The sequence below is a fragment of the Eretmochelys imbricata genome, chromosome 3 (assembly GCF_965152235.1).
Source record: "Eretmochelys imbricata isolate rEreImb1 chromosome 3, rEreImb1.hap1, whole genome shotgun sequence".
NCBI classification, from domain to species: domain Eukaryota; kingdom Metazoa; phylum Chordata; order Testudines; family Cheloniidae; genus Eretmochelys; species Eretmochelys imbricata.
Genome location: NC_135574.1, coordinates 67,791,802 through 67,935,980, shown reverse-complemented (window position 1 = coordinate 67,935,980; position 144,179 = coordinate 67,791,802). Strand labels below are relative to the sequence as shown.

Sequence of the window (144,179 nt, the reverse complement as noted above, 5' to 3'; positions counted from 1 at the left end):
ACCCCAGAGCCTGCACCCCAGTTAGAACCCTCACCCGTTCCCGCACCCCAACCCCTTGCCCCAGCCCAGTGAAACTGAGTGAGGGTGGGGTTGAGGGAGCCACCGAGGAAGGGGGAATGTAATGAGCAGGGGGGTGGGGCCTCGGGGAAGGGGCAGGGCTAGGGTGTTCCGTTTTGTGTGATGAGAAAGTTGGCAACCCTAAACTGGCAGGAGAAAGGTATTGGGGCAAATGGGGTCCTGAACAAGGAGGCAAGCCTGCTGGTTCAAGTTCCACCCTAGATTCCCAACCCAGTCCACCTTCCTTTTCTATCAGAAACCCTCCCATCTCCTGCTGTCATGTCCCTATAGACCTAGTTGTTTTAATATATTTCCTTCTACAAACCCCTCTTCAAGAGTCACCCAGAACTCCATTGCCAATCTCCCCCCCACCACTCCTGATCTCCGGTCAAAATTTGTTCCTTTGTTATTTTAATATAAAACAAACATTCAAACGTTAATTATACATACTTCTAAAACTCCACAATGAACCAACAAGATGTACATAACAAAAGTCTATATTATCATAACCCTCATGCTTTCTAACATCCTCTACCCTCTGTCACACCTTACTAATTTCAGGCCAATTTCTATTATTTTTGGAAATCAGCAGCATTCCTTTTAATTGACACTGGTGTAAGTGAAGCAGAATTTAGCCCTTATCTTGCAAGGCCACAGGGGAGGAATCTGCCTTTTTTAACTATTTTGTCAGTAATGAGTCATGCGTCTAGTGCTATAGAAAAAATAAAATACAGTCATAAAGTAAATAATAGTTCCTCCCATGATTCTTTCAAGCCCCAACAATCTCCCCATTTTCCCTTCCAGTCCCCTCTTCACAGGAGTGTCAGAAGGCTATATCCCAGCTAAGATGGGAGGCCACAGGTCTCTCGGGAGCTCCTGGCCAGTTCTTTCTACATCATGCGGAGGGATCCCTGCAGGATGATACGAGATGCTTCTTCCTGGCCAGGTGCTAAGTGAGTCTCCCCTGGGCAGCCAATGAGTAGAGAGCAGAGCTGGTGCACCCTGGGGAGTGGAGAGTGGAATCTGGAGACTATAGGAACAGAAGAATACAGCGTGGATCAGGAAGGTATGTTGCACCTAAGAGCCAGAGGAACCTGTAGTTACCCAGGAGAGCTAGGGGAGGTTTTAGGAGACAGTTCCTTGCTTCTCTGTGTTATCTTTTCTGTTTGAAGATAATAAACACCCTCACTTTTATTGCTCCAGCTCTGATCTATTATTTTACCTCCCCATTTGCTGCAGGAAGCCAGGGATTAAGAGATAATACGGGCCCCAGCAGACACTCCCACTCCTGTTTCCAAATGAACTAACTGCATTCTTAGTTACTCTGTGTCAGGTGGAAACAGGTCCTCATGCAGGTGCTTGAGTGTGGAGAGTGCAAGAAACCTGCCCACAATTACAGCCCCTGTACCTCAGGAAGTAAAGGGAGTGCTCCTTCTGTTCCACCCTCCCCGCTCACTACGACACCGAGCAGGTGATATGACCTGGGAGGTGAGGGACAGGCTGTGCCTGGGTTAGCTCCCCCTAGTGCAAATCAGCTCTGCGCTGACCCAGATGCAGGGTTGTGCCTGAAAAGCACAATATAGCCCTTTATCTTTGCAAGCATTATGGCCTTCAGAATTTTGATCTCATCTTGGGGTTTTTTTCTGGTTCGCACACTTGGGCTGGGCATTTCCAAAAAGCCTACAAGAATAAGGCACCCAACTCCTATCAAAATTCAAAAGGAATTGGGTGCCTGCCTCCCTTTGGCTGCTTTGAAAGTCCCAGCCTTGAGGGTTTGCTTTTGGAGTGTTACAGGAACAATTAGCTTGCAAATCGTTTTGGGGTTTTTTGGCTGTTTGTAAGAGGGAAAGAAAGTAGATGGGTTTCTGCCACATAACCCATTTACTCGAACAATCAAACAGACAGGGCCAACCATGTGTTTTATTTAGCTTTTCTCATCCAAAAGCAGGTAACAATGCTACCTCACAAGAGTCGACCTCCTGTGACCTTGAGCAGATTAAACACAGCTTAGTGCCAGGTGGTCCCAAAAGAATCACAAAGTTTTCTCATTGTAGCTGGGTACTTATAGAATCCTCATTAACATAGGGTCTAAGCATCTCACAGTTATTAATGGATTTTATTCCCTGAAGACTGGAACATATTTCCCTATTTTACAGATGGGAAACTGAAGCACAAGGTAGAATAAGTGACTTGCCCCTGGTCACACAGGAAGTCTGTGGCGGAGCCAGAAACTGAACCCCAGTCCCATGAGTCTGAATCCAAGACAGTGTCCCGTCCACTAGACCATCCTTCCTTCCAAAACACTGTGCATTGCAATGACACTTTGCAAACATGCTGACATTAATCAAAGCTCCTTTCTAAACTCTATCCATCCCTGGCCATAATAAAGTATACTGAAAGACCAATCAGGGCACATTTAGGACTCTCCACCTGATCTTGGTGGAGGAACATTGGAGCTTAGGTCATGTACTCAGTCATTTCCTCACACCCTTTTAGACCTTGATTTGCCTCAGAGCTTTTTAACGAGCTAATAGTTAAAATAGCCCCCTATAATTATGCTCGAATAATGCTTGATTATTACAGCATAAATATAGAGGTATATCTTAACTATACATAATTTGCAGCTCTCCATTATGCTAATGCCCAGATGTCTGAAGAAATGACTTAGAAATACTAGCAAGTTATAAAATATCTCAACTGGTGCTCTTTACATCTCTGAGAAATGATGAGAGTGTCTATTTTTTCCTATCTCTGCCAGTCGTCCCCCATTGATTATTTTTTGACACCTAAGAGATAATATTCAAAACAATGGAAATAAAAATAGGTCATCTATCTTCTACCAGGCTCTGATTTTGTTGACTGTTTTGTTTTCAAATGTCCTTGATTCTCTCAGAGATCTTGGCAACAGCATACAGTTCATGTGTCCAAATCTCGATCAGGTATAAAACAAATAATAAATAAACCCAAGCGTTCTCAGGGGTGATTAAACATAAGGCCTTGTCTACATTTGAAAGTTGCAGGTTTTGTTTATGTATTACGTGATCCTGAGCAACTGCTGCCCAAGCAGGTGCATCCACACTGCATTGTTATCCTGAGTTGACCTACTACCCGTTGGACTCATTGCAGCCCCACAGCACAGCACTGTTTCAGAATATCCTGGGCAGACCTCTCATAGTGCACTGCTCTGCCGCTAGGCTCTGTGCATTCTGGGATTTTTCTGACTGCGCATTGCGGGGATACCTGCTATATACCTTGTTATGAACACCATTTTCAAAGCACTGTCAGGCAGCTTGGAGGAAATACTGCAGAGTGCTGAGATGCTAACGGTGATTAATGTAGACAGGCTGCTGCAAATATATCTCAAGTCATGCAATGACTTCTGAGGCAGGCAATTCAGGCACCTGAGGAGCAGGAGGAGTATTAACTCAAGCTGTCACTTCTGCATGAACTTTTCCTGGAGTGGCTTCACTCTATGAGCTATGTAGCTTCTGGATAAGGTAAATAGTGCTGACTGGTGGGACAGGGTAATGCTGCAGACCTTGTGTGACCAGCAGTGGTGGCCGAACTTCAGGATGTCAAAGGCCCCTTTCCTAGAAATTTGTGCCGGGCTCTCCTCGGAGTTGCAGTGCTGGAACACCTCCAAGAGAGCTCTCCTCAGCATGGAGAAGTGTGTGGTCATCACTATCTGGAAAGTCACCACCACCAGTTGCTATTGGTCAATAACTAACCAGTCTGGTGTTGGTAGATCAACTCTCAGGGGGCTGTCATGGCAGTGTGCATTGCTACCAAGAACGTGCTGTCCCCCCAGGACATAGGACTTGACAATGCACAGGAGGTTATTGATGGATTTGCATGGTTGGAATTCACAAATTGTATCGGGGTCATTGATGGGACCCTGATGTTCCTGTTCTTTGCCTCAGAGTTCATCAGCAGAAAGAGGTATTTCTCCATGGTGCTGCAAGGACCGGTTGATCCCCATGGCAGGTTCATCAGTATTAATGTGGGCTGAGCTGGAAGGGTCCATGACTTCAGGATCTTTAGACACTCGGGCCTGTTTCCTGCAATGAGAAATGGAATTTTTCTCCCAATTATTATGAGCATTAATGGTGTTATGATCACTCCTGGCATTCTGGGAGTGCCCAGCCACTCTGTTCTGGAGTTGTACCTAATTAATAAGATTAAGATTCTGTCATGGGTGTTTTTAGTAAAAGTCAGGGACAGATCGCAGGCAATGAACAAAAATTAATGGAAGTCCGTAGGCTGACCAGATAGCAAGTGTGAAAAATCGGGGGGAAAGGAGGGAGGATGGACTAATAAGAGCCCATATAAGAAAAAGCCCCAAATATCAGGACTGTCCCTATAAAATTGGGACATCTGGTCATCCTAGAAGCCCAGGCCTTTCCCCTGACTGTTACTAAAAATACCGCTGCTCCTGTAGCAGGGGCTAACTGCCGCTGCTTCAACCACAGAGGGACTTACCCAGCTCCAGCCACTGCTGCGAGAGCTGGCCACGGCAGCTGCTGCTCCAGGAGCCCCAGGGCTGGCACCAGCCAGCTATTCCAGGGACTGCAGCTCTAGGGCTGGCCGCTGCTCCAGTGGCCTGGGGCTGACCACTGGCCAGCAGTTCTAGCAGCCCCGGGGCTGATAGCTGCTCCAGCCCTGCTGCAGAAGAAGTCCTGGAGATCCCAGAAAGTCAAAGAATTGGTGACCTCCGTGACAGAACCATATCCTTACTAATTAACAACTGCATGTGCACCTATACAGGCTGCTGGTGTGAGGGGTGGGAGGAAGAAACAGGCCAACAGGGACAGGCCATTAGTTGCAGACATATCTCTGCAGGATGCCAGTAGGCTGGGGGTTGGTGGCAGGGGAAGGAGGGGGAATGGGGGGCAGCAGAGGCAGGCTAGTAATTACATGTGCACCTCTGTAAGCCATCCTAATGTTGGAGGATGTCACCTGAGGCGTGTCTCCGTAAAGCAGAGAAAGATCTTGCTCAAAAAGGCAGTGGGCAAACCAGGAAGATACCCCACACTGCTGTTTGCCAGGATGGTGCCTCAAGAGCTGGTGCAGGAGTGGAAGGGAACCACAAGTGCACGGGCAATGCCAAGACAGCCGTGTTGCCATCCCATCTGCGTGCCACACTAAAGGACTATCTTTGCCTTAAAGTTTCCTTTTTCACACCCAGGGATTGGCATAAACTGCAACAGAAAATAAACTTAGTTCCGCAGTAACCCAAAGCTGGTCTATGAATGTCTTAACATTTCTTTCCTTCTGGAAACGTCTGTGTAGTCTGAATGGGGCGAGTTACCTCAAAACAGCTCCAGTTTGCTCAAGCCGAGGGTATTAATAAAACTGAGTCCGAAAAACGTGTCTGGTGCTTTCCTTTCCTGTATCTGCCACTAAAAAAAAAACACTCCCGCCATTTGGGCCATCTCATTTCTCACCCACACTGCGCTGCCATCTAAAAGTGGGGGAAGGGGGCTTTGATCAGGAGGGAAGGAAGCAATAAGCACTGTGGTAAAGGGAGTGTGGGGTGCCAGCTGGTAAGCTTCCGCCGGGATTTGTGTGCTTGCAAATTTCGGAGAAATATATGGTAGGGAGTTTTTAAAGGCTCTGGCGCTGCCACCATTTTGAGCACCAGGTGTGGGGAAGGAGAGAGTTTCTTTTTCTAAACTCAGACTCTGTGCTTGCAAGGAGGGAAGTATAGCCTCTCGGGGGCACCCAGGGGTGGTGTGTAATTTTCCCAGGTTACTGGGTGGGGGCTCAAGCTGGTTCTGTGTTCTATTGTTGAAAAGGAACCCCTAGATATTGCACCCAGCCCTATTTGCTGCCGGCTCCACCTGGCAAAAGGGTTACATTTTAGTGACTGCTCTTCCGATGGGCCTGGACACTTTCCCCTCCCCAGAAAACAGTGAATCCAGGACCTCAGCACGGGGCCAGTCAGAAGCACAAAGAATGGCTGTTAAATGATAATTTTTACTTTGGGTGTGTTAATTTACCAGAAGCTGGAATCACAAAGGGGCACAGCAGGCTGCACACCTGCATTTAAAGATGTCCAGTCAAGATTACCCCAAATCAGTAGAAGGTACATGGGTAAACAGACAAGCTGACCCCGGTAGCTAGCAAAGCAGCATGGGATAGCAGTAGGAGGACTGCTGGGAGCAGAGCAGTTGTTTCAGAATGGGGATGCATCCACACCTACTTTGTTACAGGAAACCTCAGTAAACCCACTACCAAAACTGGACTCATGAAGCAAGTTAAAACGCCAGATGATTCACGGCAAAAACTTCTGTGGGTGGATGCAAGGCAGTTCATTGCAAAAATACTCGTGTTAACCTGCAGCAACTTTCAAGTGTAGACAAACCTTAAATCCCTCTGTGTAATGAGCCTCCTTTGGATTTAGGTAGGCCTACAATCTGCTAAAGAAATGGCCCGTGGCAAACTTCTGAGCTACCCATGCTTCTCTGTTGATGGTTGAAAAGCTTTTCTGTTGTAATAATGCCACATACACTGCCTCTGTTTTAGAAGGGAGAAGCAGTGCAGGGAACAGAGGTGTATGTTCATCATCCTCTGGTTAAAATAACGGGGTGGAGGATTCACTGACATCCCATGGACGTGAAGCATGTCAGTATGTTTCTGGTTCCCCCACAGCTGCAAGGGCTGTGTGCTTTCTGGATCTGTCCAGATAGAGTATCTCCACCAGTATTCCTCCCAAATTCAACTGAAGCCCTGTCTAGGGCTGTGAAATGACAGTAGCATGTAAGGTGGGCAAAGACGTAAGGACCAAAGCTTTTAAAATCTATGAAAGCTCTTCTCAATTACTGTACTGTACTCTTCTCAATTACTGCATAGTTCCACTTAAGTCAATTAAGCTGTGTCAATTTACACCATCTGAGAATCTGGCCCCAGCACTCTGTGAACCTTGTAACCCCACTTGCATGATAAATGGTGATGATCAGAATCTTAGGGAAAACATAAGCTTCTAAGTTCCAGACGGGGGCGCAAAGGCTTGTGTGTTGTGCTCCCTTATCTGTACATGGGCTATGTTCTTTTATAATATGAGGTGCTGCATTTACCTCCTTCATCTTGTGTACAAATCAAAAGTGTTTCTCATCTCACTTATTGCTGCAGAAAAGCTTTCCTCCGGGTGACCTGGAAATGTCGGTCTTGCACATTAAGAGCCTTCAGCTTAGGAAACCTTTCAAAAAAACGGTTATGTCATCATATCGAAACTATTAAATGCCTCCCACCTTCCCTGTGCTCAGCCATTCTCCTCAAAACTTCCTCCTAAGCCTCTTCTTACACCACTTCCCTACCGCATCTACAAACACAGATCGTCCTGTGCCATGTGAAACCTACACATCACGTTGCTTGTGTTTGCACTTGATGGATGCGATTTACATTTATACTAAGGTCCCTTTACACCACCCTGGCACTGTAAAGTTGCCTTGAAGAGGGCCTAAATGTAACAATAAAATAATAATTAATGCTCACTTTACAGCCCCATTAGACTGCTAGTTTGTCTGTTACATGGTGAAAAACGCTTGCCTATCTCATGATGGAGTTGGAAGGATTAACTAGTTACAAAGGTAGATGAATGCAGTCATAGGATTTTCATAGTCACTCATATTTTTAAAGGAATTTGCTTTGGCCCCCACACTCCTTCCAATGTTTGCTTTCTTGAATATGCACGTGACTGTGTTTTACCAACACAAGTATTTCTGGAAAGAAGATTTTGGCCTTACAATCGTGAGCATTCGTGGAAATCAAGTTTGAAATTTGCACCCGCAGGTGTTAACGCCAGAAGCCCCCGGGTACTCATCCACACAGCAAGCAGAAACAATGCCACATGATGGATTCACATCAGCACCAGCCAGTGCAGCTCAAATAGTGCACAGCAACAGCTTGGGATCTGCAATATAATTTGTGGAACAATGTTGGATAACCAAGACATTCAAGGAAATTGCAGTCTGCTTGTGAATATTGCACAGGCAGGAAAAGGCTAAATTCAGCTAAGTTGTTTGTTGTGAATTAATCTCTCAGCTCTAATTAGTTAGGGCCAGATCATTCCCCGAGATCTGCACACAGAGACCCTCCTGCTTCATCCCCCTCAACTTGAGATTCATGGTTGGGTATCTGAGTCATTTCTAGCAGATAGGCTAATAGTATTGAACAAAAGACTGTAACAGCTTAAAGTATGTAATACTCTAGGGGTCTGTCTGTGAGAATTACCAAGCAGTTAAGGTACTTGGCACAGAGTGATCAGTTTACTCCCTATCTGAAACACTGAACAAAGAGTAAGATTCACTGGTTAATTCTACCAAGGGTCCCTAATATATTTTCACTAGGTACAGTAAAAACACAATCATTTTCAGTCCAACTTTTTGGTCAGGATCCTCCTGTTCATTAAGACAGGTTTCAGAGTAACAGCCGTGTTAGTCTGTATTCGCAAAAAGAAAAGGAGTACTTGTGGCACCTTAGAGACTAACCAATTTATTTGAGCATGAGCTTTCGTGAGCTACAGCTCACTTCATCTGATGAAGTGAGCTGTAGCTCACGAAAGCTCATGCTCAAATAAATTGGTTAGTCTCTAAGGTGCCACAAGTACTCCTTTTCTGTTCATTAAGGCCACTTTAGTGCCATGAAACGGGTCCAAATAAAGATCTGACAAACCAAATTGTTTCGGCCAAAGTGACTTGCCCAGTTATCCATCATCATGTTAGTTAGATCTTTAATCACATTAATGCATTAAATAAATCAGATTTTAAGAAATCCATTGAACAAATAAAACAAAGAAGCATATTTTAAATAAGGCTAAGACTTCCAGTTTCTAACCAGTGGGCCTAATAAGTGCCAAAATCCATTACTGAGCTTATAATACAGGACATGTTCTTCAAAATAAGAAACCATCTGGGATCACCTTCTGTGACCTCCATAGCCAGGCTGGAATGCACAAGAAGTGCTACATGAAACGAGGCCATGGCAACTTCAAAATGGGAAGGAAGGATGGAACATTTGGTCTATTCATTTTCCCAGTCCAGCCAGAGAAGTGGAAAATATTCAGATTAAAAACTCATGCAAGACCAGATGCTCTTTAACTGGTCACACTTCAGCAAGTGCGTGCACATTAAAGTTTAAAAAATACATATATATCAAATGAGCTAGCATAACTGGAGCTCAGGAAATAGGTGCATTAAACAAATGCTGACAGGGCATGCATGAGCACACATGAGCCGTTGTGTCTACAGTACATAATTCCTACAGTCTCTATTTGCATTTGGAGAGAGATAAATGGTCAGATGCTGCAAATATAACGGCCCTTGAATCTAACTTATTTGGGACCTAATCCTGCATTTATTATTCAGGCAAATATCTCACTAAATATGCAAACTCATCAGCCAAATGCATGCCCATACCTGCATAGCCACACGATCTATTACAGCCCTGAGCCTACAACAGCGGCCACAGATGAGCGTGAGAGACAGGATACCATCCATTTCTTTGAAATGTGTGTTTTTGCTGAGTTCCTGATTGAGCCCTTTCTGTCTAGTATAGGGAAAAATGTTATCTCCCACCAGGCTGCTGAATCTAAAAGCACAGTGACATCGATGACATTCATGAGGGACATCTGAATTCTTCCCTCAAGCTGGCGCGCCTCGGCGCTGTCTTGAAAACGGGTAGAACGAACCACACTCAGGTTAGTAGCTGCTCTTTTAAATCCAGTAATCTAGCATTCATGCTGCAGCTGTCGGACAACAAAACTACAACAGATGTTACAGCAGGACTCCAAATCTGCTGGCCCAAAAAGGAATGTGATATCCTCACTGTTCAGTTCTCATTCTATCACTGTTCTGAAAAAGAAGTTAATGCCATCAGTTAGCTTCTTAGGAAGGGAAGCTAATGTGTTTCCGAGCAAGTCAGCAAGATATTCCATGCAGTCACATAATGGCAGACTTTACCTCATTCAGTAGAAAATCTGATAAGGTCGGAGGAGGTTATTAGACTCAAAAAACCAGAGATCACACATATATCATCATGCCCTCATTTTTTGACCATCAAAATGAAGACAGTATCTCCGTGGAGATGTAAAACAAATCCTTCAGCAAAGCTACCAAAAAGGCCACTTTAGTGGATTTTTTTTTCATATTGCTGTTTTCCTGCTTCACAGAACATAAGGGCATTAAAAATTAGTTTTGTGGTGTAATAAAGTGGATGCCTCAGAGGTTTTTGGAAGCAGAAGCACAGATTTTTTTATTTGCATGCAAAAATTCACGATGGAAATAAAAACATGAACACATGGTTTGATTGTTAAACCTTTGTGGGTTAGTATATTGCTGACTTATAACAGTGTAATCAACAAAATGAAACATTGTTTGAAACTAAACAAGAGGATGAACATTAACATATGATGCACATATTTTTAAAAATTCTCATGGAGTAGATATATGAAAATACAGTTATAGGTACCCAGCCCTGAGTGTTTTGGTCTTTTGTTCCTGATTTTCGAGGTCTATATTTTTTGAGTTAGGAGGAGTTAAAGAGTATAGTTTCATGACATTCGAGGTCATTTCTTGTTTTGTATACCCCAGTGATTCTGGTATATACTTACCCCAGATTTCCTTTGTTAGAGTTAAAAAAAACAGTTTTGTAAATTTCCCTCACTTTGTGTCTGGTGTTTATAACTAGATGGTGCAGCAATTTAAGAAGCAAGAGAAGCAGCATATTATCCTGACCATCCTCTAGCGGGCTCATGGCAACACCCTTAGCCTAAGAACTGATAGGGAAAAAACAGATTATTTGGTGACAATATAATTCACTTTTTATTTTCCCAAACACCAACTTCCTGTGTTGTGATCATTTTGTGGGTCTGCAGGAGGTGGCTATGACACAAGACACACTCTGTTTTTAATTAGCCAGAAAGACTCCAGCAAAGCTATTTTTTGAAAGGTTGCTTTCTCTGGCAACGTGGGTTGCTAAAGTATAAAGCATTAAATTGCTAGCTGACACTATGCAGTGTTTACTAAAGAAACTCCTGGAGAAAAACAATTCACTAAGCATTCTAAAGTGTGGATAGGAATCTCTTTGTAGTCTCATGTGGAGTTGAATAAAATACACACAATTAAGGTTTACAATTGTTACTAGGAGAGTAGTAAAAATGAACTGCAAATTAAAATATTGTTTATGCTGGGAGTTGGGTGAAACATTGTTGAAGCTGGTGGGTATAATAGGCAGCTTTCAATCAGGATAAATATAAGAAGTAATGAAGCTCGTTTATGGAACAAGATAGCTGAAACAATGGGAGCCACCACCCAAAAAGCACACAAGGTTCGTCAGAAGCAGAGCTACGTGAGAAATGGTGTTTCATGGGGGGATAAATGCACACACAGAGAGGTTGGTATTGTTTTGGTGGAACTGTGTGAGTGAGAGAGAGAGAGCGCAGTTGGAGCTTGAAATACCACAGAAGCAGACAGAGAAAGCAGCAGATAGCCAAGGACAGCCAGAGAAGCATTGTAGCATGACCCTGAAAGGTAGGAGAGAGAGCTTTTTGGGCAGAGTGCTGGCTGAAAGGGGCTTGGAACTGTGATCAAAGAAACTGCCTCCTGTTTTTTATTTCTACTCTGTTCAGTGAAACAGGATTTTGTACATTCTTTGTAAATAAACAGGATTGCTCCAAGGAAATCTGACTACATCATCAATTTCTCCTACTACAGGAAACAACCCACAAGACCTCAAATAGTGGCTCAGCACTCAGGTCAAAAGGAGTAACAATATTTTGTGCTTAACATCCCCCTTAAGCACACTAAAGGTTAGGGAAGAAGGGGTATTCAGCACAAAAATATGCTTTTACTAACCTTTCTAACTTTCTTTCTTCTGCCCGGGATTTATCAGCAGTAGGAAAGTGAGTGGTATTTTAAAATTCAGTAGCATCTTTTAGCTAACTTGTTTTAACCCACAACTAGCTAACATGATTTTAAAACCTACCTGCCTTTGTCTACACTAGTTAGTAAGTGGTGTTTTTAAAACAAACATGATCATTACATTTTTTTAAAGCACAGCATTCATTTTCCCAGTGTAGTCAAACCCTCCTGGTATTTCCCAGTTCACTGAAGATAATTCCATGCAATGTCACATCACAAGTGTCGTTGCAAGCCATGATGAGCTGTATGGTATTTGTGACATCAAAGAACTACACATGCTGGGATACCTTCATTGAACCACGAGGATTTCACTGGGGAAACCAAGAATTTGGTAAGGGGTTCTTAAAAGGTTTTCAGTTCTGAATCTCAGTCGGGGTAGATTGGCAAATGTTAACCAGGCCTCTCCAACCAAACATCACACACACATGTGAGCACACTGTAAATGAAGGGCTGGAGTGCCCCTGTTCCAACCCTTTGATTTACAGGAGAGGCAGCTGGGTATTCACATTACGCATGTGCATGGCCAGTCCTTTTTTGAATCCTGCTAAACTCTTGTTATCCAGGGGCACAATTGCTCCCACTAGCCTGTGCAGGCTCCGCATTGCCCCCTTCTTAGGGCAGGGCCTAATTAACATAATCTAGCCCTAAACTGGGAAGATCTGCAAACACCTGAGGGAAGAGAAATAATGCAAAGGACTCAAGACAGAAGAGAAACATGGGCAGAAAAAAAAAAAAAAATCACACAGTGATATTCAGCTTGAAGTAATACAATCATGCATAATAAAAAATATCCTGTGAGGAGGAGTAACTGGAGAAGTATAAGTGTTGCAAGAGACAAAGAGGTGATGATGGACAGGAGATACTAACTTGCAATGTGATTCGGTAGCAAAAACAACTAATGCGGTTTTGGGCTGCATATGTAGAGACAACTTATCAGGGACAGGAAATGGAAGGGATGGGGGCACAGAATTTACTAGATCCAGTCCTGCAAGCCCTCCCTACACAGAATACTACACAGTACTATAACGTGTTATAAATGACAAACAGATGGATGGTGTTGACAAAACCACACTTTATGATTTCTGGCCACTTACTTATCCAAAAAGATGTTGGTAAATTGTAAGGAATTCAGAGAAAAGCAACAAACGTGGTGAAGTGGAGGCATCGGGCCAGATCCTCACCTGCTACTTCATTGCTTCGGCAGAGCAATGACAATTTATACCAGCTATAGATGTCTTCCAAAGAAAAGTTAGTGAAGTTCAATAGGTCTAGCTTGACTAAGCAATGACTAAGGAGGTGACATAAAAATCTACAAGTATTTGAAAGGTGCCACTTATGAAGGAGACTATTTAGCATAATAAGAAGCAATATAACTAGCTGTAATTAGATTAAATTGAGAGCGAGATAAAGAATTTAGGCTGGATATCAAGAAAAGCTACCTGACAGTGAGGTCTGTTAGTCTGTGGAATAATTTTCCCAAGGGATGTGGTTGAAAACCCCGCCACTTCAGACATTTAAAACTAGACTAGAGATAAATGGACAATCCTGTAGAAGCAGAGGGCCTAGATGATCTAAAAGTTCTTTTACTTCTCTAAATCTGTGAGTAACATGAGTGATCCCCTTGCCATTTCTTTCTTCCTTTTTTTTTTTGGAAAGGCTCACACAAGTGCAGTATCTTCAAAGGAATTCCATCTGACAGTGCATAAGAAGTGATGTATTTTCTTTGATAGCTGCAAAGTACATTAATGATTCACTGAAAATATTTCAGAGCCCAGGTGAGCAGAATACTGAGAGAAGGGCCATCCTTAGAAGTATTTTAGAGAGACTGTCGACAAGATTCCATCCTACAGAACATGCTGGATTAGGAATTAGAACTTTAGGGCCTGATTTTCAACTGAGCCTCAACCAGGTGTCCACTTTTGAAGATACACATAAAAAACCGTGCCTGCATTATTGGACCACTAATATATCATGAGTGCAAATGTCAGTCGAGTTGTGTACAACTTATACACAGTAGATTGCAGAGCAGGTTTGTCTACCAAATATGGATCTGGCTACAGAGTTTCCTTCCCAGACAAATACACTGGAGACGTGTTCATTTGAAGATCCTTTAATATTTTGCCAGGTATGGCTGAGGTTAGCTTAAATATGATATGCTGCATACACTGTCACCTAGTGGCTGAACAGTATAATATAGTTTAACATTCCATTACATCTCCCCCTTTAAGTTCTACATTCCCATCATTCACAAAATTTATACTATCGTGCTGTCTTTCAAGTTCAGTACATATCTTGTCTATCAATCATCTCTGAATCATACTGGTTTACTAATTACATGAACCAAACTCATAACAATTTGGTCATCTGGCTGTCCATTAGTTGCAACGACTGGCTTTGGTCAGTTAGGAATCCTTGAGTCGTCCTCTTGTTCTGCATCTGCCATCTGTAGAGTTTGCTCTATTGACTGTTCTTTCTGAGGAACAAACTGTAGATGTTGGTGGGTTTTGTTGAACTCTCCATTGTCAGTCTTTATCACATATGATCTGGACATTGAATTCTTTTTCTTTACAACAGCTGGAGTTGTCCATCCTTTCTCTCTATACAGTTTAACACAAACAAACAGTCACAAGATTCTGGATGTGGCCGTTCTCTAACTGAATGATGTCTTTTATAGAAGTGTTCATATGCTCTTTTTGCTTTTGTATCTTATTTGGCTATCCTCTTCCTATCTGGCCGCTTTGAGACAGATTTTTTTTCCCCCAAAGCTGGAAAAGTAGTTCTGAGTTGTCTTCTCATTGACAGATGTGCTGGACTGTTTCCAGTAGCTGCTATTGGTGTTGATCTGTAACATAGAAGAGAAAGAAATGTATCTTTCTGCTATAGGATTTTCTTGGTTGTCTGAACAGCTCTCTCAGCCTCTCCATTTGCTTGAGGGTAATGTGGGCTGCTAATGATATTATCAAAATAATATTTTGCTCGGAATGACTTAAATTTTGCTGCAATTAATTTTGGTCAGTTGTCTGTCACTAGTTGTTCTGGAATACTGAAGTGAGCAAAATGCTCTTCAATTTCTCAATAACATTGCAACATGTTATGTCTTTCATGTACATTATTTCTATATACCTGGAAAAATAATCCACAATGCTCAGGTAATAATGCCCTCTGAAATTGCATAAATCTGCAGCTAATATCTTCCAAGTTTTGTCTGGTATTCTTTATGGTTCAGCATTGTCTCTTAGGTTATTTGTACTGGATCTCCTTTCAAAAGTCCGATATCAAGTTCTCCATCGAGTTCTTCCACCTTTCTCACTAGGCCCATCGTAGCTGCCATGCTGAGGCTGCAAAGGTTGTGGGTCTTTGTTCCTATTATCATATGCACTCTGAATGCAAAGCTTTTGTCTTTGTAAGTTGTTTCTGGCCCATGCAGGTCAGAATATCTCCAGGGCTAATCAAGGCTGTATCAGGTGATTTCATCTCTGGGAAAGGTTGAATGTGATTGTAAAACTATTCTGAGACGATGGTCACGTCTGCTCCTGAATTAATTTTAAAGCCAATAGCCTTTTCATGAATAATCATTTTCACTCTCCAGTCAGGCTCTGTGTCATCACCCACGGATAATGCCATGGGATCATCTGTAATTATAATTAATTCTTTCACTGCCTTTGTATGGCAAACAGCTCCAAAATGTCCATATTTTGTACATTTATTACATATTTCACCTTTAGCTGGACAAACAAGTCTTGAACTATGACATTTTCCACATCTTGTACATTAATTCCGAAAGTCTTTGTAGTTTGCCTGGAATTTCCTCCTAGCCTGAGGGATTTTATGGTGATGTTTCAGCACTCAAGATGCATAGGTTTAAGCTTCTAAGCTAGTTTGTTTTTCAGGTTTGTCAAGTTTGATTTGCTGTTTTACAAGTTCAGACTGTTTTGCTATTTGGATAGCTGTGTTTAGGGCTAAATCTGTCTTCAATTGTAGGTGCAGTAAAAGGTTCTTGTCTACAAGACCTATAATTAGCCTGTGTCTGATATTTTCATGTTTTGAATTCCCAAAATCACAAGTCTCTCACAATGCATGCAAAGCTCATAGACAAGATTCAACATTTTCTCTTGATTCCTAAATTTTCTGGTAAAAACATGCTCTTTCATAAACCACATTTCTCTGAGGTATAAAGTATGCCTCAAACATAGCCTTTCATTGTCATCTTGGGACTGTCTTCAGTAAAGCCAAAAGATTTAGAGATATGCTATGCCTGCTTCCCCATAGCATAAATTAAAGAGCATGCATGAATGTCTCCAGTTTCCTTGTGGAGTTTGTTTGCAATATGAAATCTTGTAAAATTTTGTTTTCAGTTTGTCCAGTCTGTATGTCTATCAAAACGGAAGTTCTCTGCAACACTGAAGAATCGTATGTTGATAGACCAATCCTGCAACCTTTGTTGCTGCTTCCTTCTGTTTCTGTTCTCCTCTGGCATTAGTTTACTTTTGACACCATGTCATGTACACCTTGTACACAGTAGGTTGCAAGTTAGGATCTTGTACCAGATATGGATTGGCTACAGAGCTTCCTTCCCAAAGAGGTACACCACGGATGTGTTTGCTATAAGATCCTTCAATATTCGAACAGGTTTGGCTGAGGTTATCTTAAAAACTACTCCACCGCACCATATAGTGGCAGAAAAGTTCACTACAATTTAGCATTCAATTCAAGCAGTTAGATACCTAATTTTCACTTGTGTGCTCAGATAGATGACTAATTGCTGAGTGCAAAACCTGTACACAAAAAGAGAGGCCATCAGCAGACTTCAGATGTTGAATACTTAAACACTGTTGCATATTTAACACTACACTTGTTGTTCCAATTGTATCGAAACAAGTATTGAATTTAACTGTCTGTCTAAAATAAACTCAATCCTGCTTCAACTGAAGTCAGTGAAAAAACTCCCACTGGCTTCAGTAGGAGTAGTAAGACAATCTTTAGATGTAAAGTCTTTGGAATAGATGCTATGTCTTCCCACATGTTTTGTAAACAGTAAGATTATAGTAAGCATATACTGAAGGAGGATGTGCAGTTGTTTAGTGCCTCCAGCAATGAGTTCTTACCATATGAGAAATGTGTAGAGGAGTAAAAGGTAGGAGCATGGTATTGGGTTCACATAGGGAAACTAAGTTTTCCCGGGTGTCCTCAGTACTCCAGCACCACCACTAGATATCACTGGGAGTTGGAAGGTTGTGTCCAATCCATCTCCCAGTGAAGCCAATGGTAGTCTTTCCATTGCCATCAATGGAAATTAGATCAGGCTCCTTGGTAGGATTCAGTAGATTTACTACCTCCTGGGCTCAGGTGACCCCTTCACTGAAACTTTGCATGATTTCGGCACTTCCTTTCAGATGTGCAGTGGTCTCTGGGGTGCATATGAAGGAAAAGCCCAGAAGGATACAAGATTTCAGTGGATTGGCCTGGATTCAGCAGCTAGGAGGAGACCAGAGTACTTTCAAAACTTGGGTTCAAAAAGAGAGCTCTGAGTATTTGTTATAATCTTCAGGACTACACACAACCTTGTCCCATCCTACCAATGTTCCAATCACGTCACGTTCTTAGCATGATTGCTACCATCAAAACTAATGCCAAAAATGCCTTTCAACTGTCGCTGAAAATAAAGGTCTTGTCCTCCACTGACTGCACCTTATTTAATCCTCTACACCTATGCCCAGTTGGTATAAAATGCTACCAGATCAGCAAAGCAGTGCTTTACGCAACCTTGGCATGGCTGTAAATGGCTACATGAGGCACAAGGCAATGAGGAATCAGGCCTTTTATTTTCATTTCTTACATTTCACAGTTGATTGATGGTGAGAGGAACTCTCTTTACCTTTTGAACTTCCAAACTGGTGAGCTGAGCAGAAATGTGCAGCTTGTCTTTCATTGGAAGAATGGAACTGGCTATTTTAAGCTACAGCTTACGAAGATGATTAACTGTCACATGCATTTAGCTTCATCAGGATAACAACTGACATGCCTGTCAGACAGTTGGTCTTACTGTTCAACCTTATGTGTACCAGGCTTAACCAGTGTGATTCAATCTCATACTTCACCTTCTCAAAGGAAAGCGGGAGCTGTGAGTCAGTAGGACACAGATCCAAGAGTCCTTGATGCAATATTGTCAATCTTATCAAGCAATGTTACAATGTTTAATAAATACAAACACAGAAGTGATTGTACCTTCCTGATTTGGCAAAGTTGTCTGAGTACTTAGAAGGGCAGTCCAGATCAGCTTCATTAACATGTTTCATTTCAGAAACTAATGATCCTCATCAGGGTATTGGAAATTCAATGGAGAACAGCAAAATGGAATGAGCTAATATATGATATAATAATAAGTGCCAAATTCTTTTTGTAGTGCCCAATTCTCCTGTTTCCTGACTGATGCAGCCACAAAGATGTCAGATAAAATAGGGAATAAAAATGCCAAGGAAATTTGGAACCTTAAAGCCTTTATTTACAGTGGTAAATAAATATTAATCCTTTGCCCTTATATGGGAGCCTTCCATCTGATGATCTCAAGGCACTTTACAAAACTGTGTAAGTATTATAATCCCCTTTTTACAAGCTAGTAGATAAGACTATTTAGAAGCACTGCATTCACAAATGAACGGTTCATGCCAGATGAAGCCCAGAGCAGGCAGCAACGGTCTTTTTGGAAGTCTCTGGGACAAACTCAGTGATGATGATGAAAGTGATGCTTTAAGTTACACATTAGGCCCAGTCCTCAGGACCAGTTTTCAGTTTGGTGTTCAGTGTCATTAAGGAAAAGGGCAGCAAACGTCCCTGAAAGACACCTCTATGCACCACCGATGCTCAGGCTACCAGGTGCCAGTCTGGGCCAGAGCAACCTCAGGGCTAATGAGCAGAGGTGGGACAGCAGCAGTTTGTGGGGATGGAGACAGCCAGGAACTGCTGGGATTGGGAGCAGTTCGGGGTGGCAAGTTTAGAGGGAGCTGGAGAACTGAGGAATCAGGGGATTCAGGGAGCCTGAGTATGGAATGGCAGTGGGAGCAGCAAAGGGCTGGGGGACTGGAGCATGGGGCTTTCAGGGGGGAAAAATGCGCAGTGATTGGTAAGGGGTTTGGGGACAGGAGCAGTAGAGAGGTGGGCAAGAACAGGAACGGGGGACAGAAGCATTGGACCTCTGGTGGGAGACCAGGGTCAGGGTCCCAGAGCAGTGGGAGATTGGGAGAGGGTTTTAGGGGCAGCAGCTGTAGGGGCCAGTTGGCAGCTCAGCTCTTTGGGAATGTGGGGGGCAACCTCACCAGGCTTCAAGTTGCTGCTCCCTTTTCACAGAGAGGAGCAGGCGTGCAGTGTGCACACACAGCATGGAGAAAAGCGGCCACTCTTCTCCCCTCACCACACAACATACGAATCCCAAGGCCTGTTCCCGTTCCCCTTGGCTGCCCCTTTCTTCTCCCAGCTGTGTGGAAGAGCCCGGCTGGTACGTGGGAGAGTGACGCACCGAAAGGGAATGTGTGAATGTGGTGCAAGATGTGCCGCGCTTGGCAGAGCTGCAGGAGGCACAGATGTTCTCATGATGACGCTCAAGAGTTTTATGTGAGCAAGGGAAGACTCACACGTAAATCACACCCCGCCCCATCATATGAGAACTAGGGGTCAATGGCATTGATGGCATAGAAATGTAGAGCACAACTGAGCAAGCTTTTCCTCATACAGCCTGTAGTCAGTCTGTGGAATTTATTGTTGCAGAAGGACACAGACTCAGAGAGTGTTGCTGGATCTTTGAAAGTGTTTGATAATTCTATTTCTAACTCAGAAACAGCTACATAGATTCTCACCTCACTTTACCCCAAAATCCACCTGTGGCCTGTGAACAAACAAGAGAAACCAGTTAGTATTTTTTTCCCTTTTTTGTAACGTTAGAAGCACCTGAAAATAGAGGCTTAGAAAGCAAACACTGTCAGCTAGCTATAATCTCACTGCCAGCTCCTGTGATAAAATAGCAGATAAAGATGAGGAAATTTGTCATCTAGTGTGGTTTTTATAGCCGCTCCTGCATTAGAGGGGTAAGACACTTAACAATCCAACAGCAATAGTGAGAGGCTCTCTCTGTGGAGGACTGAGGCAGGCAGAGCGTGCCTGGGGGACCATGAAAGCGGGACCTACTACAGCAGTAACTGCTACACCCTTCTAAAATAGTTTTTTCTGCAACGTACTTGGCAATACACAATACATGGAATGCCTGGACTTAAGGTTTTACCAATTGTCAAGGTTCCTTCCCCACTCTGAACTCTACGGTACAGATGTGGGGACCTGCATGAAAACCCCCCTAAGCTTATTTTTACCAGCTTAGGTTAAAACTTCCCAAAGGTACAAACTATTTACCTTTTGTCCCTGGACTTTATTGCTGCCACCACCAACCGTCTAACAAATATAACCGGGAAGGAGCCCGCTTCGAGACGTCTTTCCCCAAAAAATCCCCCCAAGCCCTACATCCCCTTTCCTGGGGAAGGCTTGATAAAAATCCTCACCAATTTGCATAGGTGAACACAGACCCGAACCCTTGGATCTTAAGAACAACGAAAAAGCAATCAGGTTCTTAAAAGAAGAATTTTAATTAAAGAAAAAATTAAAGAATCACCTCTGTAAAATCAGGACGGTAAATACCTTACAGGGTAATCAGACTCAAAACATAAAGAATCCCTCTAGGCTAAACCTTAAGTTACAAAAAGATACAAAAGCCAGAATATACATTCCATTCAGCACAACTTATTTTATCAGACATTTAAACAAAACAGAATCTAATGCATATCTAACTAGATTGCTTATTAACCCTTTACAGGAGTTCTGACCTGCATTCCTGCTCTGGTCCCAGCAAAGGAAACACACAGACAGAGAGAACCCTTTGTTTTTTCCCCCCCTCCAGCTTTGAAAGTATCTTGTCTCCTCATTGGTCATTTTGGTCAGGTGCCAGCGAGGTTATCTTTAGCTTCTTAACCCTTTACAGGTGAAAGGGTTTTTTCCTCTGGCCAGGAGGGATTTAAAGGTGGTTAGCCTTCCCTTTATATTTATGACACCAACACTAGCTCAGAATAACCTGCATAGCTCATTTTTTGCTTCAATACCCATGAAAAATGTAACCACCCCAAACCAATGCAAAAAACCCCCAAACAAACAAAAAAAACCTTTATGACATACCACTATGTATGATATAGGACCAGATTGTTAGCTGGCATAAATCAGTGTAGCTCTATTAACTAGGATTTGGCCCTCCACATACAGTTCAGTCAATATTTATTTAGCTATCTAAGGTATTATTATAAAAGTAATCATTACAGTTTTTCATAAGCTGGCAATGATGCTACAATTTCTGTAAGAGTTATGTTTATGAAAAGACCCTCTCAGAAAACAGCCAGGAGGAGAAAGACTGAGGAAAAATACTGATCAGATTAGTGGTAGCAGCTACATCCACTCCCAGTAAAGTCTGCAAACTGGATGTTCCATCTCAGACCTCATTTGTTCTATCAACACAACCTGCTATAAACTTGTTAATCTACAGTGACCAAAAAGTGAACGTAGTCCCTTTAAAACTTCAAGCTGCAAAACCCACAAGGGACTGAAAATGTAATTACCAAGGGGAGAAGTGAAATGTTTTTCTGAAAGCCAATTTCATTTATTTGTAGCACCTGTTCTCCTTGGAGATATATGCTCGGTACTGAAAATATATCAACACCGAACCAGGCAGGGGAGTGCTATGGACAAGCAAAGAGGTAGATGGGTTATAAATTAGCCAAATCATAACACAAATAGCAGCAAGATCTACTTAGAGCTCAATAAATGTTTTTCAAATGCCAGCAAAGTGCATGGCAGAAAGAAGGTTCTTACAGGCAACTTTTAAAGACAGATTATGCAGCAGAGATAGGATATTGGCGGTTTTGAAAATGACAGTTCTTCAAAGAAATAGCAGCATGACATTTTTTGAGATCCAAAAAGTAATTTTAAAAGGTTAAATTGAATTTCTTTTCATTAGACATTATACTAGGAGAAATCTGTACAAGGAAATCAGAGCAGTGGATGACTGACCTTTATTCTGATGAAAACTTTAAAAAAAAAAGTGAGAAGCCACCCTATTTATGGAAGTTAAATCAGCTGTTGAGACAGAATTACTTATACAGACAAAATGGTTTCTGACTGGTGGGAGCTTCCAAGGCTCAAATGCAGCAGAATACTTAAGCACATACCTAAATCCATCCCTGCTCAGCAAAATACTTGTTTAACTTTAAGCATATGCTTAAATCCCATACAATGAATGAAATTTAAGCTCATGTTGAAAGTGTTCTGCTGAACAGGGCAGGAATTTGCTTTTAAGGTTAGAGACATGGTTAAGTGATTTCCTGAAATACGATGAGAATGCACAAGAGATCACCTCTATCCATTTGGTATAAGAGAAATACGATTATTGCAATGACTTCGTTTCAAATAAAGTAATTCACCCCAACATTTTTCCCCCATAATGAACATGAAGGAAATGGAATTTAAAAGTTAGATAATCTTGGTATTTGTATTAATTTGTTAGTTTTTTTTAAAAAAAACAATTGGTAAATACACACACAGACCAAGGATACAACTGCTCAGCAAGCTTCGTTTTCTAGGATGAAAGGGTTTTGAATTTATACCAGGACAAAAGACATCTGAACCTGCCAAACTATGTTTTCCTTTGTACTTGTCTTAATCAACAGTGCTGCAGTGATAAAATTCCCTCCCCGTGCGAGACCTTCTGAGTCACATTTAAATGTGGAAGGAATTTTTTTCCTGAGAAGAAACAAAGGAGGCTCCTGAAAATGGACCGTTATAAGGGTTCAGTCTCCTAAACATATTAACACTAGCAAACATTTTACTGAGGGATTCTGAAGACATCACCATAACCATGAGTAAGAACAAAGCTCAAGTGCTTTGTGTGGAAACCTGAGCTCTGAGGACACCCTTAGCATGACATATACATTAGTCACATAATGCCTGATGCAGTGATTCTATTTCTGAAGTTTTGCATGAAATTTCATGGTTCTTTCAGGGGGAGCCTGGATTTTGGAAGGGCAGCACTGCCACGTATTCGCAGTCCCCACTGGAATGAGGAGACAAGGTGTTTGATGAGTCAAGTGAAGTCTGACTGACTTGCCAAACTTCAGGGACAGTCAATATGGAGAAATGTCTGATCTAGTACTTCGTGTTCAGCACTTAGGAAGTAGGGCTGTGGGGCCACCACTATTAGGAAACACAATCAGCAATTGGATTTTTCAATGGGATACTTTATATGGAGCTTTGGCATTGAATTGTCTGTTGCCTGGGGCACCTTCAGTGGCCTAGTTTAATAACAAAAATAAGTAGCCATGGAATCAGCAAGGCCCATCCCCATAGTAATATTCATTGACCCACGGTAATCAAATATGTTCTGTTCACTTGTCTGCTTTACACCAGTGCATCAGATTCTCAGCTGGTGTAAATTGGCATCGCTCTGTATTTTCTGTTTGCTTCTTTCTTTGAAGGTTTAGATGTACTTTATTTAGTATATGTGCCAGTGTGAAGAACTGATTTCAAATTATTCGGGAGACTTAGATGCCTAAAGCTAGGCATGAGGGCAGGCCCTAACATCTATTTTGTGGGGAGGGGCAAACCTGCCACTCTTGCCTGGCAGAATGATCAGGAAGGGATTGTTTCACCTTGAAGGAGAGCCTTGCGGAGAATTCTCCCAGATTCCAACAAGTTTTACCACAAGAGGTGATGATCCAGATACCTAAATACATGACCCAATTTTCAAATATTAAGGTTTCAACTTAACATTTTCTACACTTCAGTGCACAGATCAGAACACATTCTCCTCTGATCTTCTCTCAGAGATGATTACTCGGTCTTTTTACTGTGACCATAGTTTGCAGTGTATGTCCCCTGAACTCCTCCAAGCTTGAGAAATGGTCACTTGTTCGGCTGAAACGATCACTTGTTGCCTAAAATTAGGCACCAAAATTCATATTTAGGCACCTGAATAAATGGCTTGTTTTCCCTTGAGAAATGGCAGCATCTCAGTCCTTGCAAATATTTAACAACCCTGTCATCAAACAATCTGGAGATCTCCACAGCTATCAGAATTCCAGTCCTTCGGTTAATAGTTGATTGGTCTTCTCAGATGCTAGTGAAACAGAAATCTGTAGTCTGTATCCAAAGTGGTACACAGATTGGGATCAGCATATTAAATATCCATGTCCTGGCACTCAGTCTATAGGACACCGTCATCTCCCCGTAAGCCCAGCTAAGTCAGGCAAGAATTCACAAACCATCACTAAGTGTTGTCCCATTCTTTCTCTGTTCACTGACATAGAAATCCCAGTTTGCAGCAGCCAGCTGATAGCTAACGGTAAACGCCACAGGCACTGTAGCTTGGAGGGGTAACAAATGTTTCCCCTCGACCCTAACTCTCCCTCTACGTCCATAAAACACACCACTGTGGACCAACCATTATTCTAATGGAGAGCTTCCCTGTAAATAAAGCAAGAGTAGCACTGACTTGTATCCAAAGTGGCACTGGTATTGGGAACCAGCCTTCACAGCAGACACATCTCTTGGTCCTGCATCAATCAGCTGCTGAGTTCACAAGGCTGGCTTTAACTTCTGTATTTACTCCCCCTGCCCAACTCGACACCTGCTTTGCACTTTGTCTGGCTCAGTTCTCAGAGGATGACTAAAGTGTGACTTACCAGGTGCATTGCCAACCATGAAAACTTCCTAACCAGCCTCAGAAACAGCTATTGAGCATCTCTAGTATATGCCACACCCTATTCTGGATGTTTCTGGGTCCTTCCAGCCAAATTGCCCTGTCCTGCTTTCTGCAGGTGTGCAAAGACACAGAGTATCCAACTCAGCTCCATGTCTCCTCCCCACTGCTTCTCTTCCACTCCCCAGGAGAAACAAAGTCAAACACTCCAATTTAAAGTATGTGGGCTGCAGAAAATTTTGACAAAACATAAAATTTCTCATTGTAATTTATTTTTTTTCCACAGAAAACAACCCCATTTTCCAGCCACCAGTGATTTGCAAAAAGAAGGTAGATCTCATTTTGGTTGTGCATTTGCAATTGTCAATGAAAAGTTGGACACTCTGTTTCCAGTGGTTCCAAACTCTAAGGTGCTCAGTACCTTCAATTTCCACAGGGTTCAGTGGGAGTTGAGAGTACACCACACTGTACAGGTCTGGGGCAGGGGCAAAGATTTAGACAAATTAAAGAGCTGACTAAATTAAGCAAACCACAGGACTGGGGGGAATACATAAAAGTAGGAGGAACCTTAGCCATTCACTTTTGTGCTTCTAAGATAGGTTTGTATTAAGAAAGAAAGAAAATCTGCAAACATTTGATGTCAACATTCCATTTCAGGCAATTTCAAAGGCTCAGCAAATCCCTTCTGGGTTAGATAAAGCTGTAATGCAGAGACCATTATGAAGTTCTCTTAGGGGATTACGGAAAGTCACTCACAGGTTTCATACACAGGCTGGGATGCTAAACATAATATCCTATACCTTGCTAGTAACAGGCTTAATATTTCAAATAGCAATGATATTCCCTGGAGAAATAACATAAGTTTGTTTTCTTTTAGCTCTACATCTGGGAGAGCAAAGCATGCGCGAATTTTATTACCTTGCCAGTTTTCTCTCTCTTCTGGGAGCTATGGATTTTACCATGTAGACAGCTGTGTTCAACCTCAAAATTAGAAATCATTTTGGGGAAAAAAGGCATTTCAACCCAGTCCCTTCATTTCATTCAAAACTAGTAGACTCTAAAGATACAGACACAGTTTTAGAAGTAAATTGAAGACAAAATCTGACAATGTTTTTCAGACACGTAAAACAAAAATTACTGTCCTCTTAAATGTGTCTATTACTTCTGATAATCTGTCATATAACTTGCAAGGAAATTAAATACCAATGAACACTGAATTTAAATTAATTTTAAAAAAGAGTGCATACATAGAGCAAAGAGCGATATGATCTGGTGGTCTGAACACAAGTCTAGAAAACCTGGAATCTATTTTCTGTTCTGCCATTCAACTGGCTGTGTAGCCTTGGGGCCAAAGTTTTCAGACTTGGATGCCTAAACCTAGCAGGCCCTACCATCTATTCTGTGGGGAGGGGCAAACCTGCCATTCGCCTGACAGAATGGTCAGGAAGGGATCATTTCTCCTTGAAGGAGAGCCTTGCAGAGAAATCGTCTCTCAGATTCCAACAAGTTTTACCATAAGTGGTAATGATCCAGGCACCTAAATACATGACCCAATTTTCAGATCTTCCAAACACCAAACCTCCTAGAATTGTGGGTGCTCACAATCTCTTGGGGGATGGGAGTTCAGTTACTTATTCAGGTGCCTAAATATGAATTTTGGTACCTAACTTTAGGCAGCAAGGGTTTCTATGGCACCAATGGCAGTTAGGTGCTTAACTGCCATTGACTTTCAGTAGGAGTTGGAACTTAACTGTCATTTGTGCTTCTGAAAATCTCCCCCCAGGTATGACAATTTTGGCCCCGACTTCCAAGCCTGAGTTTCCGCATCTATAAAAGTAGAACAGTCATAAGCACAGGGATATTGTAAGGATTTATCAGTTAGTATTAGTAAAGGATTTTGTAGATTATACAGTGATGACCTCCATGGCTAATTTCACAGAGAATGAATAAGACAAATGTGGGGTCACTGTCTTGAGCATCCCAATATACAGTAGCCTCATAAACAGATTGATGAGTGCATGCATGAATCGGCATGTATTTCCTGTGTGCACAGACATACTGCTGTCGTCACTCAGCCCACTGTATGACTAGCACAGCCTTTAAAAAGAAACCACCTTTTTTCCACATGCACAAATATTGTATGTGCGTGCCTTACACATTAGGCATTGGCCAAATGGCTTGCCCACACAGTTCTGAAATGTACCCTTTTAAGTCTTTCGGTGCCAAGGAAAGGTTATTGACTAAATTGTACAACCCAGTCCATACCTATAAAAACCAGCAGCTGAGTGTAAGTGTCTATTTGAAGGAATACAGATGAATCAGTAATGATATTAGAGTGATTAGCCAACTGCCTTAATTGATATGTACAAAACCATATGTGCTTATAAGCTTACAAATGCTAACTCACACTTATCACCATCTGTCCAAAAAAGCCACAGTAAATTTCCTTTTCCTAAATGCAAGTTTGTCATTTTAAAAAGAGATCTGGAGGAAAGTATTGGTAAGCAGTGATGTACTGTATCCTTCATCAAAGACATATGGTTCTCTTGCAGAAGGAATTTGTTTCAGCAAAAGCAACTTTAAGGACAAATCATCGTCCAGTTCAATACAAACATGCTCAGAGAACTTGAAAAACTAATTCCAGAAAGCAAAATAAAACCACACTGATCACCATAGTATCGAGCACATTAAGTAACTTGACTATGCAACTATCATGTGTTTGTTTTGGTAGGTGTCATGAATATAAAGGAAAGGGTAACCACCTTTCTGTATACAGTGCTATAAAATCCCTCCTGGCCAGAGGCAAAACCCTTTCACCTGTAAAAGGTTAAGAAGCTAAGGTAACCTCGCTGGCACATGACCCAAAATGACCAATGAGGGGACAAGATACTTTCAAATCTGGGGGTGGGGGGAGGAGCAAAGGGTTCTGTCTGTCTGTGGGATGCTTTTGCTGGGAACAGATCAGGAATGCAGTCTTACAACTCCTGTAAAGTTAGTAAATAATCTAGCTAGAACATGCATTAGATTTTCTTTTGGTTAATGGCTGGTAAAATAAGCTGTGTCTTTTTGTAACTTAAGGTTTTGCCTAGAGGGATTCTCTGTGTTTTGAATCTGATTACCCTGTAAGGTATTTACCATCCTGATTTTACAGAGGTGATTCTTTTACCTTTTCTTTAATCAATATTCTTTTTAAGAACCTGATTGCTTTTTCATTGTTCTTAAGATCCAAGGGTTTGGGTCTGTGTTCACCTGTAAGGATTGGTGAGGATTCTTATCAAGCCTTCACCAGGAAAGGGGGTGTAGGGCTTCGGGGAAGACATCTCCAAGTGGGCTCTTTCCCTGTTCTTTGTTTAAAATGCTTGGTGGTGACAGCATATGGTCCAAGGCCAAGGCAAAGTTTGTACCTTAGGGAAGTTTTTAACCTAAACTGGTAAGAATAAGCTTAGGGGGGTTTTCATGCAGGTCCCCACATTTGTACCCTAGAGTTCAGAATGGGGAAGGAACCTTGACAGTAGAGTTGGTTGTTTTTTTTTTTTTAATATACATGTTGGTACGTGAAAGCAAGGTCAAAGAAACATGTCTTGCGCTTGGATTAGAAGGTGGCGAGGTTCTTGTGGCAAAAAGCAAACGAACAAGAAAGAGACCATTAACAACAGCTCCCTTTGTTCCCTTCTGTGACGTTCTCCTCTGATGTTATCTGGACTGGTGATCTGCTAGGTCACTCGATTCCTCAACTCTGGGAGCCAGCCTTACCCTGCTCTGCTGTGAGAACCCCCACTCCTGAGCTGTTCACGCACAGCCTCTAGCACGTAAGCTGCTCCTTGGATTGTGCAACTGAATGACACGAGCCAATATCTCCGGTCCCAGACACAACTCTAGGAACCTCTATCTTGCAGTATCCAGTTATGCTCACTGGACACTGCAAGCTTATATGAGTTCATCAATTTAACAAAGAAATTGATATGCACCAGGTTTGTTATCCCAAGGGGAGTCTCTGACACACTTTAAACCAAACGCACTGCTTCAGGTAGAACAAACAAATAAATTTATTAACTACAAAGATAGATTTTAAGTGATTATAAGTCAAAGCATAACAAGTCTGATTTGGTCAAATGAAATGAAAGCAAAACGCATTCTAAGCTGATCTTAACACTTTCAATGCCCTTTCAAACTTAGATGCTTCTCACCACAGGCTGGCTGGTTGCCATTCAGCCAGGCTCTTCCCTTTGATCAGTGCTTCAGTCGCTTAGTGTGGTGTCTGTAGATGTGGGTGGAAGAGAGAGGAAGAGCATGGCAAATGTCTCTCCTTTTTATTATGTTCTTCCTTCCCTCTTGGCTTTGGCCCCACCCCCCTCAGAGTCAGGTGAGCATTACCGCATCGCAGTCCCAAGCTGACTAAAGGAAGGGGGGTGACTCACTCCAGAGTCCAACAGATCCTTTGTTGTTGCCTAGGCCAGTGTCCTTGTTCCTGTGAGGCTGGGCTGGGCTTGTCCCATACATGCCCTGATGAGGTGTGAACTGCCCCTCTACTTCTGGAGAGTTTTTGCCTAGGCTTGCTTTAAGCCATGAGGACACATTTTCAGCCTCATAACTATATACATGAAATTACAACCTATAACATCACTATAACGTTTACTATAAAATTACCATTACAACAAAAACTGATGGTAACATTTTCAGAAGCACCAAATCACTTAGGAGCCTAACAAGGTTAACACTTAAAAGTTTTACTGACATAGCAATGTTGATTAGGGGAGTGATTTTGTGTGTCTGTGTGTTTGGCTTCTGTTGGTATAACTTATTTCACTCACAGAGCCAGTAGAAGCTATACTGGGAAAAGCACTTTTTTGCTGGTATAACTTATACCTACACTAGCAGGGTTTTGCCTGCATACCTATGCCAGCAAAGATTTTAAGTGCAAACAAGGCCCAAGTCCCATTTTCAAAAGTGGTGTTTGAATTTAGGAGCCTAAATCCCACTAACTTTGAAAGAGAGATATGCTCCTAAGTCACTTTTGAAAATGGCTTTAGGCATTTTTGAAATTTTTACCCTGTCGGTCTGCAAAGGGAGACTCATTGAGTTCCACTGTGCTGAAGTCTGGTACCTTTGACGTAGCGCTTCAGGAGACGGAAATTTAAAGTTGGAAAAATTGATAAGGATTCTCCAGACTCTTCCGACACACGGAGGACACCTTCATGAGGAGGAGAGACAGATGAATTATTTAACTTTCAAAAACATTGACAACATTGTCCATTAGCAGCACCATAAAGATTGTATCTGTTCTGCAAGAGGAAGCTGATAACTTGTTATAGTTTAACCGCAATAATTCCACTGGCATTGCATTGGGTCTGGATGACATGAAGACCTGATATAATAATAATGGCAGCCCATCATGTTCCTTCAGTGACTTAAAGACAGAGTATCTGATAGGTATCTGCTCTGATCATTTTAGACAATACCCATTTTCCACCAAAGAAAAGAGGGCGTGGGTATGTGGAAGCATATGAAAGAGACCGTTATTAGTCAGGCCCTAGCAGTTCTCAGATGACAGTGGATTCTAGGAGGCCTGGAACAAATGTCACTCATTGCCAACTTAACAAGTGTATACGGAATAACTCAATACTGAGAAACTGATAAAAATGGCAGGGATAGCAGCAAACCAGTAAGTATTCTGAGATTCAAGGAAAGACCCTACATGCCCAGCCCTGCCCTGCCCCACCCAACTCTCACAGAACTTTAGGAGCAACAGCTTCAACCAAGTAAGGCGCCATAGTGCTGAAAGCAGGTTTTAAACAAGTTTTACAAGGAAGCTGAGTAGGTCACACACACACCTTATTAGAAGCATGGGGCAGACAAGATGAAAATGTTTGGATTTAGCCATTTTGAGAGAAAAGAAGGCTGCAGGATACTGAAAATAAAGGGATTCTGAACCTATGCCCCACCAAAATAATATTTAAGATAGGCAATTCCTGAAAATGTATCTGAATAAAAATCAGGTCAAAAGGTAAAGACCCAGTTCAGCAAGATGCTTAAGCAAATGAGTAGACACACTGATTTCAGTGGAACCAAAGTTAGGCACATTCTTAAGCATCTTGCTGAAAAAGGGTCTAATGGTCTATCCCTGAGCAAGTACCTATTATAGATTAGTCTATATTGGAGGTACCTTGGTGGCACCCAGAGATAGCAGTTCTGATAAAATATTTTACTGTACATTCACTGTAAGCAGATATTCTGTTTAAAAAATTAGCACTATACAAACATCAGTGTAGTCCTTATGAGATGGACTAAATGCCTCTATGAAAATGGATAAACAATAGGAATTCTCAGTTTTACCCCCTGTGAAAGGAGGCTGATGTTAGTCTGGTGGGTCCTGCACTTTTCTTGGTGGGGAGCTAAGATGCCACCATTTGCCCCTGTTCTTGGGGCATCAGTGGCCCCGCTAGTGACCCAGGAAGGTGGTAAAGGAGGAAAGCAGGGGAGGGGTTTGGGTTTGCTCCTCACTCTGAGCCCAAGCCCCTCTCAACCCCTGCAGGTTCTTACCCTCTTCCCCCTTGGGTGGGGTACCTGCAGTCCTTAGGTGCTGGGGAAGGGAGTCTCCCTCCCCTACTGGGGCAGGGTCCCCCTTACTTCAGTTCTCTGATTTTCCAAGTCTCACAGCACACCTCCAAGCTCCAGTCCATCCATCTGTCCATCCTCTGCCTGCAGCGGGGTTTTATTAGGTTCCTAACAGGGCCTTAATTGACTGCAGGTGCTCCAATTAACCTACAGCCACCTTCCCTAGTCTACAGGGAACCATGCCTTAATTAGCCTTGACCTTATATATTTCCCCTCTAGCACTCTCCCTGGCCCTCCTGTATTACACCCCACATCGAAAATAGTGGTTTAGGAATATAGGAATTGTCAGACTGGATCAGACTTGAGGTGCCTCTAGTCCAGTGTCAGATCTGCGACAGTGGCCAGCATCATATACTTTAGGGAAAGGTGTAAGAACCCAGCAGTAAGTAGTTGTGTATGATTATGGCAGCATTTTGCATGAGTCAGATTTGTAAATACACTCCATGTCACATAATCATAATAGAGATGTCGGCTTAAAAATGTGAGGTGCCTGGGAAGTCCATTTTACTGGGACATCTTTGCAAATTTGCCCCAGATAATAGAGATGGCTGAGAGGAGATTTCCTTTTGCAATTTTATCTGACACTGAGATGGAATTAAAGAGCCATTGTCAGCAGAGCTGAGAATGATGAAGCTCTGAAATTATTCTTTACATTCAATTTCTTAAATGTCTAAGTGGATGAATTGGGCTCCTACAACACAGAGCAGCTTTAACTGTTTTCTAATATATTCAAATACAAATAATAAAAGTGCAGTTACAGCACAATCAAAGTGCCATTTCTGTTCATTTTAAATACCACTGTAATTAAAGTGCATAAACAGTAACATACATAAATCTATATGATTTCCTATGGATTTTTTTTCATGTTGTCCATTTAATATTTCTCAAGGCTTCCTTTTAGAAGAAAAACCTCAACTTCTGCTATCATTGATATCTCATTAATTGGGACACTCGTCTGTCATCACAACTGCTCCTCTGACCTAATTCTAGTGCACCATCGTTTTTCTAATATGAATATTCCGGAACTAAAAGCCAAGAGTTTTGGCAATAGGTCTTATATACCAACATTTCCATAGATCTAGTAACACAGACTAACCATTGTTATTCCAAGGTACCACACAATAAGACTATTTTAACAGGAGACGTCAAAGTACTTTACAATGATGGGTCAATATCATTATCCCTGTTGTACATTAGGAGGTGGGAGTGAGGGCAGGAAGAAAGGGACAGCCCTAACTCTGATTTTCCCTGTTTTTCTCAGTGAGAAAAGCACTAGCAAATACCCCCATGCAACCCTATTGATTTTACTGGGATTGCAAAGAACATAAGGGCTAGGCTACATTACAGCAGACATACTTACACCAACAGAGCCCCCTAGAGGAGATGCAGCTCATAGTGGCAAAAAGAGGTATTGTGACAGCATAGTTATACCACCTCCCCTAAAACATAAGTTATACTGGGAAAAGGACTCCTTTGCTCGTAATGCTGCATCTACAAAGTGGTTTTCGCCAGGAAAGCCATGTTAGTCAGGAATGTGTTATTTCCACACCCCTGACTGATATAATTATGCCAACAAAATTTTGTGGTGTAGCCCTGGGCTAAGTTGGCATAGAATTTACCTGTTTGAAGGCAGAATTTTCCCATTATGCTCTGCTAAAGTTGACAGGGTTTATATTAATTTAAGGTTATATTTGGTGATCAACTTCTCAGAACTTCATTTATAAGTTAACTTATGTATGTACAGTAGATTCACTTCGAGTAGCATTTCAACCCCCTTAACGAACCTTGTTTGCTGCATTACAAAGTTTTCACAGTTCATCTGCCTTATTGATCACCCACACGCACAAACAGAAGTAGCATCCAGTACAGCTCTCCTGTCTCAGTACAGCCTCCTGTCCCACTGGAGTTCCATAGGGTGGCTTGCCCAGGCCCTGTCTGAATACCACATGGCAGGGAGTTAACTCCCTGCTCAGACCTTGCACAAGTGTACAAAGCGGACTAACGAAGCAGGGCTGGGGACTGAAGGCTGGGAACCCTATAAAGGCAGCTAGCTGGTGGTCACAGAAGCCAAACTCCCTAACCAGTTGTTAAAGGGCTGGTGTGCAGCTTAAGCTGGGATTTTTGTGTTCAAGGAAGAACCTTTTGTTTCTTTAGTTATAAACTGAGCACCTTAAACCCAAGTATAAACATCTAAGCCGGGGAGAGAATGGGGGAGGCGACTTCCTGGACAAGAAACGGTCTTGCCGTTGCTGAACTCACTACACCAGTTTGCAGCACAATAGGTCCTGCCTGAAATCCTGGATGCGTGCACTGTGTGGTGTTCAAAGGGTTAGTGAACAAAAATAGCCATAACAACAAGTTCATAGACTTCAGCACTTGTTCTGCTGTAATCCCAAAATTTGGTAGGCAGGCCTTTGTGTAGGTTATTACTGTCTGAATGTTGTACTCTATAGCAGGACCAGACCTGGATCCTTTCTTGCATCAATGACTCGCTCAGCTTCCTAGCACCAGCAGAGTATCTCACTACATCAGGCTTCTTGTAGATTGATAAAGTTTTGATAGCAGCTCTCTATGCAGTGGTGCCTGGAAAACACAAAAGAAGGCATAAAACAAATTTATGAAGCTGGATTAGCACGCGCTGAAGGAAATGCCAGTTTTTATGGACTAAAGAGAAATACTTCAGGGAAACAATGCTTTGCGGTATAAATAATGAATACGCATCCTTCTATCACAGCAGCTACCTGTGGAATAGCTCTACCAACAACACTTTATAATATTAGGTTATTTTTTTATTATCTTGCTTCACTCTGTAGTAATGCCATCAGGGAAAAAAACATTTCGACAAACAAGTGACTAAAAACATTTTCTCTGAAGACCATGGGATACCAAGACATTTTTCAAATTTAATAAAGAAAGATTGAATTCACAGACTTCTCCAGCATTGAGATTTCTACATTTTGAACTTCCACTCAGCCTCAGTACCTTTGCCTCTGATCTTGGCATAAGATCATGGTTAATTCAGATGTGTCCAAAAAGAGAGAGCTCAGTAATTTCTTATGCAAAGAAAACGCTATCTGCTTCTGAGCATAAAGTCTATTGGAAAAGAAAACTTAAAATTACAGAGAAAAAATATATTTTGCCCTTCTTTGGACTCCTTTAAGCTGGTTATTCTTTTGCTTTGGGAATGTAGCTCTTAAAACTGTTAATCATCTCAGGAAGATTAAAGATGGAGCAAATAAAGAGGAAGTGAAAAGGTATTATTCATGCCCATGTTAACCAAAATGCTCTTTTTAGGGAGGGAAGGAGGGGGAAGTGCTGCTCTTTGACTTGAGAGCTTAACAAGCCCGAAAAAGCCATATGGCTCAAGAAGTGTTCATAGCAAATGTGTCCTTCATGGCTGGAGAAGTACAGTACATATACCCAGTTGGATAGTTTGCCCTTTTAATGTGTAAGTAATATGGAGAGATAAAACATCATTACAGTGACGAAACATCAAGCTTATTTCACCATGAATTGCGAGTGGTACATTCATGAGCTGATTCAAATTAAACTGCAAAATTGATATTGTAACGCAAATCCAGCAAAATAAGGATATTTGGATTTATGGCTCAACGTTGCTCAGTGATTTTAAAAGCAAAATCTCTATGGGCCAGACGGTGCACAGAGGACTGAAGGGTCAGACATAACCACAATCATAGGCATTGGGTATAGGAGGCCAAGGGAGGCTAAGCCTCCCCAAACAGCTGGCCCACTGCCTGCGGATCACACCACTGCCGAAAGGGTGCGCAGCCCAGCGTGGCCCCGCCCACACTCTGCCCTGAGGCCCCACTCCTGCTTGTTCTCTTCCCCCGTCCCTGCTCTGCCCACATGGGGGCCTCTTGGGAGTGGGTGAAGAGGCACACACGAGCAGTGAGCGGGCAGCCAGACCTCTGGCCCACAGTCAAGTGGGGGGACCAGAGGAGAGTGGGAAGAGGAGTGTGCACACAAGCAGTGAGCAGCTGGCAGGCAGGTGGGGGCAGCCTGGGGGGTGGGGAGTGAAGAGGTAGAAGTGACGGGCGAGGAGGGCCAGGGGAGGGGGCAAAGAGGTGTGCAAGCAGTGAGTGATCGGCTGGCCAGTAGGCGGAAAGGGGGGGCCTGGGAGAGGGGGCAAAGAGGGGCAAGTGGTGGCTGGAGGGGGTCTTGGGGAGGGGGCCGAGTGGGGCCAGGGTTGGAGTGTGGGCAGGGCTTTGGGGGAAGCTGCTGAGCAGGGGCAGGCCTCAGGGCGGGGGCACAATCCAGGTGCGCACAGCCTCCCCAGATGGAGGAGTCACGCGCTGTCCATGATCACTCTCTCTCCTAACATTTGCCGGGATACAAGTCAGCCCAAAGGGGCAAGGAGGGGTGGAGAGAAAATGAGACCATTGTGGGACCACCATCACACCAGCCAGGAAAAGCTAAGGGATTGGTCCAGCAGGCACAGTCCCTTTAAACACCTGGGAATTCTGTGCCTCAGGGCTGCATACTCCTTCCCAACCTCTTGGAACTCCACTGGGATCAAGCAGTTCTGCACCAATACAAGCTGATGCCTTCAAGAGAATCTGGCCTATGCTGTTCTGAGAGCCCTGTAGCAGTACCATATACCTGAAGAGATGCATGGGTGCATAATATGCATGTGAGTAGTGACAGCTCCAGATATTGTTTGCCTCCATGTTTTCTTTATCCTGACACAGGTCTACTGTCAACATGACATCACCTTTCCTATTAGCTCATTCAGCTGTGTAGTCTCACATGTGACAAAAAAGACAATGGGTGTGGTCATGTCTTCATGCTGCACAGCATTAGAAATATGAGGAAACTACATGGACACAGTTGGGTTCCAATAACTGAATTTACTTATTATATTCAAACTTGCAGACCTAGCTACCTGTATGTGGTGCTGCTCAGTAAGGATTCTGGTGGCAAGTGCAGTAAAAGACAGGGAGGCCCTCTACAGTGACACTGTACACTTCTTGTACACTGCAGGTGGGATTTACAAAAGCACTCAGCAGCAGCCTAACTTTGCTCCCACTGAAGCCAATAATAAAACTCTCATTGACCTCAATGGAAGCAGAGTTAGGCCCACACTGGGCACCACAGAAAGTCAAACATTTTGAATGTCTTTAAATGTCTTTAAATAAACATGTTAATTTTTAACTCAGATAATTAAGCAGCAGTACAGTATTGCAATAGCACCCACTGGCCTCAGTCAGGATCCGGGTCCCATTGGTGCCAGTGCTGTACAAACATGTATAAAACCAGTATGATCGAATGCCCCCCTGTATTCATACCCTACACACCACTGTAATAATCTTTGTACAAAATATGCCTTGTGAGGTATCATTTAAAAACTAATAACTCACTGTTGGTCAATAGTATCATGATAAAATGTGTGTAGCAGTATTATATGTAAAGTTATGGATTTCCCCTAAATGATGTTGGTGGCACATGTTCAAAGCCTCATAGCCCCGTTTAGGCAGGACTGATCAAGAAGGTCCTAAACAAAGAAATGTGTTTACTTCAGTTTACATATAAGTTGTAAACAGCGTTCTCAGATAGCAAGAGGGGGAAGACAGGGAAAAGCTGCTTGTCAGCAAACAGAGGTGAGAAGAAACAGCGTGCATCCTCTTTCACCACCAGACACCATGTTGCCTTCTCTACTGTTTGAATGAACTTTAACCTCAGGAAAATGCATTCCAAATGGGAACTGAACTATAAAAGCGAGGGGCAAAAACACCCCAAGTTATCTCTCCCTATCCATCTCTGTCCTTTTCACCTAAGAAGACAAAAGGAACAGTCGTTGGACTTTGGGAACAGATCCTGGCTTGATAATTTGGTCAGCAATGCTACTGGAAACACGTGGTAAGGGACTTCACCTTGACCCATGTCTAGTTTGTTAAGTTTAGTACAAGGAAGCATTTATCTTTATTTCTCTTGTAACCATTTCTGACTTTAATGCCTTATACTTAAAACCTCCTTGTAGTGAAATAAACTTGTTTTATTCTTTAATTACAACTAATCCAGTGTTGTGAATTGTTTGGGTAATTCCATTTATAGTAGCAGACTGCTGTATGTTGATCCTCTTAGAGAGGCAACAGACCTAATGTATCTGGATTGTCCAGAGAGGGCTTACTTTGGGTGGAGGGGAGAATGACTAAGTCAGGGAGTGCGGTTGGGGCTACCCTACAATTGGTAACCAAGGCTGCTGGAAGCCAGAGTATGACTGGTGTGTTGCTGACAGGCTGCTGGGGTCAGAGTTGATAAAGCAGGGCTGTGGCTCCACACAGACACTCAGGATGAGACCTGCATGCTGTTTGGCTGACTGTGAACGGCCCAGGTTGGGATCTTCACCCTAAGCATTGTGAGACACCTCAGGTTGCAAGGCAGGTGGTGATACAGTCCCTCACTGGTCTGGATTGCACCCTGGGGTGTCATAGGCAGTCCCTGCTCTGAGATTTTAGCATCAATTATGAGATATTGACAACCTATATGACACAGTGTAGGTACTGTTCATGCCTTACTTAGGGCTGCTTGATAGATCATCATCATAGGATGTTTTTCCTGCAAAGAAACCTGTTCCTCTTTTTCACATATTTTAACAGATAATTTTTCCATTCAACTTTGTCCTCTAGATATTTTTAGAACTTTAAGATTCTTACTTTGGAGGTAAAGAGAAAGTGCCTCCTTTTGAGAATAAGGTAAAGAGCTCAGCTATTGCTTGGTGCGTTTGAAGAGTTTTCATGCAAAGCAAGTGTTTGTCTTGTGTCAAGGTTTTTAAGAGATGGCAACTTGCCTCATCCGGGTTTGTTTGTTTTTTGCTTCCAGCAATCCTTTGGCAATGCCGTTCATGGTTTCAGATACAATACTACAAAAGTATCAAACATCCTATGAAAGGAACAGATCATGCTGGATAATACAATGCTGTTCATTTTTATATCATCGTTCTTCATGCAGAGAATTACAAAATGCATGAGAGACAGATAGGCAGAAGCAGCCAAATCCTGACGTCTTTACTCAGTCAAAACTCCCCTGGGGTCAGGCTTTCCTCTTTCTGAGAAGTTAAACCTCTTGTCCTAACCTGGTCTGCTGTGCCTTATGGGGAAGTCACCAGAGGTAGGAAAGGCAATGTTACTGACACCTGGCCTCCCTTTGGGTTTCTGCCAGGGAAGGGAAGCTTTAACAATTGCAGGGCTCCTTAGAAGCCTGCCAGTGAAGGTTGTTGAGGTGATGCACTGACAGTACGTCCTCAGCCTGCTCTAGAATAACTCACTCTGTGGTTAGATCCATGCAATTTTTGGGTGGCACTGGCTGCCTGCAGCCCCTGGTAGGAAAGATGTTGTGGCTCCACAACTTCCCCTTTTGGCACCTTTCTGTTACTCTGGACCCTCTGCCTGGAGTTATGCTGGAAGGAGCTGGTGTAACCCACAGCTGAATCTAGCCCATTGAACCCAATAGGAAAATCCAAACAAGTAAAGGCCAGGTAACACTGACTAAAAACTTCGAGATTTGATTCAAGCTGAAAGGAAAGGAAGGTTTTAGGGAGTGATTTACAGATCGTGAGTCAATGGTTTTGAAGGAGGGGGAAAGAGGTACAAACTCATGTGGTGGCACCAGTGAGAGAGCTCTGGAGAATCACACAGAGGAGAAAGAGGTGGTCAAGGCTGGAAAACAGGACTGAGCTGGCAGACGCATAGGTGGAGGGTTGAAGAATGGGAGTAAGTAGATGATCCCAGATTCAGGAAGCGTGTGGCTGGTTAGTTTTGCATGGAAAATAACTTATTGGACAATATATTAAATCTACAGCATATTCTGAGTTACTCCATCATCAGGTTGTGATCAAATGCAAAGTTTAAAAGAGAGAAGTTAGATTCATACCAGAAGACAAGAAAGTTTGAGACACCTGGTTCTCTCTCAAGCCCCTCAGATAGGCTAGTGTGATGAACATTATCTATGCAGTGGTGTTGTAGATGTGTCGGTCCCAGGATATTAGAAAGACAGGGTCAGTGAAGTAACATATCTTTTATTGGACCAATTTCTGTTGCTGAAAGAGACAAGCTTTTGAGCCTACACAGACCTGAAGAAGAGCTCTGTAAGCTCAAAAGCTTCTCTCTCTCACCAACAGAAGTTGGTCCAATAAGAGATATTACTTCACTCACCTTGACATTATCTAGAAACAATGAAATCAGATGGGATGAGAGAAGAGTACGGGATACAGGCTCAGAATCAAGCAGCAAATTATTAATATCTGAAGAAAGGGGTCTCTGTACCGTGAAAGAGCTCAAAGCTACTTGAAAGGTTACGTGCTGGAACTAGCGGTGCTCCCGCTCCCCCTGGTTTGAAGTGGTTTCCGTCGTATACAGGTTTTACAGTTTGGTTCAATGGCTCTCAGCACCCCCCACTATACAAATTGTTCCAGTATCCCTGCTCGAGAGCACAGATATATAAGATTTGCTATAAACCAGATCCAAAAACTGATGCAGTAATTCCATTGCCTGTCTCTGGTACTTGCCAACATTTGATGCTTCATAGAAAAGCAAATTTAAAAAATCCCCAAAAGCAATGTATTTGGCCAATTGTGCAATGATATTTCTGGAGGGAAAAATGCTTTTCTGATCCCTGTGGTAATGAATTTATAACATGAAGCATGAGCTTTGCCTGACCGCATTTTAGAGATCAGAGCGATAATGTTACCTCTAGCCTAGTAAAATCCAGTCTGATTTTTCATATGTCATCTCATGGTTTTATACCATCGTGTCACTCTGCTGACTTCAGTAGAGTTACTCCTGATTTATACTGATATAAATATCATAGCCCCCTGTATTTTATGGCTTAATATCAGTACTATGTGTGTCATTTTCACCATTTACCTAATATATGATGCAGCAGGCAAGCAGTTAAGAAACATATCATCTAGGGTCTAAATTACTTGAATTGCAAATGGTGTTTGTTATGTTATATCAAATAATCCTTTTGTGTGTGTGTGTGTGCACATGCTTATGTGTGCATCTATAAAAGATGGAAGAGACAATATCCTTTATCAGAGAGGCATGAATGAGGATTAATTTAAAAACATTAAACTTCAGATGGTTATCACAGAGTGGCTGATGTGTGACACAATCAGCTCTTTAATATTCCATTTTTTTAACCTTGCTTGACTCTGACTGGGTAAAGTCAGTCTGAAAGCGACAGCTACTTTATAGACATTATGACCCTGGGACTGGCTGTTTGCTAACACAATTTCCATTAAGTGGAGGCTATGTTGAATAAAAGGTTTTATTGAGAACAATATAGTCAAGGTTGGGCCTCATTAAACACATTTGTATTTATTGCCCCCTCAGTGTAGGAAACAAATAAAATTACCTCTCCTTTTCAGACGATTTAACTGACACAAAAGTCTGCTTTGATTTTTTTTAGAACAAAAGAACATAAGAATAACTATATTGGGTCAGACCAATGGTCCATCCAGCCCAGTATCCTGTCTTTCAACAGAGGCCAACGTCAGACGCTTCAGCGGGAATTAACAAAACAAGACAATTTCAAGCGATTCATCCTGTCGTCCAGTCCCAGCTTTTGGCAGTCGGCGGTTTAGGGACACCCAGTGCATGGGGTTGCAACCCCATGCACCCCTCACCACCTTGACGAACCTATCCTCCATGAACTTATTAATTCTTTTTTGAACCCAGTTGTCCTTCTGTTGTAGTTCCTTTTAGGAACCTTGGAGTACATTTTCAAAATGCTATATACTATTTACATGTGTGAAAACCAAGCATTGTGCCTGTGTTTCTGTGCACTGACTGCTGCAGGCAAAGTTAAATCCATGTAACGTGTAAGAGTGCACTGATTGCTGTACCCAACATTAGGCAATATCCACTGGGGAAGTATTAGAAGGAAAACAATGAGAAAGATGCAAACATGGTAGCATCTATGATGGGCAAAGCACTTTGTCCTTTCAGGAATGTCTGGAAAGGTGCTAACACTTTGTGGGTGCTGTCTCATTCACAAAAAGTAAAGCTAAATGCAGATTATGTTGAATCAATGGAACTTTATTAACCTCTGTATACAGCTCTGTTCACATGACTACGTCGCTTACTTCCTGCCTAATTCCTTGTATTCCCTGGTGTCCCATCAATAACAGTCCCTCCAGATAACATGGGCCTTCTGACTGCAGTTCCACTGATCCTGACACAGTTATTAGCAGAAACAAACTAACAATAGCAAAATTTGTTTTCCTTCTGATATTTCCTTTCTATTCCACTCTCAGTTACAGATGCAGGCATAAATATACTGACACATGAAGAGAAGGGAGTTACCTTACTAGTGGAAAACCAGTGTTGACAGACCCAATTCAATCAGGGTGGATGCGGTCCACTCCCAATAATTGATGACGAGATGTCAATACCAAGAGAGGGAAAATTGCTTTTGTAGTGAGCCAGCCACTCCCAGTCCCTATTCAAGCCCAAATTAATGGTGTTAAATTTGCAAATGAATTGTAGCTCTGCAGTTTCTCTTTGAAGTCTGTTTTAGAAGGTTTTTTGTTGAAGTATGGCTACTTTTAAATCTGTTATAGAATGTCCAGGGAGATTGAAGTGTTCTCCTACTGTCTTTTGTATCTTACCATTCCTGATGTCTGATTTGTGTCCATTTATTCTTTTACGTAGAGACTGTCTGGTTTGGCCAATGTACATGGCAGAGGGGCATTGCATATATCACATTAGTAGATGTGCAGGTGAATGAGCCTCTGATGGTGTCGCTAGAGTAGATATGGGGACAGAGTAGGCAACGGGGTTTGTTACAGTGATTGGCTCCTGGGTTAGTGTTTCTGTGGTGTGGTGTGTAGTTGCTGGTGAGTATTTGCTTCAGGTTGGGGGGCTGTCTGTAAGCAAGGACTGGCCTGTCTCCCAAGGTCTGTGAGAGTGACGGATCATTTTCCAGGATACGTTGTAGATCATTGATGATGTGATGGACAGGTTTTAGCTGGGGGCTGTACGTGATGCCCAGTGGTGTTCTGTTATTTTCTTTGTTGGGCCTGTCCTGTAGTAAGTGACTTCTGGGTACCCGCCTGGCTCTGTCAGTCTGTTTCCTCACTTCCCCAGGTGGGTATTGTAGTTTTAAGAATGCTTGATAAAGATCTTGTAGGTGTTTGTCTCTGTCTGAGGGATTGGAGCAAATGTGATTGTATCTTAGGGCTTGGCTGTAGACAATGGATCTTATGATGTGTCCTGGATAGAAGCTGGAGGCACGTAGGTAAGTATAGTGGTCAGTAGGTTTCCGGTATAGGGTGGTGTTTATGTGACCATCACTTCTTTGCACTGTAGTGTCCAGGAAGTGGATCTCTTGTGTGGACTGGTCCAGGCTGAGATTGATGGTGGGGTGGAAATAGTTGAAATCATGGTGGAATTCTTCAAGGGCCTCCTTCCCGTGGGTCCATATGATGAAGATGTCATCAATGTAGCGCAAGTAGAGGAGGAGCACTAGGGGACAAGAGCTGAGGAAGCATTGTTCTAAGTCAGCCATAAAAATGTTGGCATACAGTGGGGCCATGCGGGAACCCGTAGCGGTGCCGCTGACTTGAAGGTATAAATTGTCCCAAATCTCAAATGATTGTGGGTGAGGACAAAGTCACAAAGTTCAGCTGCCAGGTGTGCTGTGGCCTCATCAGGGATATTGTTCCTGACAGCTTGTAGTCCATCTTCGTGTGGAATGTTGGTAGAGAGAGCTTCTACATCCATGGTGGCCAGGATGGTGTTTTCAGGAAAATCACCAATGCATTGTAGGTTCCTCAGGAAGTCGGTGGTGTCTCGAAGATAGCTAGGAGTGCTGGTAATGTAGGGTCTGAGGAGAGAGTCCAAATAACCAGATAATCGTGCTGTAAGAGTGCCAATGCCTGAGATAATGGGGCGTCCAGGGTTTCCAGGTTTATGGATCTTGGGTAGCAAATAGAATACCCCTGGTCAGAGCTCTAGAGGTGTGTCTGTGTAGATTTGTTCCTATACTATAGCAGGGAGTTTCTTGAGCAGATGGTGTAGTTTCTTTTGGTACTCCTCAGTGGGACCAGAGGATAGTGGCCTGTAGAATGTGGTGTTGGAGAGTTGCCTGGAAACCTCCTGTTCATAATCCAACCTGTTCATTATGACTACAGCACCTCCTTTGTCAGCCCCTTTGATTATAATGTCAGAGTTGTTTCTGAGGCTGTGGATGGCGTTGCGTTCTGTACGGCTGAGATTATGGGGCAAGTGTTGCTGTTTGTTCACAATTTCAGCCTGTGCACGTCTCAGCATTTTCCTCCAGGCATTTGAAAACTGAGGTGAGGGCAGAGAAAGTTGAAGGGTGGGGAATTGTTGGAATAGGAGGGGCATTCAAGATTTTTAAATTGTCTAGCTCACTGGTGGTGGTTTATATTAAAATACAATACAAATAATAAATATAGTAATGCAGCAATACAGTTTAAGTTATGACAAGGGCACCTAGGATGTATGGACAGGGACCTTTTATGTACAGAAATGCTGTAGCAGTATTAAGGCCAGCAAACTCTCTTGGCCAGCCACAAGAGGGCAATATAAGCAAGCACACCCTTGAGCATCTCTGCCCTTCCACCCAGAATAGAGAAGTTGCAGAGTTCAATCCTGCAAGGTGCCGAGTGCTCTGGCCCTCATTCAGAAAAGCCGTTAGGCTCATGCATAACTTTAACCATGTGACCAGTCCCACTGAAGCCAATGAAACTGCTCATGTACTTAAAATTACACACATGCTTACTTGAACTTGCATCGCTGAATCAGGGCCATACATGTTAGTCTGAACGTTAAAACAACAAGACAAAGTGTGTATGTGTGATATGTTGGTGTAGCCGTGTTGGCCCCAGGATATTAGAGACAAGGCAGGTGAGATCATGTCTTTTATTGGACCAACTGCTGTTGGTGAGAAAGACAGGGACCTGAAAAAGAGCTATGTGTAAACTCAAAAGCTTGTCTCTCTCACCAATAGAAGTAGATCCGGTAAAAGATATTACCTCACTCACCTTGTCTCGCTAAAGCTGTGTATGGCGTTCACAGGACATTATCCTTCAATTCTATGAGCTATAGATTGAAACAATGTTGGTTCAAAATTACAAACCACAAAATAATAAATTATGTCCACATATTAAAATCACTTTAATCCAAAAAAATATAAAATGAAAAGATGAGGTTTTAAAATGTTTTTCAAAATCCTCCAGAATAAATTGTATTAAATAGGAACTATTTAATAATAAACCAAAACCATGGATTTTTAACATAATAAAAAAAAAAAAAAGGCCATGCTGTCTGAAATATCTAAACTGCTAACTTTATACACACAAGCCAATTGTAGCTTTATATTTAGAGCTATATACCTAGCTAACTAACTCAATATAATAAGCACACACTGTAAAGTGGTTTTCATAGAATCGTAGGACTGGAAGATACCTTGAGAGGTCATCTAGTCTAGACCCAGTATTTACTAGACCAGGCAGGATCAGATTAATCTTTTGTGGGCCTTCGTGGCTGGATCATAGCCACACCCCCCACTTCACCCTGAGGCCCTGCCCCGTGCTCTGCCCCAAGGCCCCACCCCTGCTTGACCTCTTCTCCCAAAGGCCCTGCCCACCACTCACATGGGGGCTGAGGGCAGAGAGGAGCGAGCAGCAAGTGAGGGGAAGGGATGGAGAGGAGTGAGCAGGGGGCACAGCCAGCAGGGGGCGGAGAGAAGTGAGCCGGGGGAAGAAGCCAAGCAGGGCCTTAGGGCAGAGCACAGGTGGAGCCAGGGGCATGGCCACAGTCTGGACACCAGCGCCCCTTCTGAGTGTGGGCCCGGTGCCACAGCACCACTGGCACCATTGTAAACCTGGTTCTGAGACCAGAGGTGGCCAAACTTACTGACCGTCTGAATACGATTTTTGCCAGGGTTTGCTGGCCCCACTCAGTCACATGGTGCTGCTGGGCCCCCTCCCAGCACATAGCTCTGTGGCCATGGGGAGAGGCAGGTGGGAGCTGCGGGGAGAGCTGCTGCTTTTGCTGCTGCCTATTCCCATGGAGCTAAAGCAGTGGCCCCTCCCTGTAGTTCCCAGCTGTTTGCCACTGCCTCTCCATGCGGAGCTAACACCTGGGAGCTGTAGGGAGGGGCCACTGAGAGTAAGAGTGAGGGTGTGCCTGGGAGGGCATGACTCAAGCTGCTTGGGGGTGGTGAACCTTTAAATTGTGCCACCTCACTCTCAGCAGGCACCTGTTGTCTCTGGCAGAAGTCCCTAGCCCCACCACAAGGCAGAAGCTCATAGCTCCTTACACCCCACACCCCGCAGTCTGGTACGTGGAGAATGGAGGGAACCTGGGGGGCTCTGCAAGCTGGACTTTAACTGTACAAAAGCTGCATGCAACTCACAAGCTGCAGTTTGGCCATCCCTGATCTAGACCATCCCTGACAGGTGTTCGTTTAACCTGCTCTTAAAAATCTCCAATGACAAGATTCCATAACCTCCCCAGGCAATTTATTCCAGGGCTTAACCACCCCGACAGTTAGGAAGTTTTTCCTAATGTCCAACCTAAACCTCCCTTGCTGCAATTTAAGCCCATTGCTTCTTGTCCTATCCTCATAGGTTAAAAAGAACAATTTTTCTTCCTCCTCCTTGTAACAACTTTTTATGTACTTGAAAATTGTTATATCATGTCCTCCCTCAGTCTTCTCTTCTCCAGACTAAGAAAACCCAATTTTTTCAATCTTCCCTCATAGGTCATGTTTGCTAAACTTTTATCCATTTTTGTTATTCTTCTCTGGACTTTCTCCAATTTGTCCTGAAATGTGGTGCCCAGAACTGGACACAATACTCCAGTTGAGGCCTAATCAGCACGGAGTAGAGCCGAAGAATTACTTATCGTGTCTTGCTTACAACGCTCCTGCTAACGCATCCCAGAACGATGTTTGCTTTTTTTGAAATCATTACACTGTTCACTTATATTTAGTTTGAGATCCACTATGGTCCCCAAATCCCTTTCCGCAGTACTCCTTCCTCGGCAGTCATTTCCCATTTTGTATGTGTGCAACTGATTGTTTTGAGTGCTTATCTATGCTAATGCCCTCTGTTTGAGGAGTGTCTAATCTAAGTGAGAGAATGTGCTACCAAGATAGCATGCCAATACCCTTTGAAAATCACAAGAAAAAGCATGTGCATGACAAAAGCTATGAATAATTGTAAGTATAACAACACATACAAATATGGGAAGGCCTAGGATAAAGGGGACTGGAATATGTATCAGCTTGGTAATGCAATAATGGTCCCTTCTGACCTTAATATCTATGAGGCTATGAGCCATTCACCTCTAGCCAGCTGGTTCAAATCTAAGGTTGGTCAATAGTAAATGAAAGTAGCTGCCATTTGGTGGCCTATACATAAGGAGTTGATGGCCTCAGTCAGGTATCTGTCCTCATCAATATTTGTACTAGTTGGTGTTTACAGCAGAGGCCAAGGGTTAAATGAGCATGGAACTACCCTCTCATCCTTAAAGTCAGTTCCCACCAGGACAGAATACCTTGAGAGTCAACTGGTGTTTAATTAACCATAGTACCAGCAACACACTACCAGTCTCACCAATTTTAAATTGAATGCCTAAAGGAAATACTTAACATATTAACATCAATTGAGGAGTAAAGGGCTTGTTTTCATTGCAAAGTTAACTCATGTTATAACTCGAGTGTTGCCCCTAACTCAAGTCCCATTCCCACCCACATACCCTTAAATCTAGTGTAGCTTTTAATTCAAGTTAGCTGGCCTGAGAGATGGGTAAGGACTAAAATTCAAGTGAGCACAATTCATCAGCTGCTAACACAACACAGATTAGCTCCACTTGCGTGCCGAGAGTCTTCCAATGCCTTTCTACCACTCCCCCGTGTGCCCAGAAATTGCAGACAAGTTCTCCCACAATTCACTGGGAAACAATTCATTACAGCTCAACTTACTGCAGCACAAAGAACCATGGGATCTGTCCCAGAAGTCCTAAAGCCTCACACTAGTGAATGCAGTGCCCGGGTGGACACAGTGGCTTTGAGTTTATTTTGCAGTGGTCACTCTCACTTGAGTTAGGCTAACTGCAGAGGAGTGACTTAAATTAACTTTGTCTACAGTGAAGTCACACCCAAAATTATACATGGCACCACTGGGGCCATGATTACTCCCACAATACAGTAAAGAGAGTTAAGGGGGGCTCCAATCCAATCAGCTGATTTCAGGGGGAGAGAGTCAATGTAGGTAGCGGGGAGACAGGGTGTATAAGCCACAAAGCATGAGTACCACACGGTGGTGCCCATTCAAACTGGCTCTGAAAGTTGCTTGAACACTCAGTTATTAGAGTGGCTTTGTGCTATGACGCTTTAGGACTATCATGTAGGCTCATGAGGAATGTGCCATGGCAGTTGGGGAGAGGATGTTAACATGCGCATATTTCTTTTACTTCACCACTGTCTGTAGAGAAGTGAAATTAGGAGGCACTGAATAGCTTCTTCCTTGTTTTTAGAATTCATATAGAGTGGTTTTAAATAATTAAATAAGCAGAAATAATTGTGCGTGCAAAGACTAAATTAAAATAATAAGAGAAAGTACATAAAGTTCTTCGTGGCAACCCTTGCCTGCAGCGACTCTGCAAGTTTCAGATAAACATAGCAGACACTGCAAGAATCGCTTAGAGGTTAATCAAAACCTCTAACACAACAATAAAATATTCTCACAGCTGGAGCTAGAGAACTGCATTAATATTTACTAACACAGATGCATATATTTACATGAAAGAAAGAAGAGAATTTTAAGAGGATTTTCCATAAGGCAATTAAGGCATAAACATGAGCTGGAAGGAAAATAAGATAAATCTTCCACATATTGATACCTCTGCTAATGTACTAGCCTTTATAAATGTACATTTGAGGCCCTCGCAATAAATGATGGCACACTGTGGTTTTTATCCTAGCTAAACTGACTCAAGTCAAATCTAGCATTAAAATATAGGACAGAATAATGGAGGACAACGCTTAAATGTGGGATTAACTTTTTTAACATGAATGTTTTCTGTAAACAAAGTTTCTTGATTAGGACTTGTGGTGTAACGCACAAACATTGGGACAGCAGTAGAACCCTGTGAGAACTGCTGGACGAAAAATTTGTTTGAAAATAACCAGGGAAAAATGTTGAGACAATGCCCCATAAATCTATTGTGGAACTCTCAGTGTTGGGGCTTCAATCTGGGATAAGATGTAATAGCAAATGGTGCTGGATTTCAACATGAGATCTTGTAGCGCTTGCAAACTATTAGAACAGTGGGGGCTGGTCAGAACGTGAATGGGAGACCTCCAAGGTAAGCCTCTGTGTTATAGGAAATGGTGTTGGTGAACGCTTCCCTTCTCTTCTTGTGGAGAGCTTGTCTCTACTAGTTTTTGCTCTTGTTTGGACAAGCAATTAGTGCAAGCTAATTAATTTAAATTAGAATTTGTCTATATACAAATGTTTTACCAGTTTACCTGAAGGTGTGATGTTGCACTAATTTAGTTAAACCCGTGCAACTCCACATATGGACACTCTTCCATGGGTGTAAACCTGGTTTACATTGATTTAGGCCTGGTCTAAACTAGGAAATTAGATTGGTATAACTATGTCATTTGGGGCTGTGAAAAATTCACACCCCGAGCGATTCAGTTAAAGCAACATAACCCATAGTGTAGACAGCATAGGTCGACAGGAGAATTCTGCCATTGACCTAACTGCTGCCCCTGAGGGACACGGATTACCTGTGATGATGGGAGAACTCCTGTCAGCATAGGTGGCATCTTCACTGAAACACTACAGTGCTACCACCAGTGCGGCCCTGCGTGCAGCTTCATTCCCCACCCCGGGACCCAGACAAGAAAAAGAACATTCTCTCTTATCTCCCCCCCAGTTTTTCATTCTTTTTTTCTTCATCCTCCTCCTATATTATAAGTAATAGGAAGTAAATGAAAATAAAGTGAGGTACTAACTTTAGTCTAACGTTTTTTTCACAGACCACTTGAAAATTGCTGAAGGTCTCGGTGGACAATTTAATGATCTTTCCAAATATTGTTTGTACCGTTAGCTAACTATTGTGAAGTGCTTTGGATAAGAGTGCATTATAAAAAAAAACTCAATAACCTTTCCTTTATCCACCTGAATGGAGTTCTCAGACCACCGTTTGAGAAAGCCTGGTCTAGATGAAAGCTTGTTTTTGCATTACGCTAGTGTGAAAAATGTGTAAAAATAAAAAGTATAGATGACACATGAATGGAAAAATAAAAGTTAACTTCCTTGGAAGAAACTTTTTCAATTTGGAAAAAAAAAATTTATTCAGATAGCTTTTTTCTAACTTTTTCTTTACAATATCATCACTTAAGTCATCGTAAGTAATATTTTGTAAAGAGGCACTTTCAATTGTCAACATTGCCAAACTTGTCAAATGTTCCTGACTCATCGTATTTCTCAAATAATTTTTAACTCATTTCAATACAGAAAAAGAACGTTCACCAGAAGCATTTGTGACAGGTATTGTTAAAAAAATTTCAGATGTAATGGTTTCTACATTTGGAAAGGCTGCCTGCAAACCATCACATACAAGTCTATACAAATCAACTGGTGATCTTGAAGCACAGACTTCATCATTTTCAATAAAATGAATTAAATGTTTCATTTCATCTTCAAAAAGATTTATGTCTATGTCCTCTTGGTAGAATTCACTTAATTTCTTACTGTAGTGGCTTTTAACATTTTCGTCAATACTTTTGTCAAAAAACATGCAACATAAATCAACAGTTTTCTTTAGAAATTCACCTCTACTCTGCAATTGCACTATTATTGTGTGACAGATAACACTGACAGTCTCAGTGATGATCTTCTCTTTCCCTTTTAAATTGATTTCATTGTCTCTAGTTTCATTGAAAAATAACTTCCTGCTTTTTTTACACTTCTCATCGGATATATCAGAGGAACTTATCTTTTCTGTTGATGTTAGTGCCTCTGCTTCCACCGAGCTATAGTCATTTTGAACTTCCATGACAAAACTTTTAACTGAGGCTAACAATTGTGCAGCATTCATTACATTTGTATCAACCTTTTGCAGGGATTTGCTGGCGGCATTAATTCTTTGAAGTAAATGATTCTACAAAAGAGTAAAAACAGCAACATTGTACTTTGCAAACTTTTCTGCTAATGATTTTGCTTCAGTTTTCGCAGAATTTGATGTGGCTATGTTTAAGAAGGTTTTCTTTATATCTTCATAGCTCATTTTCAAAGCCAAAACAGCATCTGCACGAGCAGACCACCTGGTGTCACAAATTGTTTTGACTTTCAAATGTTTTTCATTTGCCTGCTCCAAGCATGATTGTAGCACACTTCACCGATGTGTGGAAACCGAAAAAAAGGCATAGCTGTTTTGAACAAAGTCAAAAAAATCTGTAGCTCCTTCACAAGATTCAGCTGCAGCGTTGCAGATTAAATTTAAGGAATGGCTGGAACATGGTATGAATAAAGCAGAGGGGCTTGCATTGTTCAGTCTTGCCTGTAGACCTGAATATTTTCCTGCCATATTTGCGACGTTATCGGAGCTCTGCCCATTGCCATTTTTGAAGTCCAAACCTAAATTTGCAATGATTTCCGAAACAGTTGTCTCTAGAAATTCAGAAGTGTGGGATTTTAGCAGGACAAAACAAAGAAATCACTCTACAACTTCACCTTTGCCAGTCATGTATCTTAAAATTAATGTTAATTGGTCTACATGACTCACATCTGGTATTGAATTGACTATTATGGAATAGTACTTGGCATCCTTTACTTCATCAGTGAATTGGTTTCTGAGCCGCTCTGCCATTATAGTGATGAATTCATTGTAGGTTTGGTGCATTAAAAAGTTGGTCTTCCCTGAGTCACAATACTGATAATTTTTCAAATGGTCTTTGAGAAAATCATCAAATTCACTAAGATAGTCAAGGCAGGTTAAAAAATTTCCTTTTTGATTTGACAATGATGACTCATCATGCCCTCTTAGAGGTAGTCCCAAAGAAGACAGCAGTTTGACCATGGCAAAAACACATCTCAGCACTTTCCTCCAATCAGAATACTCCTTTTCAAGCTGAGCCGATAACACAGAATCAATTCTTCCAGATAATTTACATCTTTGAACAAACTTACACATAGCATTAATATGAGCTTTGGAAGTTTCATGATCAACAGTATGTCTTGCAACGTTTCTCCAATTACAGTGTCTGTCAATGAATGTTTGTTTTCCGTTACTATGGTCAGGGAATAATTTGCAAACATAACAGTAGACTGCCTTAATGTTTTCCCAAAAAATCAACCAAATTCTCATTTCTGTTGTCCCATTTTTCTTCATCCTCAGAAAATGGGATTCATGAAGACTTCTAAATTACTTTCATCCTTCAACCTCATATTCTTTTCTCAAATTTTCCATATTACCTACATTTTTTGGTTTATTTACTAAGAAATATTCTATCATATCCAATGAAACAGATTTTTGCCATAATGCAATGTCTTCAGGGTAGGTTTCTTCCCTTACTTCGACAAAATTACCAATATTTTGTAGTTCCATTGTCACTTCAGAGTCCACTTGTTCAACTTTTGCAGTCGTTGTGGTCTCCCCACAACTCGGCAAGTGATCAGATAATTCAGATGTTTCCTTGCCCATACTTTTTGATTAATGTCCATTATTCAATACGTCAAGTTTTTTAAAATAAGATGACAAACTGTCTTTTTGCTTAGCTTTGTCTTCTTGTCTTCATTTTTTTGCGTTTTTGACTGCCAGACTCATAGTGTCGCTTCATTATTGCTAAAAAACTGACCTTGATTTTAGGCAGATTAAAAATGTCTAAAAGAGCAGGGCGTAGCCATGGGTGGGCCTGGGTGGGCCGTGGCTAATTGGGTGGGCCGTGGACCACCCAATTAGGTTTAATATAGTTAATCCCATGTTTTTATCAGGTTCTGTAAAAACGGGATTTTGAACCATTCCATACTAGTGACAAATCATGGGCATTGTTGCAAAGTGAGGGGGAGGGTGCTTTTGTTCAACTGGATAATTGGTCAAGCAGATAGACTTTGATTGGCAAATGACAGTTTCGCATAGTTGCTGTTATGCTATTGCCGAGACAGCAAAAAAATGGCAAAGCAAAATTCTTTGCTAGACTACTTCAAAAAACCACATTTAGAACACAGTTCGCAGAATGCAGAAAGCCTGGACTGCTTCATGACTTGTAACACTAATTAAATTCAGTCATTTGTCCTGCATTTTGGGGGCCCCAGTCGTTGGGGGCCCCATGCCACCGCACAGTTTATTTCATGGTAAATCCACCACTGGGCACCATTGCAGTGTTTTAAGTGTAGACTAAGACTTTAGATTGCCCCTAAAAAAACGTAAGCCAGGTTTAAATCTATGTAGAGTGTCTACAAACAGAGTTGCACTGGTTTAACTAAATTAGTGCCACATCACACCTTCAGTCAAGTTAGTGCAACGTTGTGTCTAAGCCAGGTAATATATTTGTAAATACTAATCTAGATCCTCCACAGATGCTTGTTCCAGGACACACAGATTTGTTACTTACCTTGGGAATAGTCATATGCTCAAAGTTAAGCTTGTGCTTAAGTGCTTTGCTGGATCTTACTGTATATATGACCACAACGGTCTGCATTCTATTCTGGCACTGCAGATGTATTATTATTAATTATTATTAATATGTATTTGTGTTATAATAGCATCTACCAAAACAGACTAAGGGTAGGAGAAAGGAAGTATTATTATTCATTCTTTGAAAACTCACTAGTGTAGATTCTCTGTGTCTTGGCAAGTTTCCTCTATAAATAATAGAGATCACACCATAGTCAAACTATAGTACTGTGTCTATTGCTGCCAGATTACTTATTTGGTATTCATATTGCAGGCTTTGTTAGAGGGACACTGTCAACTTAAAAATAATATATTGTAAACAAACAAGTTAGCTTAGATATGTTACTAATAACATTGGTTATTAAAAAGGACATAATTTTTAAAAATTCAATTTATGTACGTGTGTGTATGTGCGTTTCTCTCATCTTGGATTAATGAAAATTCACCAAAGCCAGTTTCACTTTTATGGCATTAGTTTCACTTTCATGTTCTTGGTGCTCCAATGTTTGGGTTGCTATTGCCAGTGGTGCCGGAGGAGCTTTATTGCTTCAAGTATACTTGTTTCCACTGGATTTAGAGGAAAATAGCATGGAAATATTTCTATTGGGTGAAGGTTTCATAGAGGGTTATGGTTGTGTGTCTTGTTATTTTTTTTAAACAAAACCAAAGGTTGGGACTAGATTTGAGTTAACGGCCAGTATCTCTTCAATCTTCTTATTGAATGTGGAGCCTGCCAGGCCAATTTGCAGCAGTCTCATCAGTGAAGTATCCCTTCAATAACAAGTATTTTTTCTGCACTGGAAGAAAGAGATTACAGAACTATCAACTGCCTAACCAATCTATACCTAAAGCTGTCCCTGAGGTTAAAGGAAACCACTAATCAAGACTTCAGGTCATGTACAAGTATCACATCTCCTCTACCCCGTTAACAGCATCAGCCCTGATTAGAGTATATGGACACAAAAAGTTGCCTGATTCTGACCTGAGAGTGCAGTTTAAGGTTGTTTTTCTTATTTAAACCATTTTGTTATTCCAACCAAGGGTGCTAATTTTGTTTCAAATGCAAGAAACAAAATTAGCATCCTTGAAAGGCATTTAGCAGCTCTCTGTATAGGGAGGATACAGGCCAGAGGACAAATGATTGACCATACCTCTAAAGAGCTGATGGAAAAGGGCAGGTCTGGAACCATTTTTTATCTATGCTTTCCTATCTTCCTTTCTAGCACTGTATAAAGTACCCTATAAGTCACATTTTCCAGAAATAAGTCTGAGGAAAAAAGAGAAGAAAAGAAACAGAGAAGTATATCACTATGGAGCAGGACACAGATAAGGAAAATAAGCTGTCTAATTTCAAGATGAGACATAGAAAGAGGAATTAAGAAAACTGATGGATTTTATAGGCAGAAAGATGTTGGGGAAGGATAAGGAAAATAGAACTGTTTCTTTTGGGTGAAGATACACAAAGTCACACCCTGTTCCTAATGCACAGCCCAAGTAACCAAGTTCTGCACTCGGGATTTTCCATGAGGTTCAGAACTCTCCCCAAGCCACGGAAAAGAAGTAGGATCCCTCCCTTGTTGCTACTATAGCTTCGGGCCTAATGTAGACCCCAGTGTCCCTGCAACCCTTTCTGTGGAAAGACATGATTGGTGGATCCCCATCCTTGGTGATCCACCAGCCCTCATTCCACTCCCTAAGTCCGCCTGCCTATCAAAGCACAGGGAGCCCCTATGAAGCACAGAGGGTGCAGATCCCCTACGTGAGGTGCCAGGATGCCAGCCTGTCCATAGGTGCAGTTCTGCTGTAGTCAGGGCTTTCTACATCTGGAGGACAGTGAGTGGGAGCACGGTTTGCCTCAGAGAGAATAAAAGGCTCGCAAATACTCCGGAGCAAAGAGAATTCTGGAAATATGCAATCACAATTTTTGGAGAAGTCACATGGGCACAATTACTTTCTGTGAATGTTCATGGGATAAATTTCACAAGCACAAGTGTTTGCAGAAAGCAAATTCTTCACCCACTTTAAAATAAATCATTCAGGCTAAAAGTAGATGGAAAAGCGTAATGGGACAGATCCGTGGCCCTGTGAAGAAGCAGCACAAAGGCACCTCAAAACATTCTCTCAATAGGCAACTGAGGATTCCCCTGGCATGGAAAAGGGAATGCCAGTAAGAGTCTTCTCCTATGCAAGAGCATGTACGTGACAGCTACATTTGCTCTTTCCTGCGGTCAGCATTTATAGCAGAAAGGGAAAAGCAGTATCAGCCAAGCAGGTAAGCAGCCATTGCTGTTGATAAGACCTTGAAAGCTGGCAGTGCAGGCTAAAGTGGATGTGGATGTGTTTGGAACCTGCTCAACAGCTGCAGGGGCTGAATTTACACTGACACAGTTTGGACTGTGCAATCAATCACAGAACAAAGGCACTAGCTATGCAGCTGCTCTAGACACATTTTGCATTGTTTACTTTGCCCAGCGCCTAGTTTTATTTAGGCTCTGTCTGGGACTAAGAAGTTCTCAAGTGAAGTCAGTGAGTATGCCCAAACCCACACTTCAGATAGATTTTCCAGCTGTTCTCTATGTCAGGAAAGACATGTGACTAAAGCTCTGTTCACATGTCAAAACCTCTATTTGGGGATGGGGGAACATAGGAATTGTCATATCAGCTTTGACCAGTGCTTCAGCTAATCTGGTATCCTGCCTCTCATAATAGTCAATAAGAAGAAGATGTAAGAAACTCTAATTTATTATTATGGAATAATGTGCTCATTTTATGCCCTGAGTTGTAAGGGTTTATATTTCTTTTAAATGTTTAATTTTATATAACGTAACTGTGGACACTAAGCTCTTCATCTCAATGATATCTTGTAGCAACAAGGCCCATGGGTTAAATTTGCATCATGCTAAAGTATTTTCTTTCAGTGCATAATGTGTTTAAAACTACGAGAAGAATATTATGAGGGATTCTATCTCAAAGAGAACGTTCTTATGTATTCAACAGGCCCTGTATGTACTTTTAAAGGCATGGCTATTTAGGATCATATTTGTACCTGGGTTACATTCAGGGAAAAGAAGAGTATCCTATTTTCCCAACAGACTCATTTCCTTGATCCCATCCTGACACTGTCAGAATAACTGGTAGCTTCACACTCAGCTGCAGGGATTTTGCCAAATTATGATTACACCTGTTGCTTGAGTTTGGACAGGATTTCCCTAAGCTGTTGTGACCACTTCAGGGCTCTTGACAAATCACTGCATGGACTCTGGAAGCAGAAAGCCAACAGAGATTTACTGAAGGAATTCATCCCCTTTAGCATGGGCCATGGGTATAATAGGCCAAGGGAAACTCTGGCCCCACCCATACGCTGTCCTCTCCCCAAGCCAGTGGGACTAGGAGCATCAGCTCCACGGCCAGCTGGAAGCCAGAAGGCTGGAGCAGCCAGTTTCCCAGTGCTGGGGCCGGTGCTGAGGCCCGGCACAGTTCAGCCAGGGCTCCTCTGGCCGCGGGACGGAAGGGGGTGCTCAGGGCTCCAGTGGATGGGGTAGCAGCAGGGCCTTGGACAGAAGGGGCGGGGCTGCATGGCTAGCCTCCCAGAAGGGGGGGCTCATGTGCTGCTCATGCCTTCAGGGCTGTTGACAGCAGTAGTCCCATTCAGCAGGTCCTGGGTAGAACAAAATACTCCAGGTCAAACAGGGATCACAACAGTCCGATGCCAGACCTACCTTCCCTCAGGGAGGCTCTGGCATCTTGCAGTCCCTAGTTCAGTCCTGGACCCAGCCAGGCCTTCCTACAGGGATCTAGCACAAGAGATCTGCTCTCCCACAACTGAACTGACTCTCTCCTTTTAGCCACCCCCTCCAAGCCTCACAGTTCTTGCAGGTGAAGCAGGACAGGTTGACTGAGCCCACAGAAATTCACTAACCCTTCCCTAGCCAGTGTGGGGATTGTACAATCTCATCATAGTTTCATTTGGGCTCACAGCCAAGTTTTAAAGTGATGCCTAAACCAAGGTTGAACTTAATTGCAGCCACATGGGATTCTGAAGACATGGGTTGCCCACCTCCTGTGGATGGGTCCAAGCTGCGTTAGGTCCCTCTTATACTGACAAAACTACAATGTTCAGGTGCATGTGTTATAACAATGGTTCCTGGATCGTGTTATAACATGGTTTGTTCTTATCTGTGAAGACGGGGCTAAATAATTTCATAACCAATTTGAATCATGTTTCAGCCATGAGGGGGTGAAAAGAGAGTGAAGTGTTTATTCAGGAATAACTCCATATTTAGTCCCCATAATCTGTGACGGGCTGTAAAGTGAGCAAAACAATTAATCAAATCATGTTATAAGATGGTCAGAAACTATCAAGACATGTCATAACACCGTCACACAACATCATAGGTTTTGTAATCCACAATTGTTTTCCTTAAAGCCTCAGTTCCTGGCATCAAGTGGAGATGTGATGATTTCAGCCTTCATTCTTAAAGAAAAAGTAAGTTTCTAGCCCTCGTGGCTGTGGAGAAAGCTTCAAAATGTGACCCCAGTGCACCCTAAAGGCTCCAAAAGCAGAAGGCAAATAAAAAGAACACCCCATCTATTATTTTTACATAATCTCATGATTTTAAAGCCAGTTTTATGATTTTTAGTAAGCCTGACTCATGATTTTTGAACAATACTGAGGCCATGGCTACACTACCACTGTGGTCGGTATAACTTATGACACTCAGGGGGTTGAAAAAACTACCTAAATTACGACAGAAGTGCCAGTGTTGGAGGTGGCTACAGGAGCGATTTCACAGCAGTGCAGCTGCATCAGTACAGCTGTGCCGCTGTAAGCCTGCTCTCGCATCGACATGGCCTGAGGCTGCCTCCCCTACTCTTCTGCTTAAGCACTCACCCTTCTCTGGCTCTTTTCCCTCACAATACAAACATGCTTAAGTCTCTCCCATCTCAAAAAGGTTTCAGAGTAGAGGCCGTGTTAGTCTGTATTCGCAAAAAGAAAAGGAGGACTTGTGGCACCTTAGAGACTAACAAATTTATTTGAGCATGAGCTTTCGTGAGCTATAGCTCACGTCATCGGATGCATTCAGTGGAAAATGCAGTGGAAAATTCATTTCCACTGAATGCATCCGATGATGTGAGCTGTAGCTCACGAAAGCTTATGCTCAAATAAATTTGTTAGTCTCTAAGGTGCCACAAGTCCTCCTTTTCCATCTCAAAAACACACTCTTGACCCCCACTAACCTCTCTAACTATTGCCTCATCTCCTTTACAGCTCTTGACTTATTGAATGCAGTTTACAATCTCTGTCTGGAGTTCCTCTCCTCCAATTCCATCTTGGACCTTCTCCCTTCCAGCTTCTACTCCTTGCACTCCACTGGAACTGCTCTCACCAAAGTCTCTAATGAATGACGTCTTCTTAGCCAAAGCTCTAAACCAGTACTCCTGCCTCATCCTCCTGGACCTGTTAGCCACCTTCAACACTATCAACCATGCTTTCTTCTTGAAATCTTGGCCTCCCTTGGTATCCATGACTCTCCTGGTTCTCCTTCTACCATCTAATTGCTCCTTCAGAGTGTCCTTCAGTGGAGCCTCCTTATTCCCCATCCAACTTTCTGCGTGGGCTCCACAGGGCTCTGCCTTTGGTACCCCTTTTTTTCTCCCTATACCAGTGATCCCCAAAGTTTTTACCTCATGCCCCTCCTTACCCTTGTCCACACACACCACGGTGCTGGGGCCAGGAGCGGGGCTGCAACTCCGGGAGGGGGCAGGGGAACAAGGACATGGGTAAGGGAGCCAAGGCTGGGGCCATAGCTGCGGCAGGGGCAAGGCTGGGAGCAGAGAGTCGGCCAGGGGCCAGGCCCGCAGCTGGGACCCTGGGCACAGGGCCAGCAGCCAAGGCTGGGGCCAGGAGCGGAGCTGGATGCCCCCCATGGGGACAGGCTTGGTCCCCAACCACGGCCCCCTGAACATTCCTCCACAACCTCCTAGGGGGCATGCCCCACAGTTTGGGGACCTCTGCCCTACACACTTTATCTCTGGGTGATCTCATTTGTAAATACAAATTCAATTATTATCTCTATGCTGATGATCACAGATCTACCTCTCTGCACCTAGAGTGACCAGATGTCCTGATTTTATAGGGACTGTCCCGATATTTGGGGCTTTGTCTTATATAGGGGCCTATTACCCCCCACCTGGTCCCAATTTTTCACCCTTGCTGTCTGGTCACCCTATCTGCTCCAGACTGGTCTCCTTCTGTCCAAACTAAAATCTCAGCCTGTCTGACAGCTCTTTGTGGATGTCTAGCTATCAGCTCGAGCTCAACACGACTAAAAAAGAAGGTTTTATATCTTTTTCCCGCACCCTAGCAATCCTCCAATGTCTCCTTTCTTAATCACTGTGGCCAAACCATCCTGCCCATCACTCAGGCCCAAAACCTGGATGTTATTTTCATCTCACATCCAGGCTGTCAAACTCTTGCATATTCTTTCTGCATAACATCTCAGAGATACAGCTTTTCCAATCCATTCACATGGCTAAAACTCTCACACAGGCTCCAATAATCTTGTATCTTGATTACTGAAACATCCTCTTCTCTGGCCTTGACAAATTTTGCTCCACTCATATCCACTCAGAATGCTGTTGCAAACACCATTCTCCTATCCTAATGCTTTGCACACATCACCACTCTTTTTGCATCCCTTTACTAGCTCCCCCTTCTCTATTGCATCAAACTGAGCTACTTGTCTTCACTTTCAATGCTGTTCATGACCTACCCCCCCTTAGCTATTATCTTCCACTCATTTTCAAGATGTTGACTCCCACATTTGATCAGCCCATGATGCCAGCCTCCATCACCCACGTATTACATCTTCAAACAAGCACCTTTGTGCTTTCTTCCTTGTTGCCCCTCACGCTTGGGAGGAGCTCCCCACAAACATCCACAAAGCTACTTCATTATCCTCCTTCAGATCCCTCCTTAAAAAACTCTCCTTTGCCATGATGCCCACAAAAACCTGGACAGCAGTTAGACTGCTGGTGTGCTGAGTCCACTGCCTCTCATACTGACCAATATTGCCTTTTTTTTAACTGTTTCCCTGTTGGTCTGTCTATCTCCATCAATTGTCTTATACATAAAGTGTAAGTTCTCTGGCGCAGGAACTGAGTTATTTTGGCTGTGTAGTCCCATGACTAGGCCTCCTAGGTGCTACAGTAATACAAATAATTAATAAATAATAATTTAAGCCATGTTCAGGCCAGTGTAGACGGAGCCTTGAAGCATTGCTGTGGACACTGGTTGTCTACTTCAGAGCTATATTCTAATTAGCCTTTTGGGCCTTTCAGTGATTCCACAGCCAGGAACCATCTCCCAGCAATGCACCTAGTAGCCACTAAAGATTTATGTAAATTAACTTTGCCTAACTTTCAGCAAGAGGGGCCCCCCCATTGTGCCTCACAATCACCTTCATTAGGAAAAAGAAAAGGAGTACTTGTGGCACCTTAGAGACTAACCAATTTATTTGAGCATAATAAAAACTGTAGCTCACGAAGGCTCATGCTCAAATAAATTTGTTAGTCTCTAAGATGCCACAAGTACTCCTTTTCTTTTTGCGAATACAGACTAACAGGGCTGTTACTCTGAAACCTTCATTAGGGTCACTCTGCATCACAATGCAGAGCAGACAGACAACCCATTGCAACAATGCTTCACTTCCCTCAATGGTCTGATGCTCCCACTACACAGAAGTTACCCATCCTCTTAGAAGTGCTACGTATCTAGGAACTATGGTTTTCTAACACAAGCAGTCTAGACCAGTGCTTCTCAAGCTATCTGATGTGGGAGACCAGCATTTTTTTCCCCAATGTGCGCCCAGACCGGCAGCCGATGGCTCGCAGACCCGCATCGGTCCGCAGACCACCACTTTGAGTAGCACCGATGTAGAGGATTTCCAGAACCTTGCAGGAAGTAGATTTTTTTTTCCCCCTCACTTTTGCTATGGGTTAGACAACATGAGGGAGAATAGGGACCAGCTGCTGGTCTCCGCTGGGGACCCTTTCCTACTGCTGGTGGAGCTGCACCAATGGTGGGAAGTCTGAGGAATTTAAAGTGTAGGCTGGAGACAGCCAAAAGCTGAGACAGGGTGGGTGAGATAATTGAACCAACTTCTGTTGGTGAGAGAAACAAGCTTTTGAGCATACATAGAGCTCTTCTTTACACAGAGCTCATTCTGAAGAAGAGGTCTGTGACAGCTCAAAAGCTTGTCTCTCTCACCAACAGAAGTTGGTCCAATAAAAATATATGTTACCTCACCCACCTTGTCTCTGTAATATCCTGGAACTAACACTGCATACAGCCAAAAGCTTTTGATGTTTAAAAACTTTCCCAGCCATGAGTGTCACACCAGGATGTGCATTCCTAAGCTCGTTTCACTTCTAGGGTACTTGAACCTCTTGTCATGACTTATTGTTAGTAGAACACACTTAAAGAAAACCTTCCACCACCTAAGATAAGTAACATTAACCTCCTAATGTACACCCTGTTGTAGCTAAATGGTGTAATGATTCAAAGGACCTCTGGCATAGAGTCCCCATTGCCCTTAAGCACCCCTTACGGGCTATTTCGTGAGTCAATTAAGGCAGTTAAAGTTTTATTGCCTATTTTCATTGCTTTGAATTTATTTAAGATGTGCCCACACATTAAGCTAAGTGCATGTACACCATTTGTTTGCATCAATAGGACTAATTTCTCCAATTAAAACTCCTTCCAACACACCCAAATTAAGACTCTCCTCCCTCGTCCATTCCCACCCGCTCAACATCCCCACCCTGATTAGTTTTGCACTAGGACTGAATAGTGGCATATTTGAGCTGTGATGAGCCAAAGGGGAAAGAGAATTCCAGAGTCAAAGATTCTTCTCTGGAAAGGGCTGACCTCCCTCCTCTCTTCTTTAATCCCAGATAGCATTAACTCCAGTTACTGCTGATCCCTGCGTCTTAGTTATCTGTAATTATCTTCATATCTGTTATTTGTTATATATAATGCCATGGGTGTACATGGTCTATAATTATTCTGAGGCCTCCCCTTGAGAAACACCCAGCAAGGCTTGTCACACCTAACAATGGACAAACACATTTGATCACTTGTATGAAGGATAAGACTTCAGACACCCATTAGCAGAAGGCTTTGCTATAATTAAGCTTGGGAGAATTCAATTTTTATTTTTTTTCTAATTTCAAGGGATGATATTGATGTTTATTTTTAAACAGTTTTTATTTTCATCCATTTACATTTTCACAGTTGTGCAAAATTATGACAGTGAGATGCTGGGGGCTTGTCTACGCTTAAAACACTACAGCCGCAAAGCCAAAGCACCGCAGCTGCACCGCTGTCACACATCAGCGTAGACATTACCTACCGTGACAGGAGGGGTTCTCCTGTCAGTTTAGGCAATCCACCTCTCTGAGATGTGGTAGCTAAATCAGCAGAAGAATTCTTCCATCAGTCTAGCATTGTCTATTCCAGGGGTTAGGTCAGTTTAACTATATTGCTCAGGGGGTTGGATTTTTCACATCCCTGAGCAACATAGCTCAGTCAACGTAACTTTTTAGTTTAGACCAGGCCTCAGATTCAAAAAGTTAAAGCTTTATAACCATTGAATCCAAATTTGTCAACATCACTTGCCAAAATGTACATGTATCCTTAAATCACATGCTAATTATTCCTCAAGCAGCATTTTTCTTATTTTGCCTATCTGTACATTTGAATTATTATCAACGGAAATATTTTTCGTTGGTTTGAATGTGTACGGTGGAATCAACATTTACTGATAAAAAGCTAATCCTTCCAAGCCTAACTACAACAAACCACACTTGTCTACTTTTCTCTTTTTAAAAAACAACCCCTCAGTTCACGAAATTTAAAAAATAAAGCTTTTTCCAGGTCAACCAACAGCTCTGTTTTATTTTCTAGGATTTCTAGCCTGAAATATTGTACAATTGTGCTTTTTAAATATATATATAATGTACTGTTTGATAAACAGAAGAAGTTCGCTCTCTAGTGGCTGAATTTTTAAAATGGCTCTGGGAATAACATAACGCTGTTTGAGAGAGAAAAGGTTTTAGTCAAAATTATATTTCATTCCTTAGCCTTTGTGCATACAAACCCAAATATTTGCTCCTCGATGCTATTTTATCTCGAAGAACTGCCTGTGATCAGTATCAGTGCTGAGGACAGGCAAATTATGTGGTTTTAAAGATACAGCCTGATGGATTTTCTGTGTGGAAAGGGGGTCATTTTGGACTTCAAAAGGTTCATATTGAGAAGGGGATTAATTTGGATCTGGGGAGGTTCGTGATAGGGGAGGGGGATTAACTGGTGTTGGGAGAGATCACTGCATGAGCCAATTGACGGGTGCCAAGGGAGATCACAATGGCCTAGGCCCTCACTAGGGGATTCTTCTTGTTCTCATATAGCCTGAGAATATGTATAAGGCCAGGTTTGTATTAGAACATTGGAACTAGCTCCTGAAACAATTTTCACAATTTTAGGTCTTAATTTTTAAGGGTTTTCTTTAAAATATACATTTTTTCTTTGCTTCTTTTTTAGGTTCCAGGCACCAACTACCAGGTACCTCAGTGTGTACCAGCCTTTGCCACTAATAGCACTCAGGACATTTCACAGCTCTCTTGTCTGTTATTATGATTCATTATTTGTATTCCAATAGCGCGTAGCAGACCCAACAAGACAGACAAAGGCTTGGAGGGGAAATAGTTCCAGGGAGGTGGAGCGATTTGCCTCAGGTCTCACAGCAGGTCGGTGACAGAGCTGGAAACAAAGCCCAAGTCCCACATCCCTGCCCTATCTGGACGATGATGCCTCTCAAATCTAGTCAGTCAGTCACAAGGTCTGAGGGAGGTTTTTCTGTCAGCCAAATAACTGTTTGGGATTTGTACTGAAAGGGAGCGGGGCCTGATTCCTGTCTGCCCAGTGCAGTCATTTAACTTAAAGAAAGGGAGTGCAAGTGATTCTGAGCTGGCAGCGTGTTATGCTCACTTTGCCCAGGCATGTTCATCTACACAGGGTGTAAGGAATCAGACCAAGTGGAGTTACACTAGTGTGAGAGGAAAACCAGACACAGAGTTAAAAGGACAGCGAGAAGATCCAATATCCTCCCCTCTCCCCATGCCACCCAGCCACTAGGGCTCTCCCTTTTCTAATTAAAAAGAACACCACTAAATCCCCAGACTGCTATAGGCCCCTTCTATCAAGACTAACTGAGTTGTTAGGACCTGTTGTTTTCATGGGCAGCACCTCCACATTAAAAATGAGGTCAACTGCAGGCCAGACTTCTACCACCCCTGTTTTATTGCTTTTGGTTAGAGCATGTATTGTAAGTTGAGCTGAAAACAAAGCCATTAGTGTGACAGGGTTAGCCAAGGAGCAGAAAAGAACCAGACAGTTAGTATTAATAATTACTGAGAAAGAAAAAACAAACTCCCAAACAAGTCCAATGTCATGGGTTTTTCCCCCTTTTCAATTGTTTTTTTAATGGGAAAGCCTGCAAGTTATTCTTTATCAGCCAGCTGGAGAATGAAACAAGGTACCTGAGAGTCAACAAAATCTCCAAGGCTCACCCACTCCCAAGGTCTAGTCCCAAATATAATTGCCATTCAGCAACAAATTCCTTTATAATTAAACTGTTGTATTAGTTATGCACTTGTGCACCTTGTGCACTAAGATGAGGCAGAATGGCACTGATAGAGGGGTCCAGCCAGCACCCACTGATATCAATGAGTGCTTTGCCATTTATCTAAGACAGGCTAAGAATAGATCCAGAAGGGGCATTAAATAATAATCTTTGAGCCAAAATCTGCTCTCATGCTAATGTAAATCAGGAGTAACTCCGCTGAGACTCTTTTCCACGCCTCTCTTGCTCCCTTTGGAGTGCTGTGCACCCCAGAGAAGTAGTCACTTAAAATTTAGATAGGTCGGCTTAATTATGGCACACACTGAGCAACGTAGCTTGGTCTAATGCCCAGGGTAGACACAGCTAAGTCAATGGAAGAATACCCATAGTATCACGGGTGGCAGGTATTGTAGGCCAGGAGATGCTTAGTGCCCCCCCCAACCCAGGCCATGGCCCCACCCACGCTCCACCCCAAGGCCTTGCCTCCCTCCCACGCTCCCCTGAAGCCGGCAGGGACTCAACTCCAGACGGCAGCCTGAAGCAGCCCAGGGGTCGGGCTGGTGGCTAAAGGCTGGGGCAGCCAGGGGCAGCTCTAGACGGCCGGTGGCCCAGGGGTCGGGCCAGTACTCGGACCAGCTGGTGACCTGAGGGTCAGGCCAGCTCGGGGGTTTGTCCAGCTGGCGTGGCTGGGGCGCGATGATTGGCGGCTCAGGGCAGCTGGGGTAGTGGGGCCAGGGCTCCTCTGGCCGTGGGGAGTGGAAGGGGCTCAGCTCAATGTGGGGCTTTAGCCACAGGGGGCGCTCAGGGCTCCAGCGGGGGGGCTGGCCTTCCCGATGGGGGGGGGAGGTTCACCCACCGCCCATGTCTGTAGAGATAGTGCAGCCCCTGCGCTCCTGTCAGCATGGGAGCTGCAGTTCTGCTTTGTCCATACCTGGACTGCACAAGGTGAGGTTGGCTCATAATACCTTCATCCCACACACTGCACACCCACCCAGTGTCCGGATCCAGGCATCATCTCTGTGGGGTTCAGTGTAGGGTTACCATACGTCTGGGTTTTCCCAAACACTGCCTCTTTTTTGATCCTCTGCCCTCTCTCTGGGTGGATTTTTCAAATAACAGGAAATGTCGGGGATTTTTGTAGAGCAGACATTGCAGCTCAGAGCTCCAATTGGTCCCTCCCCTGCATGCGCATCTGATTTGTCCCTCACAGCTACCAGATCCCTCCCACCCAGGCCCCAGCTCCCAGCCCTAGGGAGTGGGAGCTACACAGGGGGGCACTGATTGACAGCGGTCGCTGCATCCTGGGTCTGTGCCAGCCGCCCTGCCACTGTGACAGGGAGCAACACTGCCCTCCCACCTCATGAGTGAGGCCCAAGGTACCCCTGCCCAGTACACATGCACATTCCTTCAGCATCCCCCAAATTCCCCTTCCAGCACCTCCCCAGGTACTCCCCATTACACACACACCCCTCCAACATTCCCCAACTGTACCCCCTCCAACACTCCCTCCCTCCCCCAGCAGTGTCCTCTTTTTGGGAACCTGAAACATGGTAACCCTAGTTCAGTGATCACTCAGTACTTATATTGCCTGCAAGAGCTCTGCTTTAGTCTGTGTCTGGTTCTACCTAGACCTGCATAACAAGACCTTCACAGCACCCTGCCCAGACTCTGTCTGGGAAGCTGAGTCCTTAATGGCACTATCACCAGTATCAAAATCTGGCTCTTAAAGATTAGTTCACTGACAGCAAAACCAAGCTCCTCAAAGGTATTTCAGCACCTAATTCCCAGTGATTTCAATGTAAGTTAAGCACCTAAATATTTTGGGGCATCTGGGCCCTAGTGTGTGTCATTATGAATTACCATAGCCTAGGTGCAGGCAACATTTCACCACTTCAGCACTCATCTTTACTGCTCTATTTCTAGCCAGCTGCCCAGTTCTCATGCTGCTCTGAATTGACACTTCCTGAGCAGTGGACCAAAGAGATCCTATATTTTGGCGTATTTTCACTATGATCTGCTTTTGCTGCAGTGTACTTATCATTGTTGCCAACTCTCACACTATCATAAGCCTCATGATTTTAGGTGGTTTTAGTTTCTCACAATCTCCTGACAGAGGGACTAAGTCCTGGGGGATGAGTGGGGGAGAGGGGGAGGTGAGAGGCAGAAGAGTGATAAGGAAAAAGGAGGAGAAGGAAAGAGTATCAGCTCCTCCCCGCCTGCGGCCAGGAGAGGGTACACGGGGTCTTCTTTGCACCCAGAGGAAACATCCAAATTTACGGTTGAATTTTCATCCTGAAACAAATCACACCCAAATTTGGGCAGATGAGGGGACCGTCCACAGCTCTAAAGTGAGACTGTACCATTATTAATTTTTGAGGATGTTGTCTAACTCATTTTTTTAAAAATGTACAGTTACTGGGAAATGAAGAAGCAGCTTTGGAAACTATTTCTGGGATGTTGTTTAATCAGCCTACTGGAGATGAGGAAGTGATGCAATTGCTGTCTGTGACTGTCTTTAGCACCCATTGTTGCCCATTACTGGCTAGTTCTAAGAAGAACGGCCTTAGCTCAGCCCCAGAAGAAGCCAGTAATTCTTTCTTCTGGCAGGAGGTGGGGATAATATTACTGATGATGGCGTCTGGAAAAGTGTCTCAGATCAAACAAACAAGAGGCATCACAGCACTGTAAACCTGAAAGTTCTCTTTCAGTGAGGGTATTTATTTCAAAAAGCCTCAAAAGAAAAGAAAATTTACCCTCGGTCTCACTGATTGTTTCAGACCCTCCTGAGAGGCACCCACCCCCAAATCATTATTTTTTAAAAAAAGATTACAAAGCAAGTTGATAAAAGAAGGAGTTTTACCTACCCACATTCCTCCCAAAAGACCATCAGCACATCCCAGAAACCTCAGATCTCTCTACATCTTGTGGAAGGGTTACTGTTTATATACTCCTGGATGTATGACTTTATATTTGCCTTATGTAAACATGTATTGTTTGCTTGCACTCAGTTTACCCAGGATCCAGGTCGAGTGGTCTCAGTGACCTGTCCTCTTCCTTATTTACCTCTCACCCAATCTTTGTAGCATTTGCAAACTTTATCAGTGATGGTTTTATGTTTTCTCCCACATCATAGATAAACATGTTAAATAGCGTAGGGCCAAGAATTGATCCCTTTGGGACCCCACTAGAAACACACTCGATCAATGATGATTCCCAATATACAAATTACATTTTGAGACCTATAATGTCTCAGCGACAGACTGGCTGGAACCACCAAGAGGCAGTCTGATCCCTCATCAGTGAGGAGAGAGGACAATTCTTGTCCTCATACAGATAGAACTTGGCCCTAAAGCCAGAGTTAGCAGCACGGAGCCCTTTATAAACTTGAGACCACTTCTCCGAGACTACTTTCTGTCTCTCTGTGACAGTCTCCCCTGTCCCACAAATGTTTTTGAAGGCAAACCTTGAACAGAGTAATGCAGTCTCAGGAGAGTTCCCCTCATAAGCCTCAAATGATCTGCTGATGAAACATGAAGCAACCAAGGTGATGAAATGTCTTTCATATATTTTTAATTTCTTAAGAAGGTTGGCAGACATAGTAAAAAGAATAGTGTGTGCATGCATGTGTGAGTGAATCGGAAGAAAAAGGAGGCAGAAGTGGAAAACGTCTAAGACCAAGCTCTGATGCCTGAAGTCCCTAAAATGTGCTGGAAAAATCCTCTCCTATTTCCTGTCCAGGACTTCTAAGCAAGTGAAAGAAATGCTGCCCAGGGACAATCCATCCAAGGTTTTACACACAAGAGGTAGTGAATGCTGAATGGGACACACTGGAAGTTTACAAGTGCATCATAACTAGATATATTCAATAAAAGCTGCTAATTTATCTCTGTTGGGTCTGAATTAACACATTAAAGGCTCCCAGTAATCTAAGAAACAACAGAGCCCAAGGAAAAAAAAGGTAGGGGCCAAATTTTTCTCTCACTCACACCATTGCTGTCAGTGGTGTACAGAGAATAGGATTTGGCCCTATTTACACAGGCATATTTCTTCAGAGGGTTTTATTTAAGTGAATTTTCATGTTTTATTGTGAATATTGCTTGTGGACTGACACCCTTATTCCCCCCAGATTTACAGCTGTAGCTTTCTATAGACTACTCCTCACGTAATTTTGCACCACTGCACATGCACAGAATTTATGTCCCCTGCAGATTTCTTTGCTTCCCCACAGAAAAATGACTTTCTGACGCGGATGCAAAAGAAAGCCACAAGAGCGATCATGCGACCCTCCCCAGCAATATGTTTCGGGTGCCCAGGGCAGCGGGCAGAGAGGTAAATCACTGTGGGGCAGGGGACGGGACTGAGGAAGATCTGGCTGGTAGCTTCTACGCTGCGCCAAGCTCAGCTGCTAGTCCCAGCTAGGCTAGGGAGGACGGACTTCCACTTCCCCTGTACAGTATCTGGGGGTGGGGCTGACTCTCCCCCAGCTGCAGGAAGCTCTGCAAACTCCCTCCACTCGCTTCCTGCACCCATCACTCCTGATCTCCCACCTCTGTGCAGCCAGTGGCTGGTGCTCCCCAATGCCATGCTGGAGCCTCCACATTTATTTGACATATAAAATTTGCAGAATTTTAAAATATTGTTCGCAAAATATTTATTTTTTGGAGCAGAATGCCCTCAGGAGTAATAGATTTAAGTCATCAGTTGATCAAGATGCATAAAAAAGCAGATTAAATATATTAAAAGTAAGATTACTGAACTTTTCCAGGTAATGCTGCATGTCATCAGATCATACTGAAGAGATGACCGGAGGTTTCAGATATATATGCCTGGTAGTAGCTAGTGGCTGAGTGCAGTGTGTAGGTGAAACTGCATTTGGTCTCCTTTTGCCCCATCTAACAGCCAAAGTGGATATTCAGAAGAATGCCTGACTTTATTACTGTGAATGACTAAACACCAATTTAAACATTGCCCTTGATGAAGATATTCTTTCTTACTGTAAGTGTTGCTAAGGAAACCGTCTTTCCGCCCATATGCTCTGCATACTTATCCCAATTTGTCTTTGTCTTCGAGTGCCTCTGGGAAATAATAAAGGGGGGAGATAGAAGGGTGGAACCTTCCAAAACATAATAAGCAACACTTTGGGATGGGTAATGGGATACAGAGCCTCTCAACTCTAGGTCATGGGTTAGGATTCAGCCCAAGTCAGTAGTGACTGAAAGATGCTCCCATTTGATGGGCATTCAGTGGTCTTTCGGTAGCACGTTTAGTGTTCTCTATCCAGTCCCCAGTGGACGTCACAGACACCATAGGCTCTGACTGGCATCCTGGTCAGCAGTCTCAGCAGAAAGGCCAAGGGCAAGTGGGCCTTGGAGACTCACCACTCTCACCCTTAGAGGTGGTTCTTCCACATCAAGGTTGAGACACATTTGCAGAGTGCTGCCTGGGCAGGTAAATAGAGGACTTCAGCCTCTTGTGACATCCACCCAGCACTTTGCACACACAAGAACTAAACTAACTTTCCCTCCTCCAATCAAACAGAACATATAATAGGAGTGATGAAATTGTCTGACGTAGGATGTTCAGTATTGGGCCCAGAATCTCAATTCCTCCAACTGAAATGGAATGGAATGACTATATCCCAAGAGAAAGTACGGAAGAATAAGGGGAAATACATTAGTGTGTGTAAGGCACTGAATATCTGAACCCAGCAGAGAGGCTAACAGAGGGAGTGTACCTGGGAGTTCGCCTGGGGTGAGCCCACTGAGGCTTATATCTTGCCGGCTTCTCTGAGTAGTTACTACAACTCCTGAGGAAGCTCGTAGAAGGAAGGTAATATGGATGGGGAGCATTCAGCTCTTGTGACCTGCACTGGATGTGCCATGTTTGTCTTTCTTCCACAGGACAGAAGTGACTTTGTCTGTACAAAGTGCAAGCTGATCTCCATATTGGAAGAGAAGGTTCAAGGTCTGAAGAAACAAGTATCGACCCTGCGTTGCATAAGAGAAACTGAAGATTTCCTGGACAGATGTCAGGATATGCTTCTACGGACACAACATTCTGAAGATTCAGAGCAGGCTACGCAGCGGAGACAGAAGGAAGGTGAAGAAATTTGGCAGCATGTGACCTCCAGAAGAAGAAAGGGGAACATCCATGTACCAGCAATGCAGATACAGGTAAGCAACCGTTTTCATGTTCTCTCCACAGGTACTAATGTGGAAAGTGGACTAGATGATACATCTGAGGGAAGGGAACAGAAGGAGACTCTGCCAATTTGAAGGCATGAGATGCACTGTCCTAGGGATGAGGGTGCCACGACCACCGCTCCCAAGAGAAGGAGGCAGGTGATGTGGTCGGGGACTCTCTCCTCAGGGGGACTGAGTCATCTATCTGCCCCGACTGCTGCTTGCCAGGAGCTAGGATTCACGATGTGATGGAGAGACTGCCAAGACTCATCAAGCCCTCGGATCACTACCCCTTCCTGCTTCTCCACATGGGCACCAATGATACTGCCAAGAATGACCTTGAGTGAATCACTGCAGACTATGTGGCTCTGGGAAGAAGGATAAAGGAGTTCGAGGCTCAAGTGGTGTTATCGTCCATCCTCCCCATGGAAGAAAAAGGCCTGGGTAGAGACTGTCGAATTGTGGAAGTCAATGAATGGCTATACAGGTGGTGTCGGAGAGAAGGCTTTGGATTCTTTGACCATGGGATGGTGTTCCAAGAAGGAGGAGTGCTAGGCAGAGACGGGCTCCACCTAACAAAGAGAGGGAAGAGCATCTTTGCAAGCAGGCTGGCTAACCTAGTGAGGAGGGCTTTAAACTAGGTTCACTGGGGGAAGGAGACCAAAGCCCTGAGGTAAGTGGGATACCGGAAGGAAACACAAGCAGGAGAGCGCGAGAGGGGAGGGCTCCTGCCTCATACTGAGAAAGAGGGATGATCAGCGAGTTTTCTCAAGTGCCTATACACAAATGCAAGAAGCCTGGGAAACAAGCAGGGAGAACTGGAAGTCCTGGCACAGTCAAGGAATTATGATGTGATTGGAATAACAGAGACTTGGTGGGATAACTCACATGACTGGAGTACTGTCATGGATGGATGTAAACTGTTCAGGAAGGACAGGCAGGGCAGAAAAGGTGGAGGAGTGGCATTGTATGTAAGAGAGCAGTATGACTGCTCAGAGCTCAAGTATGAAACTCCAGAAAAACCTGGGAGTCTCTAGATTAAGTTTAGAAGTGTGAGCAACAAGGGTGATGTCATGGTGGGAGTCTGCTATAGACCACTGGACCAGGAGGATGAGGTGGACGAGGATCTCTTCTGGCAACTCACAGAAGTTACTAGATCGCAGGTCCTGGTTCTCATGGGAGACTTCAATCCCCCTGACATCTGCTGGGAGAGCAATACAGCGGTGCACAGACAATCCAGGAAGTTTTTGGAAAGGGTAGGGGACAATTTCCTGGTGCAAGTGCTGGAGGAACCAACTAGGGGCAGAGCTCTTCTTGACCTGCTGCTCACAAACCGGAGAAGAATTAGTAGGGAAAGCAAAAGTGGATGGGAACCTGGGAGGCAGTGACCATGAGATGGTCGAGTTCAGGATCCTGACACAAGGAAGAAAGGAGAGCAGCAGAATATGGACCCTGGTCTTCAGAAAAGCAGACTTTGACTCCCTCAGGAAACTGATGGGCAGGATCCCCTGGGAGAATAACATGAGGGGGAAAGGAGTCCAGGAGAGCGGGCTGTATTTTAAAGAATCGTTATTGAGGTTACAGGGATAAACCATCCCGACATGTAGAAAGAATAGTAAATATAGCAGGTGACCAGCTTGGCTTAACAGTGAAATCCTTGCTGATCTTAAACACAAAAAAGAAGCTTACAAGAAATGGAAGATTGGACAAACGACCAGGGAAGAGTATAAAAATATTGCTCGGGCATGCAGGAGTGAAATCAGGAAGGCCAAATCACACCTGGAGTTGCAGCTAGCAAGAGACGTTAAGAGTAACAAGAAGGGTTTCTTCAGGTATGTTAGCAACAAAAAGAAAGTCAAGAAAAATGTGGGCCCCTTACTGAATGAGGGAGGCAACCTAGTGACTGAGGATGTGGAAAAAGCTAATGTACTCAATGCTTTTTTTGCCTCTGTCTTCACGAACAAGGTCAGCTTCCAGACTACTGCACTGGGCAGCACAGCACGGGGAGGAGGTGACCAGCCCTTTGTGGAGAAAGTAGTGGTTCGGAACTATTTAGAAAAGCTGGACGAGCACAAGTCCAAGGGGCTGGATGCGCTGCATCCAAGAGTGCTAAAGGAGTTGGCTGATTTGATTGCAGAGCCATTGGCCGTTATCTTTGAAAACTCATGGTGATCGAAGGAGGTCGCAGACAACTGGAAAAAGGCTAATGTAGTGCCCATCTTTAAAAAAGGAGGAGGATCCTGGGAACTACAGACCAGTCAGCCTTACCTCAGTCCCTGGAAAAATCATGGAGCAGATCCTCAAGGAATCAATTCTGAAGCACTTAGAGGAGAGGAAAGTGATCAGGAACAGTCAGCATGGATTCACCAAGGGCAAGTCATGCCTGACTAATCTAATTGCCTTCTATGACGAGATAACTGGCTCTGTGGATGAGGGGAAAGCAGTGGACGTGTTATTCCTTGACTTTAGCAAAGCTTTTGATACAGTCTCCCACAGTATTCTTGCCAGCAATTTAAAGAAGTATGGGCTGGATGAATGAACTATAAGGTGGATAGAAAGTTGGCTAGATTGTCGGGCTCAACGGGTAGTGATCAATGGCTCCTGGTCTAGTTGGCAGCCGGAATCAAGAGGAGTGCCCAAAGGGTTGGTCCTGGGGCCAGTTTTATTCAATATCTTCATTAATGATCTAGAGGATGGGCGTGGATTGCACCCTCACCAAGTTTGCAGATGACACTAAACTGGGAAGAGCGGTAGATACGCTGGAGGGTAGGGGTAGGATACAGAGGGACCTAGACAAATTAGAGGATTGGGCCAAAAGAAATCTGATGAGGTTCAGCAAGGACAAGTTTCCTGCACTTAGGACGGAAGAATCCCATGCTCCGCTACAGACTAGGGACCGAATGGCTCGGCAGCAGTTCTACAGAAAAGGACTTAGGGGTTACAGTGGACGAGATGCTAGATATGAATCAACAGTGTGCCCTTGTTGCCAAGAAGGCCAATGGCATTTTGGGATATACAAGTAGGGGCATTGCCAGCAGATCAAGGGACATGATCATTCCCCTCTATTCGACATTGGTGAGGCCTCATCTGGACTAGTACTGTGTCCAGTTTTGGGCCCCACACTACAAGAAGGATGTGGAAAAATTGGAAAGAGTCCAGCAGAGGGCAACAAAAATGATTAGGGGACTGGAACACATGACTTATGAGGAGAGGCTGTGGGAACTGGGATTGTTTAGTCTGTGGAAGAGAAGAATGAGGTGGGATTTAATAGCTGCTTTCAACTACCTGAAAGGGGGTTCCAAAGAGGATGGATCTAGGCTGTTCTCAGTGGCAGCAGATGACAGAACAAGGAGTAATGATCTCAAATTGCAGTGAGGGAGGTTTAGATTGGATATTAGGAAAAACTTTTTCACTAGGAGGGTGGTGAAGCACTGGAGTGCGTTACCTAGGGAGGTGGTGGAATTTGTTTCCTTTGAAATTTTTAAGGTCATGCTTGACAAAGCTCTGGCTAGGATGATTTAGTTGGGGATTGGTCCTGCTTTGAGCAGGGGGTTGGACTAGATGACCTCCTGAGGTCCCTTCCAACCCTCATATTCTATGATTGTATGGTTCGGATTGTGGGTATGATGGATTAGCTGTGTGGGTCCAGCTCCCTCACTCTCCTGGTTGAGTTGAATATAGGCGAGTGCTTAGGATGCTAGTTTGGAACTCAAGTTAGCTTGGCTCAATGTCCTGCTCTGTTATAGACTCTGTGACCTTGGGATAATAGTGTTTCCTTAGCGCACAGAAGATAATTCTGTTAAAGATTGAGAGGTGCTCAGATACCCTGGTAAGGGAGGGCCATATAACTACTTAAGATATATGCTGCCTTTTTTATTAAAATGCTGTAATTGTGGATAGTATTCTTCTGCCCATCTTCCCCTGCCCCACAAACAAACAAATATTAAATAATGATTCCATTCTTCTAATTGTGCTTCTCAGACGGTGGCTTTAGATGTTCACTACAGGTAGTGCGCCACCTACCCAAAAAGGACCTCCTAGGAATGGAATCACCCCTTCGAAGAACCCACCCACTGACAAAACAATTATCTGCAAAGTGCCCAGTTATCTCTCAGGAGGTGGAGGAGCCTGTGAAAGATAAAAATAAAATAAAGGAAAAGGAGGAGGGAATGGAGGTAGAGAGACACAGGAGAGGGAAATAGAAAGGGTGAAAGAAAGAAAAAATGAGAGAAGGGGCTGGTCTACACAAGGATATTCAGCCACTGGTGCAGCTACACTAATGGAGCTATATGCCAGTACTAACCTCCTAATGTAGACGTGTTGCACTGGTGTAACAGTGATTGATGCTGGAGAGCATCAGTGCAAGGCATGATTTCAAACCAGTTCAGCACTAGCGCTGGGCTTCTGCACTGATGCAGCTAGGAAAACTTTTCTTTTTGCGGATACAGACTAACACGGCTGCTACTCTGAAGCTACACTGATGTAAACATACTGGTGACTAAAACCCTAATGTAGACAAGGCCAAAGAATGTGAAGGGAGGAGAAGAAACAGAAAACCACACATGTTTTTCATATATATCTGTCTCCTTTTCCCCCACTTCATTAAACATTTATATTTCCCTATGTCAGGGTCATATTATAGTGGTGAAGCCCTCATCAAGAACTATATTGAAATATATTTAAACAATGTAGCTAAAAATATTTTTCAGTCTAGTACATGTTTTGGAGCTTGTAAGCCTGCTTGGCCTGTAAGCTTTTCAATTTAACAAGCTCCTGATACTGCAAACACTTAAGGTGAAATATTGGTCCCATTGAAGTTAAGGGCAGTTTTTTCACTGATTGCAGTGCAGCCAGGATTTCACTCTTTATGCTTACTGCCTGCATAGGTCCACCGATATCAGGGGGACTACTCATGTTGTAAGCACTACGTCTGGCAGCAAGTGTTTGCAGAATCAGAGCCTCAAACGGGAAATGATAAACCAGATGATGAAAAGCCAAGAGGAACTTGACACTTTAACAACCAAATAGAACTTTCTGTACTTTCCTCTTCTTTTCAAAAGACGCGTTCCCATGTTTTAACCAAATTCCCCGTAGGCCTGCACCAAGGTAATTCAAGTTATGTTTTTAAACACATTTAGTTAAAATAGTGCAAAATCCAGTGTAGCCGCTTTTATTTTGGTTCAAAAGTGCCTTATATTGATTTAGCTTAAATTGATTACCATCCAACTTAAACTAAATCAAAATAAATCACTCAAACTGATATGGGTGTCTATGAAGGGTCTCACACTAGTTTAACAAATCAGTTTTTAAACCCACCTAAATTAAACTGGTACACCTATATCATGTAGACAAGCCCTCAGTGACAACTGCTGGAGCAAAATTTGGCCTGCAGAATCCACTAGGGTTGATTCTGATCTTGACTGTATATATTTAGGAATTATTGGATTATTGTAAATACAGTGGAACTATCTTAGATATATAATATTTAACCATTACAAAGGTTAATGTTTTGCAATATTCAGAATAGAATCTGAAATTATTACACATTTTCCTGTCTCTTAAACCAGTACTCTCCCTGCAACTTTCACTTGTCCAGTCAATGAAAGGATGGGGTGTTAATATTGAAGAGAAGTGATTCTATTTTGTTAATTAAGAAAACAAAGTTCATGTGTGATGTTAAACGTCAGCTCTGGAACTTTGACTATTCGGTGGCATTTACTCTACTATTTAATGACAGGATAATTTTTGTAGCCCTTTTAAAATTATGAGTACATAGTCCCTAATGTTAAGCAAATTTCAACTTATAATTTGCTAATTCTGAATGTTTGAGCAGATGGATGTGAATTTCTCTTAGCTTATTAGGAGTTGAAGGTTGTCATACCGTGTGCCATTTAATTTCCCGTAAATTTCCAATACCATCTTGATTTGAACTATAACCTCTTGTATTTGACCTATAAGCTTGAACAGTCAGGTGTTAACATTACCTACTGAGTTCTGACAGTGTGCTTTAGGAGTTGACTAGTTAGACAATAAAGCATAGTGATAATCCACTCAGAGAGCAAGCTCCACCCACCTGAGATGCCAAAACAAGATGCCAAACAGTGGTTACCATGCTAAATTTCCATAGTGTAGGCAAAGACTATAGCCAGGCATTAACCAGGATCAGATGACATGTTAAACACAATCTTTGTCTAGTCAGAGTGATAAACATCATGTTAATTAAAACAGGTTAGTTAACACATGATGTAATTACCCAATGTAGAGAAGGCCTATGGATAGTTGCTTCAGGTGTTCCAGGCTGCAAATACAAACCACAGTTGTAAGACCCCCAAGGCTTTATCTAACACTGTAAAACCAATTGTGATGAGGGACCCAGCTATAACACATTTGTCTCCTGGCATAGCCGAAGCACCGTTTGGAAGTGAAGTGTAGATGGTACCAAATTATGTTTTAACAGTGTCCTTAAGACATGGACTGTGGAATGGTTAGGGGACGCAGCTAAAGTATGCTTCAGTCTCATCTACACTGCAAGACCAAACAGTGCTCTACACATGTTGGGAGCCAGCCATGTTTTAAGAGGGTTTCCTGGCATAGTTCTACTGCAGTGATTCTCAAACTTTTATACTGGTGACCACTTTCACATAGCAAGCCTCTGAGTGCAACCCCCCTTATAAATGAAAAACACTTTTTTATATATTTAACACCATTATAAATGCTGAATGCAAAGCGGGGTTTGAGGTGGAGGCTGACAGCTCATGACCCCCCATGTAATAACCTCACAACCCTCTGAGGGGTCCCAACCCTCTGAGAACCCCTGTTCTACTGGAAGTGCAGACAGATAGGGCACTGAAGTGGTACCTGTTGAGACTCCAGTGTTATGCTATAGGTCTGGCTGCACAGCACTCTTTAGCCAAGCACTATGTAGCAACAGTTGGTGGGAAAGAGAGTTTTACACCCATCATTCATTGTAAAGCAATTGTCACTGTTGCAGCAATTGGGAAACAAAAGGACAATGATTTAGCCAAAGCCTTAACTCCAGCTGAGTGTTTGTGCCTTCTATTTCTGTTGCCTGAAATTGTTTGCATTTAAATGGTCCCAATTAAGCTTTAAAGATAACACCTCGGTGAGAGGAATGAGGTGGGATGGGTAGTACTTTACAAAGGTTTAGGTCTTTGCTCAGCTGTTACCTGGTTGGAGACATTGTTCTGCATAGACAGATTAACAAGGTAACACTGTATCATTTTACATTGCATCTGTCATGAATGGGCTAGAAAATCTAACTAGTTTTTAAAATGGAAATTTAAATTCTATGGAAAGCAGCAAAAATCTCTGAGCAGCTATAAAATTCTGGGATCTGTGATTATTTTCAAGCATGCATTTCCATTTCATTTTCCAGTGATCATGACCTTTGCTTCTGGGTCATCTAGGAATTCCCTCCCCTGCTCCAGCAAATATATACCATAGAAAAAAGTAAGGGAGAAGGCTGATAATTCTAAGATCTTCATCAACAAAGGAAGGCTAGCCCAACAGCCACGTGCACAACACAAACGATACAGTCCAGAAGAATTCATATCAAAGACAGAACCAATCTAGTTGTTCACGCACATGCTAAAACCACTAGCCAAAGACCACCCTACTTGCTTAAATTTAAGCATGTACCTAAGTGCAGCATCAGGGCCCCAAACCTCAGAAGGTGTAACTTGACATAACTCCATTGACTTCAATGGACTCTTCCAGTTGATGCAGTATTGTTGTAGCTATGTTGGTCCCAGGATAATAGAGAGGTAATATCTTTATTGGACCAAATTCTGCTGGTGACAGGGACAAGCTTTCAAGCATACGCTGACCCCTCTTCTTCAGGTTTGGGAAATGTACTGAGAGTGTCACATAAGAACAGCCATACGGGGTCAGATCAATGGTCCATCTAGCCCAGTATCCTGTCTCTCAAAGTAATCAGTGCCAGGTGTTTAAGAGGGAATGAACAGACCAGGCAGTCACTGAGTGGACCCATCCCGTCATCTATTCCCAGCTTCTGGAAAACAGAGGCTAGGGACAAGCTAAATACAAGTAAGTAGTTAACACATATTTCAAGGGACCATTCTTTGTGAAGTGGCCTGTTAACCCCTCTCCAGTCATGGGGGGAGGAAGGAAAGCTGAGGGGTGTTTAGTGGGTTATAGATGCTTGTAATCAGCGCTGTCCTTACCGATATAAAAAGTACGCAGCTGCGTAGAGCACCAGGAAATTTGGGGCACAAAATTTCCTGGTGCCCTGCTCAGCTGCATGCTGCTCCAGCCCCTGCTCTGGCTCTTCCCCCACCCCACCCCACCCCTTCTCACTCCTGCTCCTCCCCTTCCCCAAAGCCCCCACCCTGCCCCTTCCAGCCCCTGCTCCGCCCCTTCACTGCCCCAGCCCCGCCTCTTCCTGCCCCTGCTCCACCCCCACTCCCCTGAGGAATGCTGGGGGGCGGTTCCCCCCTGACCCCAAGCCAGCACCCCCCACTGCAGAGGCCTGCCTCCCGCCCCCGCAGGGGGGCTACGTAGGGCCCCAGAATAGCTAGGGACGGCCCTGCTTGTAATCAACCATAAATCCAGTGTCTCTATTCAGTCCATGATTTTTAGGTTATGTCTACACTAGCACTTTTGTCTGCCGGTCAGAGTTGGCAGCAACAAGGGCCGGGTTCAGTATCTAGGGGATCCATTCCAATAACACAATGCAAAACCAGCTCGAGCCCCCACCCAGTGACCTGGGACAAATATATACCACCCCCGCTGGGCACCTCCAAGAGACAATACTTCCCCTCTCGCAAGCACAGAGTCTGAGTGTAGCAAAAGCCTTTTAATAACAGAGAGAAACAATGTGGCATTATGTTGGGGAAACACCACCAACAGAATTCATAGCACAACCCATGAGCAAAAACCCCACCGCAAGCAAATTGGGGCATGTCCTTTCCCTTTGGTTCTTGAGTCCAGCAACCCAAAATCACCCAAAGTCCCAAAAGTCCAACAACCCAAAAGTCTCTGTCCCTGGTCAGGGCAGCCCCAGAGTTCAAAAGTTTATCTGCAGAGTTTTACCTCCCAACCTGGGTGGAGATGGGGGAGGGGAGTTAAAGGGCACCTTTCATGGCCAAAGCTGATTGCCCACCTCTCCATAGGGCTCTGTCCACTCCACCAGCCATCCCACGAATTGCTCCACTCTGCCAGCCACCCCAACGAGCTGCTCCAGGCATCCGACAAACTGCTCTGCTCCACCAGCCACTCTGCTCTGCCAGCCGTCCAGCAAACTGCTCCACAATATATCTTCAGGCTCCCCCACTACTTAACACAACACTCAGTGATTTCAGCTCTTAGTAAGTTTAGCTCTTTTGTGATTTCAGCTTGTAGTAGGGGAGCCTCAGTACCGGCGCACCATTAGCCCAAAGTGAATTCAGCTCAGCAGCCTGTAACTAGACTCCTAATAGAATCAAAATTAGCTCTGATATTCCACAGTGGAGAGAGGAGGAAGTACAATTAGCATGTAAGGCCCTTACCAGCAGGCCCATACCACCAAGTATTAATACCTATCCCCAACCTCTCTCCATTCACTGGGTTTTGGAACCCATGACCCTTGCCAAGCGAGTGCTGCTTAGATGATGGTGAGTTCCTCCATCATAACAAAAGGCCAAGTACAGTTCCACTGTCCTTGATTCACATAATCAGGATAATAACAGTTTATTTCTGCCCCAATAACAGAGAAACTGGGGCTCGTACAGCAGCCAAAGTGACCATCTTCAGGCAGGGTGGGTGTGCCTATGCAAATGAGATCAGCCCCTGAAGTTCTTTTCCACAACCCACCATGACTCGCCACCAGATGTCAGGGTAGAGCTCATCCTGACTCTGCTTACATCAATAAAACTTTTGTTGGTTGGGGTTGTGAAAAGAAAACACCCCTGACCTACATAAGTTTAATCAAGAAGCATCGGTATGAACAGCACTGTGTCGGCATGATATGCTTTCCTGCTGACATAGCTACCACCACTCCTTGGGGTGGTTTAATTATGCCAACGGGAGAGCTCTCAGCATAGTGCGGCTACACAGGAGACCTTACAGCGGCACAGTTGCCCGGTTAGGGCTGCGCCACTGTAAGGTCTGTAGTGTAGACACATGGCCTTAGTGTCTAGCAAAGTTGTGGATTTAAGCCAGGGGTGGGCAAACTTTTTGGCCCGAGGGCCACATCTGGGTATGGAAATTGTATGGTGGGCCGTGAATGCTCACGAAATTGGGGGTTGGGGTAAGGGAGGGGGTGAGGGCTCCAACTGGGCTTGCGGGCTCTGGGGTGGGGCAAGAAATTAGGAGTTCAGGGTGCTGGAGGGGGCTCCAGGCCTGGGCAGGGGGTTGCAGTGCAGGTTGGGAGGGCTCCGGCTGGGGGTGCGGGCTCTGGAGTGGGGCTGGAGGTGAGGGGTTTGGGGTACAGGAGGGTGCTCTGGGCTGGGACTGAGGGATTCAGAGGGCAGGAGGGGGTCAGAGCTGGGGCAGGGGGTTGGGGTGCAAGAGGGGAGGGCTCCGGCTGGGGGTGCAGGCTCTGGAGTGGGGCTAGGGGTGCTCTGGGCTGGAACCAAGGGGTTTGGAGAGCAGGAGGGGGATCAGAACAAAAGTCACAGAAAGGCAAAGCATTTCCAAGAAGGGGCCCTAACTGCATGATTCACTCTTGACACAGCTATACTGTTGTTGCTCAAGTCAGTCCTTGTCATGCCAAAGCAGCCTGATAGTATCAGGAACTGCATACACATTTGTCAAACAGGATGACATCTAGAGATAGCATTGACCCCAAGGGGAAGGAATTTAAAAGAAAACAAATCACCATGGTTACAGTGTATGAGAAGTACAGCTCCGAAGTGTTCCTTAAGCACAGAAATTTGACTTTGGGGACCTTCATTAATATGGGCTACTTCTTCTGAAACAGAAATAATCTTGTTACAAACCTAGTGAAATTTGAAACAAAAATCTAACATCAGCTGAGTCCCAAGAAACAAGTACAGATGCTTTTTGAGTCAGAAAACTCTTCTTAATCTAACCATTCAGTTAATAATAATGCTTAGTGTTTCACAAGTTCCAAGTGTGATCAGAGCATTAATGGATAGATTCTGACTTGGGCTGTGTACCCAAATGGCGGGGGTGGGGTGGGGTGAGGTGGGGGGAGAGCTTTGCTCTTCCTTGCACCAACCCTTTGTGCGGACTAGCCAGCTGTGTGTGGGAGTAAGGGGTTTCTGCACATCCTTTACTGCCCCCTGAAGGCAGGAGGTTGGACTCTTGCATCTGCCACGTCTCACAATGCGCTAGCCAGCATAACTGTGTTAGTGTTGGGGGCAACATCATTTACTGTTGGCATAGTCCAGGAGCAAATTTCTTCTCGCCCCGTCTTGGAACAAGGGGAAAGAAAGCAGAGAATTGTTACTGCGCCTCCCAGAAGCACAAGATGTTGCTCTGGTGCACTATGCACATGCTTACGACACAGCCACTATCAGCCCGAAATATGAAATTACACAGGAACAAGAATGAATGAATGCAAGGTCAATATTATCCTGTCAATTTTACAGCTGGGGAAATGGAAGCACCTGGCAATCCAAGGGATCAGGGCAGTGCAGAAGTCCTTTCTTTTCTTTCTCGTGTATCCTGCACTGAGTACAGATCTGAAGGATTCAAGGATCTGGGTTGGGGTCGCTGACATATAGAGATGACTGAGTACAAAACAAAATTAGGGATCAATGGGTGCACCATAGTTCCAAAACTCTCCTGAGGAATGTGGTTAAGAAGACGTATATTTAATGTAGGGTTACCATATTTCAAGTTCCTAAATAGTGGTCACTGCGGAAAGAGTGGGAGCTGGAGGCGGGGTGTGTGGGGGGGTACAGTTTCTATGGCAATACCATACCATGCCACCCTTACTTCGTGCTGCCTTCAGAGCTGGGCGCTTGGCCAGCAGCCGCTGCTCTCCAGCCACCCAGCTTTAAAGGGGGCGCCGCCGCCAAGAGCAGCTCTGAAGTAAGGACGGCAAATCCACTAAACATGCACGTCGCTATTAGTGCACACTGGGAATTGCAATTCTACGAGAATCAATGTTGGAAAAAGGACAAGCAAGGAAAAATCACAGGCATTTGTTCCTATTTCAAAAATCCGCCCACACGGAGCTCCAAGGACCCCAAAAGAGGTTATGTCTGGGAAACCCCAGGCATATGGTAACCCGAGTTTAATGCCTTGATATCTCAGGGAAAAGCCATTAAAAGTAGATTTTCTCCTGAATTTTTCATTTGGTACACTTGCTGATGAAGGGCTTCTCTCCCAAGGTAGGATTTATAACTGGGGCAGGGACTGTCTTTTTGGTCTGTGTTAGTACAGCACCTAGCACACTGGGGGGCCTAGTCCATGACTGGGGCTCCAAGGTACTATGATAATATAAATAATTAGTAATAAAAATACTGTTTGTTCTATGTCACTATTCAGAGTTTTCTGTGGTGTATGCAACACCCAGAAGAGGGTAAAATTTGTATGAGGGGATTGCTTCCACAGGAAACTAGAAAGCTTAGTATAATCAGAGTGTGGTTAGCCAGTGAGAATTTGCTGTGGTGAAGTAACCTAGATAATATGATATTGTGCTAGGTAACTCTGGTGGGTGGAGGTTCCATGGAAACAGACAGAACTGGAAATCTCCATTTCTAGCTTGCTCATGTAGTTTCAATTAAACTCAGCTGAATTAGTCTTTTACTCTCCAAGTCTGTTCTAATTTTTCTACTTAGCTTATGGCCTTCTAAATACACTTACATCTAACACAATATTTCCTTCAAATTATATTGCTGTTGCACCCAAGAGTAATATGGCCTGTATACCGTGAGCAGTGATGAAGTTGTTATACAGTGAAAGTTATAACAATATCTTGTACTTCTATAATACCTTTTGTCTGATGGTGTCAAAGAACTTTACAGGTATGATTATAATGGCATTTGTGTGCCTAATAATTTGAGAAAGTTATAAATAAACTGGTGGGCATCTGTGGAAAATACACAGGTTGGTATAATTGTGATAGAGCTAGTGACAATTCCTGCCTTCTCTTAACCCCAACACTCATTCCCCCCCTTTCCTTCCTTCACTTCTCCTTCTGCTGCTACCCTATGAAAGACTCCTTGTTGAATGGTGCAATTGTGATGTTAGAATACAACAAAAGTATAGATACTTAACTTGACTCAAACCAAATGGCTAGACCACAGAATCATCCCCTCCAACCTACAGAATATCTTTTAGGAGTAAAGGTTCCAAGGGTCTTTTTACATAAAGGAATTTTACAAATCAAGCCTGTGTCTCTTGGTTTGTTGTGGGTTGTTTTAACCTCCTTGGTTTTTATCATAGAAATGTCAGGCATGTCAACTCTGGTCTTCCCTGATTTTTGTTGGAGGATCTCTGTGGGTGGATGGGGGGAATCTCAGGAGATGTATTTTGTGAACTCTCACACCTTAATTGAAGGGGGGGTCGAGGGGGCTGAACATTTAACCAAGATGTTTTTTCTCCAAAGTGTTATTTAGTCATTTAAGTTAAATACATGTTAACAAAAAACAGAATTTTAACAATCTGACCGAAATCCCATTTCCTCAGCTGTCTTGCTTGATTTTTCTGATATCACTAGTTCTCCAGTCATCGCAGAGTCTATCAGGACCTCAATTTCTAATGTAAAATACAAGCAGAAATTTAAAAAGCAAAACAAAAGCAAGACTTTTCATACCTGCATTTTAAAGAAGTCAAAAAATGAAAAAGCTCCCCCCATAACATTTTTCTTCTCTCTCCCCCTCCCAGCCATCCCCCATTTTCAGGTCACCTTTAAGACCAGTGAGCCAAAACTATAAATGGTCATGCAATACATGGTGGAACTGTATATATAGTATGACTAAGTCTAGAAAGCTCTTTGCGTAATTTACATGTAACCACTTGGTAACATAAACCATCTCATCATTTATTCCCCCAAACTTTTATACCAATATAGCACAGTTTCATTGTTTATTATACCATAATATTGCAACATCTTAGCAAACCCTAATGATATAAGGCAAGCCTCAAGAGAACTTGTCAGAACAATTTACAATTGGTAGGAAGTGCAAAGGGGCTAGATGGGAATTTAAATTTGCTGGAAATCTAGACAAAAATTGGAAGGAAAATTAAATTCCAAAAACCTTCCAGTCTATAGTAGCAACATAATGAATGCTCTTGATTTGTGTTTCTTGATAAAGAGGCAAAAATTCCATGATAAATTGATGTAGCTCCTGGGACAAATAGAATCAATAATGTAATAACGCTGAGTTAATTCCTAGATGACATTGATTGAGAATGACTGCATAGAATTTGAGGTCTCTTTCCACATGTAAGCAGATATTGGTAAATGCAAGACGGATTTCCAATTAAATGTTATTTCAATGCAGACTAAAACTAAATAATGTGTGATAAAGGGAGTATGTCAAGAGAAAAGTTATTTAAATGGAAGCCTGCTATGCATGTAGTCTATGATTCCTGAATAGGAGTGTTTGAAGAAGTTAATAATGTCCTCAGAAGGTTTGATCATCTATGATATATTTTCCAGAATTACTGGTGTACAGATATAATTATTGGGGATAGGCTTAATTTAAGACTTTAGTTTAAAACACCTGTAATCAGAGTAATGAATTAATACTCACAACCCTCCTCTTCTTTTACCCCACCCCCTCCAGTGAGATAGCTATATATTACTATTTTATCTTTTATAATGGGGAAACTGAGGCATGACTAGGCCTGATCCAGCTACCATTAAGTTGCATTTCTTCTAGTGACTGTAAAACTAGCACCTTTGTTCTCAATAGACTTGTTCCCCCTGTGAGTATTCGGCGTCATAGTGCTGCTTGTAGTGAGGGGGCATGGTCTCCCTCCCGGACGGACAGGAAGAGAACCACGACTGCCCCCTGGTGTGCAGAACCGGGACACCCCGCAGCAGCCCCGCCGGAAGCAGAGGGGTAGGACAGGCACTGGAAATATAAAAGACAGGCCCTCCAGCTCTGTGGAGGGAGAGCTGCCAGAGGAGCAGGCCATCTACCCTCTGCTGCTGGAGGCCAGACCCGACAGAGGTCTCTACAGTGCCAGAGACCCAGAGGGACTGCTGGAGGTGCCAGATGCCGGGGACCCCGAGGAGCTGTTGGGGCTGCCACTTGCTGTTTACCCCAGCAATGCAAACGACAACCCTGGGACCCAGATACCCCCTGACTGACAGTGTAGGAAGGAGTCCAGGGAAGCTGAATAGGGTTCGGCTGTGTTACTAACTGCAAGCCAGCCAGCGTGTTGTGGCCGGATTTCCCCGCTGACCCAGTGGCGGACCACTCCGCCACTGTTAGGGCCCTGGGCTGGGACGCGATGCAGTGGAGCGAGTGGGCCTGAGTCCCCCTGCCAGCCCACCCCTGGGGGTGGCAGCCTCCCCACCTTTTGGCCAGGAGGTCTGCATTACTCTGGCGCCCGCCCGAGCTAGGACACCAGATGGTTTTGCTGGCTCTCTTGCCAGAGAGCTAATCCCCCCTAGACTCCTGTATTGCTCTACCTGACTGCAGGCCAAAGCCATTACCTGATTGCTGCCCCGCCCTGACTGAGGGCCTTGGAGCCTATAGACTTACTGCTACCCTGCCTGACGGCGGGCCAGAAGCATTAACTGCGTGCTGCCCCGTTCTGGCTGCGGGCCGGGGATCATAGACCCAGCTGCTGCCTGGCCTGGACTGCAGGCTTGGGGCTATCAACTGTCAGCTAATTCCCCTCTGAACGTAGTCGCTGTAGGAGCATTGCAGCGAGAGGGCGTGGTCTCCCTCTCCGACGGACGGGGAGAGAACCACCACCACCTCACACCGCTCCGCTCTAGTTAAGGTTATGGGCTTGTCGACACTCACAGCACTGTAGTGGGGCAGCTGCACCAATGCAGCTCCAAGCATTGCTGTAGCACTTAGTGAAGACCCTGCCTGTGGCAACGGGAAAGTTTCTCCCGTCAGCGTAGGTATTCCACCTCCCCAACAGGCAGTAGCTATGTTGACAGGCGAAGCACTCCCTTTGACACAGCACTGCCTACACCAGGAGTTCAGTTGGTGTAACTGCATCGCTCAGGGGTGTCAAAAATCCAGAGCAATGTAGTTATATCGACATAAGTTCATCGTACTGTGGACCAGGGCTGAGCCTGCTTACATTTTGCTCAGCACAGCAGAACCAATACAGCTATATGAAGTGTTGTAGCAGTGTTAGTCGCAGAATATTAGAGAGACAAGGTGGATGAGGTAATAATACCTTTTATTGGACAAACTTCTGTGGGTGAGAGAGAGACCAGCTTTTAAGCTAGACCTGATCTCTCTCTCACCAACAGAAGCTGATCCAACAGAAGATATTACTTCACCCACTTTGTCTCTTCAGTACAGCTATGGGAGAGTGAGCTGGATTCTAGTTTGGGCACCATGAGTAGATTTACTAAGTTCTGATTGCAGGAACTTCTTATTGGTGATGTGCAAGCTAGAAAGTAGATCTGATCAAGTACTTTTTGACAAAACCATTTTTCACTGAAACCAAACTGTTCGTGGGAATATACCAAAGTTCAACTAAAGTTTCATCAGGTGCAGGATGAAATTTATGGTCTAAACCAGAGAGAGCAAGAGAGCTTACACCCCAGAACTGCCAATAGCCTCAGCCACTCACCTGTGACATAGGAGAGCTGGGTTCAAGTCCCTGCCCCAAATCAGGCAGAGCAGGGACATAAGCCCAGGCTCGCACATCTGCAGTAAATGCCCTAACCACCAGGCTATTGGCATTTCTGAGAAGTTGGCTTGCTACTCTCTCAAAGCTTTGAAAGGTCTCACTTTTCTTCCAGTATGGAACAGGAGAAATCTCATTGTTCACAGGATGGGAAAACTGTTTCCCATCCAACCTGGCTTTCGGACTCCAGGTTGGGTTCACAGAACTGAGAGTTAGAGAAAAGTACATCTTATTACTTGTAAACTGAGCAGATTTGATCATGAATCATTGAGAAACAACAGGTACGGAACCTCATGATGTCATTTATTGTATACAATCACTTTTAAGACTAGATTTACACTTTGAAGTCAATGGGAGTCTTTTCACGGACTTTAATGGGAGTTGCATCAAGATGAAGTGACTTGCCCAGAGTTATGCAGGAAGCCTGTGCAGATCCAGAAATACAACCAGATTTCATCATTCCTAGTCCCGTGCTTAAAACTCAAACCCATCTCTCCCCGCCTCCGGATGCAAGACAAACAGCAGCTGGATTCCTTCTGTGATGAAAAATTTAGACATATGCACACATATATTACAGCCCCACTTTCAAAGGAGATCCTCTCAGAGGCACAGCTCTTTCCCTGCACTGATCCAGGGGTGACATAGCTATTCATCACCCTAAGCACAGAACTTGTAGCAAAGCCACAGTCTATGTGCATTCACAGTAGATATGTGTCTGCACTGTATAAATCACTTTATTAACCAATAATAAATAATATACATTATCCATATATCTTTCAAATATACAGTTCAAGTCCTATATAAATGTACATATTTATTTGGGGTTTTTTACACACCAATCACTTGCTCTTGCTCCCGCTAAATTAAATGGACTTTTTTGTCATTGACTTCAGTGGGAATAGCACGGAGCCCTTTTTGCTCTGTAGTGTTCTGTGCCAGACATTCTCATAAGCAAACTAGGGAAATGTGGTCTAGAAAAAGTTACTCTAACGTAGGTGCACAATTTGTTGAACGAGGATTCTCAAAGAATAATTATCAAGGGTTTGCTGTCAAACAGGGAGGATGTATCTAGTCAGGTCCCACAGGTACTATTAAATATTTTCATTAATGACTAGGATAATGGAGTGGAGAGTATGCTTATAAAATCTGCAGATGACACCACGCTGGGAGGGGTTGCAAGCACTTTGGAGGACAGGATTAGAATTTGAAACAATCTTGACAAATTGGAGAATTGGTTTGAAATCAGCAGGATGAAATTCAATAGAGAGAAGTGCAAAGTACTTCACTTAGGAAGGAAAAAATCAAATGCACAACTACAAAATGGGGAATAACTGGCTAGATGGTAGTACTGCTGAAAAGGATCTGCGGGTTATTGTGGATCACAAATTGAATATGAATCTAAATGTGATGCAGTTGCAAATATGGTTAATATTCTGGGGTGTATTAACTGCAGTGCTGTATCCAAGACATGGGAGGTAACTGTCCTGCTCTACTCAGCACTGGTGAGGCTTCATCTGGAGTAATGCATCCAATTCTGAGCACCACACTTTAGGAAAGATGGAGATAGATTGGAGACAGTCCAAAGAAGAGCAAAAATAACAAGAACAAATGGATATAAACTGGCCATTGGGCAGTTTAGACTTGAAATTAGATGAAGGTTTCTAACCATCAGAGGAGTGAAGTTCTGGAACAGCCTTCCAAGGGAAGCAGTGGGGGCAAAAGACCTATCTGGCTTCAAGATTAAACTGGATAAGTTTATGGAGGAGATGGTATGATGGGATAATATGATTTTGGCAATTAATTGATCTTTAACTATTCATGGTAAATAGGCCCAATGGCCTGTGACGGGATGTTAGATAGGGTGGGATCTGAGTTACTACAGAGAATTCTTTCCTGGATATCTAGCTGGTGAATCTTGCCCACATGCCCAGGGTTCAGCTGGGGTTGAGAAGGAATTTTCCTCCAGGGCAGATTTTCCTCCATGGGGCACGGGTCACTTGCTGGAGGATTCTCTGCACCTTGAAGTCTTTAAACCATGATTTGAGGACTTCAATAGCTCGGACATAGGTGAGAGGTTTATTGCAGGAGTGGGTGGGTGAGATTCTATGGCCTGCATTGTGCAGGAGGTCAGACTAGATGATCATAATGGTCCCTTCTGACCTTAATATCTATGAATCTATGAATAATGATAAAAGGGTCAGAAAACCTGTCTTATGAAGAAAGGTTTAAAAAAATGGGTCTGTTTAGTCTTGACAGAAGAAGACTGAGGGGAGACCTGATAGCAGTCTTTAAATATGTTAAGGGCTGCTATAAAGAGAACAGTGATCAATTGTTTACCAGGTCCATTGAAGGTAAGACGAGAAGTAACTGGCTTAATCTGCTGCAAGGGAGATATAGGTTAGATATTAGGAAAATTTTTCTAACTATAAGGGTAGTTAAGCTCTGGAATAAGCTTCCAATGATGGGGATTCCACAGCCTCCCATGGAAGTTTTAAATAACAGGTTGGACAAACATCTGTCAGGGATGGTCTAGGTTTACTTGGTCCTGCCTCAGCCCTGGGGCCTGGACTTGATGACTTCTCCAGGTCCCTTCCAGCCCTACATTTCTATGATCTTGTTTTCTAATTGTAATGTCTGCTGTTTATGACTGTAAGAAGGGAAGGAAGCTGCTACTGCAGTAATATCATACAGGGATCAGGAGACCATCCATATTCCTGTGTATTATACAAAAGAACTAGGGGTTATTTGACCACAGTGTAATTCATTCAACTTCTCCAACAAAAGTAAAATATCAAATTCCCTTATTACAGTCAGCCACCCATAACAGCTATTTTCAGTCCAAATAGCTAACATGGATAGATAATCACAAATAGTTTAGGATTTGTAAGTAAAACAATTAAGGGTTAAAAGGACAACTTGGCATGGGCCTTTAGTGAACATAAATTGATCTGTTTATTGTTGTTCATTGGTTCAAATTCAATTCATAAGCTTATCTCCAAATTTCATTTTATATGGTACCATAAACAAACTCCCACTCAGCCTGATCAAAAGCTTTTCCGGCATTGAGAGACTAAGCAACAGTCCGTTCCCTTGTTCATTTAGCCAAGTTAATGTTCTTAATCAGAGTAAAAACATTAGAAGCCAAATGGTGGTTTTTAATAAAACTGGTTTGATCAGGCTCCAAGTTGGTGGCAGTAATTTAAGCAAAGAAACATTCTCCTAAAAAATGCAGGCAGACACTGCAAACTACAGGACTATGAGAAGGCCATGTGGTGCAGTGAGGGCTGCCCTTCCTACCATAGGAAAAGAGATTTACCATAGCCTTTCATTCTAATCCACCACAAACCCTGAACCCTCTCTGGTTCTATACTGCTGAAATCTCATTTGTCTCAGTTCCTTCCATTAGAAAATAATCAAGCCCCTAGGCTTTGCTAGAGATCAAAGTAATCATTGCTTCAATTGTCTCAGTTTAAAAATCTATCATTTCCTTTAACTTAATTGCTGCTGCTTATTCAGCCAAGGCAGTTTTATGGGAAAAGGAAAGTCCACAGCACTGAGAATACGGCCAAGAAGGCTTTTTTGAAGTTACTCAGAAAGCACAGCATCTGTCTTTCTAGGCATTTATATCACTCATGAGTCTCATCACTATAGCACTCAAGAGGAGGCAGGTACAATGTCTGCAGGTGCACTGCAGAGAGCATGCTCATGAATGACACTTCTAACACCTGCAGAACAGCTACAGCGTGTAGGCCCACAGCCACTAGCCAGGAAACAGTGGCCATACCCTCATGCCACCCAGACATATCCCCTTTCAACAATTCAGCACTGACAGAAGTGCTGGATAATTGTGATGCTAAGAAGCCAGCTCTTGCCAAGTCTGTAGGCATCAGCTGAGCACTGAAAAATTCATAGCTGGAAACCAGACCAGCTCACCTACCTGTTAATGTTGTTCAAGAGAGATATTAGACTTGTAAGGATGTGTTTAGACTCCATAAAAGGCGTGCAAATTGCTGCATGCATTAATCTTACTTGTAATGTTTGTGTTCCATGCTACAAGGTAAAATATAAGTTTGTTTTATAATTTTAAAAATGCCTGCTTTGAACTTGTGAACTCAGATGGGAAGAATGGCTCCCCCTGCCCATCCAGGAGAACTATCAAAATGAAGTGGGCCATTGTAGGACAAAAGCTTTGTTGATTGCGAAGGCCTCATCCCATTGGTTGGAGTGCTGGAAGAAGGAAATAAAGATAGTTGACATCAAGATTTTTCATCTCTTTGCTGTATGGACTCTTACAAGGGCTGGAGCTAAGAAACAAAAGCAGAGATCCCTCAGTTGACCTGGATTAAGCCCTGAGAAGACATAGAATGCTGACATTATTACTACTTCTCTGTCATCTTTTGGAATCATAGTCTGAACTCATTTGTGCATATATGTTGCCTGCTTTAACCTGTAAATAACTCTCATTTCTTTTTCCTAGTTAATAAATCCTTAGTTAGTTTACTATAGGACTGGCTACCAGGGTTGTCTTTGGTGTGAAAGACAAAGTACAAATTGATCTGGGGTAAGTGACTGGTCTCTTGGGACTGGAAGCAACCTGAATATTTTATGGTCTTTGGTGTAAGTGACCATTTATTACTAAGTCTAGCTTGCCTGGGTGGCAAGATAGACTGGAGAGCCTAAGGGACTGTCTGTGACCCCATGGTAAAAGTATTACAGTGATCCAGGAGTTCACATTTGTTACTGGGTTGGTGAAATCTAATTATAAAACATACAGCAAGTTTGGGGTGTCTGCCCTGCTTCTGAAAGTCTGCCCTGAGATTGGCACTCACAGTGGTGAACCACTCCAGACAGCGTGACAATAACTTCCTCCCTTGAGCTCTTGCAGTGCAAGCAACCAAATTATATCTGCTCCTTGCATGGAAGTGTTGGTGGGGAGGGGAAGGAGATCCCTTAATCCCCTCTCTCCTACCCCAGTCCACCCATGATAGAGCAGCCATAGTTTGGTTCAACATTTTAATACTTGGTTATTTTGGTTGAGGAGTCAATGGTCCTGTTTACAACAGAAAATCAATTGTACCAGAGTTCTTCTGGCAGTGCCGATGGTTCCTCACCATGTTTAAGCCATGACTCCAAATCATGTTAAAGCTCCCAACTCTTTAGCATGATTTGGGAATGCAGTTAAGAAGACACAGTTGAGTCTCATCTGAATTACAACATGGAATTATAAAAAGAAAAGGAGTACTTGTGGCACCTTAGAGACTAACCAATTTATTTGAGCATAAGCTTTTGTCAGCTACAGCTCACTTCATCGGAAGCTCACGAAAGCTTATGCTCAAATAAATTGGTTAGTCTCTAAGGTGCCACAAGTACTCCTTTTCTTTTTGCGAATACGGACTAACACGTCTGTTACTCTGAAACCCGTCAACATGGAATTATGTTTTAATAGTGCCTGGGGGCAGCTGTGCTGTAACCAGGTTTCCTGGTGGCCTTCCAACACAGATGATTTTGCATTATTGTCAGGATCTATGCTGGAAATTGTATTCTATCAGTTTGCTAGAATACTGGCTGCCAGAAACCATTTTACTATGAGAAGACTAGCTCAGCTCTGTGCGTCTATATAGCTGCAATAAAGAACAATCATCAAACAAAAAGCGCTGTCTGTTGAGCTTGGATTGAGAATCAGTAGGGAAAATGAGGCCAGTACTGAGATAAAATTACTTTTTTTATTAACTCTTGATTTATAAAACATTTAGGACCAGTTAACTTAATGTGAATTAAATTTAGATCCAGGTAATTAAACATCACTCTGTTCGTGAAAAATGAAGGTAAAAAGACAGTGGTGTTGTTTTAGTTTCACACGCTGGGGAAAATGAATGAAGATTAGGGCACTTTTGTATTCATGGCCTCCCCTCCTCTCTTAAAAATGCTGTACGCAGAAGTTGGAGATAAGGCCATTACTGTGGAGACTGCTTCAGCAAGCTGGTTCCCTGATTCCACATACACTCATATACCTGTGAGCAACAAACACAAAGACCAGTGGGCGAGGTAATGTCTTTTATTGGACCAACTTCTGTGGATGAGAGAGACACGCTTTTGAGCCACACACAGCTCTTCTTCAGACCAACACGGCTAAAAACACTGCAACTTGGGGAAACTTTCACACTTAGCAGAAAGACCCTTTTCTTCCACTGAAATAGTCTTTATTGGAAAATATTACCTGCCAACATCAGGTTTGCCAGACAGATCTCTGCTCCAAATAGGGTAAAAAGTCTGGCTCAACCTTTTTTTGAGAACCACTTGAGCAGGTCCCTGCATCTGTGCGGAGCCTTACTCATAGGGTTTGTGTGGGTGCAGGGATCTGCCCACATATGTTTGTCAGTCCGGGGTCTAATGAGGCCTTAATGTGACAAGTAGGGACATAATGTCCACTGGGAAGTTGGAACCATGAGGAAGGACACAGCTAACAGATTTATGCTTATATGGATACTCAGTTTAGGCCTACTTGTACCTTGGGGGTTCAAATGTGTGTGGATGGTTTTTTGTTTGTTTTAAGAACTTCAAGTAAAAGGCAGGAAGGGTATCTGATCCTTAACTGGTCCCTACTGGGTTGTTCTACTTTTCTGCCAATTCAGACAGAGAGCATAACTCAGGAACCCTTTTGCAGATTTCACTCTAAGGGAGGTCCTCACTCTGGACGCAGCCCCTCCCTGATCTATTACATGCACACAAGAGGAAAGGAGGGGACAGCAGACTGAAGTTTTTAGCTGCTCAGCACTTTTGAAAAATCAGTCTACTTACTTAGGTGCTTACAGATGGACTTAGGACCCTAACTTGCTTTAGGCACACATGTTTGAAAGTCTTGGCTGATTGTCTGAAAATGATCTGTGAGTAACTCATGTCTTCAGTAATCATACCTTCCTGAACATCAGTATTGCCCCAGTTTTCAGGGCCTGCCCTTGTGTCACTACCAGTTTTACAAAAAAAAAAAAAAGTGTTTTATCCTGGTTTTAGCAAACCTTGGCAGATAGGCTGCCTGATGGAACCTCAGCTGAGCTGGTAAATTGATGAGACCCAGACTGAAGACATGTGCCCTCAAAGATCTCACCCCATTGGGTCTGTCACTTGCTGACAATTTCTTCTCCCTCTAAACCTTCCCGTGAGATTCTGCTCTATATAACTCCTGAAGCCAGCCCTCCCCAACCCATACAATTAAATCCACAGGGAAACAATAGGAGACTGATTGGCTGAGGAAAGGGAAAAGAGGCACCATTTTCTCTCACTTTTCTCCGGACATCTCCCCGATGCCCATTAAAACCATCTCCTGTGTGTGCTCCAACCTTCGTCTTTTCCCACCCACTGCAACAAACGTCTCAATTCTTCACTTTGAAAATCTCATCACACTATCCATGCTACATATTGGTTAGACTGTAACCAATGCCACATCTGCCGATCCATTTTTGGACCTACACAGTAGGTTACGATCCAGGTCACTCGTTCAGCTTCCGTTAATCCCATTTGCCAACAAGCATGATTTCAGTGTTAGAGTTTGCGTGCAGTGGAATTCAAGGACCAACATTCACCAACTGTAAGGTTTGAGTCAGGAAATTTCTAATAGTACATTGTCCTTGTGCTGCTGAGCTGTCTCTCTCTGACAATTATGAACTAGGGACATAATGAATCCAATAAAAATGGATTCTTCAATAACATCAATCAGAAGCCTGGGTAGTAGGGACACATCACACAGTTGCCTGAAAATAATGTCTTATTTATTCCTATAGTCTATTGACATCTATTGTGATCTACCCTACTGTGTGTATGTGTAAAATATTGTTCACATGTGTTTTTTCTGTACAAGGCACCTGACTGCATGGCAGAAAATGTTGATGCAGGGCAGCTCTAAGATAACCATTGGGTGAGGCAGTACCCAATATGCGTCAACCTAAAATGGGATCCACAGAGGAATTGGTTGCTTAGAAATTATAGATATTGACTTGCTGTCATTCTTTGTCATTATATTTATTACCCTGTGTACTAGATTATTAAGGGCTTGGTCCTGCACAATCAAAAACATTAGAAGTCTGGCTATTGACTTCAGAAGGAACAGGAGTAGGGTCTCACTTCTTTTCCTATTTTTATTTTGCTCAATAAAGGGAATTAGGAGGCAAGAAGCTGAAATAGCAAATTATAAAACCCTCATGTTTCCAGGCTTAAGACAGCCACTAACAGATAGTGGAAATTTCTTTTAAGCCTATGAACTGTTTCATAGTTGTCCACCACAGTGCTTCTCACATTGTCCTCGGAAGCAGCAAGCATTGGCTCCTGTCTGAAACAGGACACTGCACTAGGTGGGTCTGGTCCAGCATGGCAATCCCCATGACCCTGTGTTCCGATAGATCTTTTATAGTGAGGACAAGCTATGTCAGATCTGTGCCCCTACAGTGAGATTGTTGTGGCCAGCAACCTTTCCCCATTAAAACTGCGCTGATATGACAGCAGCTGTGCAAGGAGGAGGCAGTTCAAGGACTGTCACAGGCCATTCAGGGCCATGATGCACCACATCAGAGTAAGTTGATACATTTTTCTCTTGGGATTTTATGTTATCTTTACATTGTGTCAATAATTTTAGCAGCTGTGAGGGCTTTTTTGTACCTAATTAACTTAGTTTTTTTCTTTCAATCAAGGAAACAGTGGAAAGACTGAGAGCAACAGCCTGAGGAATAGGAAGCGTTTTTAATTATAAATGTCTGTTTGTGTAAAACTTTGCTGCAAACCCTTTGTAATTGTAATGTAATTTTACACATGGAGTAGGGGCTACCCATATGCACAGAGTTACTCACACATGTAGCTGTTTGCAGGATCATGGTGAAGATTAGAATGGATGGTCAAGATTTTCACAAGAGTAACTTGGGGGCGTAACTTGATACAGCTTCAGATTTTCAGAAAGTACTCCCAAAATCAGACCGCTTTAAACTGTTTCATTTTTGGAACCCAAAATTGGAGCTCTGTGGGAAACAGTTTTCCATCCCAGAAAAATGTTCCCACTCTGCATCAGGACAAACCTGAGACCTTTCACGTTTTGACATAGGTTGACATCTCTGCTCTGCTGGATACAGTGCTGGGGAAGTGAACCTGGGTTTCCCTATAGCCTAGCTGAGCACCCTAACCACTGGACTCTTGGCTATTCTGGGCGGGACTCCCACATTTTGATCAGAAATTCCATTCTGGGCCTAAGAAACCTTTTTGACACATCAACATTTTCCAACAACAACAACAAAACTTTCATCAAAAAATTCCCAAGCAGCTGTACCCAAACATCACTAGGTGCTTTTGGAAACCCTGACACTATTTTCCTTGTTTTTTTAGGACCCAGTGTAAAGCAGCTGCAGGTTTATTCTTCCTTCATTAAATTGGTTTTTCTCAAATAGAACTATTTCATTCTAGTGCTGGGCAGAGACGGGCTCCACCTAATGAAGAGAAGGAAGAGCATCTTCGCAAGCAGGCTGGCTAACTTAGTGAGGACGGCTTTAAACTAGGTTCACCACGGGAAGGAGACCAAAGCCCTGAGGTAAGTGGGGAAGTGGGATACCAGGAGGAAGCACAAGCAGGAGCGTGCGAGAGGGGAAGGCTCCTGCCTCATACTGAGAAAGAGGGACGATCAGCGAGTTATCTCAAGTACCTATACACAAATGCAAGAAGCCTGGGAAACAGGCAGGGAGAACTGGAAGTCCTGGCACAGTCAAGGAATTATGATGTGATTGGAATAACAGAGACTTGGTGGGATAACTCACATGATTGGAGTACTGTCATGGATGGATATAAACTGTTCAGGAAGGACAGGCAGGGCAGAAAAGGTGGAGGAGTGGCATTGTATGTAAGAGAGCAGTATGACTGCTCAGAGCTCAAGTATGAAACTCCAGAAAAACCTGAGAGTCTCTGGATTAAGCTTAGAAGTGTGAGCAATAAGGGTGATGTCATGGTGGGAGTCTGCTATAGATCACCGGACCAGGGGGATGAGGTGGACGAGGCTTTCTTCCGGCAACTCACAAAAGTTACTAGATCGCAGGCCCTGGTTCTCATGGGAGACTTCAATCCCCCTGACATCTGCTGGGAGAGCAATACAGCGGTGCACAGACAATCGAGGAAGTTTTTGGAAAGGGTAGGGGACAATTTCCTGGTGCAAGTGCTGGAGGAACCAACTAGGGGCAGAGCTCTTCTTGACCTGCAGCTCACAAACCAGGAAGAATTAGTAGGGGAAGCAAAAGTGGATGGGAACCTGGGAGGCAGTGACCATGAGATGGTCGAGTTCATAAGGAAGAAAGGAGAGCAGCAGAATATGGACCCTGGACTTCAGAAAAGCAGACTTTGACTCCCTCAGGGAACTGATGGGCAGGATCCCCTGGGAGAATAACATGAGGGGGAAAGGAGTCCAGGAGAGCGGGCTGTATTTTAAAGAATCCTTATTGAGGTTACAGGGACAAACCATCCCGACGTGTAGAAAGAATAGTAAATATGGCAGGCGACCAGCTTGGCTTAACAGTGAAATCCTTGCTGATCTTAAACACAAAAAAGAAGCTTACAAGAAGTGGAAGTTTGGACAAATGACCAGGGAAGAGTATAAAAATATTGCTCGGGCATGCAGGAATGAAATTAGGAAGGCCAAATCACACCTGGAGTTGCAGCTAGCAAGAGATGTTAAGAGTAACAAGAAGGGTTTCTTCAGGTATGTTAGCAACAAAAAGAAAGTCAAGGAAAATGTGGCCCCCTTACTGAATGAGGGAGGCAACCTAGTGACAGAGGATGTGGAAAAAGCTAATGTACTCAGTAGTTTTTTTGCCTTTGTCTTCACGAACAAGGTCAGCTCCCAGACTACTGCACTGGGCAGCACAGCATGGGGAGGAAGTGACCAGCCCTCTGTAGAAAAAGAAGTGGTTTGGGACTATTTAGAAAAGCTGGATGACACAAGTCCATGGGGCCAGATGCGCTGCATCCGAGAGTGCTAAAGGAGATGGCGGATGTGATTGCAGAGCCATTGGCCATTATCTTTGAAAACTCATGGCGATCGGGGGAAGTCCCGGACGATTGGAAAAAGGCTAATGTAGTGCCCATCTTTAAAAAAGGGAAGGAGGATGATCCTGGGAACTACAGGCCAGTCAGCCTCACCTCAGTCCCTGGAAAAATCATGGAGCAGGTCCTCAAGGAATCAATTCTGAAGCACTTAGAGAAGAAGAAAGTGATCAGGAACAGTCAGCATGGATTCACCAAGGGCAAGTCATGCCTGACTAATCTAATTGCCTTCTATGATGAGATAACTGGCTCTGTGAATGAGGGGAAAGCAGTGGACGTGTTGTTCCTTGACTTTAGCAATGCTTTTGACATGGTCTCCCACAGTATTCTTGCCAGCAAGTGAAAGAAGTATGGGCTGGATGAATGGACTATAAGGTGGATAGAAAGTTGGCTAGATTGTCAGGCTCAACGGGTAGTGATCAATGGCTCCATGTCTAGTTGGCAGCTGGTATCAAGTGGAGTGCCCCAAGGGTCGGTCCTCGGGCCGGTTTTGTTCAATATCTTCATAAATGATCTGGAGGATGGTGTGGATTGCACCCTCAGCAAGTTTGCAGATGACACTAAACTGGGAGGAGAGGTAGATACACTGGAGGGTGGGGATAGGATACAGAGGGACCCAGACAAATTAGAGGATTGGGCCAAAAGAAATCTGATGAGGTTCAACAAGGACAAGTGCAGAGTCCTGCACTTAGGACGGAAGAATCCCGTGCACTGCTACAGACTAGGGACCGAATGGCTCGGCAGCAGTTCTGCAGAAAAGGACCTAGGGGTTACAGTGGATGAGAAGCTGGATATGAGTCAACAGTGTGCCCTTGTTGCCAAGAAGGCCAATGGCATTTTGGGCTGTATCAGTAGGGGCACTGCCAGTAGATCAAGGGATGTGATCATTCCCCTCTATTCGACATTGGTGACGCCTCATCTGGACTAGTACTGTGTCCAGTTTTGGGCCCCACACTACAAGAAGGATGTGGAAAAATTGGAAAACATCTAGCGGAAGGCAACAAAAATTATTAGGGGACTGGAACACATGACTTATGAGGAGAGGCTGAGGGAACTGGGATTGTTTAGTCTGCGGAAGAGAAGAATGAGCGGGGATTTGATAGCTGCTTTCAACCACCTGAAAGGGGGTTCCAAAGAGGATGGATCTAGACTGTTCTCAGTGGTAGCAGATGACAGAACAAGGAGTAATAGTCTCAAGTTGCAGTGGGGGAGGTTTAGGTTGGATGTTAGGAAAAACTTTTTCACTAGGAGGGTGGTGAAACACTGGAATGCATTACCGAGGGAGGTGATGGAATCTCCTTCCTTAGAAGTTTTTAAGGTCAGGCTTGACAAAGACCTGGCTAGGATAATTTAGTTGGGGATTGGTCCTGCTTTGAGCAGGGGGTTGGACTCGATGACCTCCTGAGGTTCCTTCCAACCCTGATATTCTATGATTCTATGATTCCAGGTCTGTGTTTTGAGGTGCTTATTGTCAATCCTCTCAGTGCTTTTATGTGAGTGGTGGGAGGGAGTATGAGGGAGGGCTTAGAGAGGCATGTTGGGTAGTAGAGGAAGAATGGAAGAGGAGCCTGGTTATCCACTACCATAATCATATACACTTAGATAAAGTAGATGTAAAATGCTGCCATCTCTGTAGGTGGAGAATTCTGATTTAGGAGCTAGTGAAAGAGGGGAAGCAGGCTGAGTAGCAAGAAGGAACAAAAAGAGGACCAAGCTGTATTTACATAGTTACGTGGCTGTTGCCATGTTAAATACTATTCAGACATTTTGCTGTTAGAGCTGTAGAAATATGAATCAGGCAAAACTGTCAGATGTGCACAGATTAGTTGCGCTGTGGGGAATTGTCACACCCCTTGCTAGGTAGTGGAGGAAGGAAAGCAAGATGGTGATGTTTCCCCTTCAAGGTAAGTCAATCTTGTGATGGTGGCAGGAGCACCCAAGAGTGGGGCAAAACAGGCAGTTTGCCCTGGGCCCCTCTTTGAGAGAGGCCCCAAACCAACTGGAGTTCCAAACTGGCATGCTGGGTCACAGCGTCACTCAGGTTTGGCCTAGCTGCCCCTCTGTCATGCTGTGGAGGAGGGTTGGGAAAGACTTGAATGCTGTGACCCTATGTACAAATCACAGTGCCCAGAGCGGGAAGTCAGGCCCAGCCTCGTGGGACAAACGCTACTGCTGTGGGATAGTGCAGTCCTGACTGCTCTTAACTGCCACCAGACGTCCCCTTGGTGGTAAATTTTCTGGGGAAGGACGTGGGGTGTGTGTGTGTCTGTTTTTGGTCCCCAAAAAATTCTGTATGGCTCTGAATGCAGGAGCACCCAAACTTTTCCCAACTGAAGGCTGCATTAGCAGCTTGCCAAAAGTGTAACTGCCATGAAATGGAGATTGTTACAGCAACCCACACCTTCAAAAAAGGGTTGTGGCCCACAGTGGCTTCATGCTATGGCATGCAATTGTCCATCCTTACCTTAACGGCCCTCTAGTTGATTTAGCAGCAAACATGTGTGACCTGCAATCTTCACAGGCCTTACCTATATACTATAGGTGGGACTAGTAGTGCTGCCTATTAAGGTTGCCTGACATGTCCCATTATAAGTCCTTGTTTTCAGTTGCTTACAACTTTACCAAACATTAACTATTTGAACTAAATGTTTCCATGTCACTAGTGAAGGAGTGGCCTTTGTGTCAGGGCTGTACCTTTTGCCATCCCAAATTTGGCCAGGTTATAAGACTTTGAAACATTGCAGTTGGCAAATGCTCAGTTGAGACATTCCATTTTAGTAGCTAGAAGTCCTGAAGATTCCATCTTCACTGAGCATGCTCAAATCTAGTCCCAGCACTGACCAGACTGTACACGCACCATCCTCACAGAGCAACTAAACATGGGACTGGGAACTGGAGGTGCGGAGGGCAGGCTGGAACTGGTTGGGCAAGGAGCCTGGAATTAGGAGCCAGGTGGGTAGAGTGGGACTGGGAACGAGTGAGGGAAACAGGATGGTCTAAGAGCCAACTGACTGTGGTAGGGATTGTGGGACCCTGAAATCAGACAAGGAACCGAAGAAAGAGAGCTAGACTGCAACTTGCTGGACAAGGAGACAGGGACTAGGAACCAATGGGGGGAAATGAGTGGGTGGGAAGAGATCTGACAAGGAACTAGGGTGTGAGGAGGGGTAGAACTGGGAGTAGCTGGGCAAGGATACTGGAACTGGGTGTGGGGAATGGGAGATTAGAACTCAGACAGTGAGCCCGGAGCAGGAGACTGGCTTTCTTTGTTTTTGCTCCACTTCTGATAGGAGTGCTGCTGAGTTTCCTAGCATCTGGGCCACCAAGACAGAAAGGATGGGGTTTACAGCACCACTGGAGGTTAGAAACATCTTGTTTTGGAATGAACATTCAGAAAACTGTATATGGACCCCACCGAATGAGACTAAATGTTTGAAACTCTGAGATGTCATTTTAATCATACTTCTATTCATGAACACACTTTAAACCTCTCAGAAGATTATAATAAGGGGTTGCTCATCATTTTCATAAGATGACAAAGTGTTCTCTCTCTCTCAACCCCTAACTGTGTACAAATTAGCAAGTTAAAACATGAAAATGTACACTGCATTCAGAACACTCCTCCACCCCCATGAAGTACCATTTGTACTCTTGATAAAAATGATGAACTGCTTCTAACAGCTGCGCTAAATACTTTAGCCTAACAAGGTAAACACTGAGGTCACATTATTTCAAGAGTCCTATCAGTTAAAACAAAGGTTCTCCAGCAAATTCCCAAACCTGCTAAAGTACCACAGCGCTCTACCCATACGATAGGGAGCTGAGGATCTTGTTGAATCATTATCATTGTACAATAATTTCAATCATTAACACACTGGCCCCAAAATGGCCTCTTCCTCCTCATTGAGGTCTTTGGTTTTCTGTCACCCTGACCCAGATGAAGAGAAAGGGTAGAAACACAAATGCTGAGAGCAGAAAGCAAAGGCTGATACAGACAGGATGAAACATTAATTCCTCAAAGTCTATATGGAGGCCATATTGTACAGCAAGAGAGCCGTCCCTTCAGCCTCCTCTGAAGCTGCAAAATCTCACCCCCAAAAAGCTATCCAGGGTGGTAAGCCGCTTCATCAACTCTGAGTGCCTACAACCTGCATCAGAAGTGAGCAGCAAGTGCTACAAAGAATTATCACCCTACTTCACGAAAAAAGATCACATACATTCAGAAAGCCTTCTCAAACAGCATGGATCCATTCTGCCTACATCCACCAGCCCACCTGCCTTCCTGGAGCTCAATACAAACAATCATCAAGAAGTTCTGGACACCCTAATGGATTTTCAACCCAAGATCTGTGAATCTGACCCAGGCCTTTCCTGACTTGGGAAAGACAGTCATGAACCACTGGTGCCACTCCTGACAAAAAGAGCCCGTGCATCCCTCAGAGGAGAAATCTTTCCTTTCTCCTTGAAACATGCAATATCACACCACTACCACCAATATGGCCCAGTGTTTGGATGAGATCAGCACATGGATGAACAGGTAGGTGATGCTAAACCTGAGCAAAACAGAAATGATCCTGGTGGGCAGAGGAAAGAATCTAGCAGAGTTTTCAGCCATTGCACAGTCTCCTTTGGTTGAAGGCACTCACCCACAATTGGTCAATTCAGTCTGAAGTTTAGGAGTACTGTTGGATTTGTCGCAGATGCTAAGCTTCCACATAGCAGCATCCACAAGCAATGCTTTCTACCATTTCCAGTTGTAGGATGCAGACCCAACCTCAGTTATTCATACCCTTGTCACCTCTTGGCTAGACTACAGGAATGTGGAATACCTGGGCATGAAGCCTTCTGCACTTAAGAAACTCCAACTAGTACAAAATACTGCAGCATGTCTCCTCAACAACACAGGCTACCACAAGTACATGAAACCTGTCCTCTGCTCTCCACACAGGTTTCTCATGCAGTATCAAATCTAGTTCAAGGTCTTGGTCCTATCTTCAAGGTGCTCCATCACCTGGGTCCAGGATACCTAAGAGCCCACCTAAAGCTCCAGGATGAAGACTGTGGTTGACAACTCTGCTTCCCTGGCAGAATGGAACTTTCAACAATAAGAGTAAAGCTTGTCTGTGCAAGAGAGAGAACTTTCTCAGGGATGAGCCCAGACAAACTCCCAAAGAAATTAAGGACCATTACAAACCTCACCACCTTCCATTCCAAGTGCAAGGGGCATTTATTTGACCTTGCCTTCACTAATACATACAGCAAGACTCTCCAGTGCCTGTGCATCTCCTCTTGGGGAGAAGGTGAGAGACCAAGTAGCATGTGACAGATGTTTAGTCACATTGCTTAATGCACTTCTAGAAGGCACAAAGGTATACAACAATGAGCACTGTAGGAGAACCTACGCAGAATAGTATATGTGAAATTCTCTGTGTTCATGGATTCTAGTCTCTCTGACTCTCTTGATTTCCCAGTGACATGGTAACAATTTGTGCACATTGTTCTAAAGTCAACTACATGGGTACTTTAGGTAGCTTTTCTCCCTTGTACAAACCAATGTCTTGTTCCTTTAAACCCCATTTAAACTTAGTTTGGTTCCTGTTTCTCTACATGGACAGGACATACACAGGGAAGTGAGAGTGACTATTTATGCTCAAATAAATTGGTTAGTCTCTAAGGTGCCACAAGTACTCCTTTTCTTTTAGTGATTATTTCTGTTTCACTTCACTGCTCTGTACAGCATGTCTGAAACTGTACAAGGGACACTGATATCTCCTAGTGACAGGGGTGAAAGTAGGCCGGTACAGCGTACCAGTAAGAAGTGGCCGCCGGTTGCAGCCCATAAACAACCGATGTTAAAGCGCTGGTGCTTTAACGTCGCTGCCCCTTTCCCCCCTCACCTCTGTCAGTAGCCCTGCTGGTAGAGACCCTACCAGGGCCACCAGTGGGGGTGAGGGCAGTAAAAGGGGCAACTGCTCCGGGGACTGGTGATTTAAAAGGGCCTGGGGCTCCTGGCCACTGCTGCTGCAGCAGAAGCTGCAGGCCCTTTTAAATCGCTGCTGGAGCCCCGGGTGGCGTGGGCCAGGCAGTGCGGATGGGCTGGCTGGGGGAGTCTGACCCCCAGCCCCGCCCCTTCCACCCAAGGCCCCGCTCCTCCTGGGGGCCCAGAGCCAGGCCCCCATACCGGTAAGTCTTCTGTGTTACTTTCACCCCTGCAGTGATTAGTGAACCTCTTTCCAGTTCAGAGCAAAAGGGATCCTCAAAAATGAAATTAACCCCTAAGTACAAAATTACACACACACAACAACACACTTGTCTACAATGGGAATCTGCTCTGATTTTAGCAATTTATGGCCAGCCACTGGTGTAGCATCACCAGTGCAGACCCCATCTGTAGAAAGGAAAGCCACAATTTCTATCAGTGGAGCTCACCTTGTAGGTTAAAATAAAAGGTAAAGCAAATAGTTTATTCATTTAACTGACTATGTTTAGTTGGCTCTTTTGCAGGGCCCTGCTTGTATTTGAGGATCCTTGCTCCTGAGGCTACCTCCAAGGCTTTCAGAGATGGTGATGGGGTTAGTGTTATGTAGTTGCTATAGGAATCCCAGGGTGCTGTTCCTTTTCTGGCTTTATTCACTGGGAAGTGAGAAACACTTGAATGAGTGCTTTCATCTAAGACCGCAACTAGATAACTCCAAGACATCTAGTGTGACTCTGCAATGGAAACAAATTGAGTTTGTACCTTTTTTTGCCCCCCCCCCCCCCTTTTTTTTATGATGTACATAGGCAACCTGAAAGGTTATTTTCCCCTTTTTTTAATAAAGGGAAGAGGGGAAAGGTGAAGGAGGGTGTTGGCTTGCATTTTAATTTAGAAATACAGATTATGTCTCTTCCTTGACATCTATGGAGAACTGATAGGATTATGATCTCTCTTGAGATTGAAAGCTCAGCTTTTGAGACAGGGAAGGACATGCAGTGAGACTGTTTATAACTTTTGGGGTTTTGTTTTGACCTATTTAATGCCAATGTCTAAAACATTTAGGAGAAAGGTGCACTTTGTTAAAAAATTGATAATCCAGCCCGTTCATTGGGGTTATGGGGTGAGAAAAGTCACATGTAATAGCTCCAGCAAGCCTTCCAGCAAAACTAGGGAAGATCAGACTGATATTCCTCAATTAAAAAACAAACATATCCTGCCACTAATCCCCTTCAAGACACTTCTTTATACATCATAAAGTAGTAAAAAGGGATACAACCCCTTTTTCCCCATTCTGCACATAACTTTTAAACGTTATTTATTTATTCTTTATTACCATAGCACTAGAAACCCGAGTCGTGGACCAGGACCCCATTGTGCTAGGCACTGTACAAACAGAGCAAAAAGACAATCTCTGCCCCAAAGAGTGTGCAATCTAAATATAAAAACTTGTCTCTCCTCTTCCTTTCTTTTCATCACATAATGTCTATAAGGACACGTGGTTTGGCAAGTGACAGGAAGAGGCCAGGTTATCATAATTATTTATGTATTTATATAGCTCCTAAGAGCATGCTAGGAATTGTTGAGTAGGGTGGGAAGGCCTCACAATGGACAAATTGTGCTGCCACTCCTTAAAAAAAAAAAAAAAAACTTAGAAAAGATAAAGGGCAGTCCAGTCTTTTGTGTATATCATGCAATCTAATATGAAATAAATATCAGACATTAGGCAACTGGCTTTCCACACCCTCTTCTACCTGAATGACATTCTTCCATGTCTCAAAAAAAGATTATGTATATAGAATAAATTATTTGCTACACCATCTCAGTCACTAGAGCTCACACATACTCAAAGGGGATAACTAGACTCCTCCAAAACATTTAGGCTCATTTAAAAAAGAATTCCAAAGATGATAACTCTGGTTTCCTTTACCAAAACTACTGGCAGTATGACAGAAATGTGATCTTATCCTTGAAGCAGGGTGTTGCTTAGGCTCTCAGCCAATGTAATTGGCCTAGTCATATCCTTCCTTACCAGGTTACCTCAGGGCAATTGACATGTTGGAAGCCTATAAACACTGATGAGTCAGTGCATGAAAACCAGAAATATTGTTCTGAGTCTGACATGCGCCTAACAGTCCCTCAGCCACAAATTAATTGTTGTTGGTTGGAGCAGCCCAACAGACACTAAACCTTTTCCTTCCCCCTCAGATTATCAAAACTGGAGAGGCTTCCAAAATGCAATTTGAAGGAATGGGGCATCTTTTCCTTCAAATAGGTTGCTAGGAGAAAATCGTCCAGGAACGATGTACAGGAAGCTGTTGGCCACCAGGGTAGGCTTTCATTTTTGGACTCCCAACAATCTCATTCCAGATTTCTTCAACGAGACAACTGCTCTGCTGCACTGTACATATGTCCCTTTGAAGGCATTGGCTCCCTCTGATTTTCCACAGATAAAGCTCTTGGACTGAGCTCTAAAGAAAGACAAATATGGAGGCAACTTTCTTTTCCCTGGCCACAAAACACAACCTCCTCTCTCACAACATATCAACCACTGGGCATTATTTAGAGATTATGGCCCTAGCATAAAGTGGTGCAACTTCCATTGGTATCAAGGTTTCATTAATTTACATCAGGGCTGAATCTGATTTTATAGTTCATGTGAGAAGTATTCCCCAGATCCACTCAGAATGCACATTTACCACCAAAAAATTAAAGCACCAAAAGATTGTCAGTCATTCATGAACAAACAAGAGCTTTGCTTTGCCACTTCCCTGAATAAACATCCTGGGTATTTATAAATTTCCTCCTGTCCCTACTCTCACCCCGCCCCTGCCATGTGCAGCATTAAAAGTTTACATAAAATCCCCCAGAAAGCTTTAAAAAAACATACTTCAGGTACATCCTCAGGAAGTCTGAGTCTTGATTCTGACACAAAAAAAGGCAGTCATTCAGTATACCTTCAGAGCAGACTATCATCATGCCATATTCAAAGAGATACCTTTTCTCCTTATGTTTTATGCCTCTCCAGTATCTAGAAGAAAGTTTCTTGCTTCAAAATCAAAATATAAATGCCAGCTACAAAGCAGCTAATGCTAAATCCACCCTCTTTCTGAATGTTTCCATTTTAATTTTTAAAACTATCTCCACACTTAATAGCTCTCTCATAAAGACTACAAAGCAGCATTAATCTGTTTGACAGCAAGATTTACATAAAGTCTTAAGCAGGGTAGATAAAAATCAATGACTTTTTAAAAAAAATTAAAAAATCAGATTTTTTTATTTAAATTGGATTTTTTTTTATAAAATCTTTTTATAAAATTTTTTTATAAAAATCTAAAGATAGGTTTAATTAAGATACATTATAGCTCAAAGATATCTCATCATGGAACAGGGATTATAAATTCTAATTCTATAGTATGAGACAATATATTCATGTAATGTTTAAGAAAAGTTTTGTAAATGAGTTCCAATAGTTCATGGATTAGGGACCCAATTTTATGGGATTCCAGGGGCTTCTGTATAGATTATTTAGGTTAATCTTTCTATCTACCCAATGGGACTTAGTGTTTAGTCTAGAAGATACCATCAGAGATACTTAGTTTTGCAGTTCTCAAACTGTGGATTTGTGTCTCCAGAGATTACATGCTTGTTAACAGCAAACATGTTTTTCAGTACATAAATAATATATAGAGGTGAGAAATAACAGACCTCAACCCTATTGTCCCTCTCCAAATTTGTGTACACAGAGTCAATCCCTTACCTTTCCCTAAAAGTGAAAAGTTTCAAAAAGTTCAACTAATAGAAGATTGTTGGGGGCAGAATAGATCTGGACAAGGAGAAGAAGTCTAGAGATAAATGTGAGAAGGGAGGGACTGGCAGTAGAAACAAAAGTGAAACTGTTTGAGCAGCATATTCCAGAAGTCTTGAGGTCTTTCTGAGTATAGCCTTCATTGATTTGAGATCTACCATACCATTCTCTCACTAGAAGAGAAAACCTATAATGGCAGCAGGCTCTAAAAGAGACCCCGTTTGGGAATATTTTAATGAAGTTCCTCTACCTATGGCTAAGACAGGCATGCATGCAAAATGCAAGCAGTGTAACAAAGAAACACAAGGCCTGGTTGCCTGAATGAAACATCATCATGAGAAGTGTTCCAACTCAGGAGGAAGCTGCACTGAAGATGATGAAAGGAACACGTCAGAATATGCAGGATCTTCAGGTTGGTAAACTTTTTTATTTCATACTTCTTTCTTAAGGACTGCCTGTCTTCCATCTGGACTATTCTTAAATTCTTGTGTTTGAGCAAAAAATACAGTTGTTACTCTATGGTACTATCATTTTAGATGCAGTTGTGATAAAAAATAAATAGCTTAAATAGGCAGATCTTCCTTTTACAATTTCACCTTTAAAGTAGTACTGAGTGTCAGTGAATTCAATGAGTAATACTAAATGAGCACTGTGGTAATAATAATTAAATAACTGCATTGACTTACTTTGTTTAGGAGAATCCATCCTCAACATACAGGATTCTGAAGACTATCCACCTTCAAGATCACCATCATTTTCTATAGTTTCAGAGTTATCTGCCAATGATAGCGTTTCAGTCACATCATGTATGTCACGTAGCCACAGTATATCACCTGCAGCAAAAAGAAAAAAACAGTCTCTGTCATCCAGAAACAACCATAGGTAAATTTGTGATAAGAACCAGCAGATTACAAAAAGAGGTAATTGATTAAAAAATTGCCCGGTTTGTTTATGAAACAAACTGTCCTTTCTGTATGATTGACAACCCACACTTCATTAACATGGTTCAGTCATTAAGACCAGGATACTGTCCACCCAACAGAGCTGATGTCGCGGGCAAATTGCTGGATAAAGTGTATGAAAGAAAAATTGAGCAGTGTGCAAAAGTCTAGAGGGTGAAATTGTTAACCTGAATCTTGATGGGTGGAGCAATGTCCACAATGACCCTGCTGTAGGTGCTTGTGTGACAACAGAAGAAGGGAATGTCTTCCTTACAGAAACAATTGATACATCAGGAAATGCACACACAGCAGAATACTTACAAATAGCAACAGTAAAAGGTATAACAAACTGCGGGGAAAAAATTCAAATGTCCAGTACACAGCTTGGTCACAGACAATGCTGCAAATGTATCCAAGATGAGAAGAAATTTAGAAGAGAGTGAAGAGAGTCCCAAGCTAATGACATACGGTTGCAGTGCTCATTTGACGTACCTCCTAGCCAAAGACTTCAGTGTTCCAGAAATAAACCCTAATGTTGTTGAAATTGCAAAATTCTTCCGTAACAACCACTTTGCAGCAGCTGCTCTGAAAAAAGTGGGAGGAACCAAGCTAACTCTCCCACAAGACGTGCGATGGAACTCAGCAGTGGACTGTTTTGAGCACTATATCAAGAACTGGCCTAATCTGATGACAATTGTGAACAAAATCGTGAAAAAAATAGATGGCATTGCAACAGCCAGGGTTCTCAACATTGGGCTTAAGAGACATGTTGAACACATGCTGAGTACTCTGAAGCCTATTTCTGTAGCCTTGAACAAAATGCAGGTAAATCGCTGTTTTATTGCTGACACTGTTGAAAATTGGAAGGAACTGAGTGAGATCTTAAAAAGAGAAATATGCAATGACAGAGTTAAATTACAAGCATTAAAAAAACGAATGGGATAAGCACTATCTCCAGCTCATTTTCTTGCAAATATTCTCAATACTTGGTACCAGGGTCAAACCTTAACTGCTGACAAAGAGGAGTTGGCTATGACATGGACATCCAGCAATCATCCCTCCATAATGCCAACTATAATAAACTTCAGAGCTAAGGGTGAACCATTCAAGAAATCTATGTTTGTTGATGATGTTTTAAAGAAAGTCACACCAGTGACCTGGTGGAAGTCACTTAAGCACTTGGATTCAGAGACTGTTGAAGTGATAATCTCACTTTTAACAGCAGTAGCTTCTTCTGCTGGTGTAGAAAGAAAATTTTCTTCCTTTGGACTAATTCATTCCAAATTGAGAAATTGTTTGGGACCTGAAAAAGCAGGAAAGCTTCTTTTTCTTTTCCAGATTAAGAACAAACAGGAAAATGAAGGTGAGGACGACTGAGTTAGCTGCAGAAGCCAATATTTTAAGTTTCTCATGTTGACCTGGCTGACATAGTCGATTTAATTTTTGTTTTGTTTTTTTAAAATTTCATTTAACTATTTTAGTTAAAAACAATTTTAACAAAAACAAACCTGATTTTAAAAAACTTGAATGTTTAACTGAATTCAAAAATTCATATGCTTATTTTGTTAAAATATTATATGTTTGCTGTTGAAGAAAAAAAATCCAGAATACATAACGTTGTTGTTTTAGTTATATAAAACAATTTAAATGTCTGGTGATGTTCTCCTCCTAATACAGCATGGCAAGAAAACCCTCCAAATATTAATGATTAACCTGTTCAATTGGAGATAGTTCACCGCCCAATGACTTCATAAATATCTGTTTATTTATCTTTGGTAAATGAAATAACCAGACAATCATTCATTTTCTGATATAGCTGTAAAACTAATCTGAAAAGTTTTCAAAATAAATCACTTAAAAAATATATTGAGTGTACCTTCTAAAACTGAAACCTACATCTATCTCTGAGTTGTGAAGAATATATATTAAGGTTATAACAACCAACAAGAATGCACTTTTATGTAGAAATCCATGATTAAATCAAGTCTTCCTGGCTAGTAATTTAAACCATGATTTGGTTTAAGTTTGATTTAAATTTGATTTAAATCAATCCACCCTGGTCTTAGGTAGCAACAAGTTCCCTTATAAGGCAGCCCTCACTATTCTGATATTTGCTCTTTCTCTTCAGAATATAATTTACTAATAGAGTTTTCGGTACTTTGTGCACATTTAATATCTACCCCAGATTTAACACATTTCTGCCATTCCAGCATCAGTATTCCACAATCAGACACTTTTGAATCAGCACAAACACCTCAAAGCTGACCTGCTTTTTTGCACTGGCATTTTGTGGTTAGATGTGTTATATATCTATATAACCTACCTGCATATTAAAACTTACATACAGCAGTTCATTCATATTTGCATATACATATATATAGACTATAATTATCTGTGATACTTCTGTATGTATACATATTGATTTTAAATAGCATTGATCATCCAAGTTTTATAGAACTGTACAGAAATAAATAAGTAAATACAAATTAACAACTCTGTGGCTTTTAGTATATAATATAGGTAGAGTCTGTAGATATGATAGAGCTGGGATAAAGAAAATTTGACTCAGATGCAAAGAAAGACTACAAAAAGGAAAAAAAAACTTTTCATAATAAAACATAGCTTCTGTGAATGGCAAGAGGGGTTCACTCATATTATATCCAGTTTCAAAGAATCATTTATACCACAAACAATCCAGTGCATATAAGAAGTCCCTTGTAGGAACTGATATTTCAGAGTATTGAGGAGGTACAGCATATCCAACAGCAATAAACCAAGAACGGTTACAATGCAGTCCAGAGAAATCTGCACTCCAGATCCACTGCAAGAAATCAAAAGCCTGGCAGCCCTGAGGATTCTATTTCTTTGATCCACAATGAAAAGGGATAATAATACTGTATGTACTCTACCCACCTCTAGTTTTCACTCTCTTCAAGGGAAGAAGTAATGCTGATTCTGGACTTTAAGCTAGACCCCCTGAGAATTTTGTTCTTATGTTCCAACATATCAGAGCTCTACTTTAAAAAAAGTTCTCAAGATTTTTCTGTCTCTTTATGTAATCTAATTCATTACAAAATTCACATATCTTTGGTGCTCATCCCCAAAGTATATTTAGCATTGTGGATGATCCCTCATTTCATAGCTGAATTTCAAAGGAGTCAGTTCTGACCTTAAACTCTTTTGTTTACTTTCAAAATCATTTTGAACAAGTTGTACTCCTCTGAATTTGCTTCAAGGACAGAATATTTCCTTGAGTCATTCTAATACTTATTGTGAAATGTCTCAAACTTAGGATCAAGTACAGAAATAAAATTCTATAGCCCATCTGTTCTCTTGTTAATAGCATCATTGCTGGTCATTCATTTCAGATAGCCACCTAAAATTACATGTTGAAGATAACAACACAGAAAATGATGCTGAATATTTGCTTATATTATCTTGCTTATGGACAAGAGAAGTTGTGATTGTATTTTACTTGGAAGTGACTTGTAAGGATCCAACTTTCAAGTAGCCCCACAGCTGAACACCAATATTTCTGTCACTCCTTTTGCAACCGGGTTGACTGCTGTAATGGATGCCATCCCTCAGCTGCTTTGGATCTACCTAGCAGAGGAAGTTGGTGTGCTTCCTCACATATTTAAGTCCTAAACCAGCAAAGCACTAAACCACACACTTAACTTATGGATGGAGAACGTGCTCCTGCTCCCCCTGAAGTTAATTGAAGTTCTGTCACTGACTTCAATAATCATAAAAGAAAACTTCTTTTCTGTTCTTTAAACAGCAATCAATACGTTTTATGTGGCTACTTACTTATTATAGCCATGCTTATAATTATCACAGCAATGCCCAGAGGTTCCAGTCAGGATTGGCTGGGGACTACTGAGTAAACTAGGCATTGTGCAAACACATAGGAAGGGATGGAATGCTGGAAGTCATATAATTCCATTTGAGAACATCTAAAGTCAGAAATAGCTAATCTCATTGTTTTGTAACTAGTGTGGGTGTATTATTATTATTTTCATTTTTATGACAAGAAAAAGAGTGATGGGAAAGGCACTCGACTTTATGGAAGAAGTACATTTCGTGGAAAGATCTAAAAGAGAAAAGGGTGGATTTGTTTTTACAAGATCAGGACAGTTGTTCCAGAAACAAGGCTCAGCATGAAAGAAATTACTAAGGCCTGGTCTAAACCCAAAACATAGGTCAACCTAGCTACATTACTACATTCGTATTCCTGAAACACATAGCTAAACTAGCCTATGCCCCAGTATAGACACTGCTAGATTGACAAAAGAATTATTTCATCACCCTAGCTACTGCCTCTTGAGGGTGAGGAGGGATTAACTGTAGCAATGGAAAAACCTGTTCTGTCCCTGTAGCAAGTATCTACACTATTGCACTACAGTGGCACAGCTGCACCACTATCGCCATCTTTCGTGTAGACATACCCTAAGATGAGAGGTAAGGAAAGGGAAGGCTTGGGTTGAACAACTTGTGTGGGAGCAAAGACAGAAAGGCAGTAACAAAGCTGTGCAGGGCCCTGAAAGTGAGGACAGAAGATTTTACCTGATGCAGAAGGCAATGGGTCCCAATGAAAGCATTCAAAAAGGAGAGTGACATGGTCTCAGTGGTGGCCAACAAAAACCATTTTAACAAATGAATGGTTGATGGACGAGGGCGGGGCAAAGTGAGAATCAGAAAAGAGAGGCGGGAAGAGATTTCATGCTTCACAGATATAGTGCTCTGAGATACCTGATACAAGGATCTATAGAAGCATAACATAGTAACTGAGGCAAGAGATGACCTACAGTTGGAGCAGAGCTTTGGTAGTAAGGATTGATAGGAACGGGCAGGTGTAAGATGTTATAAGGAAGAATTGACAGGTTTGGCACCATCTTATATATAGTGGGAGAAAAGGAGTCAAATGTGACACCACAGTTGTACAGCTTGGTGATGGGGAGAAGAAGCACAGAATTATCAATGGTAATAAAGAAGGGAGGAGAAAGGGATTTTTTCAGAGGAAAATTAGGATTTTCTTAAAAACAAAGACAGTAGGGCAAACTGAGTGTGAAATATGCTGTGTGGGATGTCAGAGGCACACATAGATGTGGGACTGAACAGGGAGGTAGATCAGAGATGGAGAGGTGGATTCAGGAGTCATTGACATAGAGATGGTAGTGGTGGCCATGAAACACATGATGTCCCCAGGGACAGACTGGGGGGTAGAGAGAGAAGAGGATCCTGAAACCAAAGCCCTCTGGGATACTAGAATAAAAACTAACAACACAGGAGAGGAGAACAGGAGGAAAAGCTGATGGGGCACATGGAAAGAGCAGTCTAAAAAACAAGAAAAGAACAAGGAGAATACAGAATCATGAAAGTCCACAGTTCTTACTTGCTCATTGTAGAGAAGGGCTAAGTTTTCAGCAAGTCTCTGTTGTGTTTACATGCAAAATGTGTCTATATAAACAGTAAATTTGCACACACAAATAAATATGCATTTCTCCCATTTGCACACACAAATAAATATGGGTTTTGTATGAGTAAACAAAATGTAGGCTGCCTGAAAGTTTGGATGTTTGAAGAAATGTTTGGTTACCAGCCAGTCATTGATTTAAATTGTGTTTATATTCTCGGAAGTGATAGTAAACCACACTGGAATTTCATGTTTGTCTCTTAATGTCTTGCTTGGCTAACAAATTATTTTTTCTAACTGCCAATATTGCAAACCCAGTCTAAGATCTGAGTATGAAAGTTATGTTTTCTCCTTTATGCATCATAGTTAACAGTTTGGTTGATGGCATGTGAGACACCACACCTTTCCTCAACTGTACTTTTCAGCTGTTACCATACCCTTTGTAGTTCTCTACTCTTTGATCTGCTCACATAGCTGAAATCCATGGTTTTCACAGCATCTGGGCACCTTACCCAGCTGCACAAGTCTGTTCAGGGACTTCAGTGAGACTACTTGTGTGCTTAAAATTAAGGATTTGATTAAGTGCTTTCCTGGATCAGGCCCTTGGCCTATAATTTTTCCACCAGTGTAGTTTAACTTTAGATGACTCTGTTCCACACTCTGATTATTAAGCAATGCTTTACTGTTCCCTTAGCTTATGGGAAATGGCATCTGCAAAAAGTGAACACGTACTCTTTTGGAAAGCTATGAACAAAAGGATTCATTCCCCTTTATGCTAATATGTAACATTTATTTAAGCTTCAAAGACCAACACTAATTTAAAGTTTAGTTTAGTGCAGTGTTTCTCAACTTTTTGAGGCCGGAGGCCCCTTACATGAAGAAAAAAAAATTCACAACCCCTCTTACATATTTACTCTTACTTTTGTAGTATCAATGATAACAAGGAAAAGCCTGTATAACTTATGTGTGCATGTTTTTCAAGAGATTGACAGAGAATACTTGACCCTGAAGGGTAAGGGCGTGCAAGGAATGAGTGAGTGAGATTTTCTTTGGTTTAGATCAGTGGTGGGCAACCTGCAGCCTGCGGCTGCACATGGACCATCAGGGTAATCCGCTGGCGGGCCATGATACAGTTTGTTTACATTGACCATCCACAGGCACGGCTGCCCACAACTCCCAGTGGCCGCGGTTCATTGTTCCCTGCCAATTCTTCAATTCTCCTGCCGTTCTCCAACTCTTCCCCTGTTTCAGTCTTAGTGTAGCCCCATCACAGGGGCCTACATGAGACGTAAAGAGAGCGAGGGGAGGATAGAAGGTAAAAAAAAAGAAAACTAGCAAGATATTGAGGTGGCAGAACAAGTGGGAGAAATAGGGTGAGGATAGAAAGAACAGGAGGACAGAGGAAAGATGATAATGTAAAGACTAATACTCAAGGAGCCTGAAAAAGAGGTTTGTCATAATTGTCCAAAAGTTATAAGCTAGAGCAACTATTCCACCACTTCCTCTAAAACCACAACAATGTCCAAAGCCCTGGGCTACATCTGGCCTTTAGCCCTTTTAATAGGTCTTACACTTGAAGTACAGAATTAATAAAAGCACAGCTATATGGCATCACTACTAAACAAATCATTTTTTCATCCCACCCTTCATGTTAATACAATTAGTGGATGCTACTTGTGTAAAATAAGATTATAAAATATAGATTTTAACAGGATCGTGTATAATTGATTACAGTACAATACATTTTGTTTTGACAATAAATATATATAAATATATAAAGAAAGAACAATAATACAACAAATAGATTGAAGCCCTGACTTTAAAGGTATTTTCAACTACAATTAAATTGGAAACATATGCCCTCTGACAACCCTCAACCACTGTCACTGTTACTGGACATTTTGCTGCCTTAGGGCTCGTCTGCAGGAAAAACTGCACTGGTTTAGTTTAAGGTGTAACTTTAAATTGCATGAAACTGGTGCAAAAAGTTGTGTGTATTTTGGTTTACATTAGGCTTATTTCAATTTAGTTTAACAGATTTAAGATAAACTGAAACCTGTGAAAATTTGTGTATAGACAAGGATAGCTCAGTGGTTTGAGCATTGGCCTGCTAAACCCAGGGTTGTGAGTTCAATCCTTGAGAGGGCCATTTAGGGATCAGGGCAAAAATCGGGGATTGGTCCTGCTTTGAGTGGGGGGTTGGACTAGATGACCTCCTGAGGTCCCTTCCAACCCTGATATTCTATGATTCTATGAATGCCCTAGTCAACTGCTTCTTGTAACTATGGTCCTGTCTCTCTGGGCAAAAAAGCTGTATTTTCAGTTATATATCAGTGTATGCGCAATGTGCCCAGCCATTTGATGGCATTGTCATCAGCCAGGTGGAGAGGCAGTAGTCTGTCACTGAAATAAGTCAGTGGACACTCGTCAAGGATATGTGATATAGTCTGAAGTTGACGGCTGCTGAATTGTGGGTCATTAGAAAAAACCCATTTAAAGCGACTGTCCACACAGCTGCCCTGTCCTGTTCAAAACTGGTTCAGAGATGGCCACACAAGTGTCTTGGTAGACAAAAATCTAGCAGACAGATGGTTGGGTCACAGATGAGAGAGTGATTAACGACTGTCATCCCTGACCACTCATTGCACCAAGCAGATTCCACAGTCATGTCCTGTGGTGGCATAAATGACCATAAAGGGTGTCTAGAAGACAGGCAAGCTGGATTTTCAGTTAAATTAGCTCAATTGAGTTAGTTTACCTTGACTGACTCGCCCCGTACCCCAACATTCAGGTAGACACAGCTCAAAGTATCTTATTGGACTAAACTGGACTAAATCATCAAAGGTATTTCGGCGCCCAGCTCTCTGATTTCAATGGGAGTTGGGCACCTACATACCTTTGAAGGTCTGGGCCATTGTGTCTATGTGGCTGTTACGATGGGAAGCCGGAGCAGAAGTACAGCTGAGTTAAGCTAGCTTGACTGAGCTAACTCAATTGGAAGAAAGCCCCTTTTTTGCTAAGATAGATAGGGCCTATATGATAGAACCAAATGTAAATTAAACTTAGAGGATATGGATTATGACAAAACTTGGTATAACTGATTATATATTGTGCCAGAATAACAAGTCTCTCAAAATGTAGATGAAGACAGAGTCAACTTTCTAGGTTCTGATAGGTCTTGAGCACTCTGCTAGGTGTAAAACATACGTTGAGAGATGGACAGGATTACCCTGATTCAAAGCCATCACTGTAAGAAAGCTTTGCTTTGGTCTTATTGGCTCATGGAATGTTTCATTTTACCGTTTAAGTCAGTTATGTGCCCATATGAACCCTTGTCTACATGAGGAAATTTATCAGCATTACTATACCAGCATAATTGCACCACAGTAGTTACACTTGTCTAAGTCCCACCATGGGCTTTTCCGGTTTAGCTTACTTTGCAAATAAAGCTGAACTGAAAAAAGGCCATGTGACGGGTTGGATCACAGAAACCCCTTTGGGACTGCCACCTGATGTGCTGAGACTACCTCTGAGCCTGTTTTCCCTGCCAGCTTGGGACTTCAGTGCCCTGCCTGATTTGAGCCAGACACTCTAGTCTGCTACAAACACAGACCCAAGACTGAACCACGTCCCCCAAAAGCAGCAGGCTTAACTGAAAACAGTTGAAGAAGTGCTCCTGTCTCCAGCACTCAGATACCCATCTTCCAATGGGGTCCAAACCCCAAATAAATCCGTTTTACTCTGTATAAAGCTTATACAGGGTAAACTCATACATTTTTCACCCTCTGTAACACTGATAGAGAGATATGCACAGCTGTTTGCCCCCCACCCCCAGGGATTTCTCATGACTGCAGCCCCCTTTGTTCTGATCTACCCCCTTATATATCTTTTGAAGAAGGCGGGAATCCTTTGTCCCTCTCTGGGTTCCCACCCCTCCTTTTAAATGGAAAAGCACCAGGTTAAAGTTGGATTCCAGTTCAGGTGACATGATCACATGTCACTGTAAGACTTCAGTACCCACTTGCCAGCACACAGGTATACAGGAAGACTTACAAGTAAACAGAGCCATCTACAGTCATTTGTCCTATTTAATGGGAACCATCAAGATTCCAAACCACCATTAATGGCTCACACTTTGCATAATTACAATAGGCCCTCAGAGTTATATTTCATGTTTCTAGTTTCAGATACAAGAGTGATACATTTATACAAATAGGATGACCCCACTCAGTAGATTATAAGCTTTGTAATGATACCTTACAAGAGACCTTTGGTAGGAAGCATATTCCAGTTACATTATATTCACACTCATTAGCATATTTTCATAAAATCATATAGAGTGCAATGTCACAGGCCAGTTATTCTGAATAACAGTGTCCTTCCGGGGAAGAATAATTGTAACAGTATAATCATATTGGTATAGTAATGATGGTATTTTTCCTCATGTAGACAAGCCCTTAGTCATGTAGGGCCTTGTTTTACATGTTGCCTTGGTTAAAGAAAGGCTTATCAGAATCCACTTTAATGAAATGTTTTGACTACTTCAAGTCTGTCCAAAAGAAAAGACAACAGTAAGAAGAACTAGTTTGCTACAGGAGTTAGTTACTTTTAGGTCTGTTCAAGTTAGGAAAACCCTTTTCCAGCTGCATCTGGTTATGAAAACCCTATTCTAGTTATTCCAGGCCTGACACGTGCTATTGTTAACAGGGAAAGCAAGTTATTTATTATTTATTCATATTACAGTAGTGCCCATAAGCCCAATCGGGATCAGCCTGATAGTGCTAGGAACTGTACAAACACGTTGTCATGAGGATAATTAAATGTATATTTAGACTGATATGACCCTCTTTTGGTTTAGTAGACATTACTTATACATTAATCTTGGCCTGTAAAACTGAGATTCATTTCCAGATGTTAGGTTTTATTCCAATGTATAGTCACATCCTTTAAAGAACTGTTTGTTTGATTTGTTAAAAATAAGACAAAACCCAAACCCAAGTAATTTATGAAAGGGACTATTTCCCTAATCTCTAAAAATGTTACTAATTTACCAAGAACATACCTTATCTTTATCTTTTGTTGCTACTAATAGTTAAATTGACTGTTATATTTTGCACAGTGGTAAATTGTAGTTTGATAGGTTTCAGAGTAGCAGCCGTGTTAGTCTGTATTCGCAAAAAGAAAAGGAGTACTAGTGGCACCTTAGAGACTAACCAATTTATTTGAGCATAAGCTTTCGTGAATGAACAGTAGCTCACAAAAGCTTATGCTCAAATAAATTTGTTATTCTCTAAGGTGCCACAAGTACTCCTTTTCTTTTTGTAGTTTGATGTTGCCCTATAGAAAACAGTTTTTTAAACCTATTCCCCTGCCCTCCATTTGCTTCCTTCTACAAGATAGCAGTTTAAGTAATTGTAAGAATAGCACTTTATCATGTTGAAGAAACAATTTTTCAACTAAGGTCTTTTCCAGTATGTTATTAGTTAGGATGTGTACCTGTGTTGTCATATTTTTTTCTATTCACACACTATTGTACTTGTTGGTACAATTCTGACACTAAAAGCTTTTGAGACCACAAATTTTACTTAAGAGCATTTGTGCAGTATATTTTACTTGTTGTAAAGTACCATGTACACCTGTGGTGTCATAAAGAAATAATAAGAGTTTGTGCAGCATCCCAGCAGGAGTGCACTTATGTATAAAATCACTATTATTGCTGAGAACAAGTAATGCTCCTTTCCTCAAACAGAATCTTAGATTGCCAGCCCCAACCATATTCAGAAGGCCTCTTCCCTTTTCATTTCTTATCTTCCTGATCTGCTTTGTGGTTCAGGAAATCTTGCCATATGAACTTCCCCCCCAAGAGTTAGGCCTATTTTCCTGGGTGCAACTGTGTTTTATATTTCGCTCAGCGCTAAAGCTCTTCTTCCCTGCCTAACTGTTATTTGCCTGCTTTCTGCACTAGAGACATATAAGGCTACCACTCTCAGTCACTTGTCCTTTAACCTACATCCCACACTGCAGCCTCTGTGGGATTTAAATTCTACCCCGGAAGTTAGGGCTCCGGCGCGCTGCATGGCGGGAAGTGTAGTTCATCCCCACTCCCTTTGAACGCCTTCGCATAGTGCCAGGGAAGACGGAAAAAAACCACAAGTCCCCTGAGCCTTTGCGGTGGCCACCGCCCCTGCTACGCAGGCGCAGTGAAGAGGGCTGGTTTTTGAATCAGCGGCGTTGTTATTGACGCCATATTGCTGGTGTGGGAGAGTCACAGAGGGAAGTGCCGCCGCTGCCGCTGCCATCGCTTTTCATCGGCGGCCCCTGACCGGCGAGCCGAGCCCAGCTCCGCACCTACCGTCCCAGCAACCGTCCCGGGAACGGCCGGGGGCGGAATTCGCGAGGGCGGGGCGGGCGGAGAGCGAATCCGTCGGCGAAGGCGCCGCCGGGGGGGCCGGAGCCGCTCCCTGGAGAGGGCGATAGGGAGGAGGCGGAGGCCCTGACGCAGCTCCCCCTCCCATCCACCCCAGACGGTGGGGAAGGCGCCTCTGGGCTGGGCCGGCTGCTGCCGTCTCCCCCCTCCCCTCGCACCGAGCCCCCTTAGCCCGCTCTCCCCGGGTCTCCGCAGCCCCCGGCCCGCTCCCCCCCGGCCATGGCTTGCGGCGCCACATTGAAAAGGACTCTGGATTTCGACCCTCTGCTGAGCCCGGCCTCCCCGAAGCGGAGGCGATGTGCGCCATTGTCAGCCCCGGCCTCCTCGGCCGCCGCCGCCTCCTCCTTCGCCGCCGCCTCGCCGCAGAAATACCTGCGCATGGAGCCCTCGCCCTTCGGGGAGGTGTCCTCCCGCCTCACCACAGGTGGGTGCCGGGGGCCCCGTGGTGGTGGTGGGGGGGGGCGTTTGGGTGGGGCAGGGAAGCGGGTCCTGACTGGGGGGGGGGGGGGGGGCGCTGTCGGCCCTCCTGGGGAGTGCGCAGGGCCGGGGGGGGGAGAGCCCGGCTCTGGGTAGGGGAGGAGGGCAGCGGGGTGGGTCTCGAGTCTCCTCCAGCCATTTTCTCTCGGGCTGCGGGAATGGCAGCGGCACAGGCGGGGAGATTCCGGCTCTGCCTGGCATCGCCACGGAGGCGACACAATAGAAATGGCCGTTGGCAGCGGAGGGGGAGGGCTGGGCCGATGCCGGCCGGGGGGTGGGGGAGGTGCGGGCTGAGGCGACAGGTCGGGGCCGGGCTGGCTGGGGGATGGGAAGAGACTCTTTCTAGCCAGGGGGCGCCGGGGTGGGGGCGGGTTTCTTTGCGCTGGGGCGGGCGTGGAGGGTTTCGTTGGGCGGCTGGGGAGCCGCAGGGGCGAGTCAAACTGCGGAAATCCTGGGGGCGGAGGGGGGTGAGCATGTACGTAGGGGCGTGGGGGCGGCGCGATCGCACCCGGGAAAGGTGCCTGGGCTCGAGGCCCCTCTCTCTGGTCCCCCGATCGATTTGTTGCAGCCATTAGCGCCGGGAGCGAGTGGTGGTGCCTCAGTGAGGCGGGCGGCGGCACCTCCTCTCCTGCTGTTCAGATATTGGAGGGGGAGGGGGTATGTCCTGTCATCAATCACCCACAAAACGCCACTTGGGTAGGGGCGAAAGCGAATACAACAAAGGGAAAATGCCTTTTCCAGTCGCCTAGTGTGTGGCACGGTCCGAAATGACCGTCTGTGGTGTCTTTAAAGTTTCATGGAAAAACCAGGTGATGAAAGCGATTGGCTTTAAATGCGTAAGTTGCCTTCGGGGCAAATAAAATGTAATTAGCGAGTCTCGCTCGTCACAGAGATGTTGGAGGAAAGAAACCCTTGCATGTTCTTCACAAGTAAGAGAAGATTCAACTGGTGGCCCTAAGACTTAGCTCTAGGCATGTTTGTGCAATTGTTTCAATTTTAAAAAACAACTTGATCAATTTCACAAACGAACCCAGGAGAAAATGAATTTTGGCTGAGTGTGCAGAGTCCTGGCTTCTGTGTCAGTGTAGCCTACAGCTTCCAGTAACGCACTTCACAACGTTTGTCATCCATGCATTCAGTCATGAGTTTTTTGTGGTGCTGCTGAGGTGTAAATCTCTCCTTTGTGTGCAGAAAAAGCCTTTCCTAAATTGTCACTAACTCAGGTCCTTTGTTAAATTTGTTACCCCTTTTGATAAGAATTGCTGGATTCTTATGTTTCCGGTGCTAAACTGTAGTTTTAAGTGTGTATTTTAAGTTCTTTGTTACTAGGACAGTTCTAATCTTACTGTAGCTTGCTTAACTCGATAGACAGCAGGCCCTGACTAAACACTTCTGGTTCTACAGGCTTTAGTCAAACACGAAAAAAGATCAAGTTTAAGGAATCATGATATAAGTATAAAATGGTAGTTTCTTAAATTTAGTGATGATGACTTAATATTTGATTTTTTTTGTAATAAAAATGTTTAAAGGGTTTTGAATGGATCACCAGGCAGCTTTGTAAAGGATAATACTGCAATAAGACATTTAAATGTCTGTACATATGTAATCTTTAAGAACAGGCTTAGTTTGCTTATCTTTTCAAAATATGGGTTACTGTTTAAATACTAAGATTTCAGTTAGATAATTTCTTAGGGAAATGGAAGGATCCATGCTATGAATAATTAATGTAAATGAGGTTTAAAAAAAAGCTGGTCAGGCCACTGCACTGTAATAGTAATACATCTTGCTCAAGGGAGGAGGAGTATTGATACAATTTCAAGGCATGGGCGGTAGTTAAAATCATTTCCTATCTTAATGCTAAATGGTCTTTCTAGGGCCTTGAGACTAAGATTTATTATTGGTTGATAATGTTGAGCATATATAGTTGGCCTGTCTGGGGTCCCTACCTAATTTTTCCTTTGAAAAAACTTAAATTCAAAGAATTTATAATGTCAAGAATATATATAATAATCCAGTAAATGTATCTTAAATGAACAAATTAAAGAAATTGTTCAGGTAGGAAAGATTATTATAATACACTAGTTATTGGAGGGAAAATGCCAAAATCTAAGTGATTCTGTACAGCTGATCCAGATTCAGCATCAGCTTTTATTTATGGGTCTTTGAATCCATACACCAGTTTTTAAACTTAATCTTCAAAATAAAATTTAAGAGACATTTGCTGTCAACAATTGTCAGTTTGGCAATGTCTCTAATCTCATCCAGCTGTCTGAATAGTAATGATAAAATGTTGAATAATAATTCAAGCATTAAAATTTCATCATAATTGATTTTTACTTTCCCAGCAGAAATAAGTATTATAGTAGTCTTTAAACTGTGTTTTCCACTATTAGGTTCTAAATTGTGATTTTTTTGATATGGTGTAGTTGGTTCTAATTATCGGAGTAATTATGGTGGCTTTGAATTATAATGTAATAAAAGATAAGGCACAAATCAATAAAAATGTTTGTGTTACTGAATGGTCTTGAACAACAACCTTGCTCAATTTAATTGGGAGTTATGCATGCTCACACATGGGTGTGCTCTGACATAAGATTGCTATAATAATGTTGTAATAATAGGAGCATTTGCTTTGCCATGTCTCTTTAGTGTTTACTGAGAATATTGAAGTTCCGCCTAATTTTATGCTTTTCACTAAACATAGTTATAAGTAACATTTCTAAGTGTATTATTATCCTGGTCTTGCTAATACATTATTTAAAAATGAGAGCCTTCCCTTTTAAAGGCGCCCTGTAAAGAGCCATAGTGCCTGTAGGTATATAGCAGAGAATATTTTTTAAAAAACATTTCAAATTTAACCCAAACTTTCACTACTCAATTAATTTTTGCACTTATGGACAGTGAAATATACTCACAATAGGTAGAGTTTAGTTAATTTCACTCACTGTTTCTCAAGTGCAATGCCCTAGTGTTTAGGTTTTCAATGCTTGCAGCCAGAATTTGTGTTAAATTTTGTTTAATGAACAGATTTCTAGTAATTTGAGACCTAAATTGTGTATGTAAAACAACGTGATGCTGCTGTTTAAATCAAGATGGTACTTCATACAACAAATACATTGTTCTTTCTTTGACCTGTCAGTCCTGGTGCTGTTTAACTCCAGTTTATGTCTGTGCACCTCAGTATTTCAACACTTGATTGCTCTTTTCAGAAACAAATGTGTTATCTGGAAACAAAATGCAACTTGAATGGCAATAGTGTCTGCAGGAACACACATTGTATGCTAGCCAGATGAGACACCAGCTGTCTTAAATTAAGTATAAAATGCTTATAGGCAAATAAATGATATGGCTATTTGGGAGAGGGATGACTTTAGGATGAAATTTATATCCAATAGGAATGTTTTAATATTTTGTGGTTATTTGGACAGCTGTTAAGTCGCTTTTAGTTTCTCAGTGGATTTGACAGCTGAATTGTGTTTTTGTGGTTTCTCATCTATGCCTCCTATAGATCTTGTATCTAGTACTGTTATGACTATTTTGAATCATTCTTCCATTCCATAGCATAAAGTGTTTTGCATCTGTAAGGAATTATCTATCTTAAACTTTTAAATCAGGGTTTACTTACATCCACTATTTGCAGTGTGCAGACAATGCTATTTACATACAACGAGCCTGGTAGGAAAAGAGTGGCACTATCTTAATGTTAGTAAGATCTCCCCCCTCCACCCCCCCCCCTTTTTTTTGAGTAGATTAGTCTTTGTACTCTTACTTGCCTGAAATTCCTTTTACGTATGTTCTAGCTAAGATTTGATTAGGTAAGAATATTTTGTGTGTATGTATATATAGAGGAGAGGGAGAGACAGACTGACTAGAAGGACAGAGCACTTTTTATTATAATTTATATTTATTTGAAGGGCTAGGATTAAACCAAAATCATCAGAGGTGCTCACTTTCTTGTATCTGGAGGATTTCCCCGTGCAACGTGGATTAGAATACATGCTTTATTATGGTACCTCAAAAACAGATTGGCGGGTGGGCATTTAACTACAATGTAGTGAGTGATTTCAGTTATTCTGAAAATAAAGCATAAATGGTAGTGTCTTGAGTGTCTCCTTTTTTTAATAGTGAGGCCCAGGTTTCTCAAAGAGGCAGCCAGTTGTGCCAGGGTTTTTTGGTGGTTTTGTGTTCTGGGCACATAGGGACTAGAATGAGTCCACCAAGTTCAAATTCATTTCTGGCCTTGGCATGACTTTAAGCTTAGGTGTCCTGTGATAACTTGCTGTACCTTAAAACTTTCCCCTGTGAAATCTTAAAGCTACTGTGATCTTTTTATCAAGCTGATAAATGTAGGTGGTGGAAGTGGTGGGAGGAATGATGTATTTTTCCTCATTAAGATGTCAAGACAGGTTTATCTTCAATTGCTTTTGCTGAGGAGAGGAACATATTCAGGGCAAAAATAGTAGTAATATTTTACTAATTGATAATTCCAGCATTGTGCTTATAATTAAAAGGCAGACTATGCTGTACTGGCTACAGGCTCTTCTGAAACTGAAGCTTTTAGGTTGATTGAAAGTGGGTCGGGTGGGAAACCGTCCAAAGAAATAAAAATACAGTGCAGATCTCGTCACTAGCTGTTTTAAATCTCCTTAACACCGATAGTAACTTCAGATGGCTTCTCTGCATCTCTGCTCCAGATTGCATATTGTACCTTTAAACAAACTCATATTTCAGGGGCATGCGTCCTTGAAAATGGCTTAGTCTCAAAGGTTAAATAGCAGCTAATACCTTACAAAATCATGAAAAACGTGTTTAGAATTAGCCTGAAAAATCTCTATTAAAAACACACGAACAAGATCTTTGAGTTCATCTACATTTGCAGTTTATTTTCCATCTGAAGTAATCATTCTCATGAGCATGTCCCTAGTAAGTAATTGATGTTACAAACCAAAGATTATAGGGGATGGATAGCTATTGGGAATACAAGGCCTTTCATTTCAGATGTCACTGGTTCAAATCCAGGCAGAGATTAGTAGTGAATGAAACTAATTAAACTAGTTCAACTTCCCAGATACCATCAGAAGTCTGCTTTTTCAGTGAGCACATATCCACATCACAAACCCAAAATCTCTAAGTTCACCTTTATTGCTATCCTTGGCATAGAGGCCACTAATTGAACAGGTGTAAAAAAATGGATCATCTTCTCTAACTCTAGTTCAGGATTGAGGCACATTGGTTGATGATTTTGAAGAATACTGTATAGCTTTTGACCATGCTGTGTACCTGTTCTCATCCTTCATGAGTACTAAATTATTCTAAAATGGGATTTAACCTTCTTCTCACCTTCCCTTTTAAAGATATTGAAAAAGTGGAAAACAAGCAAGGACAGATGAATTCTTAAGAGATGCAGACTTCTGTTTTCATGCAAATATCCCTAGTGACTGTGGGCAAATATGGTAAAGGAAAATTGGCTGTAAATAGTTTTTCCCTTGAGGTATCATTGAATATTTATTCATGAACAGAGGTTAGTTGAGGATTTTGCCATTCAATATGTTTTAATCTTTCACAGGAAATTTTTACATCTAATATCTAAACCCAATTATAGTCTTAAATTATGCAAGAAAAAGAAATTGCCATACTTAGAGAGAATAACTGTGTTGAATCTACCCTTGAGCTATCTTTCTCCTTTGACCTGTGAGTTACCGTCTCAGGAAACCTGCTCCTTCTGTCTGAAACCTAGCAGGCAGTGGCCAAGCACAAGTTTGAGAACCAAGACAAGTAAGTCTTGAAGGCCTTAAGAGGAGATATACCATGTTGTTACTAGCAGTAAACAGAATTTAAATAGAAAAATTATCTTGTGCACACACTCCTTCGCAGGACAGTTTGTCCTTGTATTATCATGGCAACATGCCAGGGTTTTCAAAATACCCCAGTATCATAGAACTTTTTTCCCTGAATTAAAATACACTGGCTGTATATGAACTTGTTAAATGTTTACCTCATCTTGAGAGGTGATTTTTGAGTCTTATTAGGTGTATAAAGTGATTAATAGGCTGATCTTCAAATGTGACCTAAATGTTGAATTTATCCTGCATTTTTAGCTTCCAGTTTGACAATAAATTTATGATGATTGTAGAAAAATACTGAAATGCCAGTTGTCTGGCATATTTCACATTGTCTGTTCTATTATTTTTTATTCCTTAAGTCCCTGACCCAGGGATCTGGCATTTTCTGAAATGTCACATTATTGCAAAACACACTAATGCTAACGTGAATGCCAGACGTGGAGCAGAACCTTCATTAATTTGTGGTCCTGGATAATTGGATCTCATGAGGGTGCCAGTTCTGCACCACTGGGTCTTTTGAGAGGTTCTGCTGGTGGTCCTGTAAATATGGGCACTGGCTGTGAATGTCAAAAACATGTTGATTATGGTGCCATCGATAAATATTACACAGCCCTTTAAGACAAATAATATTTTCAGTGTCAAAAACCAACAGATATTTTTCTGCCCCCAAACAAAAAAAGACATTGAAGTGACTGAGCATGACCAAAGCAAGAGAATGCTAAATGTCTGGATCTCTCTAAAATACATATCTTCATTAATTTTTTTTTCAAGATATCTTGGTTGGGTTGGCAGATTCTGGAGTGAGATCTGTTACTAAATGAAGAGCATTGGGGCCTCAATTGATATCCCGCTGCTCTCCCAAGGCATTTTCCTTGATGGTGAACTGGGGTAACAGCTCGTGGAAGTATACTTGGCTGGTGATCCCGGAATCAGAGGTGTGGTGGCACCAAATGAAAGGCGTATGAACAAGGTGGACAGGCCTTGGCTAGTGAAAAAGCTGTAAATAAGTGAGATCATAGTAACTAGGAATTAATGAACAGTACAAAAGTTTATTTAAAAAGGAGCTGATTCCTTTCTTACTCCTTTATGATCTATAGATATAGATAACATCATGGTAGGTTTCTGTTTGTCTCCTTCGTGAAAATCTCAGGTTTGGTTAGGTTCTGCATATGGTTGAGCATTTGACTGGTGCAAAAATGGTTGGTCAAATAATGTTAAAAATTGTCATATTTTAAAGCATTAATTTATTAGAACCATAACAAAAGAGTAAGATGTTATGATCTCCATTAGGCTTTTTCAACAGCAACTCATGTCATCTAGCATATTTTAAGATCTTTGAGACATTTAAGAGAAGGTGCCCATCAAATAAGACAAGGATTACCCAGTCATGGATGAAAGTGACTGCTCTACTACGTGGCACTGAAAAATGTCTGCTGATACTTCTATTTTTGAAAAATTTGACAGTGCTTTTCATTTTTGACATGTGATGAGAAAGTTGTCAATCTTCAACATGACCAATGAAAAATAGCATCATAGGGCAGCACATCCAGAAGGTGGTTTGGATACTCCTTATCAGCAAAGCCCCAGCAGCTTTCATATTTGTAAATCAAGAAGTTTTTAATTAGTTCACTTCAGGTTTCAGTTAGTTCACTTTTTCCCAACATGTAGCATTAGCATATAGTAAAGTGAGTGATCGAGGCATTTAAGTAGGCTTGCTAACAGATGGCACCATGATGCAATCAAAAAGGTAGGCCATCGGCTACATTAGAGTATTCTTGCTCAAATAATGGGTGGTCAGTTACATTATTTGACCAGCTTGCCAAGCCCTAGTTCTGAGGGATTCTTTGGTTTGGTTCTAAAGAAATTGGAAGGTGACATCACAAACTGAAACCTGAGCTTCAGGTTCCATTTCAGGGCTGGGAAAGCTGCCACTTCGATTTCAACCTACTGAATCACCATCCTATTTATTCTGCTAAAGTGTCCTTCAGCTCAACGACAGAAGCCAGGAACCAAGATTTCTGAGAGTGCTAATATAAAAAGCAGAAACCTGACAGTAACTCTAGACTTCATAATGGGAATAATGTTCCTTCCTTCCCAAATTTTTTTGCCTTATTTCTTAAAAGTGAAATGCAGTTGCAATTTTAAATAATTTCTAGATAATTATTGGCCAGGGTGGGGTGAGTGACTGACGAACTCTAAATTAAAAAAACAAACTTTTGACGATCCTTAATCATGCATTAAGGAAAGTATGAACTATCCAACAATTGTTTGGAAATGGTTATTCAATCTAGCACTCTATTAGCATGACGAGTCATATGGCAGCATTGGCAGAGCATGTAGAGATGACACTTAGAAGTACCTAGTTGATGCTTGCTTCAGTAATAGGAGGGTTATATGTAGCAAATGAACTTGTAACTTGGAGCATAAGGGACCAGAAGGCTGGCTAATAGCCTAGGTCAGGAAACATAGGGGATTGGGAGGGTGTAAAACATCGGTTAAGCTTTCCTTTTGTCTCTGGACCCACTCAACTTAATGGATGCTGTTTGTTTTCCTACTGATAAGCAGGAAGATGAAGACAGAAAGCTGACTATTTCTGTATTTAAACTAGGGGATGAGGGAAGCCCTACATTTTTTGTCTGAGTTTAAGTGCAGTAATTTTTTGTGTAAATGTAGACTTGTATGCTTTCTGTTGTTACTGTGTCCAGGAATTGTAAAGATGAATAACCTTCACTCCTCCTTAGAAGTGGTGGCTCTTTGATCTCCCTTTCTCTCTTCCCCCCCCCTTTCAGTCAGTTACACTGGCAGTAGCATTCCCCAAATCATCATTCATCCCAACCTGCAACCCGATTTCTAAAATTGATCGGGGCATGTAATGCAGAGGCTTAACTGTTGCTGCCGGTGACATGCTTTTTCTTTGGGTACAAAGATCCACATTTGTAATTATTTTAATGTTGCGACCTTCTATAAAGCAGTACATTCAAGTTTCACAAACGTTTTGAAGTAAATTTACTATCAGCACTTTTTCCAGATAATTGTGTAAACGAAAGGTTCTCAAACTGTGGTCTGCAGAGCACTCGATGGTCCGCAGAGCTGTGTGATCATATGACATTGCTTCTTCCAACTGCCAAATTGAATTGAAGGTAGCTAAAATACAAAATTACTTAATTTGACTTTTTTTGTGTGTGTGCAATTGCTGCACCTCCAGCCTCATCTTCACCACGAAAAAGGTCAAGTTTCATGACTTCAGTGTGACCATTTTTTCTAGTCTTAGTTGAGACAAAGTATATCTGGGTAGATTAAAGACCATGATTTTTTTTAAAACTTTTTTTATTTAAACTAGATTTTTAACATTCAGATCAGATTTTTAATAGAAGCATTGTTCATTCCTCACTTTCTTCCCATTTTATAGACTTTTAAAGTAGCTTATTTGTACTGGTTTCTTTAGTTACCTGATAGTTAGATTTCAGAGTAGCAGCCGTGTTAGTCTGTATTTGCAAAAAGAAAAGGAGTACTTGTGGCACCTGAGAGACTAACCAATTTATTTGAGCATATTGAAGTGAGGTGTAGCTCACGAAAGCTTATGCTCCGATAAATTGGTTAGTCTCTAAGGTGCCACAAGTACTCCTTTTCTTTTTGCTGATAGTTAGAATTTCAGTTCCCTGTTCCCCCCCGCCCCCCTTCTAAGAAGTTTCACACTTAAAATGCTCATCAGTGCTAGAAAGACATGCCCGTGGCCTCATTAACATCATTATTGCGAGACTAACAAATTCAACCACAGAATTGATAAAGTAAATAGCCCCTGCTTTATTTGCAACTAACACCACCTTTCTATATATTGAACTTCCACAGATCAAGAAATCTGACATGTTTTTGACCAGGCTCCTCCATCCGGGAGTGCAGTTAGATAACTGTGTTTAGGAGCTGACTTTAGGCTACTGTTTTTGAAATTTTTGGCCTAGGTATAAAGAGGTCACTGACTTTGACGTATTGGAAGTTTAAATAACTTTTCACTGTTAACACCAAAGCGGTTTTGTTTGAAGTGACAGATTTTGTGCAGTCAAGAAGTTTTTAATTAAAAACTATTTTAGCTAGTCCTTAATGCTGCAAACGCATGCTAAATTATAAGCACAAGGCCCATGATTCACATGATTTGAAGTCAGTGGGACTGTTCATGTTATGAATCTGTTTACGTGTTTATGGGATATGGGCTTTCATTTTCAGTATTTTGTTTTTGGCCTATAGCAGTTTTAGTACAAATAAAATAAGATACCATATGAGTTGTGGCTTAAACTTCAGCACCTACACTTAGAGCTGTGCAAATAATCAATTTTATAGTTTGCTGGTTGAACCAAAACCTTTTTTAAAAAAATCCTTTTAGGATATACACAAGAATTTTTTCTGTTTTCTTACCAAAACAAAAAACCCTGACAAAAGTTTTGAATGAAATACTTTCTTTTGCTTTGAGGCATTTTAAAGTGTTTTTTCATCTAAAGCAAAGGAACTATGAAACTAATGGAGGAGGAAGCGGTGGTGCCCCTTTATATTCTGAATCCCAGGGGAGTGCTCTACCCATGGGGCTGTGGGAGACCAGGGTTCAGGTTCCCCCTTCCTGCGTGAATTGCCTAATCACCAGGTTTATATAGTCATTTTTTCTCTCTAGCTCAACTAAGCATCTGGAACAAGAGATGGTTGTGGTGCAGCTAAACCAGTTTTTAACAAAAATAGCCTCTTCTGCAGGTGCAAAGAGTATTTTCAGTTTATTCAACTAGTTTAGTTTATTAAAAATGGAGAAACTGAGTTGAAAAAGCAGAAAAGCTGGTTTATTGTTCCAGTCTGTGAATAAAAACTAGATATGAGAGAATGAAATCTGCTGGTAGTAAAAGCTTGAAGGATGTGGTGACCAAAATAGTAAGTTCAGTTCCCTAATTAGATACTTCTTTTGTTTAATAATTAGGTTAGTTCCAAGTTTAGTTAACTTCGAACTAAATTATTAGTTTTTTCCTTTCTAGCACATGGAAGATAGTTTTATTGAGCTAATAAAAACAATTTTAAATTGCTGTTTATGTGCATTTTTAATTGAATTTAAATTTCCATCTAAATAGGGCTTCATAAAATCATAAGTAAAAATTAATCTAATAAATGAAATGGAACATTCCCCATTTTCTAACATAAAAATGTAAAAATTCAGAATGTGAATAAAATGTGAGTTAAGCTATATAATTGTTTAAGTATCTATAGATACAGTATATCTGCTTGGTTAGCGACAAAGCACAAAATTTAGTGCAAAGGCTGTATTTAGTTGTAAATCAACATATTTTAATAGTTACCAACCCATGAGAATCGACCTTTCTTTAGGAAAATAAAAAGCAGTGTTGTAAAACAAGACTCAGACCCGTGATTTAAATCCGCGTTTCCTGCTTGCTGATTTAAATTATGATTAAAATCAGTGCTTTAAATTGCTTTGATTAAAATCGGTCCAACCTGCTATCTGCCCTCAGTCTTCCTAGAGTTCACATAACCATTCCATGACAAAAAGTAATTGAAATACTATCATTTCTGATAAGAGTAAGAAAGTATCTTCCTTGAGTTCCTTGTATCCTGGACAGTAAAGGAGAAAATGTGCTGGTTTTGATTGTTCACTCCATACATGCTTATTGTATGTTTTGCTATGTAATGGTTTAGGGACTTGGAGTAGTTTAGCTTTTTTTATCCCAATTATTGTAGTTCTGCTTTTAAGGTTTTTGTCCGGTGCCTTGAGTCTCAGTGGGATTTTTTGGTTCTATTCCTTTGCAGGGGTTATTGATAAAAGCTTGTGGGTTTTTTGTTTGGTACTCTAGTGGTAGGCAGGAAGAAGTTAAACTGTTTTGGTTGAGATGGCTTCAGAAATCGTTCGTTTTTTTTAATTAAGCCAGGGGAATTCCCCTTATACTCTCAGTTGCAGTTGAGAGTTTGTGTACATTTAGTATTTTTTGCAGAACTGCAGAAAAAGGCTTCTGTTGTGGTTTTGTCATGTTTGAAGTTTAATTGATGTTTGTAGAGTAGGTGAACCCAGATCTTAAAAAATGTACTTGACCCGGACTAGCCAGAGTGCAACATAGATGCGGTGGTGCCACACGCTTGAAATGTAAGCTGTCGGGGCTTGTCTACATGAACCCCTGGACTGTGGTAAGCTGGGGAGGGAATCTACCCTCCACTAGCCTGCTCGGTCTAACTGTGCACATGGACTTCGTGGATGCATATTAATAGTTAATGCGCTTTGATCTAGCCTTTGAAATAGGTGCACATGGATAGTAAGACTGCGGCAGGCTAGATTCACACCCCAGCTTGTCACAGTCTGTTCATGTAGACAAGCCCTAAGACAGTTGAGAACTACTACAATACATATTTTTCATAGTGTGGAACACACTTTAACACAGAACCGGTTGTCCTCCATTTCACAATCGCATAACATCTCTGTAGCTACGGCAGCACTTGGTTGTATGGAAAAATAATATTGAGGAAAGTATTTAACTCTAAATGTAACTTAGCAGCTGGAAATGTGGCCTCAGCACCATGGTGGCCAGCAAGTGCTTCCTGGACCACAATTTGAGAGCCTCTGCTGTATTTCATTGTAACGCATTGTGCATACGTATGCTTTTACAAATGGATTAGAAAGCCTAACTTACTATGTCCCTTGCTTTCATTATACTGCCTTCCTTTCTGGCTTCACTACAGCTTTTTAATATTCTATGCGATGATAGACCATGGTGTATAATCCAAACGAGAAGCCCGCTTGCTGAAGGTGCAAGGATACCTAGGAGGGGTCTGACACTGCCCCTGCCCAAGTGATCTGTTTTTTGTAACCTGTCGCTAGGAGGTATCTGATATTTGAAGCCTCCAAACTCCTCTGACTGCTGAAAGGCAGAGAGAGAAATACGAGAGGAAGGATAGTTCTGTGGTTAAACCTCTGGGCCAGGAATCAGAAGATCTGTTTCCTACTACTGGCTCTGCCACAGACTTATTTGATTTTGGGCAAGTCACTTAAGCCTCTACGTCAGTTTACCTATTTGACAGTAGTGTTAAATTAATCCATTATGAGATGCTTAGACACAGTGTTGCCTACAGGATTCTGTATAGCAGAACCATGTTGCAGTTTAGCAAAAAACAAAGGAGCAGCAGGAATGTACTGACTAAAGTTGTCTGTGGATTCAGGGAGGGAGGCAGCGTGCCATTACTTTCTGTTTAGCTGACATTTGGAAAGTTATCTTTGCCCTAAGGACTAGAAACTTAATTTTGTAAAATGAAAGTCTAGAGTCTTCAGAAGCTAATGATCATCCTGGGAAGTGTTGTTTTTGCTGTGAGCAGTAGGTTTTTCCAAACCGTGGTTTGACCTGCAGAAATCTGAAAAATGCCTTCAGTGGGAGAGGGGTGTCTGTAAGCATCTGGAGGCCTTCTTTAAAGAGCAGAAAGCCTGTCGAATTTTTTCTTCTAATTGCCTTTGAAGTTTTTTTTATGTGTTTTGTGAAACTGGGGATGGGGGGCCAATGTATGTAGTTCTTTGTATTATGTTGTGTAATTCATGTGCTGATGCTTATGTGAGCAAAAGCTATGAAAGTTGCTAGAGGTAACTGTTGTAGAGAAGGCAACATAGGAATGACTTGGGGGGACGGGGGTAAGGGAAGGGATGTTTAGGTTACACTTTGAACATGTTTCTAGAAATTATTAGATGCCAGATTTTGAAATAAAACTTGTGTAAAACATGTAAGAATTTCTATTTTCTTATTGTATAGCAGTACCGTGGGGTAATGGGAATTAACAATTAATATTACTTTAAATTGTGGGGAGGTTTTATACATAGCCCCTTAAAAATTCATTTGGTATAATTGTGACATTTCAATATGTATCTCATTTGCATATTCATTTATTAAGTTTAGAAGAGCATATATACCAGTGGTTAACAACACCTGGAATGATGATCATTTAGATGCTATATTTTAAATTATTGAGATTAGATTATTCAAGTTACTTAAATATTACCAAATTATACAAATTTTGAACTCCATGTTGTTGTTGTTCTTCAAAAGAGAGCAAAAATTGATCCATGAAATATTACTTGTCTGGCCCATGGTTTAGAAAGCTGCTGATCCTGAAAGTTTTTGTACTGATTTGCCTAATCGATTGTAGTCCTGGCAGATGTCAAAATAATAGTCCCTCTATACAATCCTATTATTCTGATTACTCTCGTTTTCTTCCCCTTAAGTTGCAACATGTTATCAGCAACTCTGGAAAAAATTAAAAATCAATATTTCACACTATCTGGAAGCTTGGAGTATCTGCTTTTAAATTATTGGTTTCTAATTATGGAGGTGTGTAGATATCAGCCCTTAATTAAGATGAGATATAAGGGTGGGGTCAAAGGGAAGCAAGATAGTAATCAGAAGGAACTGCATTAAAATCAAATAGGTCAACAGAAGGTGGATAGTGCTATTAGAACTGGAAGGTTGAAACTCCCAGGTTTCCAAAGGTGTCTGTCATTTACTTCTAACCAAGATAGTTCGTGACCGTAAAACTGTCACTAATTATTCACCCTCAGAGGGCTTTTGAGGTTGGTCTTGTACCTCAGACCAGTGTAACTTGTCACTTGTATCTTCAGTTTTTTATCATGAATATTATGGAGTGGACTTCTTTAAATGTCAGATTCTTTATTTATAGTTGCATTTTACACATGAATATAATTGATAAAATGGCCCCTTTAATGGCTTGCAGACTTACACATCACTTTAGGAACTGTTATTGGTGTCAGTTAATTATCCCGGATGCTTGATATCTGAAATGGAAATAAAATTGAGGGATACTGTAAAGTAGTCATTACTAAGTTAACTTTTGTTTTAACTTTTGTTTTAGAACAAATTCTGTACAACATAAAACAGGAGTACAAACGCATGCAGAAGAGGAGACATTTAGAAAATAGCTTCCAGCAGACAGATCCTTGTTGTTCTACTGATGCACAGCCACATGCATTTCTCCTTACTGGACCAGCTTTGCCAGGTATCTAGCCACAACTCTGTATAACTTTGCTATATATACACACCTCATGACTCCATGTGCATAGATAACTTTCCTCAAGTTCTCACATTCCCTGTGAACCGACTCTTGCTCGAGCCATATCCTTACTGTTGGTGGAGTTACATTCATTGCAAGCATTAATGTCGTGGCAAATTCCAGCTTTGATTAAAAGAATTAAAATAGATAACTCCTTGAAGGTTTTGTTAGCTCATTCCCAGTAAATCATTCTGCAAACAAACTTTTTGTAAACCATTGAGCAGCAGATGTCTTTACAGAAAGATCAGCTGATACTTTAAAAACCGATGTAACTTTACTCACAATGAATGCTTAGGATCCTTAATGAGGACATGTTTCTGTATGACATGTCTTTTCTTTTCTATAATAGACATTTTTGTATGTAGTAAACACTATTTAACATTTTTTGAGGCTTTTGTTATCCTTACAGCATGCTGAACTGAGAGCATAATTTTAGATTACTTCCTTTAAGTGATGGTATAAAACGTTTCCAGTATCAATAAAATTTGGAAGTATCCAAAAATTAAAGCAAGATTTTGCCAAATGTTTTTGTTTGGAGAACACATTTAATGTAATAGAGATGATGTAGAAAGCTGGAAGATGTTGAATGTTGACTTTGAGTTACTTATGTGTAAATATTTAATCATAGGTACTTCATCTGCAGCATCATCACCATTGAAAAAAGAACAGCCCCTGTTTACTCTCAGACAAGTTGGAATGATCTGTGAACGTTTGCTGAAAGAACGTGAAGAGAAAATCCGTGAAGAGTATGAAGAAATTTTGACCACAAAACTTGCAGGTGTGTTTGAATTAAATGTAACTTGAAAAAATTGATTAATATATTGGCAGCCTCAGTAATTTTTGTAACTTTAATGTTCTATCCGGTTAAGAAATGAGATGCCCAAGTGGAAAATTTAAGTTTCCATCTCTGGACATAGCAGAAGTGATAACATAGTGTCTGTTGTAGACTATCTGGCCCATCTTCTGTGCTGCTATGTACGGAAGTTATAGCTCTATGGGTATTTCTACACCATCAATTGGTGGAAGAAAAGTTTTTATTTCAAATAGAACTTTCTCTTGCTGGCATATTTGAGCTGACCATCTCCTCCCTATTTTATGTCTACACAGAGAAAATGGCTTCCTATTTGGCTTTCCTAAGAGCCATTTGCAAAGTTTTTTTTTCCCTTGGGAAGGGCTTTTTCCTTAATTTTTTACAGGAGTTTTGCATTTGATGTAGAGGGGACAGTATATGGGGCAGATACCTTTAGCACAGGAAGTTTCCCATTTACCAACCCTGATTGATCCCAGACAACCAGCAGTGTTTGGCTACTATTCAGGTGCTTTTCCAATCAGTGGCATTGTTACTTTCTTCTTTACTACACAGTGGATTGCCTGTTTCCCCTGCTCCTGAAACCTTCTTCATTGTGGGCAGTTGCATTCACTCCTTGCTCTTCGTGCTGGATTGCTGGCTCACTGACTTAGTTCAATTAGTGGAAGCGAGGAATTTTGGCCTTACTTGTGGCTGGGCATCCCACAGGTCCATCTTAGATCTGAATGTCCTTAGGCTCAAAGCAGTGTAAAAATACACATGTAAATAGTAGTTTTTCTACCATATTCACTTTTAAGCAGCCCCGGTATTCCTGAATACCTGTGTTAGGTAGATGGCTTCACATTGCTGTAGTACCTATGTATAATTTTAGAGTCTTTCCCTCAGGATCATCAGGTGCATTCCTTCTTAAGTGTTCTCTACTATGGTATGATTATAAAAGCTCAGTTGAAGACCAGGAATGTTTACACATTCATGTTCTGGATAACTACAGGTTTCCAACCTAGGAGGTTGTCTGCATGACCAGTACTTCCTGAAAAATCTCTAGTTAGACACTCCCTCAGTCAGAGTTTCACTGGAGACTAATCTCTTGGGGAGAGGAGCTCATGTGGTGATTAGTGTGCTCTTAGGGCAGAGGTTACCAAAAAGAGGGTTAGAAATGCTATAGGATCATATTACCTCATTCATATATGGAGCAATGACAGATGTTCTGTAATATACGGGAACTTTTGAGGAGAGAGTGCCAAATTAAAATCCAGAGCAAGTCCCTCGGCAAGAGACCAGTTAAGTTGTGTTTTACCACCACAGTGGTTGTATCCCCTTCCAATACACACATCCTTTCCAAGATGATAGCTAGTCAGCATGAAAGGATAAATCAGTAGAAATCTAGTCCTGGAAATTCTCTAGCAGATCTTAACCAAATGGCTTTCTCCCCCTAAGCCGACTTGTTCACCACTTGGTACTTTTCAAAGTTCAGAGTCTCTTCTTGCTTCTGCAACTATTAGGGTTTCTTTATAGTTTACCGGAGAGCTCCTTTTTTTCCCATCTTTCATTGTGTATGGATGTGTCTCAAACAATTTAATCTTCTAAATAGTGAACCTGATTCAGTGATGTTCCTTTGTTCTTCCTTATCTCCACTACCTGGAACCTTAATCAGCATTCACTTGGGCTTAGAATCATTAGAGATACTAGCCTCAGTAGGGCTCTGGCTAAAACATTATTCCTCTTCTATTCCCTGTGGAAGTTACTCTGGAGTTCCCTATATAAAAGCTTTTTCAGGTCTGAGAAGGTTAGTTAGGTTCAAGTCACAGGGTACTGGCATATATTGATATCGCCTGCTGTATTCTTACCTAGCACCATGGTATTTCTCATTCCTTTGTAGTTGTGGTGATTACCTACTTTTAAGGCAACCTGGAAAAACCCAGAGTTCTAATGTTATGCTGCAAGCCCTCATTAAAACTAATTTTAAAGAGCCAGCTGGGGATTTGTCCCTTTCCTGTGACATACAGTTTGATGAGAAGGATAAGTGATCATGGATTTCTGTTTCATTTGGAGACCCGTACTTTGAGCATACTAGATAATAGTATGCAAACCAGTGCTGTACTGAGCCAAATTTAAATTCACAAAGAGAACTTACAAGGTGGCCATCTGGTTTTTAATATATTGTTTTTCTAAAGATTCTAAAATTGAGTTGCTGCTGGTCTTGGATACTGTTTCTGGGCAACCGATTGGCTCACATTGGGTATGTCTACACTGCAATTAAAAACCTGGGTTCTGATGAAAGGGCTGCTTAATTATGGTGTAGATGCTCAGCCTGGAGCATGGAACCTGCAAGGTGGGAGGGTCCTGGAGTGCCCCAGTGCCTATACCGCAGTTAAACAGCCCCTTTGCCTGAGCTGTGTGAACCTGAGTCAGCTTGCATGGGCCAGCCACAGGTGTCTAATTGCAGTGTAGACATACCTGTTGTGTTATCCCAGTATTTTGGCTAATGTCCTCATGTGGCTGAGGAAGAGTTGGCTGAATCTGAATTCCAGTAAGTTAGAGATGATGCTTGAGGGGAGAGGGAATACCTTTTAAAAAACTGGCTGCCTTGTTTACTGGACCAGTTCCAGTCAAAGTTTTGAAGGCACACAGATCATCAAAACCATCCACACTTAGGAGTTCTTTTGCACTGCTTGCTGATTACTGATTCACTGTTTACTTTGCTCATCCCTGCAGGAGGATGGGACTTTCATGGGGGGGACCCTCAGACTGGGACTCTTCTGTGGAAACCCAAGAACTACTGCTACATTTTTGGTTGAAGATTGCTTTCTTTAACCTTGCCTCTTCTAAGAACAGTGCAGAGCACTTAAAAGTAATAACCCAACACACCTCACATGCGGTTTTCCACAAGGGAGGAAGGGGAATGGAGAGGAGCTGCATCTGATAGATCTTCTTTAACTTCCTAATTCTAAAAGTTAATACCATGTTGATGGGTGCAATATTAGAAACTGAAGAGAATATGAAAAAATGTGTTATGTATGTGATGTATAGAGATTCCTTCTGGAAAGGACTAATTTTGAGTTCAGAGTGAACTGAATATTCTTTATAGCATCATCTTGATCTTAGTATTTAGTTTGAGGAGATTACTCAATAGCTGATTTTACTAAACCCGCAGTCACCTGTTCCCTATTGTGACTATTTTTGCTGTTGAAATAAAGCAAATATTTTTCACTTAGCTTTTTATCCCATAGTTACCTGTTTCTTGCTTGTTCAACATTTTGGCAGTCAGTGACAATTTCTTGATTGTAATAAATCTTTTCTATACTTCTGTGCTGTCATTTCCCAGACGTTTAAATTCTGCCTTTTTGTAACTCTGTTCAGTGGTTAGAGGGCGGAAGTTGAGTTCTACTTCCAGCCCTGCCACTCACAGACATTGCTCAGTTAACCACTCTGGGCCTTCATTATGCATCTGTAAAATTGGCATAATATGACCTTTAGGGATAATGTGAGAATTTAAGTGTGTTTGAAGTGCTTTGAGATCCTCTCTCTAAGTGCAGCATATTCCTTTGCCAAATTCCTCTGTTGTCTTATTCTGTGCTGTAGTTCGCTTGTCAAGTGAAATCCAATTGATTGCTAACATGGTTTAATGGGGTGGATTTTTTTTAGGGGGCAGAGATGAGATGGCTGTATTGAATAATCCATACTTGCCCCTTACAGACTGTCAACGTTTGTTTAATTGATATAGCTTGCATGGCATAAAAAGTAAGCCTTGACCTTTTTTTTCATGCTAAGTTAAAAATTTGGTACACTCACTTCTAATGTTACTGTTTGCAGAACAATACGACGCATTTGTGAAGTTCACGCATGATCAGATCATGCGACGATATGGAGAACAGCCTGCTAGTTGTGAGTATCTCAGCATCTTTAACATCAAACAGGAACATTACATCTCTTGATGGTTCAGTAATTAAAATGGCCAGTAGTACCACTGTTTTTTTGGTCTAGATTTTAACTGAAAAGCACTGAGTTGAAAGCTTTAGTTCATAATGCTATGGAGAATTTAGGGTGAAGTGAAAACGTGCTGTATAATATATCATATATGTGCATCAAATAGCTTTGCCTCCTGTAAACCATTGGGGCTTTTTGTTTTTAAGTGATTTTTGCTATTGTCTTAACTGATTTATATTCAATTTGGATTCAGTTACCTTGTTAGTAACCTTTTCTTTTTTTCCTTTTTTCAGATGTTTCATGAATCATGTTTTCTGCATACGTGGGCTGCCCTATACACCCTAATTGTTGCAAGCTGTCCCAGTAAAAGACTTGCAGCAATGCCATATTTTCCCCCTTTTCCCCCACCCCCGTGAACACAGGTTATTTCAAGCTTTTGTCAGTGGCAACCACTCTTACGCAGCAACTGGTTTTGGAGTGCTCCCTGATGTCAGCACCACCTGGATGTGGACCTTTGCTACCTGTAATAATACCAGTGGCCTCATTTGCTGTCTCATTACGATTTGGCTTCTTATGTTAATAAGTTTGAAAAAGTAAAGGATTAAAGCTGGTGTTCTAGAACTTGCCCTTCACTGGTTGTGTAAATAAAAATGTAGAATGACACTTCTGACTGAAGTTAGTGTGGTTTTCGTAACTGTGCACTACAACAAAACTGTAATCACAGTTAAATTAGAATGTAACCCCAGGACAATTTTAAGCAACTAGCCCACAGTACTGCCTGTGAAATAGTAAAGGAGGGCATTTCTGTATTCCATGACTTTTTGGGGGGTTAAGAATGGGTTTATATGATTTCTCATTTTTGTAGTTTTTATTTATTCTATCAGTCTTTAACAAATGTTTATTGCTGCAATTTTCCAGTGTATCATTGTTTTACTGCCCTTGTAGTACTGGAATTTAGTTGGAAGAATAAAACATTTACTTCTAATCTCTTGGCTTTTAATATACAGGTGGCAGTGCTGCTCTGTCGGAATAAAATTTATCCATATTTCAATGAAAATGTTATTTACTAGCAACTGGGGTAGGTGAGAGTTTAATTTAGGAGAGTGAAATAGACTGAAATATTGAGTCATTCTGCAGAGATAAGAGATCATGCCTCTGTTACATTTGGATGAGCTGCTTCATGTGGAAGCATGTTTTTTATGTAACTGACCACAAACATCTGATTTGATATTAGTAATGTACTCAGCATCTGTTCTTTTCTAACCCCCAGATTTCAGTGATATCAAAGAAATGTGTTTATAAGACAGACTTGGCTATTTTTTTGCTCTGGGAATATAAGCTGTTTAAAACATAGCTTTTGATTAAGCTGCAGTAACCAGATGTGTCTATATGCATGTTAGATCTTGACATCCCACGCCCACTATTGTGTTGGGAAAAGGTTTATTTTGTCTTATTTTGGTATTTAAAGTTGAACTGCAGTGTTAAAGTTTCAGATGTTGGGATGTGAGCTAATTCCTCCTGTTTGGCAAACTGGCTCTAACTGATCTTTACAACATCCATTTTTGGAAAGCCTTTCTCTTCTCTTCAGTCCCTCATGAACGCTCATTTACTGGACTAGTGACTTCACTAGCACCAAAGATATGCAAATAGCTCTATTTGTATTCTGAATTTCTGTGACAGAAGAGAAGTAATGGTTTCAAGTTGCAGTGGGGGAGGTTTAGATTGGATATTAGGAAAAACTTTTTCACCTGGAGGGTGGTGAAGCACTGGAATGGGTTACCTAGGGAGGTGGTGGAATCTCCTTCCTTAGAGGTTTTTAAGGTCAGGCTTGATAAAGCCCTGGCTGGGATGATTTAGTTGGATTGGTCCTGCTTTGAGCAGGGGGTTGGACTAGATGACCTCCTGAGGTCCCTTCTAACCCTGATATTCTCTGTGGGCTGCACACAATTTACTCTTCTACTCACTGTGCTTGGACTGTTGAGGGTTGGAAGACGAGTATAGTAGACAAGGAAGCAAACTCCTCTAGATCCTCTGTTATACTCTGGCCCTTTTCCTTCTTGAGGTACAGGGAAAAATACTTAGACCCATTCCTTTCAAAATCCAAAGCGGGGAATATGAACTGACATCTCTAATGTGTCTGCTTAACCTTTCTCCTTCATTCTGACTACTTTAGGGCACTTTTCTGCTGTTGAGCTGTGGATGTGGGGAAGAGCACTGCTGCAGCAGGGTGGAACCTTAGCTAAACGCCAGTGTCCTAGTATATTTTGTCTCCTGCATTGTTTTTCAGGACATCCCTCCTCCTAAATGATTAGCTAGGTGGTGTCCACATTGAGTGAATTATAGCGATAAGTGCACTGTTTAGTACAAATTTCTTAATATGCTATGGTGATTGGGCATTGTAGAATGGGGCTAAGAGAACCACTGACTGGTTGATCTTCCCTTTTATGGTAAGCATGAGGGGGAGGATAGTTAATGTAAATAACATGTGCCATCACCCCACTATAGCTATGCTTAGGCTGACCCACAGTCTCTCCATCTCAAGTACACCACCACTACAGCCTCGTATGTATTCTAAGTGTAGCTTGCTTAATGCCAGTTTAAAAACTTAGCATGAACCAGATGGATAAGAAAATGTTGATGATAGATACCTGAAAGGCTCTAGGTAACCTTAGCCAAATTCAGGGTGGTTTTTTTAATACAATTAATAGCATAGGTGGTCGTGTTTAAAC

General features: G+C 42.4%; 1 protein-coding gene and 1 long non-coding RNA gene across 2 annotated transcripts; one reads left to right on the top strand and one right to left on the bottom strand.

The window, feature by feature from the left end:
- Positions 1-28,918: 28,918 nt before the first annotated feature.
- Positions 28,919-110,014, bottom strand: LOC144262041 (uncharacterized). Its single transcript, XR_013345485.1, has 3 exons — positions 109,217-110,014; positions 33,833-33,951; positions 28,919-29,944 (listed from the first exon to the last, which is right to left on the bottom strand). It is a non-coding gene; the product is annotated as an uncharacterized LOC144262041 (long non-coding RNA).
- Positions 110,015-121,116: 11,102 nt separating this feature from the next.
- AKIRIN2 (akirin 2) lies at positions 121,117-142,435 on the top strand. The gene is made up of 5 exons (XM_077812805.1): positions 121,117-121,738; positions 136,518-136,661; positions 137,344-137,493; positions 141,337-141,408; positions 141,744-142,435. The coding sequence occupies exons 1-5, from the start codon at positions 121,534-121,536 to the stop codon at positions 141,752-141,754; spliced, it is 582 nt and encodes a 193-aa protein (XP_077668931.1). The 5' UTR covers positions 121,117-121,533; the 3' UTR covers positions 141,755-142,435.
- Positions 142,436-144,179: the final 1,744 nt, after the last annotated feature.

Coding starts and splice junctions, on each gene's coding strand:
- AKIRIN2 (XM_077812805.1), top strand. CDS start 121,534: ATGGCTTGCGGCGCCACATTGAAAAGGACTCTGGATTTCGACCCTCTG. Junction 136,662..137,343: donor TACTGGACCAGCTTTGCCAG/GTATCTAGCCAC, acceptor ATTTAATCATAG/GTACTTCATCTGCAGCATCA. Junction 137,494..141,336: donor TTTGACCACAAAACTTGCAG/GTGTGTTTGAAT, acceptor TACTGTTTGCAG/AACAATACGACGCATTTGTG.